The sequence below is a fragment of the Nesoenas mayeri genome, assembly GCF_963082525.1.
Source record: "Nesoenas mayeri genome assembly, chromosome: 1".
Lineage (NCBI taxonomy): Eukaryota > Metazoa > Chordata > Aves > Columbiformes > Columbidae > Nesoenas > Nesoenas mayeri.
Window position 1 is genome coordinate 156,286,109 of NC_137541.1, and position 130,400 is coordinate 156,416,508.

General features: G+C 40.3%; 5 protein-coding genes across 5 annotated transcripts; 1 reads left to right on the forward strand and 4 right to left on the reverse strand.

Annotated features, from left to right (window-relative positions):
• Positions 1-32,475: 32,475 nt before the first annotated feature.
• On the reverse strand, positions 32,476-50,342 carry LOC308040886 (protein-lysine methyltransferase METTL21E-like; the record flags this gene model as incomplete). Its single annotated transcript, XM_080345266.1, has 4 exons — positions 32,476-32,900; positions 33,806-33,923; positions 36,432-36,589; positions 50,273-50,342. 4 exons carry the CDS (start codon positions 50,340-50,342, stop codon positions 32,476-32,478), a joined length of 771 nt encoding a protein of 256 aa, XP_080201392.1.
• Positions 50,343-53,925: 3,583 nt separating this feature from the next.
• On the reverse strand, positions 53,926-68,009 carry LOC308042493 (DNA excision repair protein ERCC-5-like). Its single transcript, XM_080347949.1, has 16 exons — positions 67,830-68,009; positions 67,549-67,670; positions 66,785-66,960; positions 66,152-66,267; positions 65,958-66,050; positions 65,178-65,238; positions 64,188-64,331; positions 63,105-63,312; positions 61,897-62,841; positions 61,264-61,493; positions 60,760-60,879; positions 59,681-59,894; positions 57,798-57,942; positions 56,775-56,977; positions 55,887-55,969; positions 53,926-54,560 (listed from the first exon to the last, which is right to left on the reverse strand). The coding sequence occupies exons 2-16, from the start codon at positions 67,634-67,636 to the stop codon at positions 54,009-54,011; spliced, it is 3,378 nt and encodes a 1,125-aa protein (XP_080204075.1). The 5' UTR covers positions 67,637-67,670; positions 67,830-68,009; the 3' UTR covers positions 53,926-54,008.
• A 2,935-nt stretch (positions 68,010-70,944) lies between these two features.
• Positions 70,945-85,341, reverse strand: BIVM (basic, immunoglobulin-like variable motif containing; the record flags this gene model as incomplete). The annotated part of the gene is made up of 9 exons (XM_080347936.1): positions 70,945-71,780; positions 72,704-72,800; positions 75,438-75,521; positions 78,663-78,795; positions 80,037-80,131; positions 82,000-82,104; positions 82,214-82,309; positions 83,211-83,337; positions 84,852-85,341. 9 exons carry the CDS (start codon positions 85,339-85,341, stop codon positions 71,490-71,492), a joined length of 1,518 nt encoding a protein of 505 aa, XP_080204062.1. The 3' UTR covers positions 70,945-71,489.
• Positions 85,342-90,961: 5,620 nt separating this feature from the next.
• On the forward strand, positions 90,962-105,434 carry POGLUT2 (protein O-glucosyltransferase 2; the record flags this gene model as incomplete). Its single annotated transcript, XM_080363715.1, has 10 exons — positions 90,962-91,128; positions 93,688-93,893; positions 94,309-94,514; positions 95,281-95,358; positions 101,678-101,850; positions 102,862-103,099; positions 103,674-103,883; positions 104,235-104,324; positions 105,096-105,200; positions 105,417-105,434. 10 exons carry the CDS (start codon positions 90,962-90,964, stop codon positions 105,432-105,434), a joined length of 1,491 nt encoding a protein of 496 aa, XP_080219841.1.
• A 2,948-nt stretch (positions 105,435-108,382) lies between these two features.
• Positions 108,383-116,423, reverse strand: TEX30 (testis expressed 30; the record flags this gene model as incomplete). Its single annotated transcript, XM_080363298.1, has 5 exons — positions 108,383-108,556; positions 109,744-109,949; positions 111,501-111,552; positions 113,015-113,245; positions 116,406-116,423. The coding sequence occupies 5 exons, from the start codon at positions 116,421-116,423 to the stop codon at positions 108,383-108,385; spliced, it is 681 nt and encodes a 226-aa protein (XP_080219424.1).
• Positions 116,424-130,400: the final 13,977 nt, after the last annotated feature.

Sequence of the window (130,400 nt, forward strand, 5' to 3'; positions counted from 1 at the left end):
CTTGGACAGTAATTTTAGGTGATAAGACAGACATTTCTATGCTCTGACTCTCATCTCTGTAGTTTTTTGTCATCCCAATAAGAACACCCCACTGTAACTGATGCTTATCAGACACTCCTTGGTAACCAATGCACCGGGCTGTGACCCTGCAAACTATAAAAGGGTATAGTGAATATTAACTTGACTTGATCATAAGCATAAACACTATAATAGTACAACTGGCAAGAGCATTTAAGTGTTTTATAACATGTTGACGGCATAGCCAGAGAGAATGTGCAACCATTTTACCTCAAGTATGCAAGCAAGAAGATCACCAAAGGGACAGAGAAAGATGGGTGTCATTGTATGTAGGATGAATACGTGACAAAAATCTGCTAGACAAAGATAACCACAAGGGACAGTAACTAGGCAGAACATCCTCCCAAATCCCAAAGGATGACTGGTAAGATCAAAAACAAGATAAACTGTATCAGGAGTAGAGAAGACCCCTTTTGGGGGCAAGAGAGAGGGGGAACAGCAGGAAAACATGAGGCATAAACAAGGTTAATTTTATAAAACAAGCCCACTTCAACCATGACATCTCTCATGAGTGAGCTCTTAAGCCTGATCACATCAACCTTGGTGAGGAAAGACCATGAGCAACCAACCATCTGTGCTAACTACACAGCATCAGCTTCTTGATATTGCATGCTCACAGCTAATTCAGCGTTAAAAAGGTTTGTATACAAAACTGTGATGATAAACATCACATAAGATTTAGCCATTATAGAGAAGTATGCTGATAGTTAACTAATTTAGTAGAGTTAAATTTTAATGTTTAAAGCTGGCCTGATTTTTCAGTCTTCTAACCATTTCTATCACAGTGATCTTTAATTCCCTAATGGATATATGTTCATTTGTAATGCTGTCTTTGCCTTTGGCTCTATCCTATTCCATGAAGTAGACAGGAGTGTTACCATTAAACTAAATGGAAGCAGATCCAGAGTGAGATTGCTCTCCAGGATGTTATGATTCACTTTTTCTTCACTTTAACCATCTTCTCTCTCTCTCGTACTGATTCTCATGCATCCTTTTTTTCAACTTTGAAAAGGATGTTCTTTCTCTCTTGATCACATTAAAAGAGTTCTCAATTCCTCTTTTTTTTTGTGAACATTTATTCTTCATAAAAGGCTGAAGAGAAGCCACCCATGCACATGAGTACGTTAATGTATCTTATTTATCCACAGATCCCATAGAAACAGGTGGGTGGAGTGCAGGCCCCAGCCGAGATGCCTAAACCAACAGAGATGAATCACACTGTGAAAGTGGCCATTTCTCTTCAGTAACTGGAAACTGAGTCCAGGCACCTAACTTTAAGGTGACTCAAGTTACTGAAACCAGTGCTGCCCAGAGCAAAGAACTGATTAACATTGCTTCATGATGTTGTCAAGAGTTCAAGGCCCTGGTTTAAATGCAGTTTAATGCAGGAACTGTAGTGAGCTGTGTAGTAGGCTTATGATATATCTCTTCATTTTCTCCCCAAGATTCTTGCTTCCAGGAAACACTGGAGACTTGAGCTTTGGAGTTTTTGCATAATTGGTGCCAGAATATATGAGACACTGAGACTGACAGATTGCATAACAGTGATGATAAACAGCATGAAACAAGATTATTTCCTGTTGGGTGAAAATTCACTGATATCTTCCATGAAATAAAAATCGACCAGGCCATAATATCTTTCTATCATTGCTACAGAAATACATCTGAATTGTTCTGTGACTACTGTGCTTTCATTACAAAGAGATTTGTAAGAAAAATGCATGTCTTTGTAGCAGAAGTAGATAAACTTCCCAGGAGGGTTGTGTATTGTCTTCTTTAATCATATTTTTGTAGCTTGCCACAAACCCACATTGCACCTGACTTGAGAAACTAAGAAGATTCAGTAAGATTCAACCCTTTTTTTCCTCTGAAGGTGCAGAAATATATACCTATCTCAGAAAAGTAGTAAACAGTAACAGCATTTTTGTACCTGATAAAGAGTAAGTAGATAAACTAATTTCTTTTATTCTCCTTCAGCAGCATAATAACGTAGCAAAGGTTGTATATGGTTTCCACTGAGATGCTAAACCATCTCATATGTCATGACCCTTGACTCTGCATACAGCACGCTCTATAAGACAAGCTTTTGCCAATATGCACATCTAGAAGTGTAATGAATTGAATTTCTACACCGTATGTTCAGTTGTCTCAAGGAAAATGACAAATTTTAATGCAGTAAGGGACAACATTAGACTGATGCAACATTTATATTCTTAGACTCAAAACAGAAAAGCTACAGGTATGCTTACCTCAGCAGTAATTACAAGACCAGAAGCAAATAACTCTTGGGACTGATCAAAAGCACTTAGAGCAATAAGTGTTGCCATAATGTATATACTCTGAAAAACAAGATGTCAGATGTAGTGGGATTCATCCTCACCTGATTTTTCCCATGTCTACAATCTACATCTAAGTGAGCCATCCCAAGTGCCTAGTTAGTGGGTGTACTTTCAGATATGATTTGTCCAGTCTATACTTGACATCTTATTTTGGATGGGAGATGTTCGTTCCTCCCTTGTTTAGTCTGGTGATGTTTGTTCCTTCCTGTTGCCTATAGAGGAAGTTGACCTGAGGAACCCAGACATAGATGTCTACATTATGTATATCTGATCCTCTCATGACACTGAATTTAAGTTACTTTGCATGTTTTGATTTGTCATTCATGCCTTCTCACAGGAAGTATTCTTTAAGCTGTACGAAGCACAGAGAGAATGGCAATTGGGGAAGCCATTTCATCTTTGTTCATTGGTGACAATTTTCCAGTGACATAGTCTGTCAGTGCAGAGTGGTTTGCAGGATGTGGCAAGAAAGTGTGGCTTACTGGGTTGAAATTTCCAACACACAAGATAGAAGCAAGGCAGGGGAAAGAATTCCTCAGCAGTCATTATCTCTTCCCTTTTACATACTACAAGTAGCCGCCTTCTCTGTTCAACCTTTTCTTTCTTTTTTTTTTTTTTTTTGAAATAGAGACTATGAACTGAAGCTTCTGTCTGCATTTTGCTAGTGTTACATTGTCTAAAGTCCTAAGAGGGAATGGAGTGCCAAAAGTTAATTTATGACCGTTCATTGGCCCCAAGTTTCTTCCCCTCTTGCATGCAGTGGATTGACCTTTCCCAGAAGCTGGCATGATTTGTGCTTGGCCTGTTGTCACCACCTCTTTGATTGTCTAGTTTTTCATGCTGCAGCTGTAATTTTCACCACATTTCTGGTTCCAGCACCAGACTCACCCTCTGCCTTAAATTCACAAGCAGTACCTCAGCACTCAGTAGGGCAAATATCAGGTCGTCAGATAAAGTCAGTAAATGCTTGTGGTTCAGCAGCAAAGGCCAGCTGTGTAGGAAGAACCTAAGTGGGCAATGTCTGTTGTAAAACCTTCCATCTTGGGACCATGTCAGGCCACAGCAAGGCTCAGCCCCCAGAACGCTTCAGTCATGAGGGTGCTGCTTGCTAGGGCAGAGGAAGTCATTTCCTTTCCCAGGCCACCATGATAAAGGAGCATTAGTCTGCATGTGCCTCTCAGTCATTGTCTTATCAGGATATAACCGCACCACTCATTAAAATTGGCCAGCAACACCAAAGTTACACATATTTCTGTCTTAAGGACTACAGCATGACCAGAGTGCCTAAATAGAAATATGTTTACATCATAAATCAACATGAAACAGCTTCCAAGCAGAGTGTACTAACTCCATGTAGCTCCAGCAAAAGGTTGGATGCAGGGACCAAGTTAGCAAGGAAGAAAGTTATCTTTCAGTGCTAATTTATCCCAGACACATCCTTGAAGACAAGGGGGTTAAAGTGTCAAAAGTTGGGGAACCCAAAAGCTGGCATTCTAGACCTGCTGCAAGTAAAGGGCTTTTTATACAGACTTGCAAAAGGATTTTCTGGGATTCCACACTGAAAGCTTCCACAGTTCAATGGAGAGGAAAAAGAGAGGCAGAACTACTTCCTTGAGAAAAATAAAGTATTTTGAAAAAATAGGACACTGTGTGGTAGGAATGTTTTTCTCTTCACACTCCTCTCTCTCTTTGACACCATCTTCTTACACATCCTCATCAATTTATGTCTAAAACTATATAGTAAGTATTGTATATCACTATTTTCTCTCTTTACTGTTAAGCACTTTTCCCTCTTGTAGGTGATGAATATGTGTTAATAGTTACAAATAGTTTTGTAAACGTCATTGTACAATATACTTGTAAATGTCTGACGATTCTTCAGCCATAACAACCTTTAAATAGCTATTTCAGCTTTCCACTAAACTGAGTTTTAGTGTCTATAATTTTGTATAGAAATGTATGTACATCCATTTCATATTTCAAGTTATTTATATGTGTTAATAATAAATCCATTATAAACATAATTAAAAACACAGGGCAATTTCATAAGTAATGGTTAGGTGTTCCTTAGTGATAAAATATCAACTGCATCAAATTAATAATAAGGAAATTGTCAACATACAGTAACAAGCTGATCTGTACATCAAAGTTAGAAGCCTAGAGTGTAGAAAATACTGAATATCTAAAATTAAAATGCCAAGGCTGTATCAGCTAAATAATGAGAAACTGATTGACTCTATTACCTCAGAGGAAATGAGTTCAGCAGTATAGAAATAAGCAACTGGGTCGATGGGTATCAAATATAATATTTTATAGATTTTTTTGAGAGAGAGCAATCTTTCAGATGAGGAGTATATAATATGTTCAATGAGATGAACATCTACAGTTGTGATTTGTAAGATGAGTAAGCTAGAACCTCATTCAGTGGGACAACATTTGTCCTGTTTAATTAATTAATTATGCATCAAAATCCTATCAGGTAGCTTAAAACAGGTCACAGATAAAGTGATTCACAGAGGTCAGGTTGATTTCCTCCATGGCCAATTTATGGCTGATAGTTTGTGTAAATTACCTAATTTAATACAGCAAGTAAATAAATTAAACATCCCCTCTACTACAATCCCTGTTGATAGACAGAAAGCCTTTAAAAGGCAATTTACTCAAGTTCCCAAGTGAACTGAATTCCCAAGGTCTCTTACTAATACTTTATTACTAAATTCTAATGTCATGGCATCTTTTTTTCATAGGATTTGCCAATGTGTACAGCGAAGGTGGAGGGACAGCATTTGGCGCTCCCTCCTTAGACACTCATCTTGCAGCTAGGTAGGATCAGCACAGAGGGAAGCAGTCCTTCTTCTCTAGACTCACTGGTTATTCCCTGGATAGCTAATGGAGACAATTATGTTCTTTTTAAAGCCTCGGCAATCCTGGCTGCTTAGGCTAAGATATCTTGGGTTACTCCTGCCTTTTTTGTGTGGAGTTTGAAAGCTTTGCAATGACTGCTGCTCATTATTTCACACACCGATACATTCCTGGGGATGGAGCCATGCTATGCATCAGTCCTTGTCAGAACAAGCCAGCAAAACAATACCCCTGGAAAATGTGCTGTCATCCTGACATTTGCTCTCTGGAAGAAGAAGAAAAAAAAGAAAAAAGAAAAAGGAATGGGAATGAAAACCAGCGGTTGGACTTGCAAGCCTGCGGAAGGAGGCAGCACAACTTGTGGCTAGCAGCCTCATGGTTTCAGGACCCACACTGGGGATATGTGGGTCCCACCTAAGGGATCACCCTGCTCCAGGAGAGCTTCCTAATGACCAAACTGTGGGCTGTTTTTGATAGGATTGTAATCCCTCTTGCTCATGCCTCTCCACTTCGTGTGACATTCTGAAATACTCAAAGCAAAATGAGAGTGAGTCTGTAAGGGGGAAACTTAAGCTCCAATCCTCTCTCTAAGCCAGGTCTTTCTTGGCTACAAAGGTAGCGGTATTAGCAGAAGATGTTGGGGTAACATTGTCAGAGGAACCACATGTTCACCTCTCATCCCTGGAAAGGAGGAGAAGAGACAATCTTTAGGAAGAGGAAAAAGGGGAACCCTTGTCTGCAGCACCTTGAATGAGATGAGCAGCCCCAGGACGTGGAAGCTGGCCTCGCCTCCAGGCATCTGACACCTGCCCAGAGGCAGCAAGTGAATAAAAACAAACCAGCAGTACAGATCAGCAGTGTTAAGTGAAAGGATGTACCACAGCTGCAGTCTGTCAGCCAACCCACCACCACCACGGAATAACAGGCTTCTAAACAGGATTTGAAGAATAAAGAGAATAAGGATATGAATTACCATCAGCAGGCAAGCTACAGGGCTATGAGGAAGAAGAGGAAGCATATGTCTCCTCCTCTGGCAACATGGTATGTGTTCCCTTCTGCTCCTGTTGGTATGAGAACATCGCCCAGCAGACAATTTTGAAAAAGATCAAAGTAAACTCCTCTGACTTTTACTTACAGCATGTTGTCACTTTTATGTAAGCCAGTCTTTTGACAAAACTCAGACAAATACTATGAATTATTTTCAGCCACCTTGAAACAGTAGGGGTTTTTTTGTAAATACGTTATTCAGAGAAAAACACTTTGCCTGAGTCTAATCAGAAACTAATTAGAATCAGCATATGCTTTTCTGCACAGTTACCGTGTCATCTGGAACAGCTAGATATACAAACCCAGACCTAATCAAACTGAGATGCTTAGCGTTAGGAGCATTATCATCTGAAGAGTCTTCTGCAGTCGACAGAAAAAGAATTAGCAGCATGATCCAACTTACCTAGTATCTTGAACTCTAAAAATGATTATTGCTTCACTTTGATTATAGAGGGGGTCTGGGAGCATGATTTAGTTGCCTGAGCACCGGTAGTCAGCACTGTTTCAGGTGCCCCAGAGTACCCACCTGGCCTGTACCTGCCCCTTTGGAAGAGCACAGATCTCTCCTAAGTCCCATGGCATATCTGTCAGATCCAAGCAAGTATCTCAGGTGTCCTAGAGAATCCCCAATGGCACCTAGGAGATGAACCTTAACCACTTCTGTGTGCTTCACATAAGGCCTGAAGTCATGAAAGATGAGCCCAGGCCACTTGGGCACTGTTGTAGCTGTGAGTGAAGAGCAGCAGGAGTAGGAAAATCTGAAGTCATGTCTAGGCTTAGAGAGGGCCAAGGAGCAAGGAAACTACCGCAGAGTGAGTCATGAATTTGAACCTAGTTTTTTTCTTGAGTGAGGCACTACTGTGTTATAAGGTGATTCCTTGGACACTGTTGTTACAAAGCTTATGTGTCAAACTCTTTGCCTGAACCCATTCCCAACATAAGGCATAAAGCCATCACAGATATACAAGGTGTTTCAAAAAGATGGACTCAATTTGAAATTTCCTGCTTGTCCTTTCGGTGTTTTCTTTCGGAGAGCGCTAGATGTTTTCCTGGATTATAAAAAAAATTCTTCAGTTTTATCATCAATCATAGAACTAAGTCACTCATATGAAACTATTCATTTTATGGCAACACACTAGGCTTATAAAAGGAGACATGAGAGTTTTTTCCATCTTATGAGGATCAATGTCATCATATAACCAAAAGAAATTCCAGAAATCAAACCATCTGAAGTCTTCTTTTTTGAAGAAAAATCATTCAGCAAATATAGTTTCATGTCAAGTGATAATCTATGATTCAGTATGACTGCAATGATATTTGTAGCACTGGCCACCAAAGTTTATCACCAAGACTTTGCCAAGTAAAATGCAACAGTCTCCCATCCTAATTGCAACTTTTAATTTAAACAAATGTGCAAGATAGGCCAGATTAGTTGAATTATTAAAACCTATTCATTTGATTTACACTCAGTAGATAATGCTGTATAGTTGAACATGTTTAAGCAATGAATCATTTCAAACCATACAGTGAACAGCCCCATCCTGCTGCAACACAATAGAGCTTAAGGAGTCTGAGGCAGGTTCCTGAGCTGGAAACCAAGGTTGTCTGTGCACAGAACCAGTATCTCTTTCCCTGGACTCTCTACACTGATTCCCGATCTGGGCACATAGAACTGGTATCTAAAGTCTAAAGAATAACAGTACTTTAAAAGTATATAGTATGTCACTTAAGGATGCCAGGTTATAAAAACCCAAGATGCTAATATCCTTCAAACCCTTTTTCAAGACCAACCAAGACTGACTAGGAAACAGGAAGACAGATGGGGAAGACTTCCATTCATTTACTTAATGCAAATATACTCTTTCAGTCTCCCATGTTCAGGAATACCAAAACATCAACCAGGTGTTATGTTTAAAACAGCATTAATCAACAAATGCTCCCACATGTTCTACTTGTTAGGACAACTATGTAGCTGATGAAAGTAATCACAAAGAAGTTCGTTTGCAAATGACCTTGAGCAAACTGAAAGAAGATCCTTTGTGCATGATACTGACTGGGTGTAATCTGCAGAATCAGCCGAAGAAGAATGGGTTCGCAGAGGTCTGGTCATTTCAAACTTCAGCATGTGATAACAGAAACATCTGCAGTGCACAATTGGTCTTAAACAACAGGGACACTGCTGGTAGGACTACGAATGAGTGTCACACTTGGTAAGGATGAGACGCTGTTGAGAAGCCTCAGGAAGAGCAGCAGTGTTGGAGGCAAAAAAAAAAAGAGAACACAATGTGTATCCTTGAAGATGTCAGAGTATATAATCTGAAAAAAAAAATAAGGGGTTTACAGATATTCTCTTCATATGCGCCCACAGGTCATCCAAACATATTAGACAGAAGCCCAGCTCCACACCACAGGGCCTAGGCTAACCACCAAGAAGCACTGTGGCAACCAGATCAGGTTAACTGCAAAGGCTAAAAGAAAATATGAGTAAATGTACAAGTATCTGTTCGCAGTGAAGTTTCAGCCAAGAACACTGATGCTCTTCCCCTTGCAACAAGCACATCTAAATAAGATAAGCCAAATATTAAATACTAACCTGTTGAAATTTACATATATATATATATATATATATACACACACTTGAAACCTAACTGTATAACACACCTTATTTTCAGCTGGAGTATTTGTGCACGATAACATGAGGTAGCCTGAGTAGATTTAGCTTTGTCTTTGTAGATGCTTATAAAATTATTCTAAAATTTATCCCTCAAACAAATGAAAACTTAAGGGGAAGAAAGCAAGGTCAATTCACAGCTAAGAAGAGTACAACAAAAAATCCTTTGAACAGACCTTGAAGCTGAAAGATACGCTAGAGCTACTTACTGGTGAGATATGCAGTGCATGTTCTTGATGGCAGTAATAATGCTGCTATCAAGATGGAAATGCTGGATTTAAACATAATCTTTTCCCTGACTAACTCTCCCTTCATCCAGCCCAAGGATTTATAGCCTAGACTACTAAAAGTATTTCATATTCAAACTCAGGACCAAACTGTGTATCTGTTTGTCCTATTTCTGTAAGGATTGGAAGACAGTGATTTTTAAATGCAAATTCTTAAAATCCAGACACCAGAAGCTTGGTAGCAGAGCTGCAGGATCTGAGGAGGTCCCTGGGGAGCCATCTTGTCTGTATAAAGCCAGTGCAGTCATCTGTGCCGTGAGCTGGCCCAGGGCTCAGCAGGACTCCACGCTATCAGAGCGGTACCCGAGGAAGCAAAAAGGAGGTGGCAGTGTCACCTGGCTGCAGCAAAACCATTGAAATAAAAGTAATAAACAGGTGCTTAATGGTCACACAATGTATATAGGCTTGCAAGCAAAATAAAAGCCTTGCATTAAAGAGGGAGAAAAGGGTCCTTTAACTCTTTTTTTCAACAGTATGTGACAACCCTTCTTTGCTCTTCCCAATGACCTAAGATGCACATTTATTTTGAATATTGTGGATAATAAATATATTTCTGTTTCAAATTTTTACGGCATTGCCAATGTTTTGGTTAAAGAATCGATAACTTCTGTACGCAGTCATAGGTCATTTTATTTTGGCTGGTAGAGAAAAAACATTTAAAACGGGTGAAATCAAAAGTGTGGGGTTTTGTACATCATTTTCAGTAGCTTCTTCATCATATCAGACTTTTTCCTACATTTATTGAAGTGACAGACTCAAAGCTGGTGATTGGCGTGTGTTGACAAAAGTCTGAGAGGTGAGCCAGAGTTATGACGGGAGAAAAGAAGAGGCAGAGACAACTCTGCTTTCCATAAATGGGGGGATCAGTCAACCTGATGTGATGGCCATTAATGCCTCAATATATGCTTTGCAAACAACTACATAGGTACATAGAGTTTTCTCTGATGTCCAGGTGAAGGAATGGCAGTGCCTTTCTGGTCTGCTACTTTTAACTAGCATGAGAGGAGAAGAAAAAATCGTATATAACACTTGAAGAGCAAAATTCACTTTCTGATGTTAAGAGAAGAATGTGCAAATCATCACTTGGGTTTTGTTATTAATTTGCCAGTAGTAACATTTGGGTTGCAACGTAGAGCTTTATAATACAATAATCATTATTTTTGTATAGGATTTCTTCTTAGAAACTGCCTCCCAGGTTTCTTCACGAACCAATAGACTGGTCTCTGTTAAACAATAAATACAGTAGAAGGAGAGGAGAGCAGCTCAGAGCTGTAAGCAAGGAAAACAGTGTTTCACTATGGTTTGAGCACCAAGGATGGCTTTCATCCTTCAAATGTTATAAGCAAGCAATGAGGTTGTGTTCACTGGAATAACTAGAGCTTTTAAAAAATTGTTTTTTGCTCTGAGATATTTATTTGCTTGACTTCAAAACAGCGGCTGTCATGTGTCACCATCCACATAACTTGATGTGGGGCAGTCCTAGGGCACCAAGGAGGAATTAAGACTCCTCAGTTGAGGACAGCAAACCTTGGACTCCACATGTCAGCCAGCCTGAGTCTACCAGTAACAGAGTAAGGGAGGAAGGATCAGTGCCCTCATTTTGTATCATTGCCTGGTAACCTGAGCACTTGCCCAAGATGTGGGATATTTTGTCTCCAGGCCAAAGGGCTCATATTCATATATTCCCTGTTCTTCTAGTTAGATAAGGAAAAATTGAGTATTATCCCCTGTTAATGTTTACAGAGATAATTTCTTCTGAAGTAGAGATAGCAGGAGTGATGTCACATGTCTTTAAAAAGCTCCTCAAACGACACAATATATAACTATGCAAATATAAATACAAAAAACCTCATGGAGAAGTTATGGACAAACCTTCAGACATAACAAGTCTTGTATAAACTGAAGAGCCTTTCATTTGAAAGGTCATTATACAATAGCTGCAAAAAATGTATAAAATTTTCAACATACCTTTTCCAATTAAGGCAGAATTCATGCCACATCCAGTGCCAGTCTTCTCAGTATTAATTACTGTTATGCTAAGACAGAAAGTATGACATCCCGCTCTGCTTATGTGTACTGAAACCTCACACTTACACAAAGCAGTCATTGCCACCATGAGCTCACTGTCAAGGTAGCAAAAGACAAATGAAGGCAACAAACAGGTGGGATCAAGTAGCACAACAAAAGAAAGATTCCCTCTTTTGACAAGTGACATGTTCTGCAACCAGAGCCTTAGAGAGACAATTTTAGTTCCAAACCACCATCTTTCCAAGTGCTTTTCTGCCCCTCTTCCCTAGGGGAAGGGAAATCCTCTTCCCCATCTGCCTGTACTTCATTACGACCACATTTGGCCACGTTCCTAGCCATGCACACACTTATAGCGTGATTTCACAGGAGATTTGGCATCAAGGATTACCTGTTAAGGGAGTTTCTTTGCCCTAGGTATCCCAAAGCAGCATCTCAGGCATGAATTCCAGAAATTCCACTAAAATAAATAATTTATTTGTAAGGTACAGCATAGACAGCAGCTTGAGCTGGGTGCCTCCAAAAGAGAGACCTCAAGCAAATAACACCCTGGGCAATTGTACCCTTACAATCTAAGATTCCCATTCCTTGCATGCCAGTTCAGGCAAATGGTAAAATCAGAGTCTGGAGTTTCCCCATTCTTCATTGAATCCCTTCAGATTCTTCAGGTGAGCCATTTCTTATCTATGTGGACATCAATCTAAGTAGTGATCGTTAGCTGCTATTTTGCATCTGCAGCTGGGAAGAAAAATCAGGCCTGGGCAATAGCCAAAACATTAGTAAGTTCTCACATTCTGCTGTTTCTTGTCTTCTTTAGACTTGTCATTCTGTTCCTTTACTTATCTCTAGGGATGCAGCTTTTGCTGATGATCAAAGCTCCCTTATCTTTTGGCTTGAACTGACTCTGAGGCCCTTCTTTCCTTAACCAGGCAGAAAGTTCGAAAATTCACAGCCAGTGGCCTAAGGAAACTTAGTTACTTATGCTAAGCAAGTTCTATAAAAAGTATTGTAGCATACCAAATAGTTAAATAAGGCCAGTCCTGAACTTAGGCTTGGACAGTCTATGTCTCCTAACAGTCCTCCCTTTGTTTTTTGTTAAGCCTTCCTGCTAATCTGTGAAGCAGAGTTCACAAAGTTTTTTTCTAAATGCATGATCATCTTCCAAAGTTTTATATACAATATTACTACTATTAAAACAAGAGGTATAATATGACTAAACCTAGTAAAACTACTACAGGGCGTAACATGTGGTTATATACTCCAGTTGCTGTGGGTGACCACCCAAAAAGCATGTCACATCAACGATACTCTCTGTCTTTTTTTGACTCTTTCGAGTATACTGTGCATTTCTTTTGTATCATGGTGGACATTGATCCAAGAATTTTGTCCGTTTTCTTTTAAAAGTAAAACAGGTGGCATAGGAGAAAAAAATGCTTAATGACATCTTTCACAAAATAACTTATTTTCAATTATATTAGAAAAATACCAGCAACATCTCCATTCAAGCCCATTGTTTTTGGGGGGCCATAACCCTCCTGATTTGTTGTTCTTTTTTTTTTTTCCAGGGGCCAGAGCCAAAACAAAATTTAATAGTGTATAGTTTACTTTTATTTCAAGTATATAGTCCTAATAGGCATCCATAATAAGCACTTCTCACTCCAGTTCCCCTGATATGAATACCCTTGACACTCCCCCATAGCATCACATGAAGGACAAACTAGGCAAGCGCTATATGTGACCAACAGAGCACTGTTTCTACACTGTAAAGCCTTGAGGAATTCTTTACAACAAGGCTTAACTCTTGAAGCCCTTCCTAATGGTTCTTCATTTTCCACTTTTATTAAAAAATAATAAACTTTAATGCTTAGGTTGCGACTACCGAGGAGAGTAAAATTAAACATTTGCATGAAGAGTCACAAATGCAAGACCTCAAACTGTGAAGTTCTTGGACAAATGCTCCTGATATCCCTTCTAAGGCTAACCTGTGTTTTCCAATGCCAACCACAGCAAAACAAGAACTTAGAGTAGGAATAAATGGCAAACACTGGAGGACAGATTAATAGCTCGGTGGCACTTTGAAGTCTAGATCCAGGAGTGAAAGTGAAGTGCAGTTAAAAGCTGACTATCATGGAAATCACCAAACATAATTCTTTCCCAGTTCTCTTCAAAAGTGAGTTTAAAAGTTGAAGTGAGGAATTAACTTCAGAGTGGAGGTCTGTATTTAGACCTAGCAAGAAATCATTGAAAAGAAAGAATGGCAGCCCTGAGACACAAATGAAATGAGCTGCCAAGCAGATTTTTCACAGTCATGATAATTATTTTTGAAATCTCACAGCTTGCTTTTCTTCAAGTAGAAAGCAATTCTCCTCACTATTCTCTTTCATGACAAGTTGGGCATAAGCTCCCTCTAAACTGATTTTCACTCGCAGTGTTATTGTTAATTATTATAATGAGATATGCAAGAATCTAAGGCTTAAAAAAAATAAAAGAAAGAAAAAAGATACAGTGCCTCATTGTCTATTTAATTAGAACACAATAAAGTGTAGAATTTATCCTTTTTAGTGTTTTGCAGGCAATTTTCACACATGTGGTAAGTCTGTTAGAAATTTCATGCATAGTTAGGTTTAAAGCTTCCCTGATGTTTGTCAGATACAGCTGAAGCAGTGATTTTGTGCTGTAGATATAATTAGGTGGCATATTGCCATGAGTTTCCCTTTTTCCCCCTTCTTTTTGCAACTCAGATGTCAAGGCAAATTATTGATCAGCTGCAAGATGTGAGGGGGGACTGTCATAGAGAAAATAGAAAATAAGGCTAAAGTTTCATTAAAATTTGCAAGTTTCTGAAGCATATTGTCATCTAGATGGACTGTGTCCCCCACTTCGGTCCCTTCACTCTCTTATGCTAAAGCAGCCTCTCATTTGAATGTTCTCACCTGGGAAAGAATTGTTTGTCTCAGTCAGTATCGTCGTGACTGTATGTCCTTCTCACAAGAATTGTCACACTGATTGGTCTTTTTTGATTCCCCTGACAACAGAAAAGCCAAAAATTGAAAGAAGGAGAAATATGTCTGTACAGTATAGAAGAGCTGGCCCACCGCCACGTTAAACCAAGTGCCAAAGTGTGCATGGGAAGAAGCTGCCAGCACCACCTGAATACAAGTGAAGGGCACCTCACAAGGACAGCAGACCGTGAGATCCTTACCACACCAATGAACTGCCTGAAGGACACATGCCCAACAGTAGGCACAGCTTTTGGGTAGGCCAATGGGCGCCTTGTGCTGGTAAATGATCTCACAGCTGCTCATCACAGATCATGTAGGCCCGGTTAGAGAAATTGAATCTTCCTTTCTGCATAGCTTTTTCTAAATCAAGGTCAGGAGAAAGCGGTCAGGTAGTTGAGGAAAGGTTCTGCCACTGTTTCCAACCGTGTCTGCTCTCAGAAGTCAAGTAAGGGAAGGGGTGGGCTTGTCTGAACTTGCTGTGTCAGTTCCCTTCACTGCCAAAGGCGAGGAACACGACTCATCCTTAGGTAGGCATTTAGAGCAGGACAGGCAAATCTCATTTTCAAGCATCTATTTTAAGGGACTCAGGAAGCGTGCTATCTAGCAGAAAATGTAAAAGATGACAATGTAAGTGCCTGAAAGTATGCAAGATAAATCCTAGACCAGAGATAGTGATCTAAGCCTTTACTGCATGCACTACGAAAATATTTCAGGAAATATACGTTCTTCAGTATCTCCTATCATGGGAGAAATAAAATGGAAGTTCAAAATAATTTACCTTTGCTTTAATTTTAAACCCTTTTGCTGTGCTGTTTAAGGCTTGGGTCCTTTCATGCAGAAGCTGAATTCCCCTAGTGGTATAAAAAGCGTGATTCTTTAAACTGCCCACTCAATAGGGGAATTTTGCATTTCTTTTAATATCTAAATATTAATATCTAAGTGCTTCTTAATGTCAAAATGATATTGTACATTATATAATTATTCCCTTATTAAGCTAATTACATCTACAATGTTAAATAATAACAATTCCCTTAGTAATATATACATTTCTGATTTCCAGCTCAGAGTACAGTTTCTTCAACAATTCTGGTTGCATCTAATTGCTTGGGCAGTTAAGGCATTGGTAATTTGAAGATTTCCACAGTGCTAAATCAAGCCCTCACGATCTGGAGACTTGTCGAAAAACCTTTTCAGGTTGTACTGCACCAAATGAATGCCTACCTGCCACCTTTCATTGCAGTATGCATTCCTCTGGTGTGACTGCACCAACCAGATATCCTGCCCACTTTGCAAGGTGAAGGCCAGTGGCAAATAAACCCTAAGGAAAAATTTTATCACAAAGTTATGTGATGTTAAAGCAGTTACAGTATGACAACACCACCTCCCTGAGCTGCAGCTGTTATTTCCTGCTCTGAACATTAACAGACTAATAATTTTCCTCCTTACCTATTTCTTCATACCTCTGCAGCTCACCAGTGAATCCCGTAACATTTCTAACATTACAGACTCCCGCTTTCAGCCTCCTGCTGAACAGCATGTCAGTAGGTGGCAGCCCATGGCTCATTAAGGCAGTTCTGCGATGCTGAATTCATAGCAAAGTCTGGATTTACAGCTTTTTCCGTGGACGATTTATTATTTTAATGCCTTTTTCCACCATCTGTTATACTGGGAATGGTGGAGACTAGCAGTAATGTGTCTAAATCCAAATTTTACTGCAAATTGCCCAACTTTATGTTCTCTAAACTGTGGACCGTAGTCAGACATTATTATTCACCCTGTACAATGTGTAGTGAAAGATGGGCTGGATAGGTATGATCATGTGTTCCTGCAGTATCTACCACGGAGAAGTGAGAAAAGCAGTCCAGGATACACCTCTTAGCAATTTTTTAACAAAACAGAAAGACCTATGTTTTTGTTTGTTTTCGAGAAGGAATGAAAATAAAAGATGAAATTCCTTTGTGATCTTTTAATTCCAAGAGAGGACCTTTAAGAGGCATGTCCAAAATTGTGCACGTTGCAACTAAAATCCCAACAGCTAGAAATAAGCCCTCCTAATTGCCCACCCTTGGTGGCTTAAGAACACACAGCACCACGAACAAACAGAAAATGCCTCCATTGCCCTTGCAAGATAAGTAAAGCAGGGAAGTGAGCTTCTACTCCAACGCAGTGATACACATGACATAGGCACATGAATGATTGCATGTACATGTCCATCTGCACCTTCTTTCTGGGTCTTTGTCGCACCCACTGTCACATGGCCAAATCACATCAAGCTGCTGGGGCAATGATGTTTCTTCACTGGTGGATAACTCAGACCTCAGAAACTGTTCGTTTGGGGGCATTTGGGGGTTATTTTTTAATTTATAATGTTAAAAATAGGAATATGCAAGTTGCTACAGAGGATGACCTCATCTCTGAGCTCCCAGCAGAAACAGCTTCCAGAGGAGCAAGGTCCAGTGCAATAAAGCATTTGCTGGCTGGGAAAAAAGCCCAGACCCTGAGAACAACCTCCGCAGGCAGGGAAAAGGAGGACAACAGGGAGGTTGGCAGTCTGTCCTGACATGTCTGTCCCAGCAGAAAGGAAGCCAGGCTTAGAGAGCAGAGGCAGTTGCCCCTTCCCTTGTCTCGTATAAAGCTGCTATAATAGACAATGAGCGCAATCCTTCCACCTCTGCATGAGCATGGAGCACAGAAACAGGTTACTGCAGAGATGTCCTGGCAAAGACCATTACAGAGTTCCTGCATTTGCCGGCAATGCTTTGAGCATCTGCAGCAGCCAGCAGATAAGGCTCACCTGTTTTGATAAGACGAGGACTTCAAGCAGCCTGTATGACTGATATGCCTGAGCTCTGAAGCTGAGTGAGGATCTGACCACGACCTCTCCTGGATGACAGTGACACCCCGACAACCTATCTGTGCTTCCAAATCATCCCAGTGGAGACAACGTACTCTCAGAAATTTCAGAGGAATGAAAGGAAACAACACATCAGTTTACACATGACAGAGTTTACTAAAGGGGAAGAGAAAGCCAGAGACTGAACTGCTCCTCTGAAGGCAACTTGCCAGGAAGGACATAAGAAAGGACCTGGTGAAACTCTTGGCATGGATTGACACATGTGATTGTCACTACCACCTCCCTCTCTTATATTTTGTGATCCATGATATCACAAGCTTTTCACTGAACCAGACTCACAAGTTTATGCAAAGATGACTTTCTTTATCTACTCATCTCCTTAAGCTAAAGGATGGGTAGAAGTTACACCTACCATTACATTAGGGTTGGTGTTGGTAGAAAGAGCAGGGAGACCATGAGCAGGTTGAAACCACAGACCCAGAAGGTTTTGGCTATTGTTCTCAGACATGCCACCTTGGTGGACATGTGTCCATGTGAAACAGAAGATGTCACACAGCCTTACAGAAAATGAGATGTATTATAGGCTCCTTTGGAAGATCTAGGAGGAAAAGGTAGCTTATGCCATGGCTGTCAGATATCCCTGTCAAATGTATGGTAACAGGTCAAGCAACTGTCCTAGAAAAACAGAGGAAGAAACTGGTAAACATACTTTAAAATGCTGGAATGTCTGAGAGAATGCAGGCATCATTGCACTTGGCAGTAAAACAATGTTTGACTGATAGGAAAACAGAAGCAAAAGTGCAGAGAATTACCCAAAATCACTCAGTTACAAACAATAAGAGAAGCTGGGCTTCAGATACATCACCCTGTGTTTAGTCCTGCTTCTCCTGAAGGTGCTGATGTGATGTTATGGACAGACTGATGGACAGTGTCTTTCAGATGCCAGGTCTCCTGTTTAAAGCATGTCTGGTTTTTACAGAGTTGTCAGCTACACTTTATAATCAGCAGGTAGAGAGCTGATTTTCCAAATTACACTGGAGATCAGGATCAAACAGTAACTTTTCTAAAAAATTTCCCTTTGAAAAGCCCTATGGTGAAATCTTTCCTGTAAATCCCTTGGAAACTACCTTCTCTTCCTCTGAAATCTTTGTCCCTGTCTGATATTTAAATTGAATAGTACAAAAATGATTTAAACACAAAACATTTTGGAAACAACTGAGTTGACAGATGAGTTGCATGATTTCCATTTTCTTTATGAACATAAATGTTGGAGGTTTCTCAATAGTGAGCAGGGGCATCAGCTCCCGCCTCCCCTTGGGAGTTTCCCTTCTGCACATGCCCCAAAGATGGGTACAGGCACGTGCGGGGATCACCACTGCGCCTCGCAGCTTCTTTGTCCTTTTTTCTCCAGATCTGTCTAGGAAACCCAGGTATGGCATCCAGACTCAGCCCACCCTCTGCATTCAGCCCAGACACCTTTTTCTAGCAGCCCCTCCAAACAAGCCTGGTGTCACTGTTCTCTGCTTGTCTCTGATGTGACTCAAATGTAGGCTTGCACAGTGGAAGGAAACCTGCAGCCCCCAAATAAATTATCTTCCATCACTGGACTTTCAAAGAAACAAGCTCAGAAGGCTAGTAAATCAGATCAAACTTCAAAGTCAGCATTTTAAACCTCTGCAGTTTCTGCCAGCTGGAAGCAGCAGAACACACACCTTGACCCTTCACATATTGTCCTTTGTAACAGCCTCTCCCTTCTGTCTATAATACTGTCAAGACAAGCCTTGTGCAGACAAGGATTTAATAGCACCTTTGTGCTGGAGGTTCTGTTCATCTTGTGGTACCATTGCCCAGCAACGACACCAGCTATGAGCTTATTCCCCTGTTCTCCAGTTTCCCCAAATGTCTTCATAAACATTTTTAAACTATCTATCTTCTGTGCACGGGCCACATGCCATCTTAGAATAGCATTTCTCTATTCTCCTTCAAACTCTCACCGAGGACTCAATTCTAATGACATATTGATTGCATTTATGCACATAGTGAAGTCAAATATGTCGATATTAACATCCTAACAGCTCCTTAGACAAATGAGAGATGCCGTGTGAGTCCATGAAGACGTCAAGCAGTTCTAACAGATAACATCAGGACACACATGAAAGCCCTGTTCATAGTCATTTTGGGCATCTCTAACAGGTAACAAAGAGGCTTTTTGGACATTCTGTCACCAGGAAAAAGGAGGCAACACATGATCTGAAATGGAAGCATCAAAATCTCAAGCCCTTTCTAAATTGGGTGCCTCTGTTGCACTACAAACATAAAACCAGCAGCTACAATACAGTAACAGACATTTTACATACCCCACATACCTTGCAAGGCTGTTTTTCTCTTCATGAGCCCATTACAAGCATGACACACTGAGTACATGCAGTATACATATATATGCAGACACATAATCTATAGGCTTCCATTCCAAGATGTGGTCATCTTTAATCTTAATCCACAACATACTTGTCTTCCAAGCCTGTTAGCCACCCTTTGCATTATCAGTGTTCAGGCACATGTATGAGAGATATTTGCATAAACTATCAGATGTCAATATACATAATAAGCAACCAACACTTAAGTACGCATGAATTTTCTATTAAACTGGCTTGTTACCACGTCCCTCAAGAGAAAGAGATGTGAGTTACCTTGTCTCCTCTGCAACAGAGCACATTTGTGATCTTTTCTGCCATTTGGTCTGTCAGTTTGCCTCATTTACAACAAGCCTATTCCCAATGAAACAGGCAGACTTTTCCAAGCCAAGTCTCTCATGCTGCTGACAGCACAGCTTATCTCACCCACCACCAGGCATGACTGTCACCTCAAGGTGGGCATTTCATACTGGGAAGGTGTCAACCCTCACTCATTCATATGGTTTCTTCTGCACAGTTCAAAGGAGGCAGAGAGGTAGGAATCCCCTCATATCTAAATTTTAATGGGAAACTGCACCTTGACTAGGATGAACCTCAACCTTAGTGCTTTTGGTAGATGTGTATCTACTGGAGAAAAATCTCAGTCCCTCTGCATTTTCCCTCACTTGTAGTTTTCATGTTAACTATTGACTGATCGCCTTTAGATGAGGCTTTTTGGAGACAAGATCTCTGTCTTTCTGCGAGAGATCTCCAAGGAGCAACTATTAAGAGTACAAGAGACAGGAAGCTCCATAAGCACCCTAGTACAAGAACTTAACTGATTCTGCATCTTTTAAAAAGTTCCTACATTCTCCAACCTTATTCTTATGCATCATTTGAAGTTAGGGACATAACTATGTCTGAGCATAAGTATATGCTAAAGTGCTTTGCTGCAGGAAAGTACTTTGTGTATTACTGCCAGAATGCCAGCCTTCTCGAGCTGCCTTTAAATTGGCTGGCTCAACAGCTGATGGCAGCACTGCTGCAGCAGCAAGGAGCTCAGGGCACAATAAAGGCCAGAAAGTCAAACCACCTTTTCAGGTAGGTTTTGTAGCCTCCCTTGCTGTCACTGCTATACACACAGCAGGTAACAAGTTTATGTCAAGGCAGCTTGGTCACAGAGCAGCTATAGCTGGTTTCCATGCTTGCTTACGCATCAGTGACCAGGAGTAATGAGAGCTGCTTTTGGGTCCTGCCCCAGGAGCCTGGGTACAGAAGGGCTTGCTGTGACTGAGCACCTCATCTGCCTGTTGGAAGGCAGATGTTGCACTTCACTGTCTGGAAAGCACAGAGAAGGACAAATGGGACATTTAAAGAAATCATTTTAAAAAAACAAAACAAAACAAAAACAAACAAACAAAACAAACAAACAAACAAAAAGACAAAAAACACACAAAAACAAACAAACAAAAAAACCAAAACAAAACAAAACAAAAAAAACCCCAGTAATCTACATTTCCTATATACTCATGGTTTTCATCTCCCAAAGAAGTGGCCAGCTAAGGGAAGCAGAAGCTTCAGATAACAGTCGCATGAGGCTGGAAATACTTCTTGATAGGAAAATCCCTTCCCTATGTAAAGATGAGAGGATAGGCACTAGTCTGGTGTGTCCTCCAAATCTTCACAGCATGCAGAGAAGGAGCACGTGGGAAGTGGACTCCTACACTATTTGCTCAAAATAAATCCTAAACATGCACAATTTTAGAAAATATGTGCCAAAATATGTCACATTTTGCAAGAGGATTTTATTGTTTTTATCCCACGGTTTTCACACTGTAAACACAGAAAGTCCCAGAACACACAATCTTTAAACCTGTCTCCAGTCAGCTGTTAATCAACGGGTCTCTTTTTTTTGTAGAACTACAGTGACCTCCAGTGGTAAACATGAGTCTTTCATTCTGCAAATCTTATTTTAGGAAAGGTAAAACTATCCCTGATTATTATCTATGTGTGACAGGTGGGTCTGGAAATGGAGACAGAAATTGAATCCATGTACTTCTGGATCAAAGCTGAAGACTAACTATGTTATCTCGAATTAGGTAACAAGAGAGAAGTTTAAACAATTCCTTATCTAGCCGTTTCTTTAGCTGGTATGCCTTTAATTAAACAAGGCTTGTTTATCTATCTATAAATCCTTCTAACAGCATATCTGCAGTGAGAGTTTAGTGGGATAAATTTCATGTGTCCTTATCAAACACGAAAAATATCACAAGTTATTAAAAAAATCAAATACTGTAAAATACGGAAAAGCAAAATAAAAGAATTAACAGCTCATGTATGGCAGAAGAATGCAGAAATGTGTACACTAATCGACTAAACACTTTCTGATACTACAGTTCAACAGTTTCATGTATTTCAGCTTCTGATGCATGCAACAGCTTTGTTTATGTGATAAACCTTTCCCACACTGGACTGATGAAATTTTGTGGGAGAACAGATGTAATGGTGTAGCCCCTTATATAGCCCACAGTATGGCAAACCTTACTCTGTTAACAGCCCCTGCATGTACTGTCATGCACATGCACACACATTGCCAAGCCAGCAAGCTCAGCCTCCTCAGGCTCAGCTTGAGATGGCAGCTACCTTCTCACCCAGCACTCATTTTTGTAGGTGACACTCTTCATTGTGGTTTCCAAGCTAAGAAAATACTGTCAGGCTAATGGTTTTCAAGGACATACACTGGTACAGCCAGTAGTCTGATTGTTCACAGGCATAAATGAAAAATTGTGGGTTTAAGATGAGATCAAGTCATTGAAAAGCAATTCTAACTGACCCTTTTCAATCTGGTGCCATTGAGTTCATGTACATAGTCACAAACAGTGGGAGTACATTTTTTTTTCCTCTTCCACAATATCTGTAGGGGTATATGCAGGCTCCTCTCCACAGAAGTGCCTGCAGCTATGAAGATGTTGTTTCTTGTCCCTCCATCTCAGTGTCAGATTTTCAGATTTTCTAGGCCTTGATAGGACATGTATCAGAGTAACTACAGAGATTACATCTTCAAAAGGAGTAGCTTTGACTTCTTTCTCTTTCAAGAACTTGCCTATAGGTTCGTTCACTGTTCAGGTGACTCCCAACAGCACACACCCCTGAGAGACAAGGGAATTCTTGGTTGAATAACAAGGCTGAAGAATAAACATAACAGAGGCAGCACCAAATTGACACATTCTGGTAATATAACAAAGGTCCAAGTAGCAGCCCTTAAATGCCCAAAAAGGAGGCAGAAAAGTTGCTTAGACAGTGACCGACTCCACTTCTAATTCTTATAAATGGTTTTCCAAGGAGCTTGTCCCAAGTTGTCTAGATCTTCCAGCTGTAGACAGGTACAACCAGAGTCTTCCTGCATGGTCTTGTTCTCCCATTATTAAAAGCCCATCCTACATCCCTTGCTTGTAAGATGTTATCATAACTTCTCCATTCATCATTCAGGCCAGTCACTTTGGCTTTGGGAAAATATACTGATGACAGACATACCCAGTGTACAATGTATTGGTCCCCTGTATGGATGGATTGCTGACCACTGGGAGGGAAGGCTCAGCCCACGATGGTACTGTGCATCTCTAATGACACAAGGTGGCCCTAAACATGCAAAAATATGGCACAATTCCTATTTCTTGCTTCCCAGAGCTTCAGTACATTTATATGGGGATCACCTTTCAAGGAAGAGCACAGGCTGTTAGCTGGTTGGAAAGAACTTTCTGGCTAAAGGAAGAGACACCTGCCACTGTCAACCTGAATGACAAGGAACATCAGAAGGGTGACATGAACTCCACATACTGAGACAAGATCAAGTGGGACCATTTGCACAAGGGAGGTGTTGCCCTCCTATTGCAGGGAGCCTCATAAGAATTCTTCTGAAAAGAGACTGGAGAACAGTGTTTGGCATTCATCAGGCACACAAATAGCATTGTGCAACCTTGGGATACTATACCTAGTGTAGCTTTTCTCTGTGATAATTAGTTCTCAGGTAAAGGAACACCTAGATGCTTGCATTAAAAAAAAAAAAAAAAAAAAAAAGTGTATCACAACACAGATTATGGTATCAGAGAGGAGAGGTAGAAGATAAAAGAGAAGAGTAGAAGAGAGGATTCACAGCTCTTGGTATCTTAGTGTTTGCTTTGGCTCAAGTTACCTGTTGCTCAGGCAACACATTGTTCTGATTCAGTGTGGGAACTTCATGGTTTTGGGAAGACAAAGATAAGAAAACATAAAAGACCTGAGATGGCTTAGGGATCAGATCAGATGAAGTAAAATAAGGATGTCTGGAAATAAAAATGTGGAGTGGAAGTTTTCCATGGAGGACAAGCCTCCTTCATATGAAAATTAAATGGGTTGTTTCCTGAAAAACAAGTGGTTAGCTTCACAGTCAAGAAAATTCACTTATCACAGTAAGACCAAATACATAGACTGAAGATGTTGGCTGCATCCAATGGAACTTGCAGTATTGCATGTAGTTCTAGTTAATCAGCAGTTGCCATATATCCAAAGCTTATATGTAGCACAGCAAAAGCCTCATGAACATGACTTAGTAGTCAAAACACTTGTCTATATGCTGAGGGAAACTGTGTTGATATCAGAAATATCAACTGCCAAATATGCACCGGGTTTCACAGATGGTTTAACAACAGAATTGTTGTCGTTTGTATCTACCTGGAAGAGCCAAAACTTCAAGGGACTATCTGTTTCATATGAATAAGGAATCTGCATCTCCTGTGGTCATTTCATACTTGGCTTATGGACCACAGTAGACCAAACTCAGGGCCTTGTATCTGAAGTGCTGTGTTACCTGGAGATATGACCTTTCAGGAAGAAAAAAACTAATTATCCAATGAACTAGTCCAGTAAATTATTTTAAGGATTAAGAGAAATCTAACAAATGAACAAACAAAAAGAGTGAAATTTCGTTCTCCTAACTTACATGCTCAACTTAGGCATCATCTTGTTCAAGTATTAGATACTTGTCTGAAGGTGCAAGGACAAATTCAGTCCTTTCAGTATTATTATCAAGACTCCCTAGACAATTAGTAGAGAGACAATGCCTCCAGAGATCCTCTGAGTCTTCAAATGCCTCTATCTCGCCATTTATTTTACACAGAACTTAAACACTTTGGCAATGATCTAACATGTTTAAATTAGGTATATCTCCTCCTCCCACTGAAAGAAGTGGAAGATGTCTCTTGATCCAGACTGGGAAGGGGTGGTACAAAATTTTGTGTAATTGTCTAGTGGTTACAGCACTTATTCAACAAGATGAAGACTGAAGTTGAACATCTTTTCTCATCCTTGGGTTAGGTGGGAACAATCTCTGCTTTGTTTCTGAGTCTAGACTGCTCTGCATCCAGGAATGTAGGAGGCATGGGGCCAGAACCCAAAGACCCAAGGGTAAGCCTAATCCTGTATGAATGGCAAAGGGCTTTCAGCTGGGAAGGTTCAGCAAGGAGGCTTCAGACCACACTCTAAAATGTGTAGATGTTTTATATCTAATTTTCATGAGCCAGAAAAAAAAAAATAATGCCATATGTGTAAAAAAGATTCCCAAATCTATTATTTCCTTCTCTTTCTATACTCTGTCATCTATTTTTTCTTCAAATACTACAGCCTGTGAGGAATAGATAAACAAATGTGGGGGACCAACTACATCTTTAAAGAAAGGGTAGAAACAAAGAATTTCTGTGTTTGGTATTAATGTGAGATCAACAATGAGACCCTCACGAAAGAGATATTTGTTCTCCCTGACTACATGTTATTAAATTGTAGTTACACCCTAGAAAGCCTCTAAACATTTTATATAGATAGCTATGAGATTACGAATGGGGATCCTTATATACTTATTAAAAGGCAAATTTCTCTTCATGGGCTGTGTTAGACAGCTTTTCTTATATCAGCTTTCCTGTGGCTCTATTATTCAGTTGCTTGTGGCTACTATATGGCCTATCTGCTGGGAGTTTGCTGAAAAATAGGCACTAGACTAAAAACAAGTATTGAATAAAGCTGGGCTATTTTACATAGCTCAGTGATAACTTCCATGTGATTTCTTATCTCTGCAACCTTCTGCACAGGTCTTCAACAGATTTCTTCCCGTTGCATTTTCCTAATTAGAATTACCTGTGACCCTTCTGACAGAGTTGTCTTACAGGACAAAACAGAGGCTTTGCAGAACATATCAGTTTCAACAAACATATTTGACTGAAACTTTTTATTTGCCTACCATGCTGCTAGGAAAAACAGATTTCAAAAGTTGATGAGTCTCTGTCCACCAAGTGGTCTGAGCCAAAGTCTTCCAGGTACCTGTGCTAGAGCGTTTGGTACCACCCATCTTGGGAGACAGGGCACTAACAGACATTCACTGTCACCACCCAAATCCCAGATGACTCTCTGAAACGGTGAGGTTTCTCATCTTAATTCGGACTAAAACGTTGCCCCAAAACTTCCTTTCTTTGATGAAGAACTCCATTTTGGAAATGGCTAGAAAGTTCTTAGGAAGTACACATTAAAATATTTTCATCATATCAGATTGAAATGTCCAAGAAAGTATTTTTTCTGCTTGTAGTCTCAGAGCCTCTAAATCAGATTTACTGTCTATATCTGTCTGTATCTTCCCATTGTAAATCAAAACGAACAAAAATCAAAACACTGTCCAAGATTCAATTCACTGGAATGGAGCCATGTGTCTTTTTTATCTTTACAGCAGCATGCTAGCGGACCATTCCAGGATTTCACTGTCAGGGCATTGGGATCACCTTTTGCAATTGTTCAGGCCACTCTTTTGAGAGATCGGTAGAAGAAATCATGAGAAATCATGTGTTTTGAACAAAGATGGTCTCCTGCACCATCAAGAAATCCTTTCAGTTACCCAGATTGCCCATACACTTCTACCAATTAATACAGGAGTGCTAATGCTACTATAAGCTGATCGACTCCTGGCAGGGAGGCAACCAATATTTAATGACCCTTTTACTCTGCTGCCAAGGCTGAGCGCCTCCGAATGCAACAGTCATTGCTGCACACATGGGTGTAATAATCACAAGCATCATGAGAGCAACAACATTTTCTGTTTTGATGAACTGCTTTCAAGGCTGAGACCAACGTGAGCCGAGTCAATAACATAGAGGACAGATGGTCTATAGCTAATTTGTAATAAAAATAATCTGATAATAGATAATCTGGGTAATTCAATAATACAATAATCTGATAGTTGAGATTAATGATGTCTAACAATTGATTAATAATGTTCTGTAGAAAACTCATGTAATTATGAACCTCCCAGAACATGAGCCCTCAGGATTTCAGTGCGTTCAGACAAAACATCCGTATAGCTCCTAAGAGTCTGCAGCATCTCTTAAGTAATCCTGATTGACTTGTCTCTTGATTTCCGATTACCATTCTTCCTCAGAGATAGTAACAAAGCCACACAGGTATGTTTCAGAGCCTTGTCTTTCAGATGTAGTCCTGTGATCCACACATCTTTAAGAATATCAGTAAGAGAAGAACAAGATGGGAGGGCAGGGGGGACATTGCACTCAGTGAGGTAGAGGTTCAAATGCGTGGCACCTTGCTATCTATGAGACAGTGGGCTGGCCAAGAGCTTATGGAAAGTACCAGAGGGGACGCCAACAGAGACATCTGCTGCAGACCATCTGGTAGAGACAAGGTAGTGGACAAAGCTTTCTGTAGGCAATCTGAGGAAACATCAGGATCATAGTCCCTGGTTCTTTAACCAGCTCTGATGCATGTTGGAAAGGCAACTTGAAACACTGCAAGAAATTCAAGACATTTCTGGAGTGCTTTGGGGTCAATATTTTTGATGCAGTTGCTGGACTGGTCAGATTGGGAAAGTGCTCTGCTGAATCTGATACTTGTAATCTGATACTCGTAAATAACAGTCAGGAATGCAGCTAGGGGCTGCAGTGACTCTGAGATGGTGGTTGAAGATTCTGAGGAAAGTGAGGAAGGCAAGTAGCAGAATAAAGATGTTAGATTTCAGGAGAGGACACTTCAGACTGCTCAAGGAATCAGTAGATGGGATGCCTTTGTGGACTGCCCTGAAGAACAAAGGGGCCAAGATGTTGACTGATCTTCAGGAACAACTTCCTCAAAGAAGGCTGGTCTATCCCATCGTGTAGAAAGTTAGGCAAGCTCTGAAGAAAGCTGTTAGGACAAAGAGAGATATCCTGACTGAGCTCAAATGGAAATAAAGGAAGTACCAAGAAAGTGAAAGTAAGAATGGGCTACCCAGGAGGAATGCAGAGCCTTTGCTAAAACATCCAGCAGTGGATTTAGGAAGGCCAAGGCTCAGCTAGATTAGAAGACAGGATGTGACAGGGTACGTCAACATCAACAGGTTGCTCAGATATTTTGTGGAATCTCTTTTCTTGGAGATTTTCATGTACCAACTGGAGAACCTGAGCAATCTGTTCAGACTTTGAATGTGGCCCAGATTTTAGGACAAGGTAGGACTAAGTAACCTTCAGAGGTGCCTTCCAACTTGAATGGTTCTGAAATTCCACAGTAGTCAATACAGTCTATGTATTGTATGGTTGGCTGGCATAACTATGCAAAAGGGAAATGTGAGATTTTATTCTTACCTATTGCTGAGTGTTTATTCTCTTAGAAATTTTATAGTTTATTCTCAGAGTGGCATGGAAAACATTTTTAAATGAAATAATAAAATTAATTTAATTTTTTTCTTAATGTAAGCAAATTCAAACAAGATAGAGCACAGAAAATGTTATTTTTACTGTGAAAGAATTTTTGGTACCGGACTCTCCACTGTGACTGAGCTTAAATTATTTGACATTTAGCTCAGTTCTCTCCTTGTTTTACACCTGTGTAACAATATTTCCCTGACATCACAGAGCTGTTATAAGAATGAACATAGTCATTTCTGAAGTACATCCATGAAGCAATGACATCTTCACAGCATCTGTCTGTCTATCTATCTATCTATCTATCTATCTATTTATCTATCTATCTATATCTTTCACTGAACTTGAGATCACCTCACAGCTAACCAGTGCAGTATCAGTGGCTTTGAGTGGCCAAAAATCCCGCACCTCTCTGGTCTCCAGAGTTCAAAGGCTTTTAGCTGAATCTGGGTCTTCTAAACATATTCAGGTTTCAAGATCCTCTCTTGGTTGGTAAATGCAGTATTTCTTCAGATGATTGTGTCTCATGTGCTGACATACTCAACAGCTAATATAAGTTGTTTAGCATTCAATTGACATTTGTGCCAGGAGTAGTTATTTGAGTATTTTTCGGCAATCGCATTTCTTAGGCTGGGCCGCCAGTACTGCTTCTAAATGAAAACAAGGTTTACACAGTAGATCTATACTGTCATTTCAATGCTTTTTCTAAATGTTCAGTAGCTATAGCTGTTACAAGAAGCAAAAGCCCAAATTGGTGGGTTTAATAATGCAAATGAAACCAAACTACTCAGAGATGCAACATCGTAATTCAAAAACTCAATATGACCATGAGGAAACTGTACAATGTTGAAACTGTTTGTTATTTTAATTCTGAGAACCAAAAGGTAATGATTCGAAAAATACCTTGATGGAGATGTTACATAATAAGCAGTAAAGTAAATCAGTATAATGATTTTATAAATACTTCATGCCAGAACAATCCTTCATGAAAACATTAGCATTTGAAAATAATATTGTTTGTAGAAAATATAACAAATACCATCATGTTACTTAAATACATTGTTGCTCAATAAATTATTCTTAATTTGGAATGCAAAAAATCCAAGGAATAAATTGAACTCATACCATACATCCTAATTTCTCTCTTCCATTAATATGATTACCATAACACCCTGTGAAACACTGTAAAAGTTGACAAGCTTAGGCATTCCTCATAGGTGGAGCTCTTCCATCCACAAATTTAAATGACCTTTTTTTCACTCCACCTTTCACAAACTACAGATATAAATGCCATTTATATTAACAACATCATGTACTGAATGACAACTTGATTCTTTATTTGAAATACTGGAAAAAATAATAAGTGATTATTACAATTATGACTGACTTCAGGAGTCAGTAATACTTGCCATTCACAGAATCACAGAATGATTCATCTGAGACCTGTTCTCAAAGAGCAGAAATAAAGTCCGTACGCAAATGCTACATAGAACCTCACCCTCCATCAGTCATGGTTAATAATACGCCCCTCATACCAGAGGACAAAAGGTGGTTGTACAATAGAGCAGCCCCTAGAGCTTTCCCAGGAAGCTTCACACTGCAGTTCTGGACAGACTTGTAAGAAACAGGACTAATGTTGCATTACAGCAAATATTAACAAGCTGTTGGGCCTAAGCGGCCCAATCCTGAATCAGTTCTACAAATATGTCTTCTGTTAACTTCAGCAGCAGCAGCTCAGGAGGGGACAGCCTGGGCTAATTGGCAGAACAGCTATTTAAAAGCGATCACATTTAACTATGTTGTAGTCTTCCTTTTCCTCTTTAGCCTTCACCACTTTGGAGTTCACAAGATATTTTTACTTCACCCATTAATTACAGTGCAAATCCACTTATCTACTAAACATTTCTAGATAGAGATGCCCTTCAGGATGCAAGGATTAGAATTTCAGTTGCGGTGGACTGGATGGTTGCAAGGGAGTTAGGAGGAAGTAAACAAGGAGAGGAAATCTAGAAATGGCAGAGATCCATGTTTGTTTCTTTATTCACTTAAATTGCACTACTCCTATTACAGAGCATGGTAAAAAAAAAAAAAATCCATTCTGTAATTGTGTTTTTCTAGAGCTGTAATGATCTAAGGACATAAGCGTAATAACATCTGTAAGTAGAGGTAATAACTCCATACCAGCTGGCATTCAGTCTAATTTTCTAGCTATAGTGGTTAACTCAATAAAAGATGATACCTCTACCTACAAGTCTTGTACCAGGAAACTGACTGACGAGGATTAAAAGATTTTCATCAATAACTTCCAAGCTAAAATCTCACATGTGATGTCCCAGTAGTAGAGCCAGAAAGCAGAGTCAATGTACATGGCTTCCTTTCTTACCATTTTGCTGTCCTGGGCTAAGACATAGTGATTGCTCTAGTGTTACCACAGAGTCATCCTCCATGCCTCACCAAGGATGCCTTCCTTACGCAGCTGGTAGCAAGAAAGATGCTCTACACTTCTGCTATGTTTCTTAACCCTTTTTGAAGTCAGTCCCACTGTCGCCATCTCTTTTTCTTCCTCCTTCTCACCTTCTCCCTATAGCTACTTTTTCTCTACCAAGTGTTCCTGCTCCATCAGGGGGATTGGACTAGATGATCTTTTGAGGTCCCTTCCAATCCCTGACATTCTGTGATTCTGTGATCCTCCCTCCAACTCCAGATCCCTCCTGCCACATCATCATTCATCCTCCACCCTAAATCCTCTACACTACCTCCTTTCACATATGGGATCCCCACCTCTCACTGGAAAAATTTGGCAGCTCAGATTGTCTTCTCTGCAACACTTCGTCTTTAATGCTGAGCACCTTCATCCCAAGAAAACCAAATGTAAGAGTACATTCCAGTTATTCCAGTCATTTGGGGAAGTCATAGTTCTGCCCCATAGTTGTGCCAGACAGCAGAATAAATAAGTAACATGCATCTGTCACAAAAAGAGGTACAAACAAACACTAGTATGTTCTGGAAGTCATCATAAAAAAAAAAGTGCTCAAATCTGACAATACATAAAAAAGTTCCTGGAGGGAACTGACAGCCCCAAAGCCCGCATATTACTCGAGTCATTGCCTGCTACAACAGAGGTGGTAAAGCTTCTCTAGCTTGCAAGGGAATTGAGGGTACCTTACACTGAACTACAAAGAGAAACAGAAAATATGAGGTGTGAAAAGAATCATTTTATTAATCTTCACAAAAAACAGTTCTCTGTCAGTCTTTCAAGGACATTAATCTGCCCATTGAAAACAGGAACATGCAGTACTGAGCAGCTGGAAGAAAAGTATTTTGTTTGCCCAAACTACAAAAACAAAAAAAAATATCTAAACCTGCCCATTTCTCAGCCACACCATGTCACGTTGGTTTAGTTTTTTACCCCTAGTCACCATCAGCTGGCAGTGCAAAACTGCTTTTTCGATGGCCACTGTCATTTTTCCATTGTTCCCTGAGGTCCAAATACACATCTATTTTTGGAGGAACAGTCCTCCAAGAATTTAAGGTCTTTGCAAAGGGCAGCTGGTGATATGCTGTACTCTTCTCATCCAAGAGCTTTGTTCAAGCAACAAAGTATTTAACTCCCTCTTGCCTCACATGTGCAGCTGTCTGTTGAAGAATCCCTGAATCTAAATAAAAAAATGGAAGGGGAAGAAAACATCATTAAATCAAAAGGTAACTAATATATTCTGTGCCTTTATTATGACAATATATTTCCCACGTTGGCTTTTTCAGCTAATTTAATGTCCTCTAAAGTCTATTTAAAAGATTTATATGATAGTGAGAACAGGGAAAGACCAGATTTAACATCACAGCTTTTAAATACAAAGATTTATCATAGTTTTAAATGATTGGTTGATCTGATAAGACAGCATTCAAAGCTGCAATTGAAAGCTATTGGAAATATTCATTATACAACCCATAACAATAATGGTAAGACTTGTGAAAGTTATTGGTGTTGCCAGCATAGCACATAAAAGTCAAGAAAATGTCTAAGATAGATACATTTATTTCGTGTATAAAACTTTTGGCATTTGTTAGGAGTTTACTAGGAATCCAATGTTTTGTTTTAGCTATCTTGAAAAATGTCATTCAAGCAGGTATTAACAACTACTAACATGGAAATTATTAAGACAAGAGCAAACTGCAGAAGACCTGAAACTGTCACCTCCCTTTATCTCTCTTTCAGACCATCAGTTTGGAAGGTCTGGCTTTCATCCTGCCTTTCCTCATAGCCTTGTACAAGGTTATGTTCAAACTGGGGAAATTAGAAATCACCTCTAAGTCAAACAGTGCCTGAAATCTGCCCACAAATTGGTTCTCTTTGTCCAACCTAAATTTCATGGCCCACAGAATTACAGTGTCATTCTTGCACAAGTGATCAAAAGTCAAGAGGAGTTCATCCAGGAAGGGATGGCTGTAAACTACATCAGCAGCCATAATGTAGTCAAAGTGACAGGAAGACCTAGGAAAGTTTTTTTCCAGATCAATTCCCCAAGACAATTCCTTAACACGAGGCTTGTGCTTGCACTTCAGCTTTGTATTTTGGAGAACGTTGTGCTGAAGGTTTCCCAGCAGTTCTGGCAAATCAGTGACAGTCACAAGTGCACCTGTGACAGCAAGAAAACAAACAATCTTTGAATATACTTCAAGACTTGAGTAAAAGCCCATTCACAACAGCCAATGCACAAGGACCTGATTTTACTAGATAGCTCTAATTGAGGGAAAACAGAACAACATAAATGGTCCAAATAACTCTTACTCCTTGTGCTTAAAATAAATATTTGGTTCCAAGTGGTTCTAATCTACAGATTGACATCTAAATGCAGCTGGGGACGGGTGGGAAGAAATCAGATGTTCGCTGCATCTTGATATGACGTTGGTTAAAAGTACAGTGAGCAACTAGGAATTGAAGAATACCAGTTACTGACTCCAAGAAGTCAGCAGGAGGATTAAGTGTTGCGTCAGATTCTTTCCTGTTCGCATAGGAAAAAGCTTTCTCAGACTATAAAAAGCTAAAATTCTGTTAAAATGCAGAAGTCGCCAATCTGGATTATTCTTGAGGAAGAATAGGCTACCATGAGAGAAAACACAACAGTGTCTGTAGCAGAAGAAAATCAAGTTGCTCATCAGTTGCTGAAAGAAAATGAGGAACACAAAGGGAAAGAAAGTGACATGGCAATCAAGAGCTCTTTGGTCATACCTACATCTGCCTTCACCTGGTTTCCATTAATATCTCGTGAGGCCACTAGTTTCTTATTTTGGTCCCCTTTTTAACATTCTTAATGACAACATCATCTACTGGGACGTCATTTATTGTATCAATGTTCTCACAGCTTTACAGAAAAATAAAAAAACAGAACAGGTTTCCAAACAAGACTTTTGGAATTTCCTTTTTCTTCTCTTCAAAGCTTTCAAAAAATAGTCTTTTAGAAGAACTGAGCAACTTTCTTTGTCCTCCAGCATTCATCTGAGAGATGGGCCCAAGAGCATAGGAGCAACGGCATATACTCACCCAGTAAACTGGCTACTATGGAGACCAACCCAGTTCCAGCTCCAATTTCAATCACATTTTTGTCAACCAAATTGTATTGTTTAGAATTAGTTTCCAAAAAATAACACAGAACAAGAGCCTGTAGGGGAGGGAACCCATGAACATACTGAACAAATAAATAAAAACAAATTTAAAAATCCCTTCACTAAATATGCATTGTAATTGAAAAACATGCAAAAAAATTCTTGTCTCCTAAAAATTCATGTCTCTTCAAATGAGCAATATTCATTCAAGTGTCATCCCTGTAGGATCACAGTTCACTATGAGCTCTATAGGCTGGCAAAGTAAATGCCACAACAAGCCTCAATATAGACTTGCAAAGCATCACAGCCAGAAGGAACAACTGCAATTATCTAATCTGTCACGGTGCATAACATGAGCTATGAAATTCCAGTCAGCAATTCCTGCTTATTACTGAACTTACTTCTGGTGGAGTTAAAATGTGTCCTTCACAAAGACATATTGATATAAGGTCTGCTTGCGAGAGAAAATCCACAACAACCCTTGTTAAACTCTTCCAATAGTTAATTATTTCTAACAGTAATTAATTACCATAATGATTCAAAATGGACCAATAGATTAACCCTTTTTCTTCCAGCTCAGTTTGTTAAGCCTAGCAAACAAAGTCACAAAGAGCTCTCTACAACAGATTCCTGATATATATATATATATGTATCTCCTTATATAAACTGTAATTAAGAAGCTTCTTCACTTTTTCTGCCCTGTCTCATACTGACCGTTGAAATAGAAATTGCTAATTTTATTTCCCTGGCAAAGATAGTTTCCAGCTTGTCTTCCACATTTTTTCCCCAGACTTTGATAATTCTATAGTCTCCATTGACAAATACATATAATGGTCACCACATCTTCTAGCACCATAGATGACCGTTTGGAAAGACAAATAGTGCCTTAGTCTGGTGCAACAAAATTATGTTCTTAGTTTTGCTTTTAATCAATTAAAAAGTAGAAGGAAAGGAGCAGGAGGATTTTTGACCCAATGTTAACATGCTAGAAATTCAAGCAAAGTTTTTGCTTTCTACCTCTTAAATCAGAGCAAAAGGAATAGAGTCTTTTATGCAAACACATGTATATCTTGCAATCAACAAAGCTTTGATATAGAAGTAAGTCTGTGAGCACCAGGACTAATTAAAGCCAGGTTCCTAAAGATGATGTCTGATGTTTGACTGACATTTAAAAACACATTATAGTAAGATTTCCTGTTAGTTCCATATATCCCTATAATTTCTTCCCTCAGTGTTTTGCCATATTCTGTTGTAGAAACTGGATGGCAGAATCAAAATTTCTGTAGGTTAAATTAGAGAAACTTTGAAATCTGACTTCCTTTCCATTAAACATACGGAAACTTTAAGGAAAATAAAGTTTCTACCCTCTCAATGAATTTTACTGGTATTTTTCAGAAGAGTTTGAATACTGCTGGACGAAACCGGAAGGGAGAACATGAAGAGACATAGACAGAAAGGTTGCCTTCCTTCCACAGCAAAACTGGCTAAATCCTTCCAGGAAAAATAAATAAAGAAATAAATCAAGCTTGTCAGTGGAGTCCATGATTTTGTGAAAATAATTGGCTGTCAGCCAACCTTTCTTTGAAGACATGCACTAAGAGATATAGCAGAAATTACTTGTCCAGGTCTGCTAAGACAAGTAAAATTGTTTTGAGTTCAAAACAGCAGAGTATGCTAACTCAGCTGAACTAGGGCTGTACTTCTTAAAAATAGTACAATCCTAGGTGGTTGATACCACTGGGACAGAAATGAAGCCTCCTGGGTTTTAGTCCTCTCCATCTTATGTGGGGCCCTGGAGGTGATTCTGTTGCAGGGATGTTCTTTGAATGTATGAAGCGTCAATGGTGCATTGTGGCACCTCAGTGGACCACAGTGGTTTCTTTATTTCTGAATTAGTTCAGAACAGTCAGCTGCATTGCACAGATTCAAAACCTTGAAGAAGGTTCTTTGTATGGTGGGCAGGTTGATGATTCTTATATCAAGAGTCAATGACAAGGGTTGTCTCCCACTAGATTTCTGGTTGCTTAAGAAACCAGAAGCCCCAGCTGAAGTTTTTCCCACTTCTGCATGTTTACAAAGTAAATTTGTTTCTCACATGAGTAGGTTGAGTAGCTTCTATGAGTGCTAATACTTTGTGAGCTCATATCACAGCTGTTTCTGCAACCTGTTTCTGCCTGCTATACAGCCATCTGTATTTCTAAAATGTACAGAAATAGGATCACCATAAGACTGCCATATTTCCTTCAAAATATGCTTGGCCAATAGGATCAAAAGTTACTGGTAGGTGCAGAGGGGACAAGGGATCAAACATCTTGTGTGATAGGGTCACAAACAAGTTACCATTTGAGCTTTGAGAATCAAGAAGCAATATGAAGCCAGGCTAAATTCATGTTTGGGATTTACAGAACAGAGACAGGGAAACACAGAATGTTTACCTTGGGTATGACATACAACAAAACATATTTGTCATGCAAAAGAAATTAGAAGTGCTAGAAGACTCCAAAACTGAAATATAATAATACTGCATAAAACTGAAATATAATAATACTGCATAAATATTTTACCGATGGCCAGACGACTGCCCCGTAGCAATCAGTGGCTTCTGTAATTCTTATCTCATGGCCAGCGAAGTGAAAGCCTTCCCAGGCCTTATAAGTTATAAAAGCAGGAAAAAAACGTCTTCTCATTATTTCTGCAACTATCTGTTCATCTTCTTTTTCCCCTGGAAGCAAAAGTATAAAAGGTCAAACAAGCTGAGTGGACTGATAATGAAACTACAAATTTATATTGAAAAGCTGATTTGGAAGCAAGAATACGAATTACATCTATGAATAAAAATACATTTCACCATTAATGGTTAGCTTGACTCATGGGAAATCTCCTGAATTCTAACTGAGGTTTTCACTTCATGACTAAATAATTTCTTTCCTGTTTTGCTGAAGAAGCCAAGTTCATAAAAACGAAAGAAGGGGAATGTTACCATATATTTCTTTCCATTTCAGCAATCTAAAGGAAATTTCTTCACTTCTTTTTCTCTTCAAGAACAGCTGCCATAGTATAGACACTCATGGTCTTACATGCCCAGATTTTATTATTTTCCATATCCTTTTACTGTTCACTTTCCCCACATTTCAGTTCTTTTTGACAGTAAACAAAAGGAGCCACATTATCATTTATAAGTCTGTCACAAAACTTGTGAAACAGATCCTAGCAACCCAAATTATGACAGACAGGAGCGAAAGCACTAGTGTTGTCAGGAAAGCTTATCCACCCACCCCAACAGAGCCCTGTCAGAGGGATTCTTTCCAGTTGGCTTGATATCCTGAATGCCATCCCTGTTGCTAAGCAAAGGATATTTATGATAGCTAACATAATCCGGATAACTCTTCTAACAAGAGAGGATTCATTCTTTTTTAACTGAATACCAAGCCAGCTTCAGTTTTTGCCATCATCACACAAAGATGAACTACAATATTAGCAAAAAAAAAAAAAAAAAGTAAAAAAAAATACATATATAATGTAAATTAAACTGCCCAGAGCACTTTCTTAGCAAAGTCTAGAATCATTCCAAGTTTTCACAGGAAATTTACTTTCACAGCCAACTATGACCTCTTGGCAAATTCACTAAAGCAAAACATGTTTACAAGCTACACCTCCTGGAGAGTGAGCTAGAGATTTAGATAACTGGGTTACCATCTTGTCCAAAGTAGAGTTTCTGTATCAAGCCTGCAGTTACAATCAAAATCACAGATATCAAAATCAGTATCTGCACAGAAACTGCAGGCCCAATGACTATTAAAGATTAAAACATTTATATTTTCATCATCATAATACACATTGTTCTACGGAAGATTCTTCACATTTTTCCCCCTTCAAGTCACTGTAGTCACAGGACATGATGACCTCAAGTGTTGACATTGTCTGCCATATGCCTCAGTATTTTTATTGCCATAACCTATTGACAAAGTCTCTCTCCCTTCCTTGTGACAGAAGGAACAAAAGAAGGGGTGAACAAAGAAAGTGATGATACCAAACAAAAACACATCAGGAACATGTTCAAACTTATAAGTCAATGCTATTTGTAACTCAACTTGCTCTGAGCATCAGAGGAAACTAGAGAATAGTGACAAACAAGGATGAAAAGGCAAAAATGGTCATGTTTAATCTTAGTATGTTGATGTTAAGACATAATTTGAAATTTTAAAAAACAAACAAACAAAAACCAAACCAAAAAAGAACACGCACAAACAAACAAACAAAAACTAACCAAATCACGTTGCTCAAAGAATTTATTGGGTGGTGGAACCCTAATGATGGGACAGAGCAAAATTAAAAAGAGCATAATGCATATACTACTGAAAAAAAATATAAACAGTATAATTTTATAAAGGTAATTGAAACTATATTTTAGACATTAGAAAATAAGTAGCATGTGGCAAAGCCATTACATCTTCTGCAAGTCTCAAATGTTGAGAGAAAACACATGTATCATTGTGCCTGCTAACAGGGAACTCTGCACAAACATGAGTTAAGTGTCAGGGAAATGCTACTCCGGGGCAAAATTAATCTTTTCTTATGAAAGAATTAATATGAAGCTGTCTTATTACACAGATCATAAGTGTACTTAATTAATCATCTCATTTCCAGGCATACCATATATTGCCTGCTTTTAATATTCTCCAATTGCTTAGAGCACTGATCTTGTTCTGTGATCACTACTAGCAGTGGAAGTAAAGAGCTATTCCTTCTATTACTTCCCAATTACAACTATTTTTCTTGATTCTTCCTCCCTTGACATTTGTTTTGGATTCAATTTTGCTGAGAAGCCATAACTTATTAAGTCTTAACATATAAAGTTTCTGCCAGAAGATCTATAAAACTTTAGCAATATTACAGCTACCCCTCTAGTGATCAATAAACATTTCCCACCTATTCCCTACATTATCAGCAATATTTCTACTTAAGCCTTGCAGAGCACCTACACTAACAGAGTTTTCAGACCACTGCTCCCTACCCGAGGTAAACTGTCCACATCCCTGAAAGAAGAATCCAAAATCTGCTGATTAAAAACACCACTTGAATCTTTGTCAATCTTACCCCATTGCTAATCCCCCAAGTGGGTCATCTGGAGAAGTTCACATAATTTTTATATATTTTTGTCTTTCCCTTAGGAAGATATTACTATTGTGGAGAATCAGAAAGAGTATTTGTTTCATCAGAGACATCGTGTGGTAGACAGGCTTCAAAATTCTAATGAGAAATTTTATCAGGACCAGGATGCTAATGATTCTAATGAAAAGTGCTGACAAAAATAAGGAGTACATACTTTTAAACAGATCTGCTTACTTACCTACAAGTTTCCATACTGCAAAAGGCACTCTTATTTTCCACTTTATATCTTTCAGAATAACTCAGCTCTTTGTGGGACTGCACAAAAGGAAAGAAGTTATTTTTTCTGTAACTGCCTGCAGAGCAGTCAGAACAGAAAAATAACAAAGTAGTGGGAAATCTTTCGAGCAACAAGAAAATTGTTAGCAGAGTAAGGAAAATCTGAGTGAGATTAAGTCTTTTAACATCTGCAAACATTACTTTACTGATACTTTGGTCAAACTAGTTTCTTGATAATAGATGTAAAAAGCTGATAGGAAGTTACTCTCTTGGGAGTGTTTATCTCTCTGTTAGTCCGTATTCTCTTGTTCAGGAAGAAAAATTGTTGAAATTATGACTCAATGAATGGATTTTAATGATTTTAATGACATCTTAAGAAAACAAGAGCTGATTCATCAGTAGAATAGGGTCAGACAAGAAAAGAGGTGACCTGACTGACCTGGCTTTCAATTCTTCTAAGAATGGAAGCACATAATGGTTCTCATCCCCCTCTACTCTGCCCTGGTGAGGCCACATCTGGACAACTGTGTCCAGTTCTCAGTCCTCATTTAAGAAGGATGAGGAATTTCTGGAGGTAGTCCAGTGGCGGGCTACAAAGATGATTAGGGGCCTAGAGTATCTTTCCTATGAAGGCAGACTGAGAGAGCTGGGGCTGTTCAGCCCAGAGAAGAGAAGGCTGAGAAGGGCTCTCATCAATGTTTATAAATATCTCAAGGGTGAATGTCAAGAGGATGGGACCAGACTCCTTTCAGTGGTGCCCAGCGATAGGATGAGAGGCAATGGGCACAGGCTGAAGCACAAGAGGTTCCATCTGAATATGAGGAGAAACTTCTTTACTTTGAGGGTGTCATAGCACTGAAACAGGCTGCCCAGAGAGGTTGTGGAGTCTCCTTCTCTGGAGACATTCAAAACCCACCTGGACACAGTATCACAGTATCACAGTATGTTTGGGATTGGAAGGGACCTCAAAAGATCATCTAGTCCAATCCCCCTGCTGGAGCAGGAACGCCTAGGTGAGGTTGCACAGGAACATGTCCAGGTGGGTCTTGAATGTCTCCAGAGAAGGAGACTCCACAACCCCCCTGGGCAGCCTGTTCCAGTGCTCTGGCACCCTCACTGAGAAAAAGTTTTTTCTCAAATTTAAGTGGAACCTCTTGTGTTCCAGCTTGATGCCATTACCCCTTGTCCTATCATTGTTTGCCAACGAGAAGAGCCTGGCTCCATCCTCATGGCACTCACTCTTTATATATTTATAAACATTAATAAGGTCACCCCTCAGTCTCCTCTTCTCCAAACTAAAGAGACCCAGCTCCCTCAGCCTTTCCTCATAAGGGAGGTGCTCCACTCCCTTAATCATCTTGGTTGCCCTACGCTGGACCCTCTCCAGCAGTTCCCTGTCCTTCTTGAACTGAGGGGCCCAGAACTGGACACAATATTCCAGATGGGGTCTCACCAGGGCAGAGTAGAGGGGAAGGAGGACCTCTCTTGATCTACTAACCACCCCCCTTCTAATACAGCCCAGGATGCCATTGGCCTTCCTGGCCACAAGGGCACAGTGCTGGCTCATGGTCATCCTGTTGTCCACCAGGATCTCCAGGTCCCTTTCCCCTACACTGCTCTCTAATGTAATTTCCCAATCGATACTGGAACCTGGGATTGTTCCTGCCCAGATGCAGGACTCTACACTTTTCCTTGTTAAATTTCATTAGGTTATTCCTCGCCCAACTCTCCATCCTGTCCAGGTCTCGCTGGATGGCAGCACAGCCTTCTGGCGTGTCAGCCACTCCTCCCAGCTCGGTGTCATCAGCAAACTTGCTGATAGTACACTCTATTCCCTCGTCTAAGTCGTTAATGAATATATTGAATAATACTGGCCCCAGTACTGACCCCTGAGGTACTCCACTAGATACTGGTCTCCAACTAGACTCCGCACCATTGACTACCACTCTCTGGCTTCTCTCTTTAAGCCAGTTTGTAACCCACCTCACTACTCTATTGTCTAGACCACACCTCCGCAACTTAGCAACTAGGATGCTGTGGGAGACTGTGTCAAAGGCTTTACTGAAGTCAAGGTAGACCACATCCACGGCTCTGCCATCATCCATCCACCTTGTAACATTCTCATAAAAGGCTATGAGGTTGGTCAAGCATGACCTACCCTTGGTAAAGCCATGCTGACTGCCCCTAATAACCTTCTTATCCTTGATATGCCTTGAGATAGCACCAAGGATAAGTTGTTCCATTACTTTCCCAGGGACAGAGGTGAGGCTGACCGGTCTATAGTTACCCGGGTCCTCCTTCTTGCCCTTTTTGAAGATTGGAGTGACATTTGCTTTCCTCCAATCCTTGGGCACCTCTCCCGTTTCCCAAGACTTGGCAAAGACGATGGAGAGCGGTCCAGCAATGACCTCAGCCAGCTCCCTCAGCACTCGCGGATGCATCCCATCTGGACCCATGGATTTATGGATGTCCAGTCTATTTAATTGCTCCTTAACCCAGTCCTCATCAACTAAAGCAAACTCCTCCATTGACCTGGCTTCATCTGGGGTCTCAGGGGTACAGGGCTTCCCAGGACAGCCTCCGGCAGAGTAGACAGAGACAAAGAAGGCATTCAGTAATTCTGCCTTCTCTGTATCTTCCGCCACCAGGGCACCCACCCCATTCCTCAGTGGGCCTACATTGCCTCTGGTATTAGTTTTATCCGCTATGTATTTGAAAAAGTTCTTTTTGCTGTCCTTGACCCCTCTCGCCAGCTGTAATTCTAAGGAGGCCTTGGCTATCCTAGCTGCCTTCCTACATCCTCTAACAGCAGCCTTATATTCTTCCCAAGTGGCCAGCCCCTGCTTCCATGACCTGTAAACTCTCCTCTTCTGCTTGAGCATACTCAATAGATTCCTATTCAACCACGCAGGCCTCCTGGCTCCCTTCCTTGACTAATGACACACATTCCTGTGTGATCTGCTCTGGGTGAACCTGCTTTAGCAGGTGGGTTGGACTAGATGATCTCCAGAGGTCCCTTCCAACCCCAACCATTCTGTGATTTCCAGCAATACTACTTGATCACCCATACTAAACTTTATGAACTTGAAAGTCTGCTAGAACTGGTTTGGTTCCTCCCTTTCTCATTTGCCTGGGTTTGAACTGGTAGGTTTGCCCTCACTCCTCTTCCATGATTTAGAGAGGCATGGAGGTGGTATGTACATAGAATGAATTTCCTCAGTTTATTCATCGCTTTGCATGAGCAGGTATACATAGGAACCATCGGAATTTCAGGTGCTAGAACTTTATTTATATTAAGATGAGATAGTCTCATCCTGTTCAGGTAATATATAGAAACTGAAGTAATTTTTGTTAGTGAAACAGACAGCTCATCTTTGGCCTTGAACTTGGGTTCACAAAGTTCTCATCTATAGATGCCCCAAGTTGTTCTTGAAATAGAATTTGAGTGTCTTTAAGTGTCTTAAAACTTTCTGCCTACTATATTAATTTCTTATAGCATTCTTTGAAATATTTCAGGTATTGTTTTTCATAAAAGTCTAATGTCTTTGGAGCATGTTCTTTGAAACTCCTTGATTTTAAGTTAATATCAGGGCTGAGGGAGAAAAGTCGTATACTGCTGACACATCTTGCACTATATCAACCACATAATTAAGAAAACACCACAAACATCATTCTCAAAGACAAAGCAATCATCATTATTACAACTGAAATGAGAATATAGTTTTCCAAAGAGACATACTATATTACATGGAAGACTGGAGTTGTGAAGTCAGTGACAGATTAGTTAGAGAAATGCATGTCAAGCTGCAAAACCTTGTGTAGGGAACCAGAGGATTTTGCTGACACATTCAAATGTCAAATGAAAAGTTTTATATTAGAACAAAACCTAAAGAAACAAAAGCAGGTGAGTTCTGCTGAGACAGAGTTGGAAAAGTCCTTAAGTGGTGAAAGGAAAGCAAGAGAAAGACCAGGTCAGAATGGAACAAGTTTCAAACTGCAGCAACTTTTCCTTAAGCAAATCACACCTTAGGCTAGCTTTATCTGCACACTTTTTGCTTGAAATGAGTAGAAATTGTACCTCTGTTTGGAAATATGCTACATGATCAGCTGTTCCCTTTACAACAATTGTCCCATAAAAGCATGCTTGGGAATATACAGCTCCATTGGGAGACAGTAACCTTAAAATTCAGTTGTGTATCTTCCATCAATTGATAGCATATATTAAATCTCTTACTGCATAACTAATGATACTGCCTACAGTAGTGCATTCTCCACTGAATAAAAAGGGAACAGAGACAGGCACTGTTAAATAGCACTTAAAATGCAGGAAAAGCAGTAAAGACAAGGGTGCTGAATAAAAATAATATTAAAAAAGAAATAGATTCCACTGTTTAGATACCTGAATGAAAACGCAGCTAAAAAATGAAGTAAAATGATCCTTCCATATAAAAGCTGTGAAGAATATACTAACAGTCAATATCTCCATTTTAAGATTCATTCACACAGAGAAAGAAAACATCCTCCAAGTACTTTGTGTACTTGTGTGTACTTTGTACAGTTTCATATGATGATTCATCAAAGTAACCTACAGGGGGAAAAGTATAGATTAGTCTCAAGTGCTGGCCTGACCTTACTTAATCTCTTGAGGTCAAATCGTGTCACAGCTCAAGGTGACAAGGAAATAAGACACAGCTGTCTTCTGCATCTCTCCTGCTTTGATGGATCTTCTCCAACTGGCAAAAAGAATGAAATTCAAGCCTTCAGCATGAACTTGACCTGACAAAGTTCAACCCTACAGCAACATATTCTCCCTTCTTCAAAGCAGTGTACTCTCACCTGTAGAGTTTGTTTTAAATATACCATTTAGACTTGTACTTAAAAATATTTTAAGCACCATGTATCAACAGCTGTGAAGACGTACATGGTTCCTCTAAGACTTCTCAGCAATTTCCTCTGAGTTTGATGAACACAGGAGGACTACCTCTGCTGATATTACTGATTAAGTAATGCACAAAAGTTCCAAGAATTCATAATAGTCAGTACTCTTCAGACATGCCCACTTTGGACACATGGAAATGGAGTCATCCAAAGGGAAAATTCAATACATATTTTATATATATAACATATACATAATAGATATAATGTATATTCCACATATATAGTTATGTATTTATCTCAGTGTCAGGAAGACACTCATAGAAAGATCAGAAAGGAATCTGCTCTAGTTGCACCTGCTTTAGCAGGTGGGTTGGACTAGATGACCTCCAAGGAGAGGTCACTTCCAACCCTAGCCACTCTGTGATTTTGTGGAATAGATCTGCACCTAGCTCTGTACCTGTAAGAGATGACTGGAGAAGAGTTTAAATACTGCGCTGATGGAAATTCTCAAAAGGTAGCCTTGTGAATCAATCTGGGTATTTTCAATGATTCAGAAGATCTTTACCTCAAATCTACATTAGGTCACATATCTAAGGGACTCTGAAGTCTCATAATTTTTTTATGAGCTACTGACATCTCAGGATCAGAGCCCTGGTCTTGCAAGCATTACAGATAGCTCCATGGAAACATAAACAATCCTGAATCACAGACTAGTCCCCAAATTCCAGGTCGAATCACTGTAGTATCTTTATTTCATTTCACCTATTTCTATTTCATTCTGTTCCATTACAGCTTAACGATCCTTAAAGGACAGGGTTAGGAGGGAAATCTAATCATGCCCTTGACTTTCCAGAAGTCAGATGTAACCTACACCTTTCTAAGAATATAAAGCAAAGCTCTGTTCCAGTACTTATCTAAACTACACTATTAATTTTTCCTTACTTCATCCCTACCTACAAAAAGGGAAACTATCATGTAACTCACTATGGGCATCCCAGTACATTCATTACAAGCTCAACCTGCTCAACCAATGGCAATGATGGGGTATATTATATTGATTAACCTGAGATACGACGTCAAGGTTATATAATGCCTGAAACCTTATACTTTGAAATGCATAAATACAGAACTGCCACCCAAGGGCAGCCTCTTCTCCGCCAAGAGACAAGATGCAATTAGCTCAGAGACAAGAACAGGAGAGGGGTATATGCTCACAGTATTCAGTCTATGTATTTACCAGGCTTAAGAGGGGCATTTTCAATTTGAAATTCACACCACTGATATCCCAGCCCCATCCAAGTGACAGGTCATCCAAAACCATTAGAAGGATGAAAATAGAACTACCACAGTCAGATTATCTCGTGAACTCATGCTGAATTCAAATAGGTCAGGTACTTCCCTTGTTACTTTGTCATGGTTCTCTGGCATTGAAAAGATCTTCAGGTGTAGCCTCAGCAGTTATTTCATCTCTAAATGTAACTAAATTTTTTCCCTTTGACTACAAAAGCAAGCTGTGTTCTTAAATTAGATGGTCTAATATACATTAGAAAAGACTGACAGCCAGTTTCCTGATGGGTAGGAAGGATCTGGATGAGTAATTTAGAAACTGTAAGCCACTGACTAGTCTAATCTTTCATATCTCTTACCTTGCCCAGTCAAGAGGGCTTTATGCCATTCAAAGCTCTTATTTCCCTGTAATGACATTCCAGACCATGCCAAGTACCACAGTCAGCATAACAGAAGGGACTCAACAAAACACCTACCAATTTTTCCCTACCAATAATTCTGGATTTCTAAGATATTTCTTTGAGGAAAGGACCTGAAAGCAACCTAACACCACTAATCCATGCAAACATACCAACTTTCTCATGTGGCAGTTGAGAAATATTTTATTTATTATTGAAATGCAGCTACCGCAAAGTGAAAAGATGTGAAAACAGAAAAGCTAGCCACATGGCTGAGAGGGAAGAATATGTTACAGACTTCTCTAAAGACTTAATACATGCTTTGATTGTTTGAGTGTTGCCTCCAACTTCTGCTGTATCCATAAACAAGTTTCCATTTGAGTTCAGTAATGTATTCAGCAAAAGCAGGCCTGCTTGTGGAGGGCAGAAATGGAACAAATACATGTTTATTTGGATTTGTACAACTGAGATGTAGTGTAGTATTTGAATTCTGCCATTTTCAAACAAAAGAGCTCAGAGATAAGTTACTATAAGATAGCCAAGATGTAAATGAAGAGAAGAGGTATTTTTAGACTATTCTGATTTTCTATGAAGGTGAAGTTTAGCTCTAGTCACTGCTTAACTGGATTATACTCAAGTTTTATTCCACACTACCTCTCTTAGTCTTTTTTTGTTGATCTTTGAAGACAGCTTGTTGCCTAAAAGGAGTAGAATTTGAGTTCTGATATTTCAGGTCAAACCTGCAGTGAAGAAAAGGACATATAGATAACTAATGGTGTGACTTCCATGAGTTGGGGGTAGGAGTGGAGTTTAATAGTTTTGAGAGAAGAGTTAACAGAAGAAGTTGTTTGGTTGTTTTTTGTTGTTTGAGGGATTTTTGGTTGGTTGGTTGGTTTGGGGTTTTTTGTTTGCTTGTTTTTGTTTTGTTTTTAAGATAGAAGCATCATTCAAAGCTAAGAGAATTTTTTAAATTAAAAAAAAAAAAAAGAGGAAGATGAAATAAGAGAATGTAGATGGTGGGAAGATACAGCAAAAGTGTCATTTATATATAGTATAAATAGGCTAATTTTTTAACCAACACCATTAATATCGAAGTCCACTATATAAAGAACGGTTCAGCAGTTTACATGCTCAGAAAATGGAGGAACTGGGTGCTGGATCTTCCTCAGAAGGACTGAAATTCACAACTCACCTGAAGGGCAAGTTCCAGGTGCCCTACAGAACCAAGTGCTTCCATCCATCACTACCAGAGGTGGGCCATCAGGAAACCAGGACTGCAAGAATCATGACACAAGGACACCAAGCAAAGAAAAGCCCACCTCTCAACTGGGTACTCAGGTCTGAAGAGGCAGGCATGGGCTCCACACTCTGGTTCCAGGACTTTTTTTCACTTTTTTATATAAAAGTCTTTGAAGTTAATGGAAAAGTGTCAGTGAGGAAAGGAGTGAAAAAGATAAGTGTCTCTAGAAGTAACCCAGAAAATCAGAATGAGACACTAAGTCACTCCCTCTTCCCAGCTGAATATCTGAACTTCTAAGTTACAGGATTAGGCTGCTTCTCACTTGCCTCCATTCCAACTGTGTCCCATTTAGGGCACCTTTCTGGACTTCACTCAGACACTTGAAATGATGGCAGGAATTGCCACCAATTAGGACATCTGTCAGGCAGGGTGAGCAGAAGGAGTGTGTCCCTTCTAAAATGTCGGGAGATATGCGAAGGTTACCAGGTCAGCATTTTCTCAGATATTTATGGATTAAAAACTGACCCCTGGCCAAGTGAAGTGAGACGATGGAGTCTCAAGGACAAGTATGCCTTGCAAACTTGGTCTCCTCCTTTTGTCTCAGAGGTAAAATTATTCTGGGGTAAATTTAAATAGTATAACTGTGGTAAAGTAATTAGTATCCCAAGAAATGAAGATGGGAGTGGCAGAATTTGATCTCAGAGAAGTTTAGCCAAGGATGATAGTTAAAGCTAATGATGAAGAGAAATCATGAAAGGAAAGAAACATCTAACAATGCACGTGGGATGAAGAACTTATTGGATAATGACACCAGAGGAAAGATCAGACCAGATAAGGACCTACCTGTAAGCTGAGAGACAGTAGTGATGAGAATTATGAACAAGAATAAAGAGTTTTAAACTGTACAACTTGTGACAAGCCAATTAAGAAGGAAAGGGAAAAGGCACCAAATATAAAGAGCTCAGAATGGAATTTGCAGAGAAACTGAACTATAATAAGAACCCTGAGAAACAGAGATTGAGATGGGGTAGGTGAATTTAATGAAATGGGAATGGGGAAGGCGGTAGAGGAAAAGGGTGAGAACAAGGAAGGCACAGGCTCAGAGTGATCGAGCAGGTAAGTCTCCATGCAGCAGGTTCAGCACTATTCACCTCCAGAACCTGTTGTGGAATTTAATACACCAAAGCCTGGTGTCAGATTAAACTGTGAAGTTATGCCATTTCCCATTCATGTCCCCTCAATCCTCTTAAACTAGTGTTTCTAGACATGGAAGAGAACCACGTGCTATTGCTTTCAAAACAGTTACTTTGTCAGCTAAGTGAACTATTCCTGCATTTGATCTTAAGATTCTTCTCTACCAGCTAATTTTGCATATATCAAAATAATGTCCCAGAACTCAATTTATTTTCATAATCCAAAAGCTAAAGAAACTACATGCAGACTCACTCCTCCTCACCCTGAATCCTGCATGAAGACAGTATCAATGTTAGAGAGCCAAGCTTGCAGAAGCATTAAAATGCCTGTGTAACTTCACCTTGGTCCTCATGTACTACAGGCTACATAATGGCAGTGATCAATGTTTCAGTCTTTAGTAGTTCTGTGTTTAATATTTATATTTCTAGATATTTCTTTGCTCAACAATTATGTTTCATTGCGTAGGATCAACTTTAGCTCTTTGTTCAAGGTAGAATTACACAACAGGAAAGGAAATTGCATTAAAGAAAATTTCCAAACCAAGGCATTTGGACAGCTCTTTGTGGAATAGCAATCTCAACCAATCCCTATCTGTCATCTTCTTGTGCAATATCAGTTTTCCAGACATGGTCATCAGTTTAGGGTACTTAAAAGTATTTGAAATCAAAATAACAAACATAAAACACATTTGTTTCTGTAAGCAAATAATTAGTTTTAGTATTGCAGTCATACCCAAAGCTCCACCTTGCCTTTCTGAACAGACAGCAAAGCGAAATCAGATGAAATCAGAAGCCCAAAAGCCTGGCTCTACATGGGCCAAGACTCAGCTGAGAATTTAAATAAAAATATTCTGGAGAAAACAAAACAAAAACAAAAAGCAAACAAACAAACAAAACCAAAAAACAACCCACAAACCAAAAGAAAAACCAACATCATCTTCTTTTGCATTCAGATGTAGAATGTAACTAGACCCCATTCCAAAACTCCATATGCACTTGACCTAAAGCTGTCTATCTCTAAAAAGGAGTTTGCTCCTGATGCTTTAGGATCTGCTCCTCTGCTCTGGTGAGACCCCACCTGGAGTCCTGTGTTCAACTCTGGAGCCCTCAGAACAGGGAAGACACGGACCTGTTGGAGAGGGGCCAGAGGAGACCACCAAGATGATCAGAGGGCTGAAACAGCTCTGCTGTGAGGACAGGCTGAGAGAGTTGGGGTTGTTCAGCCTGGAGAAGAGAAAGCTCCAGGGACACCTTTTTGTGGCCTTTCAGTGCTTAACAGGGGTCTGTAAGAAAGATGGGGACAGACTTTTTAGCAGGGCCTGTTGTGACAGGTTTTAAACTAAAGGAGGAGAGATTCAGGCTTGACATGAGGAAGAAGTTTTTTACAATGAAGGTGGTGAAACACTGTCCCAGGTTGCCCAGAGAGGTGGTAGATGCCCCATCCCTGGAGACATTCCAGGCCAGGCTGGACAGGGCTCTGAGCAACCTGATCTAGTTGCAGATGTCCCTGCTTATTGCACTAGGTGACCGTCGAAGGTCCCTTCCGACCCAAACTATTCTATGATTCTATGAACTAGAAAGATACACAGCCATAAACTTGCTTAAGAGAAAAAGCTTCCAGCAGCCCCTGAAGTTATTTGAAAATTAGGTTTGAGGCTCTCCAGACAGAAGTCAATCTTGTAATAACCAATTCTCCCTAACTGATTTCCTGAAAACAGACATCTCCTGAATAGCTTGATCATAGTCACAGCTTCATTCCTTGGAATCAGTCGCAGGCAAGATGCCAGGCACTGGTAGGAAACTGCTGGGACCAGAGTCTGCTGGCACAGCATATACTGACTGCGTGGCTGGAATACCATAACAGCGCAATCTGTTGCATTTTCTGTACAAATGCCATAAACAAAATTCTTCAGAAAAATTAATGAGAAGATTGCTCATTGTCAGCAAGACACTTCGTTCCTTATACTTAACAATACTTCTAAGTGTAACAAGAAAATGTACTGAAATAAGAAATATTTTACCTTCTGGTCTTTCCAATTTTCTTATAAGTTCATTTTGTAGATGATTATGTTGTGAAGATGTCAAATCCATACTGTGCCACAAAACCTTGGACAGAGAAATACAAGCCTGTCTGAATAAAATGATTTTGTTTCTTTTTCCTTCACAAAAAGATTATGATTACTTTTACATGTATTATGCTGTAACTTACTTCTATTGGTAATAAAGACATGTAGATATAAATGTCAATACTCAAAGCATAAAAGAACCAATTCAACTGTTCTACTCTCAAAGAGGTGAAAAAGCGAGTAGATTTAAAAGAAAAAAAAAAAAAAAGCAGCTCTGATAAATATTTCAATCTATTTTATCAAATACTAAAATTAGAATCAATTCAAATCAGGGTCAGTAGGCTTACTGATGATTGAAAGGAAAGGTAGCAACAAATGTCTGAAAGAAGAAAAATTGCACAAAAAGGATCTAATCTTGATTGGCTTGGAAGGGAAGGAAATGATCTATTAGTAAAAGTTGTAGGTGAGAATAAGTAGGAAGCAGGATCTATAGACATCATGCAGAACAGAATGTGTATGTGCCTATATAATCAGGCACAGAACATGCAGACTTTGGAGAAAAAAGTAATGGGAAAAGTATGACAGAAGACAACACAATTTTCAACTATCTGCAGAAAAGCAGACAGACAACCAATAGTCTCCAACTCTTGATATTTTACAATTAGAAAAATACAGAGTTCATAGAAAAAAAAAATCAGTGCTCTGATAATTTTTAAAACATTTGTGCTATTTTATGACAATTTGACTAATTTTTGCAGGAGTGGTTATAGGCAACAAACAGTTAATCTACTGAGGGCTAAAAACCCAATAGGGATGCAAGTAAATAAGGTGGTGGGTAAAGAAGTATCTATTTAAAAAAAAAAAAAAAAAAATCAAATTAAATCTGCTGAATATCAAGAAAACTTCCTCAAAGTGCAAAGCCTTGGGCAGGTTTTCCTCTCAAGGCTTCAGGTGAAAGAGGATAGTGCAGAAAAGCCCTGTCTTGTTGAGACAAGATGCACCCTACACTCTCCTGAGCTCCCCCTACAAAAGGTACATGGGTGTGATGTTTAACCTCATCACCACAGTGCCAGCAGTCATTAACCTGCTGGAAGGTGGAAAATAACTTAGGGGGCTTCTACATATCACTGTAACTTGTAGAACAAAAATACTGCTCTTAGGTTTATGCCTATGTGTAAGCTTAGCACTAGCAATATCTTCACGTGGGGAACAGAAGAGACATTCAGTGGGATTCAAAGTCTTCGTATACATCTTCAGAATAATAAGTAGTGTTAGAAACTACTGGGACATCAAGCAGTAAGTGTTATACACATCCATCAGCTTGTCATCTACCTCAGAAGTATAAAAAAGACAAATTTCCTTCCCATTAGAAGATAAAATGAACAGGTTAATAATCAGTCCCTTTGCATTCTGAAGGACAAGCAACGTTGCACTATAAAATCACCCTAAAAGGAAAAAAACTTAGTTTTCTGTGGTCTCCCACATTTTTTTCCCTGTAAAATTAGCCTTTGAGGTACACTGAACCACACAACAACCTGTCTGACTTTAGCACACTAATTCAGGAGTACTGCAAGCAACTAAACAGCACAGAAAAAGCTCAGATGCTGAGTTATGCTGCTTAAAGTAAATAATACAAAGTAATTTCGAGTGAAAGACAAGAGAGAAGTGAAATACCATTGGCATCTATGTTTCACCGACATTACCTGAATGTGTTGCAGCTTTCCAAAGATGGCAAGCGAAGGGAAAAGTCCTTATTTGCCCGGTGGTTTCCCTCACAGGCAGACGCCTGCTCTGAAGCCAACATCCCCACACGAGCAGCGCTAATAAATCCCGACAGCTGCAGCACCGGCACAAAGCGGGCACCGCACCCCCCGCCCTGACGTCAGGCGGCCGATTTCGTAACAGCCACGGGCACCCACGCAAGGGAGCGCCAACCTACGAAGTGACTGAGTTTGGGGGGTGTTTTAACAATAATTAGATGGTGGCGCTGGATTATCAACCACTCACTGTTACTAAAAAGTAAGCAAAGAGCCAATAGTCATTGTTCAGAGTGAAAGGGGTCTTCCAATTTGCAAAGGGGCAGGGGCACGGGTGTGACAGGAACCTATAAATGCACAATGAAATGCAGAACTGTAAGAAGGGAACACGCCCCCCCAAATCCTATCCCACTTTACAGCCAAATATTGAGGAGTCAGCTGTCAACATGCATAATTACATATGTACCACTCCTCTTCTGCACGTATGGAGGTGTGCATTTGCTCAACAGATCGCAACCACTTACTGCCACGGGAACAAACACAGGTATATCTTTAAGACTCCTCTTATTTAGACCATAATCAATTCACCACAGGAACTGCCTCTTATGTTACACAATTTTTAGTAAAATTATACTCCAACCTCAACAGGGGTTTGTAGGTGCAATTGAAAAACAGTAAGTTATTGAACAAGAATACTAAATAAGCCCTACAGAGAACTGAAGGTCTCTGTGCTTTACCATTCTTGTTAGAATAAATTCATAGGATCTCTACTACATTTAGAAACTATCAAACACATCATCGAGACCCAAGCTACACTTTTAAAGCAAAATTCAGTAATACTAATAACTTATTTAGAAAACACTGCTGTAAACTGGCTGACCAGGCTGAGAATTTGCTTAAAATACTATAATCTTTTATAAAAGTCATATCCCAGTAAACACTGTGCATGAAGTATTAGACTCTCTGCAGCTGTAAGGGCCAAATTCTACCCAGTTCACCTCAGTCCTTTTAGGGGAGGCTAATGTTTCGTACAAAATTTAATTGTACAGATTCAAACTTTCAGACAATGTAACAATGAGATGTGAGGTAGAAATATTAAATAAGACAAAAGGAGCAAGGAGGTCTAAAAGGTAACGTAAGAGCACAAGTACAACTGCGAGCATTCAGTGCTTTTCCATCTTAATCTACAGGAGCTATAAGTAAATTCTACAACCGTTCAGAGAGACAGGTGAGGTGGGGAGGAATTCTGAGCTTAACACAGTGTTTCTCTCACAAATTAATCCAGTGTTAAGTGCTGCCTCTGAAAATCACTTTTGCAGACAAATTCTGTCTTTGGACATGCTCATGTAACTCCACATCTAGAAACCTGACATCTACATTTCAAACATAAACAATTACTGCACTTCAGATTCTACAAGGACTTACTGTACTGTGTGATTTTCCATGAGAATTTACAAGGGTTCACATTGTCTCATGAATCCTTCAATAAGCAACATTACTTTAAGCACACAACTTGTGAGACAGGAACAATGAATAGGGAATAAGGAAAACAACACTAATTCAACTGATTTTCCTTCTCTCAGTAGCTAGAAATAATCTAAGTAGTTTTCAAAATTTCGTTTAAGTTTGAAGTTACAGGAGCAACAGCTTGCACATGATTTTAGCAGCTTTCTCGCCTCAGTTAGAATGCAAATGAGTGGACATGATGTTTGGGCTCAATTTTAAAATCCCAAAACAGAAAACTTCAAAGTCGAATCTACGTCTACATGAGTAAATGTGCTGCTTTTTTTTATTGTTTAAATCCCTCCTATTTAAGTTCTAGACACAAAACACATGACACATAGGGATAATTTATTATTTTTAATCAAAAATTCATCAGAATATTTACAAAGCTTAAGTCATAAAAACACAGTCTTTTTTAAGATTTTATTTCTTTAAGACTTTTTCTTTTTTATTGCTCTTTTACTCCGTGATCTCTTTTTTCTGCCCTCAAACACGGGTTTGGCAGTCACCATGACTACATTACCCAGTTCATCCTCGTCACTTGAGCTACTACATCCCTTTTTCTCTTTATGGTCCGCTGTCCCAACTGTAGGGACATTTTTCCTCCTTTTGCTTTTGCCTAAATCTCTGCTTTCTGATTCCTCTACTGAGGAGTCACTAGAACTTTCTGAAAGATGCAAATTCCCAATAAAACCACCTCCATACAAATGTTCTTTTCCAGAATCTGAATGTTTTCTTCTTCTCTTTCCACCTTGGACTTCTGTTGCCAGCGCTTGATGATGTGCACAGCCTGCAGTACTTTTCCCTTTCCTTTCCTCATCCTGTTTAAGTTCAATCTCCATAGCAGCAGCAGCCTCCTGAATTTCATCGGCTTCTTTTTCCTTTCTCTTCAGACAAGTCACAGCTCTGCGTAGCCTTTGACTTTTAATAGCTTGTCTTTCATGCTGTTCTAGTCTGAAGAATGAATCAATTCGGAGCTGAGTCTACCAAAAATAAAACAGAAAAACACCTCTGGATGCCTTGTGATGGGAACTCAGTTGTTATCTCAGCTATAATTTAAAGCATCCCAAAATAAAGCAGGACAAGGGACCAATAAAATTAATACTCATGCAAATAGATGTGAACAATAAGATGCATTACTATAGTAATACATATACTTCATTACAAATTATGTAACAAAAACCTTTACAGAAACTAAATCATAAACCAACTCCAGTGAAATTTTATAAACATTGTGGCACTAATGATCAGACATATGTTGCTATTTTCAACCCCGAAACAGTGATGTCTGTAGTGCTCTTAAATATGTCCTTCAAACACATCCTTAGCTTCAAGCTGTTAAAACAACAGAATGTTTACTAAGCAAATGTTGTAAGTGCACTTGACATTTGCATATGCCAGTGCAACAAAATTCGGTCAATTTTACTCTAGTTCATGGTAACACATGCTGCTACAGTATCAAGATTTGAGAGGAGAACTAGTACTAGTTACACACAACGGGTCTGTGTTACCCAGCCACAGCTAGGCTTGCTGTATAGATTAAGCTAGTCATCTATATTCTCCATAAAGTTGTCTAAGAGAGACAGATGCTTCTAAAACATGTTCCTGTCAAAGTATACTGACTTAGCAGTACCTTTTACTCCTTTGAGCGATGGAGAGAACCTAGAAGACTGGTTTGGACTATGTATCTATCTTGCTTATAGCAGAAGAAGAAAAGAATCTGACCTTAGGTGATCAGTTTTACAACTGACTTTCACACTATCACAGAATGCACCACTACTCACTTTAAAGTTTTATAAAATCGACAGCACATTTATTTGGAAATCAGAGTAATATTATTCATGGACACTTAACCAACAGTGCAGTTTGCACTCCTTCTCTAAAGATACACATGGCACCCAATGGGCAGTCTCACTCCACCAAAATCTTAAGGGCATTTTTATAAATAATTTCCAGAGACAGCACAGTGCCTTTTAAAAGTACTAAAGGTGTTTGAAGTACCTGTAGTTTCAGCTACATCCAGAACAAACAGCATCCTGGACTGGAGACAGGTGCTTGATAGACAACAAAATTTGCAACCAACAATTGAAATTATGTAGAGAGCCTCACAGAACACCCAAATCATATGGAAATGAAGTGTAAAGAAGCAAGTTTAATGACTTCTAAAAATATATAAATGTTACAGTTAAAAAATCATAACCAAATCCCAGTTTCTGAGAAATGTATTTTAAAGTTTTGCTGTTCATTTTAAAATGCTTCTTACAGTTTTCCAGTTACCCTTAAACTATACATAGTTTTACATGCTTTACCTGCTGCAGGTTCAGCTGTTTTATCACAGGCGAAAGGATTTCATCTACCTTTGTCTTAGTCCAGCCAAAGTGATCCTGACAGAATGTGCAGAAAGTTAAGGAACTTTACAAAATGGCTATTACTACTAGTATTTTGTAAACACATAAATGAAAATTCCTCAAATAATGTCTGGAGGAAAGTTACCCTACTTCAAAGTTTTTTCTACTACAAAACCAGAGAAAACACTCTTTTATTACAGCTGACTTATATGGGTGGTTCCAATATTACACTATATATCTTAATCACACTGTTACATCTCATGGTGTGAATTTTGGGGTTGTCATATGTCAAGACAGGAGTCAGACTCGATTATCCTTGTGGGTCCCTTCTAACTCAGGACATTCTATGATTCTATGATCTTTATTAGTTATAGAACTTATCTAATATCATAATTTCCAAAAGCATGTCTCAGTGAACACAGAACTCATTCTGGCTATACAGTACTGCCATAAGGCAAAATAGCTATAAATAAACCTTATTTTTATACTTGCACACATCAGAAGTTTTATTTACCATTTAAAAAACTATTTGCTCTGCATGCATTGCCATCTACTTTTTAATAATCCACAGCAGCTCAAGCTGCAGCAGATGCAAGAGACAGACATAATTGCAAGAAATGAAGTGAATGACTAGGGACAAAGCGCAGACTGAATCATCATTTCTGACTAGGTTTTGAAACTCATTTGTGAAAGACAGCAAATGTACATCAGGAGTGGGCAAACAATCCCACTATAAGTCTAGAAATAGACACAGCACAGTTACAGAAGTGTAACATCACAACAAACTAGTCGGTCCAGCTATGAGACTCTTTTCACAGGCCAAGTAAAGCAGCTCTATAGTAAAAGGATATTCTCTGATCTGCTCTACATCAGGCTTCCCCCAGGTGAATGAACCCCTTGACTCATCCACCACAGGCTTCAGGTATGCTTCTGCCACTGCTGGATTTGGGAAACCTGAAGAAAGCTGCAGCTCCCGCAACTTCTTCTTGACTTTGGTGTCATGTGGATTAGGTCTCAATTTCTTATTCTTCTGAGCCTCATTCCACCACTCACTGGGGGGAAAAGAAAAAAAAAAAGGAAAGTATTTATTTGCCTACATAAAATACAATTTGGACTATCAAGAGCCACCATGCTAATTTCAGCAGCCTTGATTAGTCTCCCTACTTCTGTTAGTGTATGAGATGAGGTGGGAAATTTCAAATAAAAATGGCCAAAGGGACATATAATCTGAAAACAGAAAAGACAAAACACATGTAAATGCAGCCATTGTAAGCCACAGTAGCAAACATCACCTGGATTCCCCATAAGCTGCCAGAAGCCCTACATTCAGAAGGCCCTGAATTCAGTCTCACTTGGGAGGGATGTTCCATATAAAATGATCATTTTGGAGATTTTTTGGTTAAAATCAAAACAAAAACAAGGCTTCTAACCATCCTCACCATTGCTAATACAACTGGCTTGGCCTTCTTCAAATTTTGTTCTTCCCCACAGCCTACCTGTCTGTCTCTTTCCAGGTCATCAAGTCATCAAGTCTTTTTCTCTACGAGCAAGCTACAGCACCTTCTCACATATTCAGGGACAAACAACCTCCACTCCACTAGGGATCCAGCTCTGCAATGAACTCAGAGGCCGTTGCACAGTTCTATAGCTGTTCTATCATCTTCATTAGTCTCACTGTAATTGCTGTATCAACATGTCACCTTATTTACCTGCCATTTCAAATAATGATATAATGGAGTCAGATATTTAACAGTTAACGTAGTCTCCTTAATAACGGTAATTTGTTTTGTTGTGTGCTTAAGCCACAGAAAAGTATATTCACTAATATTCATGTTATAGAGAGACAAAAAAGCAAAATACAATGAAGCATACGCAAATTTTAAGAGAGGTTCCAGTCCATGCCCAGGAAATTCATTTAAAATCTCCATCGCTGTTACAAAGCCAACATTTGGGATGCCCTCAGTGTAGTCACTTCCAAGCAAGTATGCCAAATTAATTAGCTTGCTTCGATCCAACCCTGTAAAAGAAAGTGCATAAACCAAATAAAACCAGGGGATTCAGCATCTGTTCTCTTACAAATTAAAAAATAATATATTATCTGAAAGGCAAAACAAAACCAAAAACCAACAAACAAACACAACAAAAGGAACACAAAGGTATTAACTCTGTAAAATTACATTTAATTCAACATCAGAATTTGCTAAATTATATTTTGGAGCAGTGTCGATACGCTGCAGCTAGCTCAAGAATCAGAAGCACGAGTAGCTGTGCTAAACTATACTAAATTGGCAAATACATCTTGCCTAAATTAAAATGTTACAACATAAAGATCATTGGGAAATTCCGGGTTTTAAAGAGCTAAGAGATATTATTTTACACGTTTCTCCAGTTACTGTCCTGTTTACATGTAATTCTGAGCTGAATTTAGTAACTCCTGAATCAAAAATAAAAACATTCAAGTCCTCAGTTTTGAATTCCAAGCCATAATATCAACATCTCTGCATCTTAAAAGCATTCCCAAACTGGAAGCTTTTTGCTCTGTGGTACTTCAGTTATTAAGTTGACTTAAAGAGCCTGTGAAACAGCTAGAAAGAAGGAAGAACGCAGCTGACCACTTCTAATTGGTACACTATGAGATCCGAGTCAACCAAACTGATTTTCAGTGATTAGGAAGGAAGGAAGGAAGGAAGGAAGGAAGGAAGGAAGGAAGGAAACAAACAAACAGTGGAGAAAAGGAGGGACATGTGTCTAAGCACACAAAGCAATATCCATCAACTGTCAAGAAAGAATTGTACAATGCATGGAAACGGAGTAGAAGCACAAGACTGCAGAGGAAAGTGACATGAAGACCGATTGTGACTATTTATCCCCAATAAATAAATAAATCATCTGGTTTATTACTTCAATAACAGCTTAAAAAAAAAAATACACACAAACAAAAAAAAACAAGGAACAAAAAAAACCAAAAACCACACACATGCTTTTACAGCAGTCCTTTCCAAGTAAAGTACTGGAGCATACCTAAATAGGTATAAGTAGGAGAAGGATATTTCAATCAATTTGCTGGGAGAATAAACCAAAGACATCTTTTTCACCACATAAAAATGTTGTGAAATTTTACATGGAGAAGACATTAGAATGTCAAAACTGACTTTAAGAGTTCTGCTTAAAAAAAGGCGTAAGTTAAAATTGACTCATATTTCCCTTAATATACTACGTGACACTGAAGTTTAATAGTTCAACATCATTAGCAACAATTTGATTAGACTGGCACAAGAGCAATCTGAAAGAAGAAAAAAGCTGCCAGTACTACTTAAATGAAAAACCTTTTACACAGCTGCATGTGGATATGCTGGATCCTCTTCTAATACCCTATGCGTCAACATGCCCAAAATTAACTTCGATTTCCAGATGTGTATAAATGTGATGACAATGGAATATAATTTTTCCACCATATCAGAAAAGTCATGCTGACATTAACACAGAAAGTGATACCATAGTTAACACCTCTAGCTTTGATGATCATCACACTAAGTCAGTATATTAAATCCAAGTGGAACTAATAGCTGTTAAATCAGAGGGGTCATCTGGCTGTAAAAACAGGAACCCAATGGAATGTCTTTAGAGACTCTCCAAAGAATAGGCATTGCAATAACAAACACACAAAATTCTGTAGGAAATACAACTTCAAAAAGATACATCGCAGCACTGTCTTTTTAAAGACTGTATCTAACAAATCAGTACCTGAGGCTTACCTAGCTGGTTTTGAAAATCAACATACTGATAATATTCCACATATTTGTTTTGACTGAAGAAATTTTTATAAACATGTCGTGCACCAAATAACCACACATCACTGTCATCGGTGATTGTCCCAGAGGTCTGATCAGTAAGGTCCAGTACAGCACATTGTGCTTCTGCCTCCATCGGAGCTTCAATATATGGAATGCCAAACAGACGGAGAAGCTGCTGTAGGACAGAGAAAAATCACTTCGTATTTCATCTGAAAAATGGATTTCTATTATACTTTTGCTTGACTCAAACTGCTAGATTCACACTGGTATTTAGTATTTCATAGAAAATCTTAATTTCCACTAAAAAGCACCAAGCGCAGTTAAGTCAAGGGGGAAATCCCACTTTTCTCGGGTAGACAGTGCCTCATAAGTCAAGCACTACTTGATCATATTGCTGCTACACAGTTTGAGAATCTACTAGCTTAATTACATAAGCATACTTAAATATTGTGCTTTCCACAACCACTGCTTTAACATGGAGAAAAGTCCATGCGTTAGAATTATGTGGGCTCCATGAAAAGAAGATGCAGGTTAAAAACAAACACCAATTTAAAAAGTCACCTTAGCTTAGAAAACAGTATGAAAACACATTAGAAACTTTCCTATCAAGTAGAAGACACTGGGCAGACTAGTCATTCTTTAGATGATGCTTTGATACACATACATTTTGATGCATTTTATACAACTTGCTTTTATGGAATACATTATTTAACCCCAGTTAAATATCCCTTACCTATAATTAAGGAAAGTTACGAACAGCTTTTGAGAAAATGTTTGACTGGAGTAGAGCGGATAACCACATCATCCTCTATCAGGGGCATCAAACTCATTTTCACTAGGGACAACATCAGCCTCATGGTTGCTTTCAAAGGCCAGAATGTAATTCTAGGACTGTATAAATATAAGTATTCCCACATTTACACAGTCCTAAAATTAGATTTGGTCCTTCAAAGGCAACTGCAAGGCTGATAGGGCCACTGGTAAAAATGAGTTTGATGCCCCTGGCCTATATCAAATCAAAATTGTTCAACAAATACTACCTGGCTTTCCAAGAACATCTGTCCCGTTACAGAAGCAGCAACACGTTCCTGCTGCTGTTTTTGCGCATGAAGCATATTCTGCTCAGCAGAAAGGTCATTTTCTAATCCTTCCAGCTCTTCCTGAAAAACAAAACAAGGTTTTCAATGTTTCAAAAATTCAGGTATACTTAGTTAACTAAAGCACTAAGTCTCCAAGTACAATTATTCTAGTAGTATATGCTCCATTAATTCACTTCCATTCGCTCTATTAATTAGCTTCCCTAATGCAGTAAATTATAAGACCAGGGATAGGTCTTTTCATCAGAGTGCTAAAACTTTGAAGTTTCCCTCTGAATTCAGAGAGATTATGGTTAACCACCATCTTTAGAGAAAAATCGGTTCCTAGAGATTTAAATACATACATGAGAAAGCAATGAAACAGTAAGCTCTCCAATAGTTTTCCTTAAAAACTGCTTGAGGACAGAGCACTTCATTACTAGCTCAAAACAAATAACAAGAAGTTACCAAACTGATGTCTTGCCACTCATCTGCTGCATCTTCACCATCATCTTCCTTTTCAACATTCTGATCATTTGCCAACTGCACTTCAGACTCCTTCAGCAAGTCCTGTGTGACAATATCATGCCTGTCTGCCTCAGTTTCCAGAACTGCTGTTTTATCACCAAGTTCTTCATCATATTTAGGAGGAGACTCAGCCTCATTACTGATTTCAGCATCCACTTCAATAAAGCTTCCTATTGAAGGAAAATAATGATTTCAAGCTTCAGTTTGTTTAAAAAGAGGTATTTGTAGGCATTTTTAACTTGGTCAGTGATTTTTTGTTTTGCTATATGCAGTAACTAGATATAAGAATTATGAAATTACAGAAACTAAGTGATTCACTGTTAATACACCTGTTAAGTTCAATGTACAGAACAGCATGCTTTCCTGACTCTCCATATTCTATACTCAGATTTCAATGACAAAACGTAACACCAAAGGGAAAACATAGATCAGATTTTCTTCCCACCTCGTACATCAGTAGGAATAGATGTATTTTAAAGCATTTATTACTAGGACAAAAGGTTAATTTCAACCGGTTACAAATACAATTAGGTCCTATTTGCTTATATTTTTACATAACTAAAAAGCACATACCATCAGAATCACTGTCTTCAGACTGTGATATCACTTTTCTTTCCTCCTCAAGACCTTTTGCTTCTGGAAAAAATCTAACATCCTTTTGTACCTCAGATACATTCCCTTCTGTTTGTGAAATTACTTCCTCTGTATTTTCAGAAATTTTTAAGTTTTCTTCTTTTTTAGACAAGTCTGTTGTTTCGGCATTAATTAAAGCCCCTATACTAGTTTGTACAGGGGAACAGCTTGACTTCTGTGTGCACAAGTTTATATCCTTATCTCCCAAAGAATTTAAGTCCATTTTGGAACTATCTTCTTTGTCTACATCATCTTTGCCTTCTCTAGTATTGTCAATACAAGAATAATTATCAGTTCTGGATATACTGGTGTCCTTGGGTGTAATGTGATTTTTTTCCAACTCCTGATTCTTTTGTTCAAATTCAGTGTCTTGTATAGTTACTTGGTTTGATGAATGAATTGTAGATGTAGGCAATTTTTTTCCCTCCTTAACTTCAGGAATCTGATCTTCCTCATCTGAGCTACTAAGCAGAAAATCCTTCACTTCTGATCTTTGTGGTAGCACTCCATCAGTTCTAACAGTAACAACTTCCTCCCTTTTATCACCATCACTCAGAGCTTGCTGAATTGCCTGCAGTGTTCTTGGGGACACACTGCCTTCCTCTACAGATTGGTCCACGTTCAATCGTCCTGTATCTTCATCCCCCAGTTCTTCTTCTGAGCTGCTTTCTACCATAGCTGCCTGGATAGCAAGCAAAGTCCGAGGAGAGGGTGGTGCTGTCACCACATTGTTATTGTTCTCCGTCTGCAACTTGTCAGATGCAACTGGCTTTGAATTAGCAGAAGATTCATCGATTTTCATCAATTTAGTAAATTCAAACATTTTTGATGAGGGTCCTGCAGTAGTTTCCAGGTCTCCACTTGTAGCTTCTTTTGCTTGAATACCTGAAAGGTTTTTGTTCATTAGTTTTTTTTAGTAAAAAACTGCTTTATACTTTTTACATAATGGACATCATTATATAAAGATTAATAAACCAGTTTTCTACACATTTATAGATCACACTTAATCATGTCTAAGAATAATGCACATTTCATAAAAAGTATTGATTACATGCACCCATAAACAATATTCAGGTTTTTCTTAAAACTGATAGCTGCGGACTGCACACACTAAACAAGAAGTTTTACAAAATTAAGACCCGGCATACCTTTTATTAGGATATAGTGAGAAGTATCTTCAGAGAATACCCTGCTAGATTCCACTTCTCTCACAAAACCACCTTCATTTTCATATTGTGTTTGGATTTCACCTGAGTGCTGTTGGCTCAATTCTTTTTGTACATTTTCTATGCATCGATTGAGGTTGCTTTTCTTAAGCAACCCCCTAAGTTGGTACTGGGAAAAGTCATTGGACTCCTTGAAAAACAGACAAACAAAACAACACAAAGAAAACGAAAAACACACACAATAATCCAGTCAATTAAAATAAAATTACACTAGCTGTGCCTTTTAAGCAAGTTCATTTACCATGCTCTGGAGTGAATTTTAAGAGCTTCCTTTAAGCAGGTAACATTTGTCTTTTACTGACTGCTGTACTGCCAAGTCATAGCAACACTAGCCTGGTAACACACAACAATTTTGACAGGTACCATTAAGTAGTTCTGAATGATGGCTAAACACAATGAGGTGACAATCATGTCTTAGTGACATGATCAACGAAATTTGCTGGCTAAAGGAGCAGGTCCCCATCTTAATAACATTGCAATTATAACAGAATCCACCTGTAGATGGTTTTATTATGACGGTTGTTAGCTTACACTCAGGCACAACCTATCACATGACCTAACATATATTACACCTTTAAAACCCAACTGTGCTCTGAAAAGCTGTTGCAGAAGTGACACTATGGGATTTCCTATTTGTCTCTGAATGGCTTCGGTAACACACCTGCCTGAGCTACAAAAGCCTTTTCACAGCTGCCAGCTCCTCAAAAAACCTGAGGGTTTGGAATCCAAGTTATGGTCATTCTGTCTGGTTTATCCACATCAGTCAAATGTTATTTAAATTGAAATCTTGGGTGTAATGCTGATGAGGCATGAGACAGAGCATGATTTTTTTTTTCCATTATTGTCAAACTGAATTAGCTCTGCCAATTTTAGCGGAAATCAAGAGATAAGCTTCTGAATACAGAGGTAATAAAGCTTTTCAGATGTGATACTCTTACGTAGTCTTCATCTATATTAACTGTAATCACTCAATTCCGAAGGCTTGAAAACTATTTTAAATATTACCTCTGGCATTGCTTCAAATAGTGTTCTTTTTCGCTTCGTAAATTCTTTCATATCAGTCAGGATCTCATGTTTTATTTCTGGAGGCAGCTTGTTGAAATCTTCTGATTCAATATCTACAGAATTAGGATTTTCACATAACTCTTCCTACAAAAATGGAAAACAACACAAACATGTATTTTATATCACAGTACAGCAAGGACAATAAAACATTCGGAGCGTCATTTCAAATAACAATAGTTAGGAAAAAAAAAAGGTAACTGCTACCTAACAGAGTACATAATTATTGATGTACAGTATATAAGAAACTGGGGTTTATTCTTTTTATAAAGATATTTAGTATAAATTGCAAAAGCAGGTCCTACAGCCTCAGCTAGTCTGATCTTATCTTTCCAAAGAGGTTCTCCTTCTGAATGTGAACTACTTCAGAGATAAACAGCATTTACAAGAGCTCTTTTGATGGAAGCAGAGATAATTTTATTATTCATGATGCCTTCTGCTTAGGTTAAATACTTCTTTCCTCCTCTTGCCATGAGATCAGCACATCAGAAGGGAATATGGAATTTATCCAAGAAAATTCAAGGATCAAAGTGCTTCAATATCAATTCATATTTGGAGAAGCATGGGAATTTTGTTAAATATGTGGTCTTATATGTGCATACACGTGCATAAATGAATAATTTCACTTATATCATTACAAAAAACAATTTTGTCTTTACAAATCCAGAGAAAGTAGTAAGAAGAAAAAAAAATGTACCATAAGAAATGCCTATTCTGCTGTATTCTAGTGGAAAAAATTACATTTGTATTTCCTCATTAGCAGGAGTTCATTCACTACTTAAAATTAACTTGTTCACTTGATAAGTAATGCTATAGTAAGACCTATAGCTCCAAACACTTTTTTCTAACTTCTTTGTTTGGTTTTTTTTTTTTAAGCGTAGTTCATGAATGATGGGATTGTTCACAGTAACAGAGCAATCAGGATGCGCTTGCCTGTAACATCTGTTTTTGGCTCATTCTCACTTGCCATTCTTTTTCCTCTTCCTCCTCAGAGCTAAAAATCACAAAGAGAAAAAAAAATGTAGATATTTAGCTAGGAAAATAAAAGTCCTATTTTAAGTAAAAGGACATTTGTCAACCCTTCACCAGTAAGTATAACAATTCACACACAACACCAAAGAACACACACACACATGTATATACACACATATACATACAAACACATACACACACATACAAATACATACACAAGTCAAAAAGATCTGAACAGAAAGCAAAAAGGCAGACTTATCTCAGTTAGAACTAGATGAAGACAACTGTTGCTGTTTAAATCATTAACTGATTCTTACATGGTCAGCACATAAAGTATAGAAAGTATTTACAAGTTGTGCAAAGAGTAATCTAATGGATAGCTCTGCATTTTCACACCAGCTACCCAAGCTTGCATAGATCAGTTCCATGCATATAGATATAGCCACAGAGACTGAGGTAGCATTTTCATCCTTAAACATGAATCCAGTGTAGAAATTTAATCTGTGGGCTGAAAGCTTCTTCTGTGACCCTCCCATATATAACCAGAAGGCTTCTGTTTTCAGAGCTATAAACTAAACCATCCAAAAAGAAACTGAAAGAAAACATAAATTAAAGAGATATACTTTATATATTATGGAGTTTCATGGGTCAAAAGCCTTTCAGCAGAATATAAACCTGAGGCTTATACTTTCACCTGAGTTTATTATAACCGTTTCAGTTATTTTTCTTAATTCTACCTACCTGTCCTTCTCTTCATCCTCTAAAGAAGGCAATACATACATGTCATCAATCTCTTCTCTTCGAACTTGTGTAATACTAGGAAAAGCTTCATTGCTTATGGCAAGAAAAAGAAAAAAAAATACAATATTGATTAACAGCTATGTAAAAACTCACCTGTCACTTACAAACAAGGGGAAAATATTTTTTACTCTTGCCTTTTGCCTTTCAGTGCAGTTTTGATAACTTGTCTCTTCAAAAATGTTTTCAGGAGTTTCTCTGTAGTTTTCCTAGAATCACTGATGGCAATTTCCTTTCTTTGTCTTCGCTTAGCCTGTGAAAATAAGATTAACACGAACAAGATTCTGCTGAATGCTGAAGATATATATCCAGTGAATTATGTTATAGTTCTGTACGCTGCGTCTACGAACAACTCCTAACTCATCCTACATCAATAGGGACACAGCCTTCGGATTCTCCAAATCTCTTTACGTCAGTTTCCTCTGTGGGACTTGAGAGCAGTTTTCAACTTCTGAGTACAAATTGTCATGACAGTTGTGTTCAAGTCCACTATGAAGCAAGACTCAGGCTTATGCCATCATCTACCTCTCTGCAATTTGTTTTCTAGGCAAATCAAATCTGAATATATCATAAAGGAGCTGCTGCATCTCCAACAGCTGACCAAGAGTAGGATTGCAAAGAACACTTGCACAGCAGTGCACTTCAAACCCTCCATCCTTGTGACTCAGAATCAATCACAAGCAGAATAAGAAGGAAACTGAAAATGGCTACTTAGTATCAGCAGACACGCATCCTATTTTGTATTGCAATGACTCAGCAAAGGTACTTACCAAGGTTTGTCTCTTCAGAAGCGGTGCCTCTCCATCAAAAACAAAGACAGGCCGAATTCGGAAAAACAGTAACTTGCAAAGTCGATGAAACAGAGTGAGGAGGTGAGCATTTCGTACGGAATTACCACCACGATCTCTGGCTCCCTTTATTGCCTGGTTCAACCAAATACTGATATCTTAAAGAACCATTAAGAGGAAAAAATGTGCTATCTTCTGCATATGCCATATTAATAGTTTCCATAAAGTGTACATACTTGACTGATTGGCTTTTGCCCATTGTTCCAGGCTTGGCTTATCAAAGCCAAAGTTATCCAAACACTTGTAAACTTCAGAGAAAAATAAATTATTGCCACTATTATCCTCGACAAGAAGCAGAATTGAAACAACTGTGCAGCAAGTAGTACCTCCCCAGTCATTTTCACAAATAAGCAAAGGGTAACCTCTTTCTACAGCTTTCCAGCATTTAACCAAGTATATATGACAGGAAAGTTGATGCAAAATTATTTAAACGTTTTCATCTTATAATCCTACTGAAAGCAGCACATTTATTTTTAAAGCACAATACCCTACAGCCCAACATTTGTGTAAGTAAGCTTAGTATTCCACATACTATAAAGCATTAAAGCTACTTATCAAAATATTGCCATGATTTAATTTAAAAAAAAAAAAAAAGCTAAACACAATAGATCGTGTAGAAATAAGGGAAATAGTTACAGTAATGTCCCTCAGAAATCTGTTTCCTCAGCTCTACTGTTAAAGGATACCGACAGCAAGAATTTTTCCTTCCAGCGTTTCTGGGTTTATAGTTCTCCCAGCACATTCAAGCAGTTTCCAAAGTCCTTGGACTCCCATTGTCCTTTTTCAGCCACTCTGAGAGAAGAGTGGCCTATGAGGAAGAAAAGAAGGAATATCCCAATGATTAGATAATCCAGTTATTCTTTATTAACGAGAACGCAGTACCACTGCTAACGAGAAGACCGAGGCGAGCCGGGCTGGCGAGGGCGCCCCGGCAGCCGCTCGGGCCGGCTCCGGACGATCCCCTCACCTGCCGGTACCTGGAAAACCTTTCACAAAATCCCGTCAAGCGCGGCGTTACAGCTGCTGGCCGGCCGACAGCTCCAGAGGAGCCTCGGCTTCGCCCTCGGCAGGGACCGCCACGGCCCCGGGACAACCGCCCCTCGCCATGGGGACACGCTGAGGCGCTTTGCGGAGCGGCGGAACGAGGGCCCCGGCCCGGAGGGGATGAGGGGAGGAGAGGGGAGGAGAGGGGAAGCCGCGGAGACTCACCGGCCCGTCCCCACGCGGTGTGCGCATGCGCTTTCCCAAGGCTGCCCCGCAGCCCGCCGGGAAGCGCAGTTCGCGGGGCGGAGCCGGGGCTGTCATGGCGGGCGCGCCGCCGAGCGGGAGGGGAGCCGAGTGCTCACGGGCCCTTCACACGCCCCGGAGCCACCCCTCCCGGGGCTCCAGCTGCCCGCCCCGCGGGACCCCCGTGGCTGCCTGTGGGACACCGCAGGCGGAGGGGCCACAGTGAGGAGACCGGCGGCTGCCCGCCAGGTCCTCAGAATCACAGAATGTGAGGGATTGGAAGGGACCTCGAAAGATCATCCAGTCCAATCCCCCTGCTGGAGCAGGAACACCCAGATGAGGTTACACAGGAATGTGTCCAGGTGGGTTTTGAATATCTCCAGAGAAGGAGACTCTACAACCCCCCTGGGCAGCCTGTTCCAGTGCTTTGGCACCCTTGTGTTCCAATTGGAACCCATCACCCTTTGTCTTATAATTGTTTGTCACAGAGAAGAGCCTGGCTCCATCCTCGTGACACTCACCCTTTATATATTTGTAAACATTAATGAGGTCACCCCTCAGTCTCCTCTGCTCCAAGCTAAAGAGACCCAGCTTTCTCAGCCTTTCCTCATAAGGGAGGTGCTCCACTCCCTTCATCATCTTCATGGCCCTGTGCTGGACTCTCTGGAACTGAGGGGCCCAGAACTGGACACAATATTCCAGATGTGGTCTCACCAGGGCAGAGTAGAGAGGAAGGAGAACCTCTCTCGACCTACTAACCACCCCCCTTCTAATACACCCAAATCCTCACCTGCACAGAGGTGAGGTACCAAACACAACGTTGAAAAAATTAAAAAATAAACACTTGGTTGGTTGGTTTTGGGTTTTTTGGCAATGCTGCTGCATGGTTCTCATAAGATTCACCAGAAGGATGCCAAGGATACACACCCTGCAGCCCAACCTTCTTCCCACTCTCCTCCCAGCACCTCCCCCGTGCGCCTCACTGCACCCACTTCTCACACCCAGGAGTCCCTATGGAAAGGCAGTCTGCCGGGTGCCAGCACCATGTCCCCAAGGATACACATCTTTCATTTGTCAGAGATGCTGATATCGAAAAGTTGGCAAAAAGACTCTATAATGCTGTTTTGAAAACATTAAAAAGCAGGCGCTTTCATTGCAGCGCACCGGACATTCGAGATTACTCCTCTAATCGAGCATGCATGTGATTCACACTTCTTGGTATTTATTGCATACACCTATTGCATATTCATGTTTCTACTGCTTAGTTAATGCATTAAACATAAATTATTTACATAACCCCACCCTTTGCCAGAAGACCTTTGGTATTCAAGGGTCTTCATAGGGGGTCTCTAGTGGTCCCCAGTGTCTTCACAGCCTGGTACCCCCGCCCAGCGTCAGCTTCTTGACCTGATTTCTTGAGCATGCATATTGCCATTTTGTGCTGCTACTCAGCAAAAGCCATGTAACTCTTTCTTCATTTAATAGAACATTACATTTCCCAGCTTGCAAAGTGAGGACATCCCGCTTTGCCTCATGTCCAGTCTCTATAGAGCTATTGTTGCTCTGTTAGGTTTCTTAACATTATGCCTGTTCTCGCTACATTAGGCCTAGTCTTGCTAGCTTATGCCTAGGGGTTTCTAAAAGATTTTTGTTCCTCTTATCAGTGCCACCTGCTTAATGAAGTGTGAGTCCCCAAACTAAGAGCAAAACAAAGTGATGGTAAAAATTAAGTTACTCACAACACACCTATTAAAGAACAGCAGCAGGCTGCTATTAGAGACACAACGCTCTGTTCCTAAATGCGGCTATCATCATTAAGGAAAAGTAGGAGACATTTATGCAACTCATCTAAGCCTGAAGTACCCTAAAGAACACCACTGAAGTATTCTAAAAAGATCTGACTCCTCAGCTTGCAAAAATTAAGTCTGAAAATAGTTCATCTGGAAAATAGCTACATTTTCAAAACCCGTGGGTTTTATTCAATTGTCAGCCTGTAGACTTTGGGAAGTTAAATATCAGAGGTTAAGTCATGAAAGCTCCACAGGCTTACGTGCAAAGAGATCCTACCTCCAGAATTACTTTGCTAAGCAGAGTTTGCAAATCTGATCCTTTGTTTACCTGCTTTCCTGAAAACCTTCACTAAACATATGGTCACCATTCCCAAGACAAATGAAACGCAAACAACAAAATAGAAAACAATTTTTATTGAATGAACAAAAGTCTAAAAGTTTCCCATTTTTGGTTAACAAAAGCAGCAACCTACAAAACCCCCACATTCCATGACAAATCTTTTAATGTCAAAAAATTAATAGTTGAGCAAGTATGAATGAACATCTGTATGCATAAAGCTACAACTGTTGAGATGTGTTTGGGCAAACAACTGAATGAATTTCAAACTGGGGGAGGAGGGTGAAAATAAGAAAGAAACTGCAGATGGACACCTGAAAAAGCTTTAATTGTTTGCTGGCTGAGAGGTATATCATTAGGGCTGCCAGCAGTTTTCGGCACTTGCATCCCTCTTCATACACAATTAAAAGAGCAGGAAAAAAATGACAACAGGTTTTAAGACCAAACAAGGAAAAGAACTGCCAACAGAACACAGTGTTCGGCTAGCTCATTTGGCTAATGGTAAACGCAGCTTTTTAATACCAAATTTCACAAGCTTGTGTTAAGCGAGCCTCTGCTCTCAAGAGGCTCCAGGATAAGAATTCAGCCACTGTACCCACAGAACAAAAGCAAGAAAGAAGGTCTGTCCTCAGACTTTCCCTGCTACAGGCAATTCCTCTCAGTCTAAAACAATCATCTAGCTACCGGAAAAGTAACTGAGATCTACTTGACAAAATATGATTATCTGATAGAAGTCTACTGGGAACTAAACGGAGAATGTACATTCACTTCAGAAATCTGATGAGGTTTTCTAACCTATGTGATTTTTAAATTTTCACTGGATATGGGCAGCCTTAATAAAATGGAGTGTTAAAAAGGAAGGCAATGTTTTCTTTATCCTTACATCATTTGAAGAATAACCCTTTTTATAAAGTCATGTAATAAATTTTCATGCTTTTGAATACCAAGTATTTTCAATGAAGTCTGTTTATTACTTTGACTAATTTCAATCTGCTCTTTTGTTTTCATGGATAAAGACACAGTACAATTATTTCAGAAAAAATGATTGATTTTTCTGTCATACTTTTGATTGCAAAACTACAATAATCTGTGCTTTTCTGTGAATTTATACAGATCTCATCCATTGCAACCGTATCATCAGTTGTATTTAACAATTATGAAGCTGCATCTTATACCATAATTTCTATTCATATGCATTCTAGGACTAATAATCCCTAATATGTCGTGATTAAAACTAACTTTAATATATCAGCTCCATTCTCTAAAGTTAATTTTAATCATTCCCATCATAATCATTATAACTCTGATACCCACTGTTCCTCCTCTCACGAAGATTAGATTTCTTCCACGTTGATTCTTGATGAAAGCCTGCACTGAAAGATCGTCCCAGTCGTCCATGTTGTTTCTTAGAGATATTGTCTTCACTCTCAGATTTGGAAATTCCATGTCCTTGTGTTTGGGATTGTTTATCCTGTCTAACATTTCCAAGTGGAAAATTCCAAGGACCAAATCTTTGCCAGTTAAGTCTCTGAAAGGCAATGATGCAATGAAGATTTCCTCCAACCTAATCAAAGTAAAAAGGTTCTTTGTTAAATGCACACAGACGCATTTCTACCATACATCAATATTTGAAATTAACATCTCGGCAGGTAAAAGAACTTGTTAAAAAAAAAAAAAAACAAACAAAAAAAAACAAAACCAAAACAATACACCAGCAAACAAAAAACCCTCCACAAAACCATATCAACAAACTAACAACTCTGCTCAATACATTTTGATTGTTTCCCAGGTTCAATTATTGCCTTCCTTCTAATCTTTTAAAGTTATCCTTTTAATCTTTCATGGCTTGTGGAACTTTTCTGTCAGTCTTTTTTATTCTCCTGCCACTTTCACTCAAGTTATCTCTTCTGGCACCTTCTCAGCTTGCTGATGCTCTTTCATAGGTCTCCACATTTCAAATATTCTCTCTTCAGCCTATTATTTCTCATAGAACTTCAATCTGCAAATCAAAAATCCATCCCCCAACCACAAGATATAGCCCTATCTATAGGAAAGAAAGCTATGTGAACTGACAGTAAGTCCATGCAACAGAGACACAGGCATTCTTTTAAATTTGATCCTACTTGACTGTACTTTCCTGCTTACATGTAGCTAGAAGGCCACGCACCAAAAGGATCTGTAATTTCTACAGTACTTCTATACTTGGTACAGCTACATTTTAAGCCAACAAGATTAAATACTGTGACCAAACATATTGTATACACAGATACCCTGGTTCATCCTAGTATACGCCAGGCTACGGCTGTATTTTATCCTGTCCTGCAAGCAAATATAAATGACTGATATGTAAGTACCCCCTTATTTGACTTTTGTCTTCAACAGTAGCTCATAACGAATTTCTTTTAGTGATCTTAAACTGCTGAAATATGAATAAGTTTGCCAAAAGTCTACAGTGAATTTCCTCTCATCTTAGTAAGTTTACCTTACCTTCTTTGTCTTCCGATGCTGCAATCCTCTCTCTAGGTGTCGAATGTCTAGATATTCTGGATTTTGGGTGTTTAGGTCAGTGACAATATCTGCCCACCTATGGAATAAGATTATTACTACTCAGCTGATATTTATTAAACCTCAGCACCACTAAGACTCACATACATACACATGCAAATACAGATTTGCAGCTTTAAATACTCTTAGCAGTGATTTAAAGATAAACGAAAGCGTAAAGATATAAACCCCTCGGTATTAGATACATCCAGATAGATATAAAAGCATCATTTTTAATCGAAGCATTCACAGTGATTATTCACCTTCTCAGGAAACAGTTTCCAAAGTAAGAGCACCACGAGTCATTAGTTGCATTGCTTACCCATACCAATTCATCCATTTGTGAAAGGAAGAGCCAAAGTGTGGTTTAAGCAAGGAGAAAAATTATTTTTTACTTTATTTAATCCTCTCTTACCCTTTTATATTATTTTGTTTGAACCCTTGTCTGTTTTTCTCACCCAGTATATCCAGTTTTATCAGACAGGTCTCACCATAACTCACTCCTCCATTCTGTTTAATTCCCTTCTGTAATAAACTACCAATTCAGTCATTCCCCATTCACTCACCTCTTCGGAGTTTCATAGCTCCTTCTAGCCCCAGTGAAACCAATATCCCCATACTCCAGACCTCTTTAAGCCTACATATTGCCTTTTCAGTTCTTTTAATGTTTAATTACTTGCTTCTCTCTAACACCGCTCTCTAAGTTCAGAAAATCCATTTCTAGCCCAACTTTTTCCCTCCTACCTTAAGCACAAAACTTTGTGATACCTCCCATTGGGACTGTAACAGGAAAAATAATGTCTCTACAATCAAAAATAGTATTACAAAGGTTTGGATTCTACATCCAGAGATCTCTTCCTGTGCCATTTGTAGCCCATATACCACAGAACAAAACTCTGTCAGTGGGATGTATAGTATGCCATTTCTCAGCACAGCAACCGCATGCATAATGTGATTTTTATTTTGTTGCATTTAATCTCATTAGCCAAAAATATCCAGCTATTTACAGTTATTGACATAGTCACACCACTGACAAAACAAACAAACAAAATACTTTTGAGTTTAACGTACTGGGATAGATCTGACTGGCTATGAAACTGTCAGATAAGCACTTTCAAACAACTTTTCAAAATAATTAGAAAGTAGAGAAGAACAAAGAAGTTGTGTGATTCTCCCCCCCCCCCTTTTCCTAATATATCAAGAAAAAAATCACTCTATAATAAACTCAGGTGGTAGCAGAGAATCTATTTGCTAAAACTTATGTTTTGGTCATGGAATTAGTTTATCAAGAAATGCTGTTCTTTTGTACTGTTGCATCATTTAGGAAATTAATATTAAGCATTATGAACTAGCATGTAAAGTAAAGCTCAGAAAACTATTTCATTAATTTATCATAGCAAATATAACTCATAAATGAAATTTCTACATAGTGCCCTGTAGCCCTCCTAGTCTGTAGGTCTAATTTGCACACCAACTTTATACCATAGAATCACAGAATCATTTAAGTTGGAAAAGAACTTTAAGGTAATTGAGTCCAACTGCTACCTAACACTGCCAAGTCCACCACTAAACCATGTCCCTGAGAACCTCATCTATATGTCTTTTAAACATCTTCAAGGATGGTGACTCAACCACTTCCCTGGGCAGTCTGTTCCAATGCCTGACAACCCTTCTAGTGAAGAATTTTTTTTCCTAATATCCTATCTGAACCTTCCCTGGCACAACTTGAAAGCATTTTGTCTTGTCCTATCACTTGCAACTTGGGAGAAGAGACCAATACCATGCTACAGCCTCCTTTCAAGTAGTTGTAGACAGCGATAAGGTCTCCCCTCAGCCTCCTTTTCTCCAGGCCCAGTTCCCTCAGCTGCTCCTCATCAGACTTGTGCTACAGACCCCTCACCAACTTCATTGCCATTCTTTGAACTCTCTCCAGCATCTCAAAGTCTTTCCTACAGTGAGGGACCCAAAACTGAACACAGGATTCAAGGTGGGGCCTCACCAGTGCTGAGTACAGGGGGAATGATCTGTTCCCTGGGTACTGCTGGTCACACAATTCCTTTTACAAGCTGGGATGCTGTTGGCCTTCTTGACCACCTGGGCACACTGCTGGCTCATGTTCAGCTTGCTGTCAATCAACACCCCCAGGTCCTTTTCTGCTGGGCAGCTTTCCAGCCACTCTTCCCCAAGCCTGTAGCACTGCCTGGGGTTGTTGTGACCCAAGTGCAGGACCCAGCACTTGGCCTTGTTGAACCTCATACAACTGGCCTCAGCCCAACTATCCAGCCAGTCCAGATCCCTCTGTATGGCCTTCCTACCCTCCAGCAGATCAACACTCTTGCCCAACTTGGTGTTGTCTGCAGTCTTACTGAGGGTGCACTCAATCCCCTCATGCAGATCACTGATACAGAGATTAAACAGAACTGGCCCAAATTCTGAACCCTGGGGAACACCACTCATGAATGGCTGCCAACTGGATTTGATTCCGTTCACCACAACTCTTTGGGCGCAGCCATCCAGCCACTTTTTTACCCATCTAAGATTACACCTATCCAAGCCCAGCATATATTAGTATACTCATTCAAAAGAACTAAAAAAGTCACTTGGTGACCCTTAGTAAAGAAATACAAATGGTTTTGAAAGAAAACATACTGTTTTATATCCATACTAAGTAACGTACCGTTTACAGTGTATTGTTGGATGTTTTCTGCTTGGCTCTCCAATTAAGATCCAATATTCTACTTCTTGCTGCAAGACACGACCTCTGTTCAATAGAAGATACAATCCTAGTAAGATTTATTGTGCATACTAAAAAGAAAAAGAGAGATTAACATTCTATTGTTCTTTTTAGGATTTTCTAACATTTAAAATTGTCTCCTCAGCCAAACTAGAAAACAGCTCCTATGCTATAAATAGTGTTTGCAATTGCATACAGGGAAACATTTTGTTTCACAAGGCCTGGAAGCAAGACACAAGCTATTGCTTATTATTTGGGAAAAAAAGATCTTCATGTAAAACAGCGTTACTTGGATGAAAGGCAGTTTACTCTAAGATCCAAATATAAACATAACAATGGAAATAAGAGCCGTGGAAAGCCACACAAATGTGGAACAAACATCTTCTTCCCCATCTGTGATGTCCCACACAGTCACGAAAGAGTCCCTTCCACTATTTTTAAGCTATACCTCAGCTGACCATGGTTACAGACAGCTATAACCTGTATGAAACAACTCCTAAGCATCCATTATCACATATGAAAAACAAAACCCTCAACCAATACTAGTTCAGGTTTGTGAGCAGCTTCCAAGAAATTCAAAGCCTGCAGTAACCTTGTCAGGGAAAATTTGTGACCGCCATCAGGGCAGAGTGATGAGATACAGAGGATTGTTCTATGACTTCCTGTGTATAATTATCCTATGAAAAAGTACTTCAGTTTCAACTGTAACAAAAAATGAGATTTTTCTGGCTAGGGAATTAGACAGCATAAGGTCTTACTGCTTGCCATAATTTGTTTAGTTATAATTCCCTGTAAAATAACAATGTATGCCATCATTGTACAGATGGGAAACCAAGACACAGGATAGATTGACTTACCTAAAGTCACACTGGAAGTCTGTGGTTGAACTGGGAACTGAACCCAGGTCTCCCGAGTCCAAATCCAGCAACCTAAGATCATACAGGAAGTCTGTGGGTGACCTAAGAACTGCCTCCTAAACTTAGCCTAGCAACCTGTCCACCCATTTCTTTTGGAACTTACTATGTTTCTTAGATTCATTTTTTTAAAAAAAGCTTGCCTTTGTAACTAGAATGCAAAAACAGGTAAACAAGAACTGCTGCAGAATTTATTGATAGTGCTTCTGGAACCTAGGCATATTTTTTCCCAGTAATTTATTAAAAGATATGAAGAGAACAGGGTGTTCTTCTGGTCTGGCCTGCAGCCTACAATAAGGCTATAAAAGCTCCTTGAACTCATTACTTCATGTTAGATTGTTAGAAGAGATTTGTTGTTTGGAAGAAAATCTGATACTGACTTAGAAATATAATCACTAGTGACTAAGAATCCATTTCAACCATGGGTAAAGTATTTAAATTGTTGCTCTTGCTCATTACTAAACAATATAAATTCAAACTAGATACAAGGCATGTTAAGTTTCCACACATTGGGCTGTATTATTTATCAAACTGCATTTTTGATCTAGTGAACTTTTTTTTTTCCCCACTTCGCTCTTTCAGTGCAGATTCTTAGTAACTTATGAAGTAAGTAAGCGACGAACCTTTTGGTAAACTTAAGCAGCCTGATGTGTTGGACTTCTTTTTGGGGCATATTTTCCACATCCTTATCACTCACCTGGCATATCAGTCAATGCAATCTTAAAACACCTTCTGTATTCTTTTGTTCATCTACTAAAAGCTTTCATTAACCCTACGGTCAGACTCACACTGGGAACAAATGAGATCTAGATGTTATGCTTTATTCCCTCCAAACAACTACCATTTTGAACTCTAAAATAGAGCTAGAATTCTCCATTGCTTAATGTGACTCTACATCTTCAACACAGCCAAAGGTAGACTGCTTGGAAAGAGAAGTGCAAGACTGAGGCTCACCTTACACCAGTGACGTACCCTTTTCATTGTTTAGCACTCCCTGCTATTGGTATCTGCTAATTTTGTCAGGGATTGTCTTCTTATGCTCAGTGATAATAAAAACAAATACTGACCAACAGTTGAACCTTGAGAAGGTCCAACAGAAACCTCCAACACATATTGTGTTTGCAACTATTAATACTTTGAGAGAGGAAAACCAGTTTAATTTAATATGATTCTGTGAATGAGGTAAACCAAACTACTCTCAGCATATCATATAGCAGCAAGTTAAAGGCCTTACAAAAGCTAAGATACATTGCCTCAAGATTACAAAATTTTTCAAACCACAACATTTTGTGGTTTTATTACAAGACTTTCCCTAAACTCAGTATGAATATCAATGCTATTATCCTCTTTTAAAACCTACATTAAATTGACACCTATATAAACTATTCCATTATTTTATCATGAGTAATGTCACCCTGACAAATCTGAAATTATTCAGGTAACTGTAGTTTTATTCTAAAACAACTGGCACATTAACTTTTCTCCTGATCCTTGAGAAGTGCTGCAGCATTCCAAACATACTGTGGTAGTCCAGAGGTTCTCTCTCCTCCAGCCCGCTGACAATTCTTGGTAACAACTTACTCAGATATCTTTACTTTTTTAAAGTCCTACACTCCAGTAGTTGCAGTTTATCATCATTAGTCAACACTGCAAAAAAGTATATAACTACCATCCTGCAATACCCATACATCCCCTGTTCTCACTGTACACAAACATGGGTTTCTGAAAATGCAGATTTTCCCACATCCACGTCGTAATGGATTAATATAACTGTAGGCCTTTTGCTTATAGTTTCTGAAGAAAAACGCCAACAGACACAGACACACTTCTTTTGTTTCTCCCAAGCTCTCTGGAAACAGACTCCTGCCATAATTAGCTGGCTTTTTTTTTTTTTTTCTTTTTTTTTTTTTCTTAAAAAATACCTGAGATTTCTCAGCCCATTTGGTTTTATTTGTCAGACTAGTTACCTTCACTTGTCCTTCAAGTAAATAACTACCCTCTCTATATATGGCTACAATGTCTTTAAACAATTCCTTCCAACCATTCACAGTTTTCTGTTTACATTCTTTCAATCTAGTCTGCTTAGCTGTGTTTAAGTCCTTTCAAATTACACAGTAGCGTTTTGCTAGTTCAGACATAAATGCTTTTACAACACACACTGAAATGGTATTTAGGGAGAAAAATGGTTATTAACTTCCAGTAAATTTTTCTGTATGTTTCCTTCACTAAAATAAGCATAAACACAGTATCTTACCTATAGGCTTTACTAGCTTTTACTGGGGTTGCTTCAAATCCAATTGGGCAAAAATAATGGTTTTGGCAATGGTAGATGTAGGCCATTGTTTCATCTTTCAGTCCACGTGTTAGCTTTGCAAGTGCCCCTGCAGCTACAAAGAAAGATGAGGTTACAGCCCAGAGTGCTTTGGATCCTGTTTGATAATATAAAATAGTTACACTGTTTTTTTAAAATAAGAGGACATGACCTGATAGGCATGTACAAAATACAGTTTTGATTTCAAACTTCTTAGTATTTAATTTCCTGCCCGGTACAAGAAAATTAACATCTGCCACACAGTCTGTACTAGGGAAATGCAATATAAAGTGTGCATTGTATCTAGATCAAAGACTTATTAAAAGTTATTTGCTCTGGGGGGAAAAAAAACAGTCATCGCTTAACCTAGGAAATACACACTGCAACACAAAGCAGTCCCACTGCCTCAAGTCAAATGTAGCACACATCAATGATACTGCTGAAACCTCTGAAATCTTTCAAACTTATTGATATCGTGAGCTTCTTGGAGCTTCCCATCTCAGGAACACCTCCCACTTTTGGGCATACAGTATTTTGTAATGTGACTGCAGTGCTCAGTTTCAGGAAAAGACTAGAAAAGGCACTGAAACATGACAGAATTCTCAAATGGGATACCAAGAACAACAACAAAGATTTCCCCTTTAACAATCTCCCCCCAAAATTTTCAGCATTATTTTATCCTTTTAAAAACTCTCTAGTTAGAAGATAATTACCCAGACTATACCAAAGGCTAATAAAAGTATATCAAAGTATAATTTTTCTTTAGGTAACACACTTAAAAGTAGACATAAAAATGCAGCTTCATAAACTAATTTAGAATAATCACCTAACTTTTAGAGACAGCTGTTGAAGTCAAGCAGAATTGATGAGTTCACTAACTTCAAAAAATAAATTTTTAAAAGTACAAAATATTTATTAAAGATATTAATATTTTTCATGCTGTACATTCTAAGTTTTTATACAACATAGATTTCTAAAATGCTTAAATAAAAATGTGTTGTTCCTCCAATGTATTACAGCAAACACATCTTCCAGGACACCAACACACAACTGGAAGTGCAGTGTCCTCTTAGATACCTTAAAATTCTAGTTCAGTGATAACAGAATTTACAGCACAGAATATATTTTATCAAAATAAAACTACAAACTTAAGTTTTAGCAAAATAAGAGAAAGAGTAAAACCAGAAAAATCAGGCAACTTGGTGTCATCTCAAACTGGAAATACCACTTGAAGAATTTGTCCAGTCAAATGCTACATATTGCAGGATTTTTCAGTTTATACACTGTAAGGTGAATGCTTTAGGATTAGCTACATACCAGTTTCTCCAGCTGTCTTGTTCTTCCCGTGAGGTTTATACAGAACATATGAGCATCCCTTGATATGGAAGTGATCATTTATTTGTCTAAACCATCTGAAACAATAAGCTTAGAGATTGTAGTAACTCAAGAGTTATTAAATGCAATTCTCTCTCACTTTTCCCCTGCTTGACAGTTTAGGAAAAAAGTCTCACTGTGCTACTAAGTACCTACCACATTGATATATAGATTGTAGAGGACCATCATGCAAACAAAACTTAGCATATCCTAGAGAGACAAATAAATACACAAAGGCTTTTTCTCCACCTTGCTTTTTCAGACCCAACATATATCCATAATAACCAAAGGACTGGATGTGAAAAGGTCCTATTGTGCTCCATCCAGTCACTTCTAATTTTCAGTTACTCAGCTTTTCAAAATACACTGAAATTCTGAAATGCCAAGCTTCAACCACAATTTGTAAGCTACACCAAGGGAATCTTCTAAGACACCAGAAGGCAGGACCCTTCAAGTGAGACTTTCTGCAAATCATGTTGGGCTTCTATCACATGAGCTTCACAATGCCAAGGCATTTACAGGAGTCCCATACTGCAGCACCTCACAGCAGCAGGGAGTGAGGACACGTCTGCAAAGAAGACTTTTCCTCAAATATTCACTTTTGCACATTAGAAGATTCACATTCACTTCTCTGAAGATGATACCTCAATCACAAAGCTACATTGGGTGATGGTGTTGGCTCTCAGCCCTCCTGTTTTCCAGTCTGCCAAGTACTTAAAAATATTTTAACGATGCAGAAACAAACACACACACACAAAAAAAGAACACCACACCACCTATTAAGGGTAACTTTTCTGCAGCACTTAATGCACTCAAAGGGAAAAAGGAAGAAGAATTCAAAGTTTAACTTTTATCTGCATAGACTATTGACATAAAGAGAGAGAACATCTTATCAGTTTAGTCTGTAAGGGCTGCTATACCCTGACATACTCCTAAAGAGATACAAAATCTGGATCCAAGTCTCCTAAGGCAGAGAAGGAAGTTTTTGTAACGCTCTGCAATGATCTAGCCAGTATGCTATCATGGAAGTGCTGTCACATTTTCAAATCCAGCACCCATGTTCTGCGCCAAACCTTACATATTGCCTTCAAAAATACTAAATATATCAAATGCAAATCATGAAACGGGCAAGAACACTGCAAAATTTTGGAATCTCACAGAAGGCAATACACCAAAGCCCTGTCTAGATTCAGCACTCAAGTACAATATGCTCCTGGCCCCATTTAATCCTAAAATTCTTTATGAGTTTAATAAAACAGGAAAATAAGGACAAAGATTTTAGACCCAACTCATCAAGATCAGGAAACAGCAGAGCAGAAGTGAAACAGAATTTGAAAGTCCAAGTCTTCTGTGACCCCAGCCCCATATCTTCTTTTTTTTCCCCCACTCTTCTTCCTGAACAGCTCCATAGCAGCAAAGGTGCAGCACTCACTATGTCATTTTTAATTCTTAAATTAAGTTTTACATAAAGCTACCACTATATCAATCACCTTTTCAGGCTGTTTCAGTGACATTAACAAACATTCAATGTGCATTTTCAAAAACAGGAAAATGAGGGTGAAGAAAAAATTTCCTAACCACAAGAGCGGATTCATTAGACTATTATACAGCCATTACACAAACTGAACCAAAAATCCAACAGAATTTCATGTTCACCAGACCTGTGTAGCAACATTGCACGATACAAAACAGCTAGCACAAAAAACTCTTTGAAAGGTTTCTTTGGACACTGTCAGAATATCCAGGTATGCTTCATTATTCTAAAGCTTAAGAGGACTAACTCATGTCAGCCACCTTTTTAAAAAAAAAAAATAAATGAACTGTTACTATAAAGGTTCTGTCTCTTAGCTTTATGTTATTTTTGCATACATTAACAATCAAGCTACATCAAAAGCACCAGACATACCTCATTAAAGTTGTATTTCCAGTGAAGGGACCAAACCTAATCTCCTCAAATGGGGGCTGAAAACCCAGTATATGCAAAGCTTCTTCTTGAGTAATAGGTGGTAAACTAAAACAAAAACAAACAAAACAAAAAAAACAAAAAGAAGTTGTTTTATGAAGTGATTAGCAACATATTTTGGACTCTCTAGAGGCAAAGTGGTCTGTGTGTGACTTACCTTCCAGCTCCCAGTGTACTATATAAGAAGTTCCAGCAAGACACTAAGGATGAAATTCCACAGGAAGTCTTGTATTGAGGTCGGCTAACACAATACCTAAACCAAACAAGAACCCAAACACATTAGAAAGAATTCTTGATTTAATAAGAGGAGCAACCTGAACTACTTTTCTGTGTGTCATGCCATTGAAGTGCCATGTTATATTAAACGTTTTTACTTTGCCGGTATTAAAAAAAAACGAAAGAAAGAGTAGTACATTCTTAACAACAACAACAAAAAAGAGCAAATATGTTAACAATTTCTTTAAGTTTGTTAGATACCACCACCCTATTTCATATAAATCAGTCAAATTTCTAACAGCCCCATGGGAGTTCTGTACAAAAGATCCTGTAGGAAAAAAATGGTTCTGTACTAACATAACGTACAGTTTGATCCACTCTCTTCTAACACATAAACTTGTAGTAAGTTGCATCTCTATCAGTTTACTAATGAATGTCATTCCAGGTTGCAGATTCTCTAAGCTAACTAACTTTCTGATGTCACAGATATACAGTAAGAACCAGACCGATTCATTAAACTAAGTTAATTTAGTGAACTATATTCATTTGATATATTTTGTATAGAACTGACAGATTCTGATCAAGTATTTCCTTGTCAAAAGAAAAATTAGGAGTAACACATATCAGTACCATGTTTAAGGTTACTTTTTGCTTGACCATGCTAATGAACTTGGGGTTTTTTAGCAATGAATCCCCATTACTAAAAGAGAAAAAAATGTTTAAAAAGAAAAATGTTTACCATTTAAAAAAATGGGAGGAGATCTCTCATTCTTCTCATAGAAAGTATGAGATTTAGTTTACGTGTTTAACATATCCCCATTTCTAATTGAAAGAAAAGCATTAAGACATTACTAAGAAGTTTGAAATCAGATAACCAGCAAGAGTGATTACCAACAAACTGCATGGTGATTATCTTAAATAAAGTTCATAAATAGTACCATCTCCGAAGGTCCAACACTTTCCTCTCCTTTACATCTTCAAGAGCAGAACGCTGAGAACACTCTCTGTATTGTTTGCTTTTTTTGTCTAGGGATTTTTTCTTTGTCACTTGCTTCTTCATGTTGCCTGCAAAACAGATTTCAGAAACAAATGAATATCTAGTTTACCTTTTGTATCTATCTTCTTAAATATTTTTACTTACAGCATGAACCTCAATAGAGACGCTGGTTGTGTCAGTATGTCCAAACTTGGACTAAACATTAATTGAATGAAAAATTTCAGATGCATAGTCAAGATTGTCAACAGGTTTATTAGGCTGCCATTAGCTCTGTAAACAACATCTTGTTTTTCTGAATAGAATTAATGGTGACCTGCCCAACTGTTCAGATAGAGCAGTAAATCTCATTATTCTAATGCGTTAAATCATCCATCCCAAAAATAGACTCTCAGGCCTCATGGACTTCCCATCTCCTAACATTAAATGCACAAGGAGATATAATGAATCACTTGTTTTTCACAGCCAAGTCCTGTAACCAGATACACTTCCTGATGAAAACTTAAATGCAAATCCAGTGAGAATAATATACTCGTGAGGTCTTTTCCTTTTTGTAAGGCACTGAGATGGTGGAAAATTAAAAGAGTTGGGCCACATGCTAAAGCAGGAATATTTCTGTTCCATTTTAAAGACATCATATCCAAATGAAATATACCACATATATTTTAGCAAAATTTATCATCCTGTAAAATATTATCATTTATTTCTTACTTTTAAAGACACTACATGTACACATCAAAAGGCAATGGCAATTTACTAACCGTATTTAAGTTCTGCTAAACTGGTTTCAGGCTAGTAGACAAAACAGGAACTTGACTAGCTAGGCAACCCATTAAGGAAAACAGCTACAGCCAGCGGTAGATAAGAAAAGGGATTACGGGGAAAAGAAAAAACAAAACAAAACAAAACACACCAAAAAAGCCCACCACACAAAACAAAAATGCATATGAAAGTGCCTGATTCACAGTTGCAATTTGTGACCAGGCGGAGAAAAAAACATAGGAAAGAGCAAAGAAGCCAGTTTTGAAGAAATGGGCTCCCTAGCACTGTATACATATATCAAATCAAAATACATATGTTTTCACTACAGAAAACAACTGTTTTCCTAAATAACTATAATTATTTCATTTACATGTCATAAGTAAACCATGTCTTTAATTTCAAAATACATATCAGAAGTACTTGAAACATCTGTGCAAGTGACAAACCTGTACTTGACATGTGATAGTAATCACTGCACAACGTGCCACACTCTATGAAAGAAAAAACACCCCAAAAACCCAAGGAAAAAAAAGGAAAACAAACTCAAACCAAAAGCCACCACAAGCGATACCCCCAAAAAAACCCCATAGACAGTTAAGCAAAGGCCAGCCTTGGTTTAGAGCCACTTCCCCAGAAGCTACACTTGGCTTCTACTACTCCTACCTCAACCTCTCCTTTCCTGACAAGCAAATTGTTTGAAATGACATACAGGCTCTTCTATAGCAATTCCTCAAGACATACCTGTGCTGACCAGCCCCCTCCACAATGAAGCTGTAAACACAACGCCTTTTCGTATCACAACATAAAATCTTCACCACCTCACCTGCTTTGTTCTTCAGATTTGTGGTCACGCCATTGAACTCTGATTTGTCGATTTCCCACGCCAAGGGAAGCTTCCCAAGATCGCCAGGCAAGCTTTCCAAGTCAGCATCTTCCCTGTAGATTATTTCTGAAGCACCGGTTTGAATGCCGAGTAAGCCAGGTGTGTTATTTCCAGCATTTAAGGCAGCACTGCCTGACAGACAGGCACTAACTGAAGCACTTGGGCTTTTACAAATAGATGGTACTCTGTTTAAAAAAGCATAGTCTGAGCAGATGGTATAAAACTTCTCTCGTGTATGAGTCACAGGACATCCCCATGGATAACGACCATCTCCCCTGGACACCAAGGATGCAGTGGAGGCATCTGACGTGCAATATGGCTTCAAGGGATCATGAAGAGAAGCTTCTGGGGATGCTTTCCCAGGTTTGTTTTCAGTGTTCCCATTATTTCCAGAACCATTCTCCTTTTCATCTTCTGAAATGGTAGGCATTGAATGATACTGAAAAGAGTATGGTACAGCTAAGAATATTTTTTTTCTTTATGTTTTAATTACAACAGAGTTTGCATCATTGCCTCCATTGCCTCTGCAAGCTATTGGTAATGTACCTGAAAGAAAATGACAAGTTAATACAGGTGTCTCAATCAATATAAAATATACACAAAGCTTATCTATGAACTCGTATACAATAAAAGCTGAAATATCTTTACAGATACATCACAACACACACCGTGTCTTTATAGAATTCTAGACACGCTTAAGAGGTGTGAGGTGCCCACAGCATACACCATAGTGATACCACATAGTGGTAGCGACAGTGAATACAACATGAGTGACTACACTTGTGAAGCAATACAGGAGTAAAAAGAAAAACAAAACTAAATCAAAAACTTCCCTACATTTACATAGCTGTGGTTGACTACTTTTATTTCCTTACAGCCACAACACTTTGCATATGTGGAGCACAAACTAATCCATGCAAATTAATAAATCAGAGAGACAGCAACCTAAAATCACTTCATTCTGAAGAATCCTGCATGTTTGCTGAAAGTGAAGTTCAAGCTTACAGAAAATTACAGTAACTATTACCTCTGTTGACTGTAAACTGACACCACTACCCTCAATCTGTTCCACTCCTGTCCTCATATGGCTGTTAAGCGCTCCCTTTTATTTTTATGCGCCTCCAATTCTTCAAGATGTGAGAAAGCAAAGCATCAGATTTTGTTTATAGTTGCTAAGAATTACCAAAAACAAACTTAAAAGGCTGGCTTGCTTTCAGTGATTTTTTTTAAAAAAAAAAAAAAAAGCAAATTGACAGTACTCATTATCCATCATCTCAGCAGCTTGCACGTCTGCGGTGTGAAGACACACACAGCAGATGGGAAACCTGGCACGCCGGAGGCAGGAGTTTCACTGAGGAGCAGAATCCTGCGACACTGACTTCTGGTCACGGAACACGAACCAACGGCGCGTGTCTCTGCCAGAGCGCGTCTTGCGACCAAACATAAGCAGGACTCTATTTGAAAGGTTACAAGGCAATACCAAAACACACGCACGTACTCCGCAGCTGCTGGCAATGAACGCAGCCCAACAGCGCCCAGCCCCGGCACAACCTCCTCTCCTCATCTCCGTGGGGATTCACCCACCAGGGAACCCGCGCAGCTGCCCGCAGGGTGCGGGACACCCGGGCCCAGCACCGGGGAGGGGCAGGAGGGCTGTGGCGCCGCCAATCGAGACCTCGGCGCGGCTCCGTGGGCCCGCCCCCCGCGCCGCCGACAGCCGCTTCCAGAGTGAACAGCCTCGGGTTGCAGGAAAGGCCCGCGGCTCGGCGGGAGGGCAGACCTGTTCTCTCCCACAGCGCCTGCGAAGGCCGGCGGTGCGGGGCCACCCGGCAGTGGGGGCAGAGGGAAATGGCGGCGGCTCGGCCCGCGCTCCCGGCCCGTTACCTGCGCGGCGCCCGCCTGCGTCGCCTCCCCCGGCCGCGGCGGAGCAGGGACGCCAGCGCGCCGGAAGCAGACACGGCGCGCGGGGGGAGGGTGCCGCGCCGTGGGCTCACCTGCGCCCCCACCGCCCCCCGCTTCCTCAGCGCCGCCGGCCAGCACCAACTCTCGCAGCCGGCAGGGGGGGAGACGCGGGGCGGCCTGGCGGCGGCGACCGTGCTCCCGCTGTGGCCTCTCACGGTGTGTGAGAGCAGCCGCCTGCGCGTCTGCCGGCGGTGCAAGCGACTACACCTTGGCGCTGTGAGAGACGCATATTTAACCTTGTGTTGTACCCCCCCCCCCGTCTTCGCCCTCATGGTCTCCTCCGCCTCTGGTCCACAGATCTCGGGGATGGCGATGGGGGTCGGCCCGCGGGGGCAGCCGTGCGAACCCCGGCTGGCGGCTGCGCTCCCCCCCGGACTGACCGGGGTTGGGAAGCGCTGTCGCCTGCCCGCCGAGGTGAGGCTCCGGGTGCTGCACGGGGATTCGGGAAAGGCGGGAGGCAGATGGGAGAGCGAGGGGAGGCACTGCCTGAGCGGGAGGAGCGGGACGCGCAGCGTTACCTGATGGGGACAGGGAGCTCCAGGTGCAGAACGTGAAGCTGCGATGACTAATGGGTACGTGACCGCAGAAAATCCTGATATAAGTTACCCATCGCCGGCGGTCATCCCTGGCAGTGAAGCTGCCCAGCTCCGGAACAGGCGACAGCTGAGACTGCGGCCCCGGCAGCCGCGGGGTCACCCCCGCCCTCACCGCAGCCTTCTGGAATGCGGGCGCTCCCGCGTACCGGGGCCCGCGGTCGGTGCTTCCCTGCCGTCGGGCTGCGGGTGCTGGAGCTCTGCCGCACGGCCCAGCGCAGGACCCAGACGGGTGGGGAGGTCAGAGGCCGCTCTTCTCTGGTGCCCTGAGACTCCCGGCCCTGCTACCCCGAGCTCCGTTAGGTTAAATAGGCTCGGTTTGGGTCACGGCAAGTCTTGGCTCAGTTTTGGTATCCCCCCCTGACGCGGTCAAATCTTCGCATTCAAGGTGGGGAAGATGTAGGAGCATAAATGTGAGTGTTGGATTCCTCCTGGGGACCAGGGGACAGACGTCCAGACCTTTTATTTGCACCAGGTTTCTTTTGGTTTCCCTGATGGTAGTGAGAATACATGTAACAAAACGCTTATGGAAAACTGTATAAAGGAACAAAAGATTATTTCAGGTAACAGTGTGTGGAACTGCTGCCAATGTTTCCCATCTCATCTGCACTGCAGTCATCATATTTTCAACATGAACAAACACAGTGACACTGGAGACATAAGCGGAGCATTTTCAGTACTGCCATAAGTATTTAAAAATTATTTATTTTTAAATATTCAGATTTGTAATATTAAATTATTGTTTTTAATAACGAAGTAGTTATAAAAATTTAAATGAAAACTGAAGCAGAGAAAGATCAAAAAGTTATATGGTGTCCTTCTGGCAGAAGATTAGATGCTAGTGATTACAGCATGATGCCCTCAGCCCACAGAGCCCCTGCTCCCAGCAGTAGTTTCTGTGAGAGGTGCTGCAAGTAATTGAAAAAGTAATAAAATCCTTCCTCAGATATTAAGACTTATTTGATAGTTTTCAGTAGTTAGGCAGAGGACAGTCCTCTCACACTTGGCACAGCCAAGTTTGCCATCCCCCCTGGACACAAGTAAGACCAGACCTAGATCAGATTCAGAATTGGTTGTGGCTTCATCCTGAGGCAACCTGCCTCTCGTCATGCAGAGCGTCCCTCATGCCTTTGCCAGCTGGAAGCCTGTTGAGCCTTCATTGGCCAACAGCCTTTGAAGTAATCAAACAATTCTGCCTCCAAAGCATTTTTCTCTGAGCCAAATTATAGACATTAGGATAGCAGCAACACTTGCTTTGCCAGCCAGGACTAAAATTAGGTTGTATGATTTATTACAACTTGTTTGGGTGCTAACAAATAGTGCCAGATCTCCACATGGATTCCCCGAGCTGCACTTATGTGAGGGAGAAAAGCTGGAGGAGAGAATGGCAGGGGGGCATAAGTGTGTCACCTTTACCGTTATCTCTGCTGTGCCTTTTTTTAACGTGATGATGCTGCCCTGCTAGAAAGAGGAATGATGTTCTGTGAATTCTGTAGGTGTAAAATTTATTTTTAAATAAAAGCATCTTTAAAGTTATTTTCTACTAAAAGTGACTGCCTTGTATCATGCAGCAAAATGTAAGCTGATGAGTGCATTTCGACCTGTGAAACACATCAAGAGAGTTAAGATGGGGAAGGGAGAGGAGCTCAGGGGCCATGGACATAAATTAGGGCTTGCATGAATTTTTAGACTGGAAATTGCAAGTCTTCTAACAGCTGAATGTCCTGAAAAGTCATGTAAAAGGGAACAGCAGAAGAGAAGAAAATGTGCCTTTAGAAGCTGGAGCTTGATAACTTTTTAAGACATTTTGTAATGAGGTTGGTGGCTGGAAAAGACTATGTTCATTAGCCCTGGGACACCTCCCTGGGGAGCCTGTTCCAGTGCTCCACCACCCTCTGGGGGAAGAACCTTTTCCTAATGTCCAACCTAAAACTCCCCGGCACATCTTCCTGCCATTCCCTTTGGTTCTGTCATTGGTCACTAAAGAGAAGAATTTGGTGCTTGTCCCCCCACCTCCCCTTGTGAGGAAGCTGTAGAGTGTGATTAGGTCTCCTCTTAGTCTCCTGCAGGCTGAACAAACCAAATTACTTTAGCCAGTCCTCATAAAGCTTCCCCTCCAAAACTTTCACCAATTTCATGGCCTCTCTTCTGGACACTCTCCAGTAGCTTTATATCTTTTTTATCCTGTGGTGCCTGGAACTGCACACAATGCTCCAGCTGAGGCCGCACCAGTGCAGAGCGGGACAATCACCTCCCTTGCCCGGCCGGCAATGCTGTGCTTGATGCACCCCAGGACACTGGCGGCCCTCTTGGCTGCCAGGGCACACTGCTGCCTCATGGCAGCACTCAAGTTCATGACATGGAGAAAACAGTGACACTGATATATCTGGATGCCCAAGTCAGAGACACGGGCAGAGGCAGCTTTCCCCAGTCTGATACTGAAAAGTCTCCAAAAAGACTCTATAATGCTGTTTTGAAAGCATTAAAAAGCAGGCACTTTCATTGCAGCATGCCAGACGCTTGGAGGATTACTCCTCGAATCGAGCGTGCGCGTGATTCACACTTCTTGGTATTTATTACATACACCTATTGCATATTCATTTGTTTCTACTCCTTAGTTAATGCATTACACATAACATGAAATATAAATTATTTCCATAACCCTGCCCTTTGCTGGCAGTCCATCTTTGGTGTTCCGGAGTCTTCATCAGGGGTCTCTGGTGGTGCCTTGTTGTCTTCGTGGCCTGGTGCCACCCCCAGAGTCAGCTTCTTGACCTGATTCCTTGAGTACACGTGTTGTCATTTTGTGCTGCTACTCAGCAAAAGCCATGTAACTCTTTCTTCATTTGGTGGAACATTACACTTCCCAGCTTGCAAACCGAGGACATCCCGCTTTGCCTCACGTCCGGTCTCTATAGAGCTATTGTTTCTCTGTTAGGTTTCTGTTACATTATGCCTAGTCTTGCTACATTAAGCTTAGTCTTGCTACATTATGCCTGGGGGTTTCTGAAAGATTTCTGTTCCTCTTACCAAGTCCTCTTCCTCTGAGGTGATCCCGGCGGCAGGTCCCAGCGGAGTCCCTGGAGCCGGCGGGCCGCTCCGGGACTGAGGCAGCTCCGGGCTGACCCGGCGTGGGCCGTTAACCGCCGCCAACCGCTTCCAACCGCCTCTCAGCCGGACTACGGCTCCCGGCAGCGCCGCTCGGCGCGGGAAGTGCGGGGCCGCCCGCCCCGCTCCCGCGGAAGCAGGGGAGCGCTCCGCCCCGCTCCCCTCCGCTCGGGCGCCGCGGGGATGGTACCGTGAGGAGCCAAGCAGGCAGCCGGGTCCAGAGACAGGGCGGCAGAGGCCCCGCGATCCTCCCCGCCCAGGCCCCCACCCCATGCAGCCGCGCCGAGGGGGGAACTCCCCGGTGTCGCGGTGAGGGCAGGAGGAAGGTCCCGGCTGCGCCCCTTCCCGCGCCCCGGCGGTGTTTCTCCGTCGGGGGAAGCGCTGTCAATGCGTGGGCTGTGGCCGCTCTGCCTCGCCCTAGGAGCCGTTGCGGCGGGCGGGGGCGGCCGGCCGAGCCCCGAGCGCAGCGCGGTATGGGGGCCCGGGCTGCGGGCGGAGGCTGCGCTCCCCGCTCGCTACTTTTACGTGCAGGCCGTGGATGCCGAAGGGCAGAGGTAAGCGCGGCGGCGGCTGCTTTTCAGGGAGGCTTCGGTTGCGGACAGAAAAAAAATCTGAGAGATCGGTTAAAAAGTCACGTTCCCACCCCCGTCCCGTTTGGGGGGCTGACGGGATTGGGCGGGGAGCGGCAGAGCTTTTTACGCGCCCTTCCCCGGGCGCCACCACCCCCTCCACGTTGGGCAGCCGCTTAAATATTTGCGGGCCCTGGGTCCAAATCGTACGTGCTGGATTTTTCGTGAGGGAGCAAAGCGTCCTGCTCCCCGCCCGGAACGGCAGCGGTGCCAGCGCGGCTGCACGGCCCGGCCTCGGCAGGGCTGGGCTTCCCTACCCGTGCGCCCGACACCTCCGCCGTGTAGGCAGAAATTCACATGGGATTTTCTTCCAGAAAAGAAAACTACTGGTGCTGAAGGCTCCTGCCCCTGTGAATTTTTCTCTTTATCACTTTAAAAGTGCTAATTAATCTTTTTAGAGTATCGTATAACTGCTCAAGGGGCTGAGATGAGGAAAGCAACTATGATGAAAATGTTTAACAGAAAAACACATGTATTGGTCCAGACAATAACTGGAGATGGAGACTGAGAGAAGGCCTCATGGCGGCTACAGTTTCCTCACAAGGGGAGGGGAACAGGCAGGCGCCAAACTCTTCTCTTTAGTGACCAGTGACAGAACCAGAGGGAATGGCAGAAGATGTGCCAGGGGAGGTTTGGGTTGGACATCAGGAAAAGTTTCTTCCCCCCAGAGGGTGGTGGAGCACTGGAACAGGCTCCCCAGGGAGGTGTCACGGCCCCAAGCCTTACAGTGTTCAAGAAGAGACTGGACAACGCCCTCAGACACATGGTGTGAACTCTGGGGTTGTCCTGTGCAGGGACAGGAGTTGGACTCGATGATCCTTGTGAGTCCCTTCCAACTAAGGACATTCTATGAACAATTTATGATTTATTCTACTTTGTCAACACCTTTGCAATAATACATTTATTATATACCTGCTCAGGTGTCCTGCTTGGTTCCACTGTTGGGAACATCAGTATTTCTCCTAAACACATAGGCACAAGATCAGTAGAATCATTTAGGAAGTACTCTGTAGGCCATTAGATAAATTTCATATGAACAAAATAAGTAAGCTTTCAGAGGACGCTCATGGCTTTCCATTTCTACAGGAAAGAAACCTTGACTGTACAAGCTAGGTAGGAGAGTGCTCCATCCACATTGTCCAGATTAGATGCACCATGGGACACACAAGTCTGGAAGCTGCCAATTCAGTTTATCTTGGGCAGTAACTATTTCCTGCGTTTAGTTGAACTGGCAGCTCTCTAGTATGTCTGGCCAAGTTTCGGGAAAGGTGATGAGACTGCTGGGCTGTAATCTGTCAGTCCAGCCACTCCCACCAACTCTCTCTTTATCCCAAGCTTTCCCTATGTATTCGGGACCATGTTTAAAGAGTTGGATGAAAATTGGCAGATGCAGCATTTTGATTGTGCTAACTTTGTTAATACCTCTATGATATGTGATAACTTCATTATTTTTCAAATTGTTTTATGGTTTTATGGAGGTTTTTCTGTGACTGATGTATGATGAATTTTACCAAAATGTCATACATACACATTGAATTACATGATCCCACTATAATGTTTTTTCCCTACCAAAACACTCACATTTGCAATATCTTCCCCGCCCCGCCCCCCGCCTCCCCCCCCGCCCCGCTATGAGCTACCATAATAATTTAGAAGTTTAACTTTGTTCTTCACTTCCTGAAATAATACCTGGAAAATAAAGTAAGCTGGAAATATTTTGCACCTGTATGGAAAATAACAGACATATTAAGCTGCTAAAGTGAAGCTTATTCTGCTATATTTTTAGAGAATCATAGAATGGTTTGAGTTGGAAGAGACTTTTAAATATCATCCAGTCTGATTCCCCTGCCATGGACAGGGACATCTTTCCCTAGATCAGGTTGCTCAAAGCCCCATCCAGCCTGGCCTTCAACACTTCCAGGAATGTGGCATCCACAACTTCTCTGGGCAACCTGTTCCCGTGCCTCACCACCCTCATGGTGAAGAATTTCATCCTTATATCCAATCTAAATCTACCCTTTTTCAGTTTAAAACCATTGCCCCTTGTCCTGTTGCTATGGGACAGGACACCAAGATACATCCACCAAGATTTATATATCTGCATGTTCTCTACCTTCCCATCATTTTACGCTTGAGCTACTCGTAATTAAAAATTATGCTGAATTTCTAAAGGTGCTCTGTTCCCATGTAATCAAAGACTGTATTTCCAACACTGTTCAACATATAGAGCACCAAGTAATTTTGAAGCTGTGTTAATGAGTATCTGAATGGAACTTTCTTGATACCTTCTGCTTCTAACAGAGATGTTTTAGGTAGCCTAACAAAATTCCCTTTGGAAAAATCATGCCTTGCTTGTGAACATTAGGATGTGCTCATAAAGCCCTAGCGTGGCTCAGTAAGGTCACTGGAAGTCTGTCAGTGATCAAACTAAGAAAGCTGCTGTGTGTTTCCTTTTTTGTTAAGCTCCCATTATTCTCTGGGTAGGTTCACTTCAACACCGGGTGAAAATGCATTCCAGGTGAAGATCACGGCTCCTGATGAACAGTTCACTCGCATTGGTGTGCAAGTGTTAGACAGGAAAGATGGCTCCTTCCTTGTGAGATACAGGATGTATGCAAGCTACAAAACCCTGAAAATAGAAGTCAAAACTGGAGATAAACATGTTGCAAAGTCTCCATATATTTTAAAAGGTAAGAAGCAGCACTACACATAGAATTTCTATTGTGTTTTTTTCTCACAAACTATATTCCCAAATGTCTTCTAGGATAAGCATAGGTTTTTGCAGGACCTCAGTATTTCTCCAGACTATCAAATCCTATTGGAATTATGGATTCATTATGTGTCCTGCATGTACTATTCAAAATAGTAAAAAGAAACAAATGCTGTTGAAGCTGTTGCCTAGCAAATACATGTAGAGGGCTCACATGGAAGCTGATGTAGCTTGGCATGACACCATTGGAGTAAAAAAAAAGTTCAAATATGTCCTTTTAGAGTTGGTGAAGGTTTGGTCCTAAGCAATGAATGCTCAGTTCCTGACCCAATTTTGTGATCTCAACAGCTCAATACTGTGACCTACTAAAAATAAAACAATTGTGTTCCTGATAGGACCTATTTACCATGAAAATTGTGACTGCCCTCAGGAGGAGAGCAGTGTATGGCTGGAAGAGATGAACTGCCCTCAAATCATTCCACAGATTCAAAGAGACCTAGCCAATTTTCCCATTGTTGATCCAGATAAGATTGCAAAAGAAATTCCACAGAGGTTTGGACAGAGACAGAGTTTGTGTCATTACACCATCAAAGATAATGAGGTATGGAATGGGTTGATCTGAAGTCCATACAGGGATCTGGTGGCATGTCATACTACTAGGCTGCTTGGCTCTTCCCAGTTGATAGGCTTCTTTTCTCTTCTTTAGGAAACTTCATTTGCTTGCTTCTCTATCCTTGAATACTTTGCAGTTTGCATATGAGCTCAGTAATATCTGTCCTACTTTGTAAAGTGCTTTTTGTCCACCTTAGAACTGAAGCAACTGTAGCACAGTGAAGGCAAATTACTTTCCAAGCAATCAATGTGAGTACTGGGCACAGACCCAAGTCTTCTAAATGCTAATTCAGCTTCCCGTTCTGTGAGTAATATTGCTGTGGAGTGTCCTGATCATCTAATTGGACATGCATCAATAAATTATGTTGTGCATAATTCTGAGGTAAAGAAATACCACTTTTGGCTCCACTGAGGACCAGAGCTACAATTCTTTTTAACAAAACTCAAATGACTTCCGTAGAATTTCATATGGAAACAAGAACAATGGAACACAACAGAAACAGGCAACCAATTTTTGTTTCCATGAGACAGACCTAAAATGTCTGCAAATGCAAGCAAAGCTTGTCCTTTTTCTTTGTCATTTTTCTGTGATGAGTTAGACAGGTGAGATTTCTAAAGCTTCTCAGATGATTCATAAATCTATACAGCCATACAATCTGACTAGTTACTTACCAACTGATTAAAAGAGCTCTAAATTGTGCTGGCTGTTCTTTGAAATTAAAACATCAGACCAGTAAAACTTCATTTATTTTCAGGTTTATATCAAGACATATGGGGAACATGTTGGCTTCAGAATTTTCATGGATGCCATACTGCTTTCTTTGACAAGAAAAGTGAGTACATTTGTACAGTCGTTTATTCCATATGTCCTAATTTACAGAAGACTGAGATTAACAAATACACTTCAGCATATTTGTAGGATATTTCTGTTAAAATACTTTCTTGTTCTTTGATTGATGATGGAAAAGTCAGATGGATTTCCCATGTTTGAAGCTGGCATATTCTAGAATGCTATCTGATCAGTGTGTGGAGTATCACAAATGCGAATTAAATACCAGGCTTTTATAGTTCGATAGATTTGGACAAAGTGTTTTGTGTTTTTGTTTTGTTTTGTTTTGTTTTCTGTAGACTAAGTAAATCATCCTGTAGCATCTAATAGTAAATTCTGTCTCTGCTAGTGCATCTTACAAGATGACTGAAAATAACAGGGAATTTATATCGTTCTGCATTGAATTCTGTAAGTTGAAAACAAGGCAGGAAGGGTTCAGAAAGAGCACCAAAAGCCCAACATACAACATGTGGGGAAAATCCCTTGATGTACAAGCAAAAAGCACCACACAGACTCTTCCTTAAGAAAACCTTGGAAAAAAACCTGACGTTATGTACATAGTGACCAAAGGACTAAAGTTTCAGCATGCAAATATGTGACATTGTCTAAAGCGAGTAGTAAGAGAAAGATGAAGATATCTGAGTTAATATGTGGTTTTGACTGTAAAATGGTAAAGCACTTGTCTTTAAAATGGAGAGAAAGAAGACAGAAGAGCTACTGAGAAATGGAGTTGTTGACCCCCCAAAAATTCCTTAAAAATCTAATAAAAATTAAACAGCTGAAAGATAAGGTAATTGGTGTGAAAAAAACATTCATTTAACATCAAAAAAATCAAGCCATACTTATGTAATTTCTTCCTATAACAAGATAATAAGTTTCCTTTATGGATCTCAAGTATATTAATTTTAGTTAGCTTTTTTCAGGGTCTCAAAAGTTTCTCACAAACAAGATAGGCAAACTTCGCCTAGAAGAAGCTACTGTAACCTGCTTGGAAAACCTTACTTAAATAATAGTTGCCAATGTTTCCAGAAAAGTAAATTGTGTTACAAATGCATTCTTCAGAGAACTGTCCTAGGTTCAGTCCCCACTGAATAACTTAGTTATATTTTGACTGAATGATGGACTAGAATGACGGATTATTGAATTTTTAGATAACAAAAATGAAAGAACCTGCAAGCACTTTATGGTACAGCATAATAAATAAAAAAATTCTTAGCAAGTGAGATAAATTGTATGGAAAAATTGATAAAATAAGTGACAAGGGCAGGATAGTATGCAAAGGCTGGATGTCATGTAGTTATGGCACCTATTTAAAATAGGGAGTGTGTGATTATTTTCTGCAGGAAAGTGTGGAGGTTGCAGCATCACAAGTTTCACATGAGTCAACAGCGGTGTGCTGTTGCGAAAAGCTAAACACACACATTAACAGAACAAACACATGAAAGAAATGTAAAGTAACCTTTCCACTATTCTCAGGATTAGGAAAGCATCAGTTGTGCTTCTGTGTCTGTCTTTGGCTGTCAGACTTCAAGATTGTTCAGTTACTGATGCTGCACAGGGAAGTGGTGAGAATGACTGAACATACAAATGATGATTCGTTTAAGTGGGGATTGTTTCACCTGACAGTGTCTAAGGGAGACATGAACGTAGCCTTTCATTATCTAAAAGGTTGCTCTGTGGAAGATGGAAGTAAGCTGTTCTTGATGTCAGTAGTATTGGACAAGAAATAATGGGATTAAATGACATCAAAGGTATTTCGGCTAAATGTTGGAAAAGATTTGCTAACTCCAAAGACAGAAACTGTTTACAGATCTAGAAAACACGATTTGTTTCATCTCCATTAAACACTGTAGGAATTTCTATTAAGACAGTGTCACTGAAAGACAATATATCTATTGGGCTGGAGAAGAAGACTTAACCTGTTGAATGATTCTGCCATTGAGGATGTAGATCATATATAATTTGTATCATTTCTATGTCCATTATAACCATTAGATGGCACTGTACTAATAAACTGGTAACTGGTACAATACCGAACATCAGACTGTGTTGATATCAAAACTGGCCCTACCGGACCACCAAAGTGACATCAATAATTGGTGGCCAGTAACCATCAGATCAACCATTTTGAGGTTGTTCTCAATTTTAACAGCAAGATTCACCAACGCAAGTCCCACCGACCCACAATAAAGCGAACTTATGAAGTCATCAGGATGTACAGAAAATTTGAAACTGTTATAGTTTGAAGTGCAAAAAGGGAAAAGTGACCCCTGGGGGTGGTCTTCATTGATCTACCTAAAGCCTTTGACACAGCAAGGCATTCTCATATCATTACAGCTCTTAGACAGAAGGGCGTGAATCAACTTCTTATTGCCATGAATAAAAATATGTACCATAACATCTGTACTCATATTTTCCTGAAGAATGAACAGTTGGATCTCATTGGGATCCAGACTGGTGTGAAACAAAGTGATCCAATGTCTCCAGTTTTATTTAATTTATCATTGGACTCTCTGCTGTGGAAATCAAAGGAGAAAGGAGAGGGATTCCTATACTGCTCAAAAAGTATTTCAATTGTGGCCTTTGCAGATGACCTGGTATTGTTGAGTGGATCATGGGCAGGAATGCAAAATAATATTTACATTTTGAAGGTATTTTGTAATGCAACTGGCCTCAAAATACAGGGAGAAAAGTGCCACAGCATTTACATTCAGCCAGCAAAAGACTCTTATATGATTAATGATTGTCCTTTTCAGCTGATCAGCAGCACTCCACTGAACGTGAACCTGGTAACTCGGAAGAATATCTAGGGTTATGTGTGGATGACTGGACAGGAATATAAAAGTCAGAACTTTTGGAAGAAGTAAAGGGCTGGATTCAAAAAATTAGAAAGGCGGCATGGGAGCCTTTTCAGAAAGCTGACATCTTGAAAGGAAATCTTATTCCACAACTGACGTACTTAGTAGATCAGGCCAATGTAAAAGAGCCATACCTGGAAAGCATTGACTTGGCAATTCAAACGGTTGTTGAGGAATGGTTAAATCTACCAACAAATGCTTGTGGTGCTATCCTGTATTCAGGTACTCAGGATGGTGGGCTGGGCATTACCAGACTCTCAGCACTGATTCCTAATGTACAATCTTGAAGACCTACAGAGACTTGCGCAATCTTTGGATGAGACAGTAAGAGCTGTCATTAAATGTGAAGGTATTGAGAAGCATTTGAAAGATAATGGATTGCAGCAAGAGGGCATAAGGATAAAGCTCCATCTGTTGGGACCCAAGAGTGGTCCTTGTGATATCAGAGGAACTGGGCTGTGAGGAACCAGACTCAGAATGGGAGAGACCCACTCCAAAAATCAACCTTCAGAGGCCTTGTAACTGGAGGAAAAAAGAATTTGTAAATTGGACCAACCTCTTATCCCAGGTCTGTGGGATTTCAAACTTTGACAGGGATAAAATCTGTAGTTAATGGATTGTATATTGCAGAGGCATTCTCCACAGGTAGCTCATTAGTGCTCTACAATTAAGAGCAAATGTCTACTCCACAAGAAAATGTTTGCCAAGGGGTAGACAAGAAACTCAAATCATGCTGACGTTGCCAGGTAGAGAATGAGACGTGTGCATGTATTATTGGGCATTGTCCTGTAGTTCAGGGTGCCAGGATCAAAAGACATAACCAATTATGAGAAATTTTGATTGACAAAGCTAAAAAGAAAGAACGAGTAGTATTCCAAGAACTGTTATTGAAAGAGGAGAAAAGTGAATTGTATAAACTGGACCTGGTATTTGTTAAAGGAGACCAGGCCCTGGTAGCTGACATAACAATTAGATATGAAAGTAAATTAATGTCTTTGGCCAATTCAGCAGTAGAGAAAGTAAAGAAATATCAACAACTTAAAGATCAAACTGAAGAATTAACCAATGACACTAATATTAAATTTATGGGATTTCCCATTGGTGCATGTGGAAAATGGTATCCAGGTAATTATGAATTGTAAAGTGATTTGGGATTGTCTAGCTCCCAACAAAAAAAGATTGCTTATCATTTATTGAATCGGGCATTGTTCATCTCTGTCGATGTTGTGCATATATTTGCTAGTAAAGTGTGAACTACTGCAAGATCTTAAAGTATTGATGTCTATAATAAATTGCGCTTCCATGTGAAGCAAAACATAGTTCTTCACAGAGATGGCGAGCCTGATGTGTCTTCTAGAACTGCTGTTCTGCCATCTATGCTGTTCCTTTTGCTGTTGTGCTGGAGGGAGGTGATTGAATTTTAAAATCATAATTTGTCACCAGATTGGACTAAAGATAAAAACTATTGGTCTTTACTTGGGTGGACAAGCCAACTTTACTTAGCTCAGAAAGGAAAGGTTTTATTTATATAGGTTCAATAAATAGCCTTTCTATGTCCATTCTAACCATTAGATGGCACTGTGCTAATGGAGTTTTGTGCTGAAGATTAGCATGTGCAGCCAAACACCCTTTGAAATGAAGGTAACCTTTTCTGTCAGTCTGTATACTGAAGACAAAAAGTCCTGCTTTGCATCTCCTGCCCTTAGAATTTCTGAATATCTCTGCCAAAGGTTCTTCCATGTCGCCAAGACAGAGAAAAATATCTTCAACCACTTAGGAGGGTGTTTGGTAAATTTTTCATTTCTATCTCTGTCCGTAAGGATAAATTAAATCAGAAACTTAACAAAACCTATTTGGGACACAGAAAAATCGTGAAGTGTTAGGCTGTGACCAGCCAGTCTGACCTGAAGAATAAAGGGGTTTGAGAGGAGAAATGCTTTGATACATATACATATAATGAGGAGTCAGCAATATGTTTCAACTCTATTTTTATGTGTATATGTAGAATACATTTTCATTTGAGAATTATTAACATTCATAAGTGTTCTTTCCTTCAGAGAAGGTATTTTCTCATACAGATACTGACAGAGTTGATGATAACACTTCAACAAAATGTTCCTAATCTCACACATACAATCATGATCTCTAAATTACCTGTTGGTAGTCAGGACAGAGATATTGGAGTTATTCTAAGAGCTTCCCAAAAATTTCAATATAATAATCAGATATTCATAACTGTCAAATACCCAACTAAGACTTATTAGGAAGGGAGGCAAAAATGAAAAAAATATCATGTGACAGTTTAAAACCTGCGACATGCCTATCTCGTGAAAACAGCTCAGTTCTTGTTTCACTTTCTCAAAAAGAACTGCCTGGCAAGAAGGATGTTTTGGCAAAGACAAGCTAATTTGAGTCGGATTCTTTTGCTTTGAAAGAGGCAACTGAGGGATGTAGTGGAGTTTTATATTTTAGAAAATCAAAAAAATCAATGTCACTATAAGGGTGAACTAAGAACAGATGCGGCATTACTTCTGCACACACATTATCCATGCCTTCAGGGTTCTGTAAAACTCAACCATATGTCACCTTCAGCCTTCTGCTCTCTCAACTGAAGTGCCCCAGCATTTTCAATTTCTCCTCACAAGGCAGCTGGTCCATCCCTATCACAGCAGTTGCCTTTTGGTGTAACTTCTCTTTCTTGACTTGCAAATACCAGAACCACACACAATGCTCAAGATGGGTGTGCATTAAGGTTCCACATAGCAGCAAAATTATGCCCCCTGTCATGTTGTTATAACATTTCCCGGCCATCAACAGTATTTTGCTTGCTTTTTGGCTGCAACAGCAATTTCAGATGTGGTTCCATACTACCAACTATTCTTGATAAGTGAGGAAGTTAAGCTTATTAATTAACCCCAGCATTGACTAAATGTGGACTTTTCATCATTTGTTCATTGTTGGCTGTTCATTTCTGTTACTTCTCTCCTGTTGTATTTAGTCATCATGCAGACAAAGGGCAAATCAGTTCATGGATGTAACAGAAAACTAATCTACCACCCAACAGCAGTTTTCCATACAGTCATCAAGGTGGTTCATTTTCCCTTAGAACTAGACGATTGCTTACTAGATCCCAGTACTAGCCTGGTACAAAAATTATGTGGCCGATTGTGGAGAAAAACAAGAAAACATCCTCTAAACTAATGTGTTCCTATCCCTTTAAAAAAGAAAAAGGGCATTTATGTGACTTTGTGCAAATCTTAATTTTTTTTTTCTTGTAGGCTTTTCTCTGTGGTCTGAGTACTTCTAACATGTTTCTAAAGTTTAACTATTTATTACGGGTACATTAAGTATATTAGAGACGTGACATTTTGTCTCTTACTGAGGTTGTTTTCAAAATGCAAGATGCCAGCAGGAAAATGGTGATTTGTATTACAATGCATTTGTGCCTACTTTGCTTCTGTTTAGGTGAAAATGCCAGATGTAGAATTTTTTGTTAATTTGGGGGACTGGCCTCTGGAGAAAAGGAAATCCCCACAGAACCTGCACCCCATCTTCTCCTGGTGTGGGTCCAGTGAGTCAAAAGACATTGTCATGCCAACATATGACTTGACAGACTCAGTTTTGGAGACTATGGGACGGTAAGAAATTGCTTAACGTTTTCACAAAATTCAAAACAAGGTATTTGTAGTAACAGTATATTAATCAGTTTCCTCTTTATTTATTCATTGAGACGCTGGCACCTGACAGGCAATAGCTGTGTAATCAGCATCCTAGTATTAACCAAGTTATGTAATATGTAACGTAAGCAACATATATTAAAATACTTCACTGTTCCATTTCAAAGATCAAAATTAATCTAAACATGGTGAAGTCACTGACAACAGCACTTAGAGAGAATGTTTTGAGAGTAGATATTTTGTAGATATTTATGAACACATTGACAACTGGCCAGGTACCTTTTTTCCTGATTTTCCTAAAATATTTTTCTATACCTTTTAAAGCCCAACATAGCCAGAACTCAACCTAGGACCTACCATCTCCCCTTTGGTTGCTGGTGACAATTGGCCTTCATAACTGCTCTGTTGCTGTCTTGAAACACTCAAAAGCCAGCTTCTAAGAAATCTTAGTTATCCACTTTTAACTTGTTCATCATTTCACTGCATTCAGTTCAGGTTCCTTGTCTTTATTGCCAGAACTATTCCTAAATTGGCTTCCCACTGCCCCCCCAATTTATGTGTTTTAATTTAGCAAAGGAAGTGAAATACCTTGTATTAAGCTAGTTAACTAAAAAACTTTCTTTGGACTATCACGACTGCTTCATCACCATTATCAGCTATTGCATTACACTGTATCACCCTCATCTGTCTGGCAACCATATCCACTTTCTTCCATGACAACTGACAGGTACTCTCTTTCCACATGTGATGTTGTCATCGAAGTGATGCCATCTTGCCACAGGCCTGTGAACTTGACATTCCTCATTTATTTTTATTGCTGCAAAAATACTGACACAATATGTATACGGGCATGCTCACAACTTAACCTTCACCATTGGTGTTTGCCTCTTAGTACTGTAAACTCTTTTAAGTAATTGCACTTAAAAAAATTTCCAGTAGGCTTCACTATTAAATCACTTCTTTCTCCTCCAGAGTCAGTCTGGATATGATGTCAGTTCAAGCAAATACTGGCCCACTGTGGGAAGACAAGAACACCACAGCGTTCTGGAGAGGACGTGACAGCCGCAAAGAGAGGCTTGAACTTGTGAAACTGAGTAGAAAATACCCAGAGATCATAGATGCTGCTTTCACCAACTTTTTTTTTTTTAAACATGATGAGAGCCTCTATGGCCCCATCGTTAAACACATTTCATTCTTCGATTTTTTTAAGGTAAGCCTTAAATGAGGTTCTCAGTATTTCCCATTATCTAATAACTTTGTATATATTGTTAATAATAAAGTGATATTTAGTTTTTTCAGCACACTACCAGTACCAAGCATGAGCAGGCATCCTTCCAGTGGGATTAACTGCTATGTAGCCCTTAATGCTGAGGATGATAATGTTTGATTTACATCTAAAGGTTCTGTAGAACCTCGTGTAATCTATGTAACTCCAAATTCCTTTTTATTTCTTTTTCCTGATTCAGCGATCAGGACTACTAACATAACTAACATAGTGGGAAAATCAGTGGATGAAGTGGCACATCTACCCTTGCATCCGAGGACGGGCATCTAAGAATTTCCAGAGAACTTAATTGATGAAGAGGGCATCTCCCTGTTCCCTGCACTGTGATGAATTCCAAGCTAAATAATAAAAGCTACTTAAACATTGATGCTTGCCTAGCCAATCCTACATTTCTCAATATCGGCAAGTCAGTAATACCAGTGCCCTCAGAATAATATAACCTAACCAAGCTACTTGGGTCTTCTGTTTGTTAATAACTTAATGGTCATTTTCTTTCCAGTATAAATACCAAATTAATATTGATGGCACAGTGGCAGCATACAGATTGCCTTATCTACTGGCAGGAAACAGTGTGGTGCTAAAGCAAGATTCCATCTACTATGAGCATTTTTATAATGAGCTGCAGCCATGGAAACATTATATTCCATTTAAAAGTGACCTGAGCGATCTACTGGAAAAACTACAGTGGGCAAAAGAGCACGATGAAGAGGTAAATATGCATTTAGAAGCACTCAGCAATGCTTCTAGACAGAGAGAGCAAAAAGTCCATTTCTTTAAAGCAAAAAAATCTATTAGAAGGGCTTAGAAAATTATTGTCATCAATTCTACAAATAAGAAAAACACTTTTTGAAAAATACATAATACTGCCTTTAATTTGAAATCAAATTGAACATTGGAAAAATTAAAAGAGTATTTTCATAAGAATGCCTTAATTTTAAGAATGATTAAATAAAAAGAAGTTATCCTGAACTATCAATGCTATACTTAACTCCAGAATTGATACTGTCATCTTGAAATATTTTTTGAGAATTTAAAAGAAACCTGTTATTTTCTTTGACAGGCAAAAAATATTGCAAAATCTGGACAAGAATTTGCAAGAAATAATCTCATGGGAGACCACATTTTTTGTTACTATTTCAAACTTTTCCAGGTTGGTATGTTTTTAACAGCTACTACCACAAAAACAGAAGTCCTACAGAAAGAATTTAGGGCTACAGAGCTGCTGGAAACCAGCCAGTCCAGTAGTTGAAGCTACAAACCAAGCAGCAGCAATTAAGAACTTCAGCTGGTTTACAAACATTGCATGTGGTTCTTCCTTATGAAACCCCTTCAGACTACGCTGGCACTTTGAGAGAAGTGATCGGATCCCATAAATCTTGATCTACTCTGCAAGACTATGTTGCCCACAATGATGAAAGAATTCCACGACAGATGCACACAACCTGTGAACCACAGCTGAAAATATCTGTGCATTAGCACCGACATACCAAAACTCCAGTGAGGCACCCGAAGCGGCCCCTCTATGCACTCAGGCATCTGCTTAACCCATCCATGACACAATACGGAGTAACAGATTGTGTAGCCCCAGAGTTTTTACAGAATTACTCAGCTGATTTCTTGAGGTATTTACCCTGTTACCCCAAATATAAGACAGGGTCTTATATTAATTTTTGCTCCAAAATGTATTACTTTTTTACATGTATAGCTGCCTGGACACTATTTAAATTGACTTTTTTTTACGAACTGTAACTAAGGCTTATTTTTGGAGTAGGGCTTATATTTTGAGCGTCCTCAAAAATTCTGAAAAATCATGCTAGGGCTTATTTTCACAGTAGGGCTTATTTTCGGGGAAACAGCGTGCAACCAGATGTACAATCTATGAGTTTATGAATTAATGATACCTTCCTTTTTTAAAAACTAGGAATATGCCAACTTGCAAGTGAGTGAGCCAAAAATCAGAGATGGGATGGAGAAAGTGCAGCAGCCTGAGGATGACCTTTTTCCATGTACTTGCCACAGAAAAAAGGTACAGGACATACAGCGTTAAATTATAAATGCTGGATGTCTTAGGTTCTTATTCAACCAGATTGGAACAGCTGTTGCTCAATACCCCATAGTATCAGTTACCAGACCATTAACACCTTTCGAACTTAGAAACCTTTCTTAATGTATTTGCAGGACTAGACAGTTAAAAATGGAGTTTCCACTTAACTGACAAATGCTTCTTCTTTCTTGACTGCAGGCCAAAGATGAACTCTGACAGAAATAAAATAATTGTTTAAATATTTACCTACATTCAGACTGTCTTCTTAAGGAAAGAAGAAAAACTTGGATTAAAGTGCCAGTGGATAATGCCAATGGATATTATATGAAGTTTACTATATCATGATCTACATATGGAAGAAAACCACCCCCTATTGCCTTTTTAATCATGCAGTGGTTGCAGAGCCTTTTTCGTAAACCTCTTTTTTTTAATAAAAAACATGTTTGTATCAGTCATGTGTTGCTGTCCTGAGATACCTTGAAAATGCAGGTTTTTTTACTCATGCTTGTTATACTGAATCTATTCACAAGGGTGTTCTACAAAAAAGGGCAGATAAGAATTGTAAATCTACCCCCCACCCTATCTATCTATCTATCTATCTATCTATCTATCTGTCTATCCATCCAAACTCATCTTCTTCAGACACTAACTTTGTTCCTTCTGGGAGAATTAGTATTCTCAAAGAAAATTATGTTGGGTTTATAACACATCTTTTGTAACCTGAAGGAAAAGCGTGTTGCTATTGGGTATTTCAGGAATATTAGATAAAAGTGTTAAGTTCTATAAGATTTTTAATAGATGCTTTGTCCGTGAAACTCTGTGTCTTTGGGAATATGAAAATAATTAAGTAGAAATCAACAGTGACTACTGAAATTAGACACATCATTGTTTCAAGAGTCTAGTCTGTTTTTAAAATACTCATTCCGCACTGATATTAAGGAATTCAACTGTTACTTTTGAGCATATCAACATCATCAGAAAATGATCCATACGTGGATTTCAAGTCAAGTCTAAATTCATCAAATTCTAAAGTTAATGCAAATGTTTCCAGTCTAAAGTGAGGATTTCTTTTATCTGTAACACAGCCAGTAAGTTTAAAAATCCATATAGTTATCTTCTTAGCAAACACTTAGATGTGTGCTGTGCTGGGAGGTCAGCATTCTTGAGGCACCTTGTGAGAAACAGTGGAATGATATTGTATCTATCTGATTAACATTTTTAAATTTTGCATGCCTATTATTTTTTAGTATAGTAAAAGCACACCTAAGGAATAGCTTGTTTGATTGTGGTAAACAGTATATATAATTTAACTATGTTAACCTACGGTCGTGAATAGATTTTTTTAATATATATGATACAGCACCAAAATGCAGCTGCCCGATCTCAGCACCTGGCCAAAGCACCACAGACATTGTCCCAGCTCTCTAGCGCTGACTCACCGTACGTTTAGGCAGCTCAGCAGTGTCAAATGCAACAGCTCCTCCCAAGAACAACATCCAGCCAAAGCTGCCAGCTCACCTTCAGCAACCTGCGAGCCATAAGATGCAGAATGAGCAGAGCAGTTTTCAGGGGGACTCTTGGTCATGGAGATAAGACCACCATCTCAAGAGACAATGCCAAGAGGCACTTCTCAAGATCGACCAGCTGTTTCATCTCGGGGGTCATCATTCAGCTGTTACATGCTACTGGCTTGGCTGAAAGCCATTACTACATTGCTCTAACTTTTGGTTATACTCATAGGTTACCCATAACCCATAATAGAGAAGTCTATAGCTGCAAGCTCATACAGTGCTTTATCCACCCTGCAATGGCAGAGCTCAGCTGAAGACCAGAATTCCTCCCACAAATGGGTAACGAGGCCCAGACCCCCACATGCCTCTTTGGGTTCCTCCTGACAGAGGCCTTGCGCAATGTGTCACATCAGAGGCAGAACTGCTTCCGCCCCCAGGGAGTTCCTCCACTGGTATAAACATAATTTGTCTTCTATCAGTTTACAGTCAACAGTCCATGCCTATCTCCCCAAAGGGCCCATGTTACCAGCCCTTTATGCAAGGGAAGCTGCTGGAGGGCAACTGTTCAGAACTGTGATCCATCCCAGTGAAGGGTCTGGAGCACAAGTCTGATGAGCAGCAGCTGAGAGAACTGGGGCTGTTTAGCCTGGAGAAGAGAAGGCTGAGGGGAGACCTTATTGCTGTCTACAACTACCTGAAAGGAGTTGTAGCATGAAGGGGGTTGGTCTCTTCTCCAAAGTAGCAAGGTATAGGATGAGAGGAAATCGCCTCAAGTTGCACCAGGGGAGGTTTACATTAGATATTATGAAACTTTTCTGCACTGAAAGAATTGTCAAGCACTGGAACAGGCTGCACAGGGAAGTGGTGGAGTCACCATCCCCAACAGAGTTTAAAAGAGGCATAGATGAGGTTCTTAGTGACATGGTTTAGAGGTGGACTTGGCAGTGTTAGGTTAACAGTTGGACTTGATGAACTTAAAGGTCTTTTCCAACCTAAATGATTCTATGGTTCTGTGTTCTTTGCTCCTGATGCACAATCCTGCTTCCATTAGCACATGCCCATTTCCCTCCTCCTCCTCTTCCCCACACACACCAAGATTCTGGCTCCTTAGGGAAGTGACATTGTAAATGACGAGAGATTCCTCTACCTGTGTCACAGGTTGTGAAGCACAGTGGAGTGCCAGAGCACAGCACCAAGGTGGAGTAGCACCCCCATGCCAGCCAGCTGCAGCAGATGTGCCTGCAGAATTCTACAAATCAGGAGTTTTTAATTTCAAACAAGTATAGCATCAGTAATATAGTCAAAAATGAAATGCATCTAAAGGTTTGCCATCAAAATAGATTCCTTCCACTATATTACTTGAAATAATCAGTCAACAGCATTTACTTGTTAATGTAGAACACCAAGTGTTGTTCAGAGTTATGTGCATAGAAATATAGAAAACAATGCTGCCATGATATTAAATACTTGGTACATTTTCTGTCCCTCCTTTAAAAAGTTCTTTATTGTTTTGCATAACTTCTTTTCATTCACAGACAAAAAAATTTTACTTGCATTTACACTTAGACCTCTGAAAATACCCTTTTCAGAAATAACAGACTCCAATTTACATTTAGGAAAAGCTACATGAAGATACTATTTAAACACAGCAAATCATTTGCACTCCAGTTCAACATTCTCTCTAAGCCAAGAAAAAACTTGTGCATTTATTTCTTCCATGACATCATCTGTTGTTCGTCCTTTGACTGCCATCCCATGGTTTGCTTTATCAACCCAGTGGATCTTTTTAGGGGCTTTCATTTTGCTTGCCACACCTTCTAGCAGTTGCTACGGAGAAAATAAGAATGAAAAAGTTAGAGAATGAGCTGCTACAAACTGTGCAACTCATAGATGTCTCTCGCTTTGCCTGCGCAACACATAATGGAAAGCTCTTAAAATGGATCTGCGTGCACATTAAAAACACGCTGACGGAAAAGATGTGATGATACTGTGCTCCGTGATGGCATTTGCTCAAAGGTTAGCCCTCACCCCAACACAGAACAACAGAAAATTAGAACTTCAAAACCTGCAAAGGTCACAAGCCTGTGCAGGCTCCTTCCCCACACTGATGAAGGAATCCACTTTTATTGCCAGAGGATAGTGCTAGTAATAAAATCACAGAACTTCGCAAGTCAGATTTGGCTACAGTGGCAGAGTAGCAATGTATTAATTCCCTAGAGACTGGCTTTGACTACCTTCCACTTTCTCAGCAAACAGATCTAAGCACCAGCTCAAAAAGTCTTAACAATTCCCCCATTAAGAGGGCACTCCAAGGCTGTGCTGGTTGCCAGCCTGGCTGACTTTGGTGGTAACTCCTCATTAAATCATTACGACTCCTTAGAAACTGTCCAAGAATGGAAAATGCTAATTGCACACAGTCCCAAATTCAATCTAAATTCTTCACGAAAAACAGATACTTATTTGCAAGAAAACAAGGCAGAAAACTGCCGTATTCTCATCTCTGCACACCTGTTCTTTATCTCTACAAAAATTTCACTTCCACAGAAGTCTGACTTGTGGGTAGAGCTGCTTTGCTAGAAGAATTAGTCATGAAAATGTGCTGAATGTGAAACTGATAGCGCAGCACAGTATTTATATTTTGTAACTTGAAACGGTTAAAAGAGAATAGCAAATAACTCGTTCCTTCCATAGGCCACTTTTAATTTGTACAATCTTATCAAAAAAACCAAAACATTTAAATCAGCAGTATTTTGGTGGCCCGAAGATGAGTTTGCTAAAGTGGATGATCAAGCACAATCCAGAAGTTTTAAGCAGCAAAAGCAAGTACCCCCAGGCTTCCTTATGTCCAATGAAGTTTCCTACCCAATGTTTCCTTCAGAAGATATATATATAAAATTTAGAGAAGGTCGTTAATCAAAGTCACAGCTGTGTATATCAGTCCAGGTGTCACTCAGACTTGGAATTCCAATTCCTCCATACTGCCCCTTCATAGCAGGATTTACAGGGGTACTCACTTTTTCACACATCTCATCTGCTGATCCTGAGACAAACAGCACCGGACACCTGATAAATAATAAATCTTCATCCCGGAGCTTGGACTGAAGTTTTGGTCGATGCAGTGGGTAAGATAAACATACTAGACCTTGAATAAAGTCATCATCATCCTCCAGACTAAGCTGGTGTATCACAGAGGCAGCAGCTCGTGAGCCCATGGAACGGCCTTTCTCCCATGTTAAAATAAAGGAAAAAAAGTGCATCTGCTGTCACTTCATCTACATTCTGTTTGAGGAAACAACTCCTAAAAACAATCCAACTGAGTGTATTTCAGTGTAGCAGTAGTACAAAATGCCAGGGATACATTTATTCACTTCCTCTGTGAAAAATATTAATCCTAATTTCAACATTTTCTGCTAAAATATTTGTCTGGTTATATTATGATTTCACATCCCCACTAAAAATATATATATATATGTGTGTGTGTGTATATATATATACACACATATAGATACAAATATATATTTGTGTGTGTATATATATATATTATATTTATATATACATATAAAAATGACAATGGATCCTTTGCAATACTGGAAGGAAAAGCCCATCCTGGGAGCAGGGGAAGAGAGGGACAGGTCCTATGCTCCAGACACTTGAAATTCCAGATAGCAATGCTATTATCTTTTACCTTTTTTTCATGCAACCTACATCTGCTCAAATTAAAACCAAAATTTTACGCTCCTTACTCCCCAAACGAATCCAGCAAGTGTTTATGCACACTTCAAACTTCAGCCTAAAAGTAGAAGGGGAAAATGAAAAAACAAATACAGCGTGAACTTGTAGCATTGAGGTCAGTCAGTAATAGCAAGGGGATATCAAAATACCTCCTCAAAGAGGCATATGAGCTGACAATGCTCTGTAATTGAGTGTTGGAAGTGGCTGATTCCAGTGGGATTAACTTGCATCAGCACAGATTTCGTTTCGCTTAGTCAGAGAACATTCAGGGTTTCCCATATCAAGTTATTCCTCATCACAGCCATCTACTTCCCTTATTCACATAATATAACCAATTTTCTATCTGCCACTAGGTTTTATTTACCAAAATCTGCTTGGGGAAAATGGTTTTCCATTTACCAGTAACCAGAATTTTTCAGGACCTCCAGTTAAAAAGTACACATGGATCACCACAGAATTTGCACCCTGTTGCTTACAAGTGACAAGGATTTTTTTTCCCAAAGTACCTGGAAAACATGGTCTATTGCTCTGCCCTTCCTCCTTCTGGAGCAAGATCTGTGGCATCATGAGGACCAGGTCTAGACAGCCATGTTCCCAAGAGAACCCAGTGAAAGCGCCAGGCTGGATGTCTCCATTTGCGACATGAGAAGCAGTAGCTGCCCCAGCCAGCTGCAAGAAAGCTGAGCTGCAAAACCACCACCAGCACAGGGCTGGTTGCCTTCAGACACTGCAGATCTGTAAGGGGGCCTGGCACCTACGCTCCCATGGCAGTCTGCAGACTTCTAATCAATTAACTAAGGCCATAAAGCATCCAACTGCTGAATTGCTTTCCCTATGCAATACTGACGAGGGGGATTTTATTCAGCTTGTTCCCATGTTAGACAGCAAGCTTTTAGTGCCCACCTCAACCTGGAACCTGTTGTGCACATCTGTTCATCCACTTCTTACCAAAGTGGGACAGACTTCAAAAATGAAGTAATTACATACTGGTATAATTAGAGGTAGTATAATGAGAAAATTATAGATACTGAAACAATACCTGCAAGGAAGACACCCGAAAGTTTATAATCATCAGAAAGCTTTAAGTATTCCTAAAGAAATAAGATAAACATTAATATTACAAGTCAGAATTAAGTCAGCTTAGAGACTGGGCACTTTTTCGTTGGTAGCTACTAAATACAAAATGGGAAGCTCTTTCAGCACTGCAGATTTAACAAAGAACAGATACATACAAGGTGCTCTCTTGTTTTTTTGACAGAAGTGAGTTCATAACATTTTCCAGCAACAACATAATAAACATAAGCAATTTCAAATTAGATTTCAGCAAGTCTAAAATATCAGATGCCCTATCAAGTTACCAAAACATAAATTCTTACTGTCTATCAACTTATAGTAAGAGACTGCATGCACACTCTTAGCACATCAAAAGGCAAGATAAGTCAGCAAAAATACGCTTCCCTGAGGTCCCATATTTCCAATGAAAAGTTTAAGACACAAATAGTTATGTCTAACAGAAAAGATAAAATTCAGCAACAGATTTTTCAGTTTTTAGAAGGTAACTAATCAGATGGTATCTTCACAGAGGTCTTTGAATTACCTTTACACAGCAGCATATTAATATAAGCCCACTAACAACATTGTGCTGCTTCAAAAAAGAAAGAACAGATCCACATTAAAGCTAGCAAAGTCTAACTTCAAATTAATGTACATATAATCACAATGACACAATACACATTAATTCCTTCAGAACTGGACTTGAGTCCCCTATGAAATTTCTGATGCTTAATGCGAAGAGTTCAAGCTACCTTCCCATGCCCCAGTAAAAGTAGCTATATAATCAGGAGAAAATTTCCACTCCTTCCTACACGCTCTAGAACACGAAGATATTCTAAGCTGATTCTATTATAACAAAAAGTTGTTCATTTTAACAGAACCTAGGTACATGAGAATATCTTAAATACCGTTGCAGCAGCAGAAAGAGATCAATACCTGCATATAAGTTTAAACTGATTTTGAAATCAATGACTATTTAGGTTCTAGGGCTCTCATATGCTACTCCCAATTTCTTTTGCTTCAACTCGTCCTGTGATCCAGAGTCCCCTTCTCTTTCCCACAAGTCTTCTTGTCCCAGCTGCCAACTCCCAGAGACCCAGCACAATTCCCAGGTCAGCGTCTTTCCTCTCAAAACCACTCCCAAAGCTGTATCCCTTAATCTCCCTCCTTTCACCAACCCTCCCAGAACACCTACCTCTTGTTTCCAGTCTAAATACTTTCATTTTTTCAAGCTGTAAGTTTTCCCACAAAATACCCTTTCTTCACATCTTTTTCTCAAGCTTGCTTGAGAAATACTCAATTCACATACTCGCTGCAGCTGTTCCAGCTACTGCCCATATAAAAATTGCTCCTGCTGTTTCTGTTCAGACAGTGCTCCATTTAGCTAACTATCACTTCTATATTCTCACTGTTGCTTGACTAATCTCTGGCTGTAATTTAAGAAACCCAGAAGATGACACACATGGATCTAAGCTTTGGCAGAATTTGGTCACTTCTTACCACAACCGTTTTGAAGGCCTTAGTCCTATAAGCAATGTTGAGGCCTTTACAAGTAAACCGCAGGCAGAGAACTCCACGGGATGCAAGATAGGCTGCCAAAGACACTAAGTGAGGGAAATTCATATCTCCTCCAGCTCCATGGGTAAGAATAACTCCGCATGTTGGTTTCTTCTCTGGGACAGAAAAGATAGCATCAAGATACTTGTTTCCAAAAGGTATTGTCACTTTAACCTAGAAAGGAAACAAAACCCAATGTATTAAAAATAATACTACTAATACTACCACTAAAAATAAAAACACAAAAAATCCCAACACCACCAAAAAGAAAGCATGTTCTTGCCCTCCTATTATGATGAAGAAAAATCAGACAATTAAGAAAGAAACCAAAATTGCAAGTCCACTTTTACTCCTTCTCTAAGAGTATTAACAAGTAACTCTAACTCAAAGGTTTTCCATGCAATAATGGGCAAGTCACCTTATTACTCCATTCCTTATTTTCTCCATTAGAAAGTGAAGCAACTCTAGCTTCAAAGGATGCTTCATGGCATAAACTGACATACCTTCTCTATATAGATATATCTAGCTGTTTGAGAAAGCTAACTGCCATAATTGACATGAATATTAAGTCTTCCACTATAAGAAAAAATTACTGTTCTATAAGACTTAAAAATAAATAGGAAATATGAACTCTTCTATAATTACAGTTTCCTCTAGTGAAAAAAGTATTTTCATCTCCCATCTTTCACAGACATTATTAAATAAAAGAATTAAGGAAGCCCCTGAACATTTATTACAACCAAATTACTTTGGGTCAGTAGAGCCATATGGAGTATACAGGATTAAGAGAATTCCATGTTGGCAGCAACTATTTAATCCTGCAGCCGTAGCATCCATTTGCAAGCTTCATTATATAGGGAAAAGACCACAGCAGAGTATTAAGAAAAATGGATTTGAATATACTAGTTTTAGACATTACACACAGCTATAAGAAAAAGGCCCAAAGGAATTACTTTTTTCATTAAAAGTTCAATAATAACTGATGGCAGATGTCATAATATATGTTTCATGTATTTGTATAATTTATATTCTAAATAAGCAAGGCACTTATTATCACTTATCTAGCAGCACAAACCAGAGAAATATAGGCCATAAAGACACAGCCCAGCAAATGTTTCCAAATTAGAAGACAGCAGTAACCACTCAGCGGAGGAGCAGCCGGCATAAAGTCAAAAACCGAACTTCCCCCAGGGGCAGGAGAGTGACAGCACAGGCTCAGACAAAGCCAGCATCAGGCTGGTGGAGGGCCTCCAGATGTGACAGACATCTGGACGAGCTGAATGAGACACAAAACCAGCTGATGTTGAGCTGAATGAAAGGGGACTGGGCAATACATGTGCCGCTGTACATGCTGAAGCTTCTGAAAGCAAGAAGGAAAACACCCAGAGAATGGGATGAAATACTATTTCATGCCACAGCTGCCTCCCAAAGGCTCTTTTTGGCAGTGGTCCTACACAGACACTGCAGGGAAGAAGGAGGTTGTCAGTGGTGTCATGAGGCTGCCACCTTTACAGCCTCTACCCAGTTGAAATGGATGAAGGATGCCAGAGGACAGCAGTCAGATGTGTGGGGCAGCCGGCAGCCACGTTTACGTGGCAGAGATGGGCAGAAGCCTGACAGCCAGAACTGCTGCTGCCTGACTAGGCGGCCGTCACTCAGGGAAGACACCAGGCCAGATACGCCTCAGCTGGCCAACAGCCACAGAATCACAGAATAATTTAGGTTGGAAAAGACCTTTAAGATCAAGTCCAACCGTAAACCCAACACTGCCAAGTCCACTGAACTACGTCCCTAAGCACCACATCTACACATCTTTCACATACTTCCAGGGATGGTGACTCAATCACTTCCCAGGTAAGCATACAGCATATTGCAGGGAAAGACAAGAATCTGACGAAAACGTCTCCCCCCGCTCCACAAAATGAGTGTGTCATTAGAACTAAGAAGGATGTGAAAAGGGAATAAAACCCAAACATGTAGAAGTATGTGAGAACTCTTGAATCCCACAGCTCCTCCAGGCCTGACCCTCTGAGATACCAAGTACTTGGCAAAGACGACATCCCGGTAAGACAGATGTTATTCTGCATTCTTATCAGAACATTCAAAGTTTGTATTCCTAGGCTATAGGCACTCTGGGACTACAAGATTACAGAGCCACAAATTACTATCATGCAGCCCCTGGAAATCCAGTCTCTTCTATCACTTTAACTGTCACATGAGGGACTGAAGTACCCAGCTGGAGACAACATCCCACTATCAGCTACTGTGCCACCTGGGACCTTTCCATTGAAGGTATGAACAACAGATGAGTAACTGGACCCATCTAATCATTTGGATTAATTTATATATACATGCCTACACTAAGATCATGAAACAAAGAAATAAACTTAACGTCAGAGTCAATTATTCTATTAAGTAGGCATTCTTTATTGACAGCACTGGGGAACACTGGGAATTATTCTCCATAAGTGCTCCAGTGTCTTGCATTGCTTATATTCACACAATTACTCCATATTCATTACAATTTTTGGAAATTTTTAACATACATCTATACTAATAAATGATGAAGTTAGATATAATTAACTAGTTTCTTAATTACATCTATTAATTATTAGTTAAATATAAGCTAAGCACTTTGCTTCTAAACAATGTATCACTTAATCTTCTGTCTCCCTCTTGTCATGCAGAAGGTTCTAAAACTTGAAAAATATTCCCATGTTTGCCGGTGGTCAGAAAGCATTTATCACAGTATCACAGTATGTTTGGGACTGGAAGGGACCTCAAAAGATCATCTAGTCCAATCCCCCTGCTGGAGCAGGAACGCCTATCATGTCAACTGGTTAGTGACGGGTACATCTTTTGTAACTCAATCACAATATACATTAATTTAGCAGCTTCTCTTCAATCAAGATGGAAATACTACACTCCCTCACCTTTACAACCCTCCTAGCAAGGCAGCAGCGGCTGCACATCCAGCCCTGGCTACAGGGGCTCCTAACGGGATGGAAGCTGGTGCAGGACCTTACACATTCGAAAGCAAAACAGGCACACGAAGCCCCACGGGAGGCTGATCCGCCTGCAGCCGCAACTGCTGGGTCAGGCCAAGCCCTGCGGCCCCTCCAGCGCAGCCCGGGGCGCCCGGGCCCACCAGGCCGCAGAACCCGCTCCCGGCTCGGGGCTTCACGGACCCCTCGGCAGGCTGCGGCCGAGGAGGGCAGCCCGCCTCCCGTCCTGACAGACATCCTGAACCGCCAGCCTCCTCCACGGGCGGCTGGTTTCAGCCCTCCCGGGGCTGGCTCGGCGCCGCTAGCAGCGCTAAGGGCAGCAGCCATACCTCTGCCGGCCCGCTCATCCCGCTCCTGGCAGCGCCCCCGTCACGTCCCGCGGATGACAGCCCTCCTGTCCAATAGCACCCCGTCGCTTTCCCGGACCGTGCTTGATTGGCCATAGGTGTGCAAGGCCCCGCCCCGAAGGGTGAAGAGCCGGCCTGCGCCTGTGAGGAGAGGCAATGGCGGAGGGGAGTCTGTGTGGGGCGGCCTGCCTGCGGGCAGGGGGAAGCGGGGTCCGCCACAAGCCCCGGCGCGGGCAGGTGTTGGCTGCAGGCGGGGGCTGTGCTGAAGGGAATTTTGAACGGGGATCGGGTTGAGACACGTTGTGGGAGGCGGCGGGAGGTGACCGTGGGATGGGCCTGGGGCGGCCCCGCAGCGCTTGGGGCCCGTCCGGCTGCGGTCGGTGCCTGCGGGGGAGCGACAGCGCCGGAGTCACCGGGGTGTGGGGTTCAGTGCACATCGCGTGGGCCTCAAGGGTTAGGAACTGTGCGTTTATAAACCTGTTGGTCTGTCAAGAAGAAACGTGTCTTAATGTCACAGTGACTAGAGAGGGAGTTTAAAAAGTGATGATTTATGTAGTTGCTGCATCTGAGTTACACGGTTTGGAGAGTTCGCGCCACTCCGCATAAATACTTTTTACCTGCAAGCGGAAAATAAACAGCTAGTGATAATACAGAAGAAATAAAGACAATTACTTTACACTTGCTCCGAAAATTGGGTTCTTGCTGACTTCAAGGAACACGGATGTGATGCTTAATATGAGTTTGGTCTCTAGAGTGCCATCAGGCGATTTTCTGGCAGCTGTTGGCACATGAGCTACACAGAATTCACAGACAGAAGAGACAGACTACATGTCTAATTTTTTAGGTACTAACATAGAGTTGTCCCCTGGGCTGTGCTTTACTGTATAACAATAAAAATAGTGTATTCAATAAAAGCAGCCTTTAACTGATGGAAGAGAGCACCAATATTTTACAATTCTTTGTGGTATTTATGTATTGAATATTTCACAGATACATAAAAAACCCAACATTTCTAAAATAATCTATGGCAAAGTGTTTAGCCAGAGATCATGTTTTCTTCCATTATCAGTGTATGAAACATATGCGTTAGGAAACCCTATTATTTAGCTGACTGAAGATGCCGTCACCGAGTGGAGCTTTGTTTTTCACATATTTATCTGCTGAAAATTAAGTGTGCTTTGGCCTGTGCTCTGAGTGTCTCGCCTTTGCTCTGCTGGGTGTTGTCAAACGCTGGGATCCAAATATTGCAGCGCCCTGAGAAGTGAAACCAGCAGGGCAGCTTGGATGTACCTGCTGCTGTCAAGGTCTGCTGGCCTCATAGGCAATTTCCCAGCCCAGGTATTGTTATCATAAAACGTGTTAAGGAAAGAAGCGAAGAAGTTCAGCTGTAATCAAGCTGAAAGGGAGGTTTACTTGTCTCGGTGTTTACCTTGCCTAAAAAATGTCAAGCTAAAGCAAGATACAGAAGTGTAAAACTGAGTGAAAGCCACCAGCACAGCCTGCATGTGTTGTATGCCTTTCACTGGAAGCTGAGCTGCAGATGGTGTTGAGGCAGCTGCTCCTTGAGCCAGAGCTCACATTCGGGGAGCCCATAAGACCAGGGCAAAGAAATTGCTGCAGAGTGATGCCAGATTAACTTATCTTGGGTGCAGATCCCACCATTCCAATTAATACCTAACACCAACAAGGGCTTTATAAAGGAAATACTTGGCAAAAGGGAACTGAGAAGATCTGTTATCCTGAAGCAGTTGTCAGCCTCAGCCTCAAACTCAATTCAGAACAAAGGAATGCAAGGCAGAAGAGAGTTAAGGAAAACTTCATATTAGTTTTCTTGCTTTTTCCTTCTTCGTTGCTTTCTTGATGGATGCTTATGTGCTCTGGTATAGTTTCTATTTTTGGTGGTGGTTTTCTTCTTTCTTGGTCTAATTTTTGCATTTTCTCTTTGTTTGTTTGTTTGTTTATTTTTGCTCCCTCTTCAGTTTACCTGCATTTGATTATTCACCTGCTGTTTCCAGAGAAGTCCTTTGGAATGTGCATCCTGTTAAATCTATCCATATGTAACCCCCTGCCACTAGAAAACTATTTTCTTACGCTTTCTGCATACAGCAAGCTGCCACCAGCATACTTTCTATTTTCTCTGTTTGTTTTCTTAGCCCAGATCTCCTTTCAGTACTTAAAACTCTTCTCTGCATAAGCACAGCGTTTGAGGTAGGCTGGCTAAGAACCCGTGTAGTCCTAAGCAATGCACATGAACATGTGAATTTGTGGAGGAAGGAGAGACTCTGTCATTCTTTAATGCTCTGGTCCATGGGAACACGGTCAGACCAGTCTATTTTTGCCATGCTTTTCCTGCAATAGTTTTCCTTCTGGAAGACAACAGTCCTTTACAGTGGCCCAAGTATTGCTAATATGTCAAAGACCAGGAACTTTAGATATAAATACATGTATTAGATTCCAAGTCATGGGTGTATTTTTTGTTACGGGGTTTAGGAGGACTTTTAAGTAGATTCTGGTTGATTTTCAAGTGTTCTGAATAGCTTTGGAAACCCAGAAGTATTTGCTGCCAGGAGTCACTGAAAATAATGCTTTCCTTTACATGCTTAAATATGAATTAAGCGTCTAAGTTCCCACTTCTGAAAATCCAGATTATGAGTATTTTCTGAACTCCTGAAGTAATGTTATAAACATATAAGAAAATATGGTTTTGTAGATGCATGTCATCATTGTATAACTTCAACCTTACATCACTTCTGGAAATAGAAGTTTATTCTGAAAACACTATATAGTGCATAATAATCTAAATTTGTCATCAAATATGAAAATTATGACAGGTATGTGATCTGACGTGTCTCAATGAGAACATATGTTGTGTGTTTTAATCTATGCACTGCTGTAAGCATGTCTGACAGGTTTGATGTACCACAGACAGCTAGGTTTGAAGAAACGCTGGCTGTTTATCAAAGAATGACGTTATCCCCAATCTAAACTTGGGACCTGTTAACTTTCAGTAGCACATCAGACAATCCCTGTTCTTTTTCTTGGATTATAAATAAAGCTTTTCGTATTAGAGACTTAGATTTATACGCAATAGGAACAACAGATGGGACTTGGTGGACAGTAGGATGACCATGAGCCAGCTCTGTGCCCCTATGGTCAATAAGGCCAATGGCATCTTGGGGTGTATTAGAAGGGGGGTGGTTAGTAGTTCAAGAGAGGTTCTCCTCCCCCTCTACTCCGCCCTGGTGAGACCACACCTGGAATATTATGTCCAGTTCTAGGCCCCTCAGTTCAAGAAGGACAGGGAACTGCTGGAGAGAGTCCAGCGCAGAGCCACGAAGCTGATTAAGGGAGTGGAGCATCTCCTTTATAGGATATGAGGAAGGGTTTGACCTTGATGAGACAGGCCTGTGCCCTTGAGAAGCGGAATGAGCAAGTTTTGAGAAAGCAACAGCAAGAAACAGGATGTGGTTCCAGAGCTGCAGCACTATGTAGACAAAGGACTTTAAGCAACACAGTGATAGAAGAATATGCATGATTACAAGGCTTTACCCTATCAGCATAGTGCTGATAGCGCATGGACAGCAGAAAGGGCTATAAAGCATAGAAGTTTGTGTAAATAAAGGTCTTTGGTCTGTGCCCTGCCAGAGTCTGTCTGTTCATCCTCCGCATTCCCTTACGAGGAAAGGCTGAGGGAGCTGGGTCTCTTTAGCTTGGAAGAGACTGAGGGGTGACCTCATTAATGTTTATAAATATGTAAAGGGTGAGTGTCACGAGGATGGAGCCAGGCTCTTCTCGGTGACAACCAGTGATAGGACAAGGGGCAATGGGTACAAACTGGAACACAGAAGGTTCCACTTAAGTATGAGAGGAAACTTCTTCACAGAACAGTGGAACAGGCTGCCCAAGGAGGTTGTGGAGTTTCCCTTTCTGGAGACATTCAAAACTCACCTGGACACATTCCTGTGTAACCTCATCTAGGTGTTCCTGTTCAGTCAGGGGGATTGGACTAGATGATCTTTCAAGGTCCCTTGCAATCCCTAACATTCTGTGATTTTGTGACCTTTCCCACAAATCGTGTCAGAATAGATTTGTTATACTATATAAAAATAATTACAAAAGTATAAAAAAATATGAGGGGTTTTACTGTATTTCAGTGCAAAATAACTAAAGGCTGAAGGGCATGTGGGGATCAGAAACAGACCATGTTTCTCTTTTCTCAAATTTCTTAATAAAAGACCATCACAATGGGGTTCGTTGGTTTCTTTGTTTTAGGCTGGAGATATACATACTTGTTTAAAAAGTTCAGTTCTCTCTCCAAATTAGAAACTTGGCTTTTGACCAAGACCCTACATTTTTTCTTTTCCTGAGGATTCCCGTGGATACGCAGCAACGCGTGCACATGCTGGGTGCCCAGCATTCTGCAGAGACAGATGTCGACCACCAGCAAGTTCAGAAACTGTCTTGGCTGTAACTTCCCTTGGGAGCATATGCTAGTCAGAAGGTGAATTACTCCAGCCAAACTGAAACCATTCCTATTAGTGGTAATTCTGTAATTCAGGCTGACAAAATGTATTTATTAGGTGATTTATTCACTTGGCATTAATAACAATATAATTGTTTTATTATTCTAGTTTTTCCTGTGATCTCAGCTTTCTCATTGTATCCATCCATCATTAATTACCCTATTCATATTCACACTGTAATAACACACAGTAACACACTTACTGTAATGCATATTTATTAGATATTGATTTTTATGAAACTATGACATGTACAGAGAACTGGTGTCCTTTGCGGCATTGTATTGGTCACAAACTCTGGGAGCATGGATGACATCATCTAACAAATGTGTAGTGCATAAAAACTTTCCCTTTTGAACTGCACGAGACTCTTTGGGAACATTCCTGGCTTTGAAATGGTGCTAAATGGAAGGTCCTTACTTTAATTAAGGAAGGTGCCATCACAACGTGTGCTTCTGGATGGCAACTTTCGGATGCTATACATTTCTCAGGGTCTTTGTTAGGGATTTTGTATTCCCTCATTGTTCTCAATTAATGCAAACACTTTTGTTTTCCAGTGGCAGCTGTTACAATTTGTGCATGTGCTGGGACTGCACTGGGGACTGCTGGCAGGAGGTCGCTCCGGCTATTCTCTCCTATTGGCCGATGGTGAACTGGCCTGGCCAGGAGCCAGTGGAACAAACCTTTCTGCTCCCGCTGCTGCAAAGGAAGAATTAATAGTTTTGGCTTGTTCATACAATCTTTGAATGCTGAACTCAGTACCGTGTGTGTTTTCACTTTGAAGTTTCACTGTGTTTCTGTCAGTTGTTTCTTCAGAAGATTAGCACGGTTAGGGACGGTAAAGAATGTTATTGCTGCTGCTAGGATTACCTTTATTGTGAACATTGTGTTAAGATCTGAGGCTCTTTAACATTTAATTCTCAGTCCAAAAAACTGATACCCTCTGCATTCATGTCATCTGTCGTCCAAGTGAGTTACTTATCTGGAGTTTATTGCTATTTATAATTATAAACACCATGTTACAGCTCCTAAATACGGGAACTCAGTACATTTTGCATCTTGTTGCAAGCTCCTAGGCCATTGCCACTTCCATTAACAGATTGATTTATTCTAAGGTGCAGAAAATGACATTGCACCTCTCTTTAACTCACACGGATCCACACAAATTAGAAAATGAAGCTCTTTGTTTGTACAGAAGCTGTCAGAGCGCAAGCAACTACAGAGTAACCCCGAGACTCTGCAAATGTCTGTCGTACCTTCCTCAGTTATCATTCCTCCAGGTCATTTCTTTCATTTATGCAGACATTTGCCTTGTAACCCCACTCTCCAAAGCATTTCAGCAATCCCTCTCAGTCTCACATTACCTGTATATTTAAGAAGCACATTATCTACTCAGTAATCTAAGATATTTCTAAACATAGTGAGTTCCAGAAAGGAGCACGTGGAACCCTCTTTGATTTATTCTTCTGTTCCGATAGGATATCACTTGCATCACTGAGAAGGGTGTTCTGGCTTTGCATGTCTGCTGTTGGAAGTTTAATTTATATTAGGATTCTCTAGTTTGACATAAAGAAGCAGCAGCAAAGCTTACTAAAGTCAACATCTACTGTTGTTCACAAAATTTGCTGCACTGGTGTAGGAGGAAAAATAATTTGGTTCGATGCAACTTAGCAAATCCATTCTTGAGACTGTTCAAGAGAGTCTATTTACTTTAGTAGTGCCTAGGAACTGAAGTTGAACTGAAAGGTCTAATTATTGGCTTCTCCTTATTTTCCTCTTTTAACTTACACATTGTCATGCATTGGCATATGTAACAGAATAGTTTAATAGGCTATTTCAGTTGGAGGGGATGTACATTGATCATCTAGTTCAACTGCCTGACCACTTCAAGGCTGACTAGAAGTTAAAACACATTGTTAAGGGCATTGTTCAGATGCCTCTTACACACAGACAGGCTTGGGGCATCAACCACCTCTCTAGGAAGCCTGTTCCAGTGTCTGACCACCCTCTTCGTAAAGAAATGCTTCCTGATGTCCAGACTAAACCTCCACTGGTGCAGCTTTGAACCATTCCCACACATCTTGTCACTGGATACCAGGGAAAAGAGCTCAGCTCATCCCTCTCCACTTCCCCTGCTCGGGAAGCTGTAGAGAGCCATGAGGTTATCCCCTCAGTCTCCTTTTTTCCAAACTAGACAAGCCCAAAGTCCTCAGCTACTCCTTATAGGACATGACTTTCACCAGCCCTGTGCCATCCTCTGGGTACATTTATGGACCTTCACATCCTTATTAAATGATGGGGCCCAGAACTGCACACAGTACTTGAGATGAGGCCGCACCAACACTGAATACAGTGGGATAATCATCTCTTTTGACCGGCTGGTGATGCTGTGTTTGATCCACCCCAGGGTGGGGTTTGCTTTCTTGGCTGCCAGGCTGATATTGAGCTGCTGCTGACCAGCACTCCAGATCCCTTTCTGCAGGGCTGCTCTCCAGCCACTCCTCTCCCAATCCTTACTTGTGCCCAGGGTTATTCCATCCTAGGTGCAGAATCCAGCATTTGGACTTGTTAAATCTCATCCTATTAGTCATAGCCCAGTGCTCTAATCTATCTAGATCCCCCTGCAAGGCCTCCTGTCCCTCTAGAGAGTGCAGCACCTCCTAGTTTGGTATCATCAGCAGACTTGCTCGTGGTGCATTCAACTTCTACATCCAAACCATTGATAAATACATTGAACAGAACTGGTCTTAAGATTGAGCCTTGAGGAACTCTGCTGGTGACTGGTTGCCAGCCAGATGTAGCCCCATTCACTACAAGCCGTTGAGCTCTGCCCTTCAGCCAGTTCTTCACCGAGTGCACTGGCTTCCTTTCATCAATGAGGCAGGTGACCTTGTTACAGAAGGATATCAAATTAGTTAAACAGGACTTTCCCTTTGTGAACCCATGTTGACTCTCCCTGATGTTACATCGTTCTTTAAATGTCTTTCAGTAGTATCCATTACAGTTATTGCCATAATTTTTCCAGGAACTGAGGTTAGACTAAGAGGCCTGTAGTTCCCCGGTCTTTCCTCATGCCCTTTTTGTAGACTGGAATAACATTGACTAGCTTCCAGTCAGCAGGGATCTCCCCAGACTCCCAAGACCTTTGATAGATAATCAAGAGGCAGTAACATTCACATTGTACATGAGTCTCATTTAAAATCCGGATTTTAAATAAAGTTGAACATCATAAGAGTTCTCTGATATGCCACTAAATATGTCCTGACCTATTTCTTCTCTGAGCTTCTTGCTATGTGAAGTTAGTGATGTCAGGTATCCTGACCTCCACTTGAATTTATGGGTTGCCCGTCACAGAATCTGCCTGCTTTTTACAGGAACTCATTTAGTGCCAATTGGAAAATCTTCCACAAGACACTGCAGGGGCAACAGATTAACTGGTGTCCATGTGACAGCTTTTAGCCCCAGACGTGCTTGGCACTTATTTTCCTCGGCACTCATAAATCAATAGATTATATGACACAAATAAGTTTAGAAGAAAGATGAAGCGCAGGACTTCATCTTGCGGTGGGTACTTCAAAGATCCTGTAGAATTACAGGATTTATTTATGTGGGACTGGTCATCCCAGTTTTAACCTTTGAACTTAGGGACATGCAGCATTGCCTTGTTCACTTGGTTACTTCAACAAGCAAAACCAAGTCGTTTACTTTGGAGATTGCATCTAAGATCACAGGTCTCTCACGTGTCTGTTTTGCAATTAACCCCATTAGCTGAAAAACAACCAAAAATTAAAAAAAGCTCATTACACTTTGGCCTTCTGGGAAAACACTAAGGATAGTAACATTACACTCAAGAGTCGGAGGAGTTGTTTCCATGGGGAATTCGTTGATCTTTGCCAATGGCAGCAAATCAGGCTGAGGATGTCTGAGCGGTGACATCAGGCACACCACCCCTGGAGTCAAGAGGCAACTTGGTGATGGAGGCAGAAGGTGGCAGCTTGGCAAACTGCATCGTGCCTGTGCCAGCCTGCGCCGGTGCACACGGAGAGGTTTTGGCCTTGCGCGCTACAGTGTGCTGGACGGGGCAAAGCTAATGAAAGGGGTGGTGAAAAGGGGACCTAGAGAAAGATCATCTGCAAGATAGAATTTATGGTGCTATTTGTTTTGTGGTTTAATTGGAAGGACTGAAAGCAGCAATTTTTTAGGCTCCAAAGGGATATTTACTCTCTCTGTTTTTGTTTTTGTTTTGTTTTGTTTTTCATTTTCCAGAGAGAATGTCTGCTGGGCTTCTGGCCATTCAGTTCAGAATTTTGACCCTTAAGAAAATGAATCACTTCCAGATTAAGGGAGATCTATCAGCCCTCAGTTTGGATTGAGATCAGATTTATCCCAGTGTTGTACTGTGGCCAAATCAGTTTTAGGTGGCCAACTGTGTTTATTGACTTGTCGTTCTCTTGGATACTTGGTTCGTTTTGAGCTCTTGGCCCTGTCTAAATGCTGGACTGAGGTTATAGGCCCTCATGAGCTCTGTACCCTATCTAAACTAGGTCTGAGTTTGTATCAGCAAAGAAGGAGGTCAGTTCAGTTGGTTGGTGAGATCAGTCAGTTGATCTGTCAGATAAGAATTGGAAGAAAATAATGGGTTTGCATAAATTTTGCATTAATACATCAATCTACTAAAATTCCTAAAATCTTTCTTTCAATATATATTGGTGGGATCCCACTGAACGAGACACAGCAGAAATACATCTCAGTTGATGCTTTGACATCACTGCAGTTAAGTCTCTTGTAAGTAGTAGGGCATCTTCCTAAAACCATAGAAACTACAGAATTAGAAGCCAGGGATGTAATCTTGTCCTGTCCCTGCCAGTACAATGTTATATGACATTTGCTGTGGTGGCTGCTGAGAACTTTTAAGACTCTGTTGTGGCAGCAGTCGTTGTGTTTGCAGTGACAAAGCCCCAAATGGGGAGGAAGAGGCTCCATCAGTACAAACATGGCAGGTAATCTGTTTACTCCCTTCAGCCCTTTCACTCCCAATAAGCTTATATCTATATTAAAGAATATTAGCATCAGGTATTTGTCCTCTCACCCTCTGCCTAGCAGACGTGTGCAATCAACCATGTATCTTCTTTTGAAACTAATTGCTTGTTTTCTATTTGCACACACAGTGCAGGTTAGTGCATGTTTATTATAATGTTCATATGACGAAGTATTTAAATACAAAGTCCCAGTCGCAGGGCTTGCCTGTATAACGCTAAATACCATCTCATAATGTTTAATAATGAACTGTACTTACAGTTTCATACTATGTTTATTCAACTACTCCCCGGAACGTTTCTCTTTTCTTTTGGCAGGGCAGGCACATTTTCTGCAGACTGGCACAGTTTGTGGGCACCCCAGGCTGCTTGGTCTGAGCAGATTGCTCCGACTTGAGAACAAGCAGGGCTCTCAGGTGGGTACAGATGAATCCATCGAGAAGAACTTGGAGGATGTTACATGCCATTTGGGGGCTTTCTCTTTCTTGGACGGTGTTCCATCCGTCTCTATGTCCTCTGACTTTGTCCCATGGAGGACTGTAGATAAGAGTTTGTTTTCTACAACTCTACCATTCTTCAACTCTTGCAAGCCCACCTCCACATTTTAGGGTAGCAGAGTGGTCAGAAGTGCCACATTGTCAGCCTTCACCTACTTCCCTAGGAAACTGATGGGCTGAAGTTGTTGGTTACCAAGGTGGTGAAACTGTATAGCTGACAGTCAAGCAGTCAGCAGCCAAGTGTCTCTTCTGACAGACATCTCTCCTGGATACATGCAAAACTCTGTGAATCTGAGCAGTGAATTGCAAACCCTTCTGAGGTCTCATCACCAAACACTGGCTAAACACCCAGAGAATATGGAAAACCTGGAGATGGAGACTTCCCAGTTTCATGAAGTACTCCTTTAAGTTCCTGTGCTTATGAGTTCTTGTCCTGTTTTTTCTCCTCCAGTAGTTACATCCCTTTCTTTACCTTTCTTTCTTTCTCTCTCTCTTTCTTTCTTTCTTTTTCTCTCTCTCTCTTTCTTTCTTCTTTCTTTCTTTCTTTCTTTCTTTCTTTCTTTCTTTCTTTCTTTCTTTCTCTTTCTTTCTTTCTCTTTCTCTTTCTTTCTTTCTTTCTTTCTTTCTGCTTGCTTGCTTGCTTTCTTTCTTTCTTTCTTTCTTTCTTTCTTTTTCTTTCTTCCTTTCTTTCTTTTTCTTTCTTCCTTCCTTTCTTTCTTTTCCTTCCTTCCTTCCTTCCTTCCTTCCTTCCTTCCTTCCTTCCTTCCTTCCTTCCTTCCTTCCTTCCTTCCTCTCTCCCTCCCTCCCTCCCTCCCTCCCTCCCTCCCTCCCTTCCTTCCTTTCCCTCCTTTCCCTCCCTTCCCTCCTTTCCCTCCCTTCCCTCCCTCCCTCTCTTTCTTCTTCTCTTTCTTCTTCTCTTTCTCTCCTTCTTTCCCTTAAATCTTCCAGTGGCGGTCGTGTTTTTTTGTGATCAGCTTGAGGAAGGCTTAGTCAGACATTACTGTTGCTGACAACAGTTTCTCGTACTGAATGCAAGCAGCCTGGCCTCTGCTGCACCTGCATATGCTACAGGATATTGGTTCAGCAGCAGGAGCACTGAAGCCACCAAAGTGGTAGCCATGCTGGTAATGCTAGTACATATTGCAAGTTAGGTGTTCATCTGTATGGATGACCTTTTGCTGGCTTTTTGTGCTGAAGTGCATGGTCTTCCTGGAGACTACTGAGTTCCTGTCTTAGCCAGAACTGCAGGAGCATAGAAAGCATAGGCTTCCTCCTGCTGTGTCTTAGAGATGGTGAGAAACTGCTGAGAAAAGCAACGGAAGCAAATGACAGAAAATAAAAAATACTAAAGAAAAGTTTCCTTTTCCCAGTCCGAAAACAGCTGTAAAAATAAGGCCACGTTTTTGGAAGATACATGTATGTTTATTACACCATTTATATGACAGCAGGCAAGCCTTGGCTAATCTGCAGGCAATTGATAAAACGATTTTCCAAATCACAAAGACTGATCAGAGCATCTTGAGCTTCAAGGGACCACAGAGATCACTAGTAACTCTTTCTGTCCAGTGCACTGTGCGTACACATGGAGATTTGCAATCTGTACACATTGGTGGGCTATGTTCACAGTTTTGAAGCTTTCCATTCTTCATTTCCAGTGCTAATATGGTGCTTATTGCAGACAAAAAAATATAGCAGAAGAATGCCCCATCTCTTCTCATGTTTATATCATCCAGTCTTTGGCCAGAAACTTAATGGGGTGCATTTTCAAATACCAGCACATGGGAATACCCACAAAAAATATGCAGATATGCTTATGCACATGGAAAAACACACCTTTTGGGTTTTTTTACCTATACCAAAGTTGCTTTCAAGTTCATGAATATTAGGCTTGCAGGACATCCTCTGGAAGGTCTAGCACAAACTTAGCATTTAAACCTTTATAAAGCCCTATTTTGAGAGCTTAAATAGTGTTAAATATTGCAGGATCCTCGTACCATGTCTCTGCAAGGGGAGTAGGTAGAGTTCATTCACTGTGAAGTAATGCTTGTGTTAATAGTGACTGGGAAGCCATGCCTGGAAAACCTGTGATCTTGCTGATTTCGTTGCCCTCTCTGGCATCCTGTGAAAAATCTCACATGACAGCTTCAAGGATGGCTGGATCCCTTGCTGGTCAGCTGCTCCCTTCAGAAAATTCTTCCCCAGATATTCCACAGACAGCAGAAACATGCATCAAAACACATCAAAATAGGCATCAGACGTGGGAGAGCAGTGGCGCTGTGAACACAGCCTGAGATGTGCCTGTAGTGCCCTCCTTTCAAATAAGCCCCTCAAAAACGCTTCTAGGTCAGTAGCATCAAATCAGTAAAACATTGCAGCATGGAGCTCAGCTTAGAATAATTTTGGTTGGAAGAGACCCTCAGGATCATCAGGTCCAACCATAACCTAACTCTCTCACTAAACTATGTCCCAAAGAACCTCGTCTAAACACCTTTTAAACACCTCCAGGGGTGGTGACTCCACCACTTCCCTGGGCAGCCTGTTCCAATGCCTGACAACCCTTTCCATGAAGAATTTTTTCTTAATATCCAATCTGAACCTCCCCTGGCACAACTTGAGGCCATTTCCTCTTATCCTATCACTTGCTACTGAGGAAAAGAGACCAACACCCTCCATGCTACAACCTCCTTTCAGGTAGCTGTAGACAGCAATAACATCTCCCCTCAGCCTCCTTTTCTCCAGGCTAAACAGCCCCAGTTCCCTTGGCTGTTCCTCATCAGACTTGTGCTCCAGGCTCCTTACCAGCTTCATCACCCTCCTCTGAACTCTCTCCAGCACCTCAATGTCCTTCTTATGATGAGAGGCCCAAAACTGAACACAGTATTCAAGGTGGAGCCTCACCAGTGCCAAGTACAGTGGCACAATCACTTCAACAGCTACAGCTTGAGCTGTTTCATTCAGTTGTGGGACAGGGTTTAAAGCCTAGACGGAACCCCATGCTGCTGTGGGTAGCTGGCCACCAGTTCTTAGGGTAATGAGCTTGAAGGCATATCTACAGGGCAGAAACATGTGTGGAGTATCTCCCTGACATCTTGATCCTTTGGCATCAATCAGTCAGCAATATATGAATAAATAAGTCTTTGTGCAAGGGACACCACGTTTACAACAGGCATCTAACGTGCAGCTTAGGCAAAATGTATAGAATCATAGAACATTTTGGGTTCGAAGGAACCTTCAAAGGTCATCTAGTGCAATCCCCCTGCAATGAGCAGGGCCATCTTCAACTAGATCAGGTTGCTCAGAGCCCTGTACAGCCTGGCCATGAGTGTTTCTGGGCATGGGGCATCAACCGTCTATCTGGGCAACCTGTGCCAGTGTTTCATCAACCTCATTGTAAAAAATTTCTTCCTCATGTCAAGCCTGAATCTCCCCTCCTTTAGTTTAAAACCATTACTCCTTGTCCTATCGTAATAAGGCCCTTTTACAAAGTCTGTCCCCATCTTTCTTATAGGCCCCTTTTAAGCACTGTAAGGCCACAATAAGGTCTCCCTGGAGAGACCGCTGATGACACAGAGGTACGGCAGCACATCCTCACGTGTGCTGCAGGGCTTACAAGTGACCTCAGAAAATGTCAGTGTCTGGGCAGGGCTGCGGGGGTCAGCAGCAGCGTCCTCCTCGCCTTCAGCATTCAGATGCTGCAAGATCAGTGTGCCCTGGGGAGCATAATTTTTCAGATATGCTCCTCAGGCCATACTTGATCTACATAGCATTAGTAGGCAGTTCTGTGACCAAGGGGTAGGCAGGTCAGAGTGTTTGCTCTGCTGATACAATATCATGTTTGAGGCTGTGTTTGAAACAGGAGTGGTCTGGCTGGAGCACAAAGCTCTTCTCAGGGCCCACTTCCCTAACTGCTTGCAATGTCTGTCT

Coding starts and splice junctions, on each gene's coding strand:
- LOC308042493 (XM_080347949.1), bottom strand. CDS start 67,636: ATGGGAGTCCAAGGACTTTGGAAACTGCTTGAATGTGCTGGGAGAACT. Junction 65,239..65,957: donor GAGGATGAAGAGAAGGACAG/GTAGGTAGAATT, acceptor TGTGATTTTTAG/CTCTGAGGAGGAAGAGGAAA. Junction 57,943..59,680: donor TGATTTTCAAAACCAGCTAG/GTAAGCCTCAGG, acceptor TTTCTTTTACAG/GGTTGGATCGAAGCAAGCTA.